The 144,179-nt window shown below is 41.1% G+C and overlaps 3 protein-coding genes across 3 annotated transcripts; all 3 read right to left on the bottom strand.

The window, feature by feature from the left end:
* Nucleotides 1-13,915: 13,915 nt before the first annotated feature.
* On the bottom strand, nt 13,916-24,973 carry angptl2b (angiopoietin-like 2b). Its single transcript, XM_073466426.1, has 5 exons — nt 24,697-24,973; nt 18,058-18,959; nt 15,819-16,012; nt 14,600-14,870; nt 13,916-14,272 (listed from the first exon to the last, which is right to left on the bottom strand). Exons 2-5 carry the CDS (start codon nt 18,932-18,934, stop codon nt 14,073-14,075), a joined length of 1,542 nt encoding a protein of 513 aa, XP_073322527.1. The 5' UTR covers nt 18,935-18,959; nt 24,697-24,973; the 3' UTR covers nt 13,916-14,072.
* Nucleotides 24,974-59,539: 34,566 nt separating this feature from the next.
* hmcn2 (hemicentin 2) lies at nt 59,540-120,242 on the bottom strand. Its single transcript, XM_073466458.1, has 81 exons — nt 119,984-120,242; nt 117,185-117,255; nt 115,974-116,132; nt 115,078-115,200; nt 109,384-109,555; nt 109,169-109,275; nt 108,966-109,086; nt 108,594-108,857; nt 108,352-108,496; nt 107,821-107,942; nt 107,331-107,603; nt 106,766-106,907; nt 106,322-106,449; nt 104,528-104,641; nt 103,764-103,922; nt 103,485-103,679; nt 101,447-101,542; nt 101,177-101,304; nt 100,934-101,078; nt 99,413-99,525; nt 96,819-96,978; nt 96,491-96,650; nt 93,965-94,092; nt 93,551-93,802; nt 92,468-92,551; nt 90,497-90,688; nt 90,261-90,391; nt 89,123-89,267; nt 88,530-88,656; nt 88,278-88,435; nt 86,450-86,728; nt 86,208-86,350; nt 85,076-85,226; nt 84,579-84,794; nt 84,358-84,471; nt 84,081-84,268; nt 83,888-83,984; nt 82,188-82,349; nt 81,960-82,073; nt 81,589-81,785; nt 80,040-80,121; nt 79,817-79,948; nt 79,591-79,734; nt 79,339-79,498; nt 78,663-78,787; nt 77,382-77,565; nt 77,187-77,284; nt 76,813-77,091; nt 76,531-76,721; nt 75,125-75,206; nt 73,596-73,732; nt 73,368-73,509; nt 73,141-73,285; nt 72,923-73,050; nt 71,760-71,916; nt 71,525-71,646; nt 71,271-71,435; nt 71,026-71,133; nt 70,800-70,934; nt 70,457-70,591; nt 70,074-70,343; nt 69,788-69,978; nt 69,483-69,696; nt 68,595-68,729; nt 68,325-68,515; nt 67,566-67,647; nt 66,671-66,841; nt 66,221-66,373; nt 65,343-65,480; nt 64,849-64,970; nt 64,521-64,761; nt 64,374-64,433; nt 64,160-64,279; nt 63,888-64,022; nt 63,614-63,733; nt 62,270-62,395; nt 61,508-61,636; nt 61,126-61,419; nt 60,905-61,024; nt 60,690-60,816; nt 59,540-59,918 (listed from the first exon to the last, which is right to left on the bottom strand). The coding sequence occupies exons 1-81, from the start codon at nt 120,240-120,242 to the stop codon at nt 59,540-59,542; spliced, it is 12,603 nt and encodes a 4,200-aa protein (XP_073322559.1).
* Nucleotides 120,243-122,454: 2,212 nt separating this feature from the next.
* LOC140996060 (neuronal calcium sensor 1) lies at nt 122,455-143,852 on the bottom strand. The gene is made up of 10 exons (XM_073466281.1): nt 143,766-143,852; nt 143,015-143,128; nt 141,941-142,081; nt 137,340-137,364; nt 131,882-132,020; nt 126,967-127,045; nt 126,394-126,482; nt 125,996-126,073; nt 125,278-125,376; nt 122,455-123,710 (listed from the first exon to the last, which is right to left on the bottom strand). The coding sequence occupies exons 3-9, from the start codon at nt 142,002-142,004 to the stop codon at nt 125,278-125,280; spliced, it is 573 nt and encodes a 190-aa protein (XP_073322382.1). The 5' UTR covers nt 142,005-142,081; nt 143,015-143,128; nt 143,766-143,852; the 3' UTR covers nt 122,455-123,710.
* Nucleotides 143,853-144,179: the final 327 nt, after the last annotated feature.

The raw sequence follows: 144,179 nt of genomic DNA, 5'->3' as shown, positions 1-144,179 counted from the left end.
GGTTCAGTCGTCAAACTCAGTGGCACTGTTCAGAGTTGTACCTCCAGCTGTGTCAAATATTGAAAGGGATTTTGGGCTGTATAGCCACTGTTATGGGAGCGGGCGGTCTGTTGTCATGCTGATGTTCAGTGGTCTCCTTTGGCTCCTCAGGCACTGAGACTGTAGTTGTAGTTGTTTAGGATCAGAGGGAAAGTTTTCAGCTATTGCTCCTTTTCCTTTTACAACTCCCTAAACGCTGCACTACAACGTCTCTGGCTCGTGTATTTGGTGACAAGGCAAAAAAAACTTAGAACTCAGGGTATATAGTGTTAAAAGTGGTCTCATTGGACATACATCTTATGTCCATAGTATAATTGTGCACTTCTCTTCAGGTGGGGAAACAAGTCCTCAGTCAGTGGTTCCCAAACATTCTGCCTCAAGGTCTCAATGAGCCCATATTTTCCACAGAGCTGACGCTCGAGAAACACTGGAGACCCTGAACTGAAGCCATGGCGGCCGACGTGTCCCAACTCCTGTTCTGTCCACTCTACACACAACCTCACAACCCAACTGTGAACCTCAGAACTCTACTGTTTTGTACAACTATGAAGTAAATGAAGCTAGCTAGAGCTGATGTTGTATCTATTGCCATTTATGAATTTATTTTATAGCATGAAATAAAATATATTTATTCAAATTATATATTTTACTCATAATCATTCTGTGCTGCTTCATTTTGGTTCTTAAGCTTGTAAATTGCTTTTTTATTATATGAAAAAATGTCAATAGAATAATGCGTTTGTAAAATAAAGACGCTGATTTGGCTCTGATTTGTCTTTTGTGTCTCTCAAAGAAACCTTTACTCGTGTATAGTAGGGTCCAAAAGTCTGGCAGTACCAATCAAGATACTTCTATCTTGGTGTTAATGTAATACTATTTTTTTTAATACAATAGATAATAGACACAGTTACAGTGTGTATCAAAATGTCATAAATTTCAGAATATCTTAGTACTTGATATGTCCCTCTTTTGCTTCAGTGACAGTGTGCACTTAGACTCCAAAAGTTTGGTCTTCAAGTAGTTCTTCAAAGCTTTGAGGTGTGTTTGGGCTCATTATCCTGCTGCAGTGTGAATCCTCCACAAAAACGGGCCTTTTGTTTTAATGACAGCACACACAAGCTGGCATGGACTCCACAAGTTTGGGCAAAACTTGCTGACTCAGTTTTCCAGCATGATTTGATAGGTTTCCACAAAGTCTCTTCTGATGTCACAGAATGTCAGTCTCAGTCTTAGAGTGGCCCCATAAATGTCAAATAGAGTTGAGGTCAGGTGACTGTGGAGGAAAGTCCAGGAACAGTCAGGACTCCTCGGTCTTAAAGTAGTTCTTGCAAAGCATGAAGTCAAATCAAATCATAACTAGACTAAAGGTTTTAAGGGGCAGTGCCTAGAACTCGTCTTTCTGAAACTGGATCAGTTGTATCCAAAGCACGATCAGGCAAACCAAAAGTGATCAGAAAATCAACACATCAAGCTTTGTTCCCAGAGAAATAGAAAAGTGACTTCATCACAGATACGGAACTTGCTAAATAAGCCAAACAAGGCTCCAATCAGCAGTTGTCCCGTCCAAAGAAGCCAGTCTTTGTAGTGTCTCAGAGGAAAAGCAGCAGTTTCTGAATCACTTCTCAGAAGGAGGAACAAGGACAAATACTTGAGGTGGGCTAAGAAATACTAGAATTACAAAATGTATGACTGGAATAAGTCCTATTTACTGATTAATGTAAGTTTGGGATTTATGGCAGTATTATAAGGATGTATGTAAGGAGACGAACAGGAGAAAGAACCCACAGTGAAACATGGTGGTGGGAATATTGAAGACCGGGTCTGTTTTGGACACCTGCATAGAATTGACTCCACCCTGACCAACGAGAAGTACCACTCTGATATTCATGGTGAAGGGAAAAAAAGCGAAATAGATGTACTTTTGATACAACTGCGTGAAAACTCAGTGATCAAAGCATTTGGTGTAAAAGGGAAGGGAAAAATATACAGTTATATTCTGCTATCCTGTATTTATCTCATTTACAATGTGTTAAACAATAAGACAGCCAATATGTGTTGCTGGCAGTGTGGAATTCACACAATACTGCAGTAAGTTTGTATGTGAATGCCATCTCGAGGAAAATCTGAAGTATGTGCAACTTTGACCCACTAGAGGGTGCTAGAAAACAACAAATACACCTCAAAAGGTCACATCAGTGCCTGAAATCCTGCAGTTTAATCAGAATGAAGAGGCCGTTAAAGCTGATAAACTTTACTATTTAAATGTTACAGCCTTGAGTAAATGATCAGCCATCTGTGTGAAAATTAAGTCATGCACATTTCATTAGATAATAATCTGCAAAACTGATGTCTTGTGAAGATGTTTTCCTATTGTAAGTTCTCTTGAGACCTTTTTTTGTTTGTGGAAAGTAGGCCATTCACAAAAGTCACCCAGGCCAAGTAGTAGACTATAAAACAATAAATTTCTTTAGTCTCAGATGGCTGATAATAAAATTAATTTATCACCGAACAGGCTCCTTTTCCTGCTGGATGTCCAGTCAAATTCTCTGCCTAATCCTCAGCAGTGTTATTGCTCCTGTCCCTACTGTGTTAAAAAATGTACCCAAAGGGAGAAATATATCCATGAAGTGGCACAGCTGTGCAACAGCCTCCCATAGTGTTACCACTGCATGTGGGTTTTACAGAAAGTGAGACCATACGGCAGCCAAATGACTAATAAACCACCAAATTGGCCAGCAATGTGCTTCACTGATGTTTGATTTAAATAAACTGTACTTTCAGGCTGCAGATTCTTCACTGAGAAGAATTTCAATGTTTTGTACCTCTCTAAAATATTTCTCAGTGAATAACATAATGCTTGGCAACATGAGATGTCAAATAAGCATCAGCCATCGCTGAAAGTTCTAATAAACTGGATGAATTGTTTAAGTGACAGCATTATATGGCTGCACAGACATCTGATCCTAAAATAATAGGCTAAATTGCTCTGTTCAGTGGAATATGAGAATAAAAAGAACCACAAAATACAAGGCCAGGAAACCCGAGGTAGCCGTGTTTCCACAAGGAGTCTTTAACTACATTCTATGTGTATGATGTATTTGTGGCTCTCTGTAACACAAACTCTACCACTTGGATTGCAGTAAATAATTGCTAGCTGTTTCACACATTTGGTAATATGTTCTGTCTGGATAACCCTGAGTTTTTTTGCGGCAGTTCTGCAACTAGAACATGACTGTGTCTTACTTTCCCTACACACTTTCTTTGCATGTTGTCTCATATAGCTCCTGTAATCCTGAAACTGCAAGACTCTCAACCATCTCACAGGTCAGAAAAGGTCATTTATATATAGAAGCCCATTTTTGGATTGATGACATTGATGAAAACTTAGCCTTGAAAAAAAAATCCCTTGGTAAGTCATAATTATGAGGAGAAAAGTCACAATTATGAAATGAAAAGTCACAAATCTCATAGTTTCAACTTTTCATCTCATGATAATGACTCATAATGTCATAACTATGATATACCATGGGATTTTTTTGTTTAGTTTTTTACTTGCAGGAATGGGCCTCCATATGTTTGCCCTGTAGCAGGCAGGTACTCTTGCCTTATTGGAGCGCTTCAAACCAATTGTCACTCATGGGCTGATTTTGAGTAGCTCTTGTGAAATAGATGCCGCTGCAATTTTCTCTGCCACTGTGTTATTTGACATTATTGAAGAGGGCTGATGTTTTTGCTCTGTGTACGAGAGAATCCTGCCACGTTACAATGAATCTGAGAGGAATGAATGCAGGTTGTGGGGAAGAAGAGGAAAACAGGTGAGAGGTTTCCCACCTACACAAGATGAAAATACAATCCTGTGGTTACCAGGTTCGTTTATCCCTGCAGGAATCCCTTCTCTAGCTAAGAAGCCATCGGGAAATGTATGTCTACCTCAACCATAAGAGTGTTAAATCGATCTACACAGGAAACACGTAAAGTGACAGTTTAGGAAAGTTAACCTCTGACCTGTTGGACTGACTCAAGCAGCGACGCAATCCCCCCGCGTGCAATGGCCGCGGGTCACAGGTGTGCGCCACATGTGAATGCTATCAGGGCCTGACAGAATGGAAAATGGAAATAATAGAGATGGAGCCAACAAGCTCAGCAGCGGGCAGGTAAGTTAAGGTGACATTTCTCTCATTAAAACTGAATATTGGCGAATATGTTGTCATTAAAGCTAGCAGAGGGATAACAGGAAGTATCTGTGGATTCAGCTGCTTGTTGTTAGCTGCCATTGGAGCACCTGTAGCATAAAGTCTTCAACATATCAGAAACAGGGCCGTAACCAGGATTTTAGAAATACTGAGGTCATGTCCCCGCCCCCACACATCCATTGAGAACATTTTGAAGACTATAGTATAAATCTGTGCATTTCTCTGTATTCTGACAGGACCAATAATCGCTTAGGAAATAATATCAGTTACAGCAAAGATGAAATTGGACTCAAATTCCGACAGAAGAAGAAGAAGATAGGTAACAAATATGGCCAGTTTTGACTGAGATTTATTAAACTTCTTTCTTTGCTAAAAGAACTTACTGACATGGGTAACACTTTATAATAACATCATTAATAAATGGTAAATGTATAGTTTATTAGTTAAGTTAGGTCATTTCACTGTTAAGAATCAATGAAATGATTCATAAAACATTTATTAAGCAGTTGTAAAGGTTAAAAACATCAGCAGCAATTCTCTAATGGCCAATAATGTTTATGAATGAACGACACAGTATTTACTAAGCATTTACAAAGTATTATGAACATCAACTTTCCAATAAAGAACTGCTAATAAATAGTTTATAAAGCATTTCATTGCTTCTTAACAGTGAAATAACTATTAACTAAAGTTTGTTTCACTATAAATTTGCCATCTTTTATTATATGTAATTGTTTATTTCAATGATATGACAGATATTATGGTGAAGATATCAAAGACCCAGAAAAAACACCAAGGACATGACCTCAGTGTCCTCAATGGTAGCTACAGCCCTGATCAGAAATGCTCTTTTTGCTTCATGCAGTTGAAAGAGGTATTGTTATTATAACACTTGTTGGCAGCTGTATGTTAACTAAAAATGTCAGGCTTGTGTTGCAAGTGTTCATGATATTGTGTCCAGACTCCTGTATTTGTCATGCCAGGCTCCACTTGCTAACATCTGGCCTTTTGACTGCCACAGTAGGAATAACAGGCATATGTAAATGGTTAAATTTGTGATTCAGCTTTCCTGGTATTGTGCATGCTGCCCCAGTGTCATGATTTACTGGCACACTTGATTACAACAGAGCCATTATTAATGTTATTAGCATTTCCGACCAAGCAAAATAAATAAATAAAAACAAAGGGGATTCAGCTTATGAAATAACGGTGTTCTGCTGCATTGTTTGGTTTGAGTAAAGGGGGGCAAAAAGGTTATGAAACACTAAACTTAAAAACCATAGGGTCTTAATTTTGTGGCATAAATGAATGTTTGAGTACAGTATTCTTTCTTTATTTTAATTCTTTTTTTCTATATCTGTACCTTTTTGTACTGTGTGACAAATTTACTGAAAAGTAACCAGAACACTAACAATATAATCTGTTGACCTTGGACTCATTTCTACAGCAAATTAATACACTTGTATGAGGTGAGTTTTAAAGCAACATTATGTAGAAATTGGCATTTTGTGTGGTTTGGCGCCCCCCACAGTTTCTGAGTGCAACACCGCAATCATGAATACAAATCCCAGGTCTGTCAGACATAATGTAGGTTCTAACTACAAACTTAACTTGTATGTTGAAGTAAACATGTATGTAACACTGTGATCCTACCCTCTAACTCAAGTTACATAGTGCAGAAACAAGCAATAGGGGGCAGAGTACCTGTAACAGACACCATTCAAAAGACACTGTATCATTGAAATTATTTTGAAACTATTATTTTAAGGTTCAAAGGTTACATAATGATGCTCTAATGTGTATCCACAGCTAAATCTTTAATGAGTAAAATGTGTTGTTTAGGAGATTTGTACAATTTACTCAGAATAACACAAGTCTGTAAGTCACCTGTGTCATTTGTCCTTCCAAGAAGAAAATGCTGAACCTGAAGTGGTTCAGTTTAAGTGAGTTTATAATGCTTCATATAAAACAAAAATGCACAATATGTAATTTCTACTGCTAGGCTTCTCCCAGTCAAACACTGATCAGCTGGTTAGAGCCGGCCAGCTCTGAAGATGGTTGATAGGTGCAGAGACGAGCTTCTGGAGGAATAAACACCTGGAGTCATGTCAGATTCTGCTCTATTACATGTCCATTTGCTGACCGGAGGTGAGCTCAGAGATTACTTTTTAACTTTTGGGATTAAAAAGTAGATTTATCTTCACTCCTGTTTATCAACCTGACTGCAGCAGCGCTCCTCAGAGGTGACCTCCATTGTCGGGAGCTGATGTACTGTGATGCTGACGACTGGAGCTTCATAGATGTGGCGTGCAGAGAGAAGAGGGGAAAAAGAAGAGAGAGAACTGGAGTCTCTGGTGAGTGCTGACTTGAGTGATTGACCTGAATTCAAACACACAGACACCAAAATCTAATTTAACTCAATATGTAACACACAATGTTCATGGATGAGGTCATGTTTTCAAGTTTTATTCACGTTACGTTACGACTCTCTCTCAGGAGATATAGTGACAGGTGACCAAATGAATGCACCGTTACCTGGAGATTTCTCAATCAAAACACAACTCAACAAAATATATAACAATATATAACAATATATTTTTTGGCATTTTGATGCAGAAATGTTACATATTATATATTTCAAAAGAAGTAATTGCCAAGATGCCAAGATGTGGTGATAAACCAAGTCTGTATCGTCACAAGTGAATTTTAAATCTCTCCACATTGGAGCACCTTAGTTGGGTTAAGTATGACTTGCTGAGTTGGCATGACATATTAACCAAAACCCTGAGATACGGGAACATCTGTGAGATTCTTAGAAACCCGTCCTTTTCCCACTATAAGCCTATTTATGTTGTTCATATTTTCCTCTATTAAAACTGACTCAATCTGTTGTACTGGAGGTGATCCAATCATTTTGACTCACAGCAGAGTAATGGTTTAGAGGCTCTTGGTGCACTGCTATTCTGTGTTGAGCTGTAAGACCACAGCTTGTTTCTTATAAAGCATGCATTGAGTAGTAACAGTTCGTTATCAACTTTGAGTGATAGTTTTTGTTTTTGAGAATCTGATAGATTTGACTTGAATTTTACTTTGTCATATTTCCCACAGTTTCTAGCAGCAAATAATGTGTTTTACATATGACATAGTGGTATTACTTACCTGTAGCGTGTTTTAGAATATCAGTTTTGAGTAGTACTTGAAAATTTATGTGAGGATTTTGCAGCCAAAAATTGACCTCACTTAACTGCCTGAAATGGTGTTTCTAATAGATTTATCAAACTAATGCCAGATGACAATAAAGTTTGTATTTGTGTCTTTGTGTCCGGCACCTGTGTACAATTATTGATCAAGAGAGCAAAAGTGTGGAGTCAGCAGAGTTAAGCTAGGTCACTGGCTGCACATGGGAAACAATGTGACATGTACCAAATTGAAGTATGGCTGTCCAGCTCCCAAGGATACTATTTATTATATTGAATGTGAGAGTTTTTGTTTAACTGTAAAGATACATCACTGACTAACAGTGAAATATTGCAACACTGGAATAGCCACAGTGAAACCTTACAAAGTAAAAGTTCCATTGCGCAAAGGAAAATTCCTCTCGTCCATCCCTAAGAGATTTCCTGTAAGTTCCCTGCAGAGGACTCACAGGCGTTTTGGAAGAACATGAAAGTGGTCATGGCATGTGGCTGTAAAGCTATAAGCAAATCTGCACATCTCCACAGTTGGAAATCAGTTGAAGTGCTGAGCTGTTCGAGGACGGAAAAAGCTGAATTCAATAGTTCCACTATGCAATTAATCAACAATCAAGTGACTGTTCTCCAAAAGAGAAGCCTCACCGCATTATTACGTGTTCCTATTTTAAGCATTTCTTAATCACTCCCATGTGCATCACAATAATTTAACAGCAGCAATGACGAGTGGTTTGCATAAATGACTTGGAAAAAGATGTTGGTTCCCATTTTATTGGAGCATTTTGTTGGATCTCACCATTTGCTATTTCATAGATGTTTTCACAGTTTCTGCTGACTTGCAGTGGGACAATGACAATGACAGGCTGTGCTCGAGTCAGCGTTGTATCACCTCAAAGGAATGCTCCATGACATAGACGTGACAGACAAAGAGAAGTGATCCAGACACTGAAACGGTAGCGTTGCTGTGTTACCTCAGTATGTCTTTAGTCTGTTGTGAGTTATGACAGGAAGATGGAGCGATCACATTAAAGAAGAGAATGGAGAGAGGAAAAGGAGATGACAGAAAGATGGATGTGGATTCACATTGCAGACACTTCATGGTTACTGTCAGCTTAAAATGTCTTTTGATGAGTGTTTCTTTACAGGAGGAGCAGTTCTGTGGTTACTGTTAGTGATATAATTATCCCTCCTGATAATGATTATATAATTTAATTTGACTTCGCAGTTGGACTGGCTTCTTACGTGGTTCATAACCACTGGAAAATGAAAAGGGTATGGTGGAAAAGTCACCTCACCTACGCAGTCCTTTCATAGCGCCGATGTCAAAACTAGGGGTCGACCGATGTGGCTTTTTCAGGGCCGATACCGATTAATAGAAATCAAGGGGACTCAAAATCAATATTTGGGACCGATGTTCATTTGCAGTTAAATGAAACTGTTTGTGTCAAACTTTCGAACACCCAGTGAATAAACCTAAGTACAATTTACTCAAGTTCTGTTCTTAAGTAATTGATACATTTAGTAATTTGTTACTTTGCAGATTCATATAATTCAGTGTTTATAGGATAGATAGTGTTGTGGGTGAAACGTTGTGTGAGAGGATGCTGCATCAGAGCCAAAGAACATTTTTCAATTTGTTTATTTTACCAACAATCTGAAAAATCACTGACGCCAAAAATCTGAAAAATGCACAAATCCGTCTTCCCTTAGTCAAAACATTTAACAAATCTTGAACACAAGCACTGACATCCTCAATTCATCAATTTTATAATCTCTGAAGGATTTTTAAATGTAAGTTATAGTGCTTATACAAGATTATACACATCCTCATACCTAGATGACTCAATAGTTTGATTGCCAATAACTGTTGGATGACTGTTGGAGAGTAGCAGGGACAGGACCGGATGGGACCTTCATCATCACAATGGACGTGAAATGGTCGCAGTTTCTTTAGGTTAATGCATAAAAACTGATTTGTTAGGTTTAGGAAAAGATAATGGTTTGGGTAAAATAATTAAGCTCCGATCAAAACATTACAGAAATACAAGTACAAGTACAAGGTAAATGTATTGTCATTTTTTAAACAAGGGTTTAAAAGAATCCTTAAGTCCACCTACATCTATTTTAGACAATCGAGTGTTGAGGATTAGTTCAGGAGTCTCACAGCCTGGGGAATGAAGCTGCACTGTAGTCTGGTGGAATGGCAGTGTATACTTCTGTATCTTCTGTCATACGGCAGCGGTGGCGATGGTGCACCAGGGCCAGGGCATATTCGCTATGTGCAGTCAAGTTGGTTTGCATTTAATTCATACACCTCAAACTATGGAACATTTTATCAAACTATTGTCTTATTTCTATCAACGACATGTCTATCAACGACATGTAGTCCCAAAACTACATTTATGACAATTTTCCACAACAACAGGAAAACTATGATACATGACCACTGGAGAGTACAAGTGACAGGCAAAGTGGAGCTAGCCTTCGTCATCATCTGTTTAAACTTGTGAAATGGTTGTAGTTTGGTCAGGTTAATGCACAAAATATGCGTGGTTCGCTTTAGGAAAAGATAATGGTTTGTGTAAAATAAGAAAGCTACGTTAGTAACGCATAAGCAATGTTACGTAGTTGAAGTACGCCCTCATACCTAAAAGGCTGAACAGGTCAATTGTGAATGATTTAAAAAAATATAAGATATATGAAAAGATATATGACCTTTCCCACAACACACTATGACACAAGACTGTTGAAGAGTGCCAGTGACAGGCAAACCAATGTGGGCTCTCGTTGTCATTTGGTTAACCTTGGGAAATATTCGTAATTGGATTAGCTTAAGCCACGAAAACTACTTGGTTACGTTTACGTAACAAAACTATTGATGAGGTTTCAGAAAAGATAATGGTTTGAGTAAAATAAATAAGCTACGTTAGTAACTTAAAAGATATGTCATGTATGTGACATAGTTTAAGTACTTTAAGGAAGTTGAAATAACTCACCGATGACTTTTGGTTTCACATGGGACACGAACAGTGGAAGAGAGAAAGTCCTAAGAGAAAGTCCTCTGCTTGTTTGTCCCAACCACTAACCCCATCCTCCTCCTAGTATGGACTTTTTTTGCTCTTATGCTGCGTCACCTGATTTCCTTTTTTGCTCCCATCATAATTACTATGGTCACTAGGGGTCATTGCCTAACAGGTCGTACTACAATGTTTGCACAGATGACCACCAGCAATTGTTCTGGTGAGGACAGCCTGGAAAAGTGGTTAAAATCCCCAATGACAGATTTATTCTGTGGTTCCTCCAGTTTACTTTAGAGCTGGAGTAAGACGGGTTCACACAGAGCACAGGAAAGTTAAATATGGCTCTATTAGAAGTCCAAGGACATGGACTTTTACATAAGTGAAACAACAATGCAGGGCCAGTTTGAAGGTTCAGGTTTGAAGGCTCAGGAAATGCGGTTCTCTTTGTGCTGAGTGAGCACTGTGTCAGCTCATGGTTTTCCATGTTGGTTGAGGAGTGGGGGCTGCAGAGGCCACCCTTACTGAAGGTTTTCCATCGTGGTGAGTCCTCAGACGTACACGGCATCCAAAGAGTCTGTCGTTTCTGTTTATGGAGACGATGAAACACCGTCCTCTGTTTTACCGCGATTAGGCTGATTGACTAAGCAGACGTAAACTGGTTTTAGGGTGTAATTGCTATATAAAAGTGTTGATCTGTCCGTGAATAGAGAGGAATTTGGTAAAAAGTGTATTTTACTGTCCCATCCATCTTTAGTAAGAACACAGCTTACAAGAGTGACAGTCACAGTGATGAATGACTTCCTTTGTTTCATCCAGATCCTCTCTGTCATGGGGAAGAAAGCTTTTCAGCTTTTGACTTATGAGCCAGTTTCAGCTGCCAGTGTTTGTCGTTTTAATGTAGGACAAGTGTTTTGGCTACTATCACCTAAGCATCCATCTTTACTTTGGCAGTACAAAATGCTAACATGGTGAATTGGGTTTTATTTGAAGCAAGGGATTTTCAATCCGCATGCACGCTTTGCTCTGCTGATAATTGCCCCCTTTAAACAATTTCAGATTGTCTTTAAAGTTGTCAGTCACAGTGATTCATACTAAATTGATTTCAAATGCTCTCTTGTCTAAACCTTCCTCAACTCAAGTCTTGTGACAAAATACAGTATGGCATTAATGGAGCTTGGTTCATTGCAGTGTAAAATCATTTTTGCCTCATTTTCCAGCTGTCTTTGGAAATCTCATTGACACATAGTAAAGTAAAGGTGGTTTCTGCTGTCAGTGGAGGGGACTGCTATATGCATTAGTTTTACAAGCCTGTCACATTTCATTTGTCAGTCCCTGGTGTGCTGACTCTACACGCAAACACTGTGCTTGACAGTATTTGAGACAACATATAGCACATTATTTGTTACTGTGCTTTAAAATAAATGTTTACTTCTGTTAACTGTAGAAATTGTTGAGCTATTAGTGAAAATTAAAGAGAACAAATGAGGTATTGCAAGATGATGTAGCTGTGGTTGCTGCATGGTGGAGGAATGTGTTGTGAACTGTGACTGGCTTTGAACACAGAAGAAATCTTTTGCATTTTATCCAAATTACGTTCAAATTACAATACAATACAATGCAATTAAATGTTTTACAGATTTGCATTTTATTCACATTATAAACACTGTATGCTCCAATTTCACTCAATTAAGATTCTAATGAATAATACCCAAAATGGCATATCTGACTTTGTCAAAATAAGGACCATCATGTGTTTATATGCTATAAGGTTTCTTTTTGCATGCTTCAATATATTGAGGAACATGTAAATGTTGATTCTACAAATGAAGAGTAGACTTTTAGGGAGGTTAGCCACAACAAATTGAGCATTAAAAATGATGCAATGACCTTTGTGTGTGTCGGACTGTGCATGTTGAGTACCTTCTAGAAAAGCAAGTGGCTATAGCCTGCTAAGTGCTAGTGTTAGCAGCTAATAAAGCAAAGGCAGTGTTTTCTTTTAAGCAAGATATCTGAGAGCAGGAATGTGATCTGTATTACTAAAAAACTTAAAGCAACATTATGTAACATGGTTATGATATAATGAGTTTTGTTCGTAGTTGGCCCTTACCTTACGTCTGACAAATTGTTACAGACCTGAGATTTTTTGTGTTGCAGTCAGAAACTGTGGGGAGCACCACATCATACAAAATGCCCAATTTCTACATAATGTTGCCTTAATGTCACCACAGGGTAGTATTAAGTTTTCAAAAGTATTAATATTCAAAATCTTAGCGACAGTCTTAGTAATTACTGTAACTGGATAAACAACTTGCTTTAAATGGTAGAGCTGAAAAGCCTTTAAACGATATAATTAGTGCAATTTCATCCATGATGAACTGTTAAAACACTAATAGCACTGTCATGGCAGCTCTGCGTCAATTAAATTCATTAGCTAAATTACACTTAATGACTACATTACATTAAAGTGTAATTCCTGTTCATGACAGCTGACACATGATACATTGTTATGCCAGACGTACTCACCTTTTTTAATAATGTGTAACTTTCACTTTTGGAAAGTGTATAAATGTTAATTATGGGACAGCTTGCTGGCTATACTAAGTGTGCTTTATACAACAGGACACAAAAAAAGAGAAACACACAAGCTGTACATGTTTTATTGCAACTTAATAATGACATAACAGGTCTTAATACATTATATTACAAATATCTTTTATGTACAAACACAATGTTTTGGATCTATTGACATCAACAAACCACTAGATTTATACAGTAAATACAGTGCTTGATTCATACAAGCAAATTGTTGGATACCTGTTCAAGCAATTCAAGATTTCAAAACAAGTTTTTTTTTGTTTTTTTTAAGAAGAAAAAGCAGGACTTTAAAGAGTGTGTACCTCCTCAAACCTATTAAAAGTTGTACAAGCAGACTGATAATAATGTTGGGTAATTGTATCAGTTTTGGTTTTATGTAAGAAAATAAATGGCACGATTTTTATAGTATATTTTATTGTAAAAAAACTGGCCAGAATATCAACCCTGTTACAAGTCAATGATAATGTTACTGTTCCTATAAATTACACATTTGTAAAATGTATTTCGAATGAAATTAAAAGTCACTGGATACGTTTCCTGTGTCAACCTCATTTGCGTGTTATGGCAAAAAAGAACTTTACGTACATACTAAATATACAGTATATATTGTAGGGTTCCTATCTCAAAGCTACTTAACTGAATTGTTGTATTCGGTTCTTTTATCTCAAATTAGTGTTCATTGTTTTTCTCACTCAGATCAAATAGGCAGGCTTTTGTTTTATCAAAGACAGTGTGTTTAAAACAACTCCTGAGCAGTGAGCACAAGTCTTTACTGGGTGTGAAAGGGAAAATGATACTGACAATTGAATAACACTGCACAAAGTGCACAGATTCTGTGATCTGTCAGGAGGTACCAGTTTATCAGTCTGATGTTTGCATATTGCACCTTTAGACATTATCTTTGTCTTTGATATCTGGCTTGGTCTGGTGCCCCTCCATTTAACACAAAGTAAAAAAAAAGATCGCATGGATTTTAGAGCTGTAAAGTTTTTTGTTTAGTGAGAGATACAGTACAGTAAGTGTTCCTTGGATGCTTAGTGGAAGGTATTTGGGTTTGGACGGATCATCATGACCACTTTCTTCAGTGAATAGGCTCCTCCTCTGAACTCTGCCCAGTAGACTCCATCTTGGTAGCGGCTGCGGTAGTGTCCTCCTCTGTACCAAACTCCATTCAAATTTGAATGGGCACAAGAGTTGTACCACCAGCCTCCCTTCTGGTAGTGGGCACAGTTACCTAGAATTATGGAAAGAAGAAAAACTTTCAAGCTGCATTCATTACCATAAATTGTGCATTGAACACATACTGGGCCTATTTAGAGGGTCTATAGCTCATGGCGCTAGTATGTTTAGGGTGTGTCCAAGTCCACTTTGCTAGTTAAACACATTCATCTGGGCGCAAAGTGTGGCGCACAGCACAAAGGGGATGTATTTAGACTCTGAAATAAGTCATGTGTGTGCCCCCAACCACTAATGTGAAATTGGCAGTTTTCTTTTCGCTAAAAAAAATCCATATCATGCATCCCTGGATCCCAGTTCAACACTTTCTAACGTAATATATTACCTGTATATGCATCATGGTCTCTGTCCAGTGTTGTGAACTGTTTGCCGTTATGCCAGGTGAGCGAGTCGCCGGCGTTGCCATGATAACGGCCCACCCTCAGCTTGTAGAAGTCAGCCTCATTCTCCACTCTGAAGCTGGCATACTCTGCAAACACCTTTCTGCCTGACCAGTCCTCCAGCGTGACCAGCAGCTTGTAGTTTGCCTGGTTAGTCAGCCAGTAGATGTTCTCCAGACCGAGCCAGTACTCACCATCGATGTTGCCAAAACCTTGCTGTGAAGCACAGTGATAAGAAAAACATTATCAGTAAGATCCTTTCTGGAAGCTTCTTGGAACAGTTTGGATGTCTCTGGGATGATTCAAGGTCATTGCACGTGTTCTGGAGGCAACTATGAATTTAGCTCTTCTGTGGGGTTGTTTATCGTCAAGGAACATTATTATAAATGGACCCGCTGAGTCAAGTTTATAGCGAGCATCAGGTGTCCAGATTTCCACTATTATTTTGTTATTGAAAACACAGCAGGGTACAGCGCATATAGTATGAAATCCAACATGCTGGATGCTGTCTTACCACTTTGTTCTGGCTCCAGTCATACTGTAAGTGGGTTTGCGGTATCCCCTACCCTACACATGCTTTGAATCATGGAAACACTCCTTCTGATGAGTGTACAATGCAGTTTAGGATCTCATGTGGTTTAAAGGTTTTCGTAAAAGTCTTGGAAAGTTCTTCATTGTTGCCCTAAGCTAAGATTTAATCAGGACCCTCTTGAATTTTTGGCCAGAAAGCAAATGTTTACCACTGAATTGCTGCTCCATGTGTGGGATTTCCCTTTCAGAAGAAAATGAGCTCCTCTGAATACAAAATGATGTCCAGACAGCCCCGTTTAGCGGGTACCGTCTGGTGCATTATTCAGAAAATAAAGTTTATGTCCATAACCCTCAAGAATGCTGACACAGCCAACCATTGTTACATTTCAATCCAATATTCCCACATTTTTATTTTAGTGTGAAGTCATTCATAAAGACCAACTGATGTTGCTGGAATTAATGAGTCATAAGGCCGGGCAGTGACCGAGGCCGGTACTACATCAGACATTTTGAAAGCTGAACAATTACCTAGTCATTACTGGTGTGCATCTGGTCAGTGTCAAAAAAACCTACATAAGCCACCAGCTGCCCTCTAAACTATGAGGTCCTTGATTTGGTGTGAAGTTGTCGCACCTTGTACGTCTCCCAGTTCCTGAAAAAGTTGACAGATCCGTCCACCCTCCTCTGGATCACGGTCCAGCCACCTGGATCATGTCTCTGGTCACACCACACCTGCATAAGCCGGTTGGCATTCTCCGGCTTCACCAGGAACATGCCGCTGCCAGTGTGGCCATCTTCCAGAGCCTGTAGACAATCCTTAAACGGACCTGAACAAAAAAAAGACAAGAAGACATTTAAAGCATGTAAAATCCAGTCGGTTACAGCTGCATCTCAGAGGTTAAGTAAGGGAAATGGAGACAAAGCCGGAATGAGAAAAAGACTTTTTATACTCTGCCATAGGGAATCCCATTTTTCAACAGAGGCTCTCATTTTAACAGTAGAATTGACTTTGGCTGCTCCTCTCATGAGGGAAATGGCTGCCGGCTGGGCAGCCAAAAGAAACACTGGCATGAGGGCAGAGGGAATCCTGACTAACTGAATGATGAAACAGTAGCAAAAACCTTTTAGCATCTGTGATGCTTAACAGTGAAGGATTATTATATTACTTTCACTTTGGTTTATATATGGATTTTATATTATACAGACTCTCATTTTCAGTGGAGGCAGCCATATTAAGGCCTCACATCGAGTTTTGAAGAGTGGATTTCCGGGATTCATTCATTTATGGACAGCTGTTTAATCCTAAGTTTTTTGCCAGTATTACCATAAGTTGGGTGGAGTTACAAGCATGTTATGAAGATGTATTTCTTTTAATTGTGCAGCATCAGCCCTGCACTATCATGCAGTGGAAGTAGAATGTGCACTAAAATTGTTCTGTGCATTTTGCACAAGGTCAATAGTTTTATTGGATTTCTAGCTGCAAATCAGTGAAACGTAATATTCCTGTGTGCCATTAGATTTTAGCCCAAATTCCAAACCCAGCAGATTGGGAAAAACACTTAAGGGGCAACTGGCTCTCCTGATTCAATTGGCTGTGAAAGTTCTCAAGATTTCACACCCGTGTAGTTTGCCAATTGGCTCGGATTACAAAGTCTTTAAATACAACGGAGACAAATGAAAAGGGAATAGGGGCTAGAGGTGAGGGAAGGGGCTGCATCAACAGTTTGCAAGGGATATAATAAAAGTGAAGATATATGAAAGAAGAAACAAAGCACTTAATTTATTATATGTCAAGCTAACACGCCAAAGTGTTCACATAATGTGAAAAGCCAGAAGTTTTTCTTTCTTTTATCAAATGACTGCGGATGATATGTTTCTTGACCCTCTCTCTGCCATCCATTTACTCTCAGGAATGTCTCTGTTGAGCAGATACAAGCCAGAGAGCTGCCCTGCCCTGCCCTGCCCTGCTCTGTTCTGCCTGATAAAGTCTGCAGCTTTGGTGGAACATATGACTGATTCTTGCCTGGTGCAACTGGAACAAATGACATCACTGACTCCTGGTATCTCTTTCTGTTTGCACCCCCTCCCCTTTTCCTGAGATGCCGTCCCTCTGTTTGCCTCTGTTGCTCTTTCAGGTCTCTCTCGTCCTCCCTCCTTTCCTGCATTGTGTGAAGCTCACTGTTCGTGTTAAGGGTTTATGTAACATTTTAGGGTGTTCGTTGCACGGCTGTGGGCAGGAAATTACTTGCCTCTTTTCAAAGATTCCATACAAAGGCTACCGTTCACATGCAGCCTGGTGAAAATGGAAAGCAGCATCACAAAATGTCAATGGAAAAAAGCTCCCAGTAGTCATGTTGGGAATGATTTGCTTTTTTCCACCGTATTAAAACTGAAGTCTCTTAATGAAATGGAACAGCAGTAGACTATTGACTGCAACCGATAACACAAAATACCCTTCACAACAATTTTAAAGCTTTATCTTCCACTAACATGTGTTTAAGAGCCCTATGGGCTTGGATCCAGCTATCCATTAAGGCACATGTATTTATCCTGCTAATATGCTTTGTGTTTTTTTGCGTGAGTTGAATCACGGCAATTAGATGATACGCATCTCAAAAGGCTACAGACAACAGCCTTTCTGTTCTCCCCAAGAGCCCTTTGCTCTGGGAATGTGTGGGGTGTATTTAAATCAGCTATTACTCAGAGAATGGGTACTTGCCATTGTCGTGTGATTAATGATTAAGAGGTTCCCAATGTTGTGGGCTCAGACACACAATCCTTTGTTTGTGATGGCCACGGATGTTTTTGGTAAGAAAGCATCAAAAATAGAACTTTAATGAAAAGTTTGCGTTGGACTTGCTGTTAGACTCACCAGAGGGCTTGTCAGTGGTGGAGGGGCTGTGTGTGCCTGTGGGCATCGTCGGAAGAACAGGGGGAGATTTTTGGTCGCTCTGGATCTCGTTGCTGATCGGGTTGCTAATTCGTGGAAGGACAGGCGGCTGGTAAGGCTTGTTGAGAGGTGGTGATGGCGGAGGTGGCTGAGGCCGTGGCTGGGGGACGGGAACATGGCGAGGCGGAGGACGGCTTTGGCACTGCTCCTCCAACAGGGCAATAAGAGTCGATTGGTTTGTGGCCAAGGAAGCCAAGTGCTGGTACTTGTGCTCGAGATCTTTGTATCGACTGGTGAGCTGTTGCATCTCAGAGGTTTGGTTCAGGATCCTGTTCTCCATCTGAGCCAACTCTAGGGCATTGTCTCTTTTCCTGATGATCTCGTGCAGCAGCTGCATATACAGCTGAGTGACTCTGGAGTTCATGTTTCGGCTCTCCTTCCTCAAAAGCTTGACCTCATTGACAATACCTCCGTCCACTTCTACCAATTGTTGCAGGGTCTCAATCTGCCTCTTCTGTTTCTGTAGCTCCACATTTAGCAGCTCCAACTCCTGTTTGTTAACCCGGTTCTCCAGCATGGCCTCTGGCTCCTTGGAGTTGACACAGATGGCTCCGGTCACTTTTTGTTGAGGCACAATGAAAGTGTAGGAGCACTTGTCCTGCTGCGGGTCAGCTGGAGCACGCTTGCTCCTTCCGGCATAGAGAAACTCTTTCTCTAGACCATCGTCACTACTCTCAAATTCTTGTGTCCTGTCGCTGCCATGGCTGCTATCTGATGGACTCCCCTGAGTCTGCTGGACACCGCATGCTAGTCCATAAACAAGAAGGAGCCCCAGTAGGACCATTGAAGGGGGCTCCATGAGTTTGTGTCCAACGTACCAAGACCTGAGGAGAACAAGGAAGAAAATGAAGAACATGATTGGATTATTTTCAAAAACCTGTCATAACTGACCCACTCTTGTAGTCAGTAAGCAGAAGACCGTTTGAGCATACATATTCTGACACATACTCCTTATTATCATAACTGAAAGCCCCCAGGATTGGGCTGCATACTCAATTTGACAATGGAATCCTTCACACATGCTGATTGAGACCAGAAGAAGACTGCCCATCGGGATACACTGCTTCTGTCCTCCATTACCTGTAAGGAGCGGGCAGGCACAGAAGCCCTGTACATAAACATCTGTGCATATGCAGGTCATTACAGCTCCCAAAAATATGGGCTACCGAAAAAGATTAGATCTGAAAGGAAATCACCCACTTGCCCTGCTGAGCGCTCCAGTGGCTGCTATGACTTTCCATGACAGGAAACACATTATATTCATGTGTTATGTATAAATCAAGAATGTCATGGTTGCCACACTGTACATTTCACTACTGGCATGAGCACACACAGTTGTTTTCCCTATGGCTTTTAGGTGTAATCCATTGAATACATCTGGTTTTGATCATGAATTGTTTAAATCAGCTTTCCACTATCAGATAGGCTGTTTGAAAGGTCCTAATCCCCTCACTGCCCCTAAGAAAAACATTTCTTTTGTCTAATGATGTGCTGATGTCTTCAGTTAGTTGCATTGCTGTTAGTGGAGTGTGTTTAGCTTAGTTTGCTGCGTTGGCTCAGGCTCTCTTTGGGCGACTGCCACAGCTTGTCCTTGACACACAGAAACACTCCTATCTGCTCCCTGCTGCAGGCCTGGACATCTTTGCTTATGGAAAGTTTGAGCCACTACCAGATGATGCTATTCAAGGAACGGTTTTAAATATTGATCGTGTTGCATCAGTCCTGTCTATAGCCCTAAACAGAGGAGGGAAACAAGCTCCATTCAGACACTGAAAGGCAGGTTTTTTTTCTTTTCACTGTCAAACTAAAGCTTACTTTAAACATCTAGAATGCTGAAGAATCTAATGAGAGATCTTACAACACATAATGTATGATCTTAGATCAGTGTCTTGCTTACACAAGCCTTTTCTCAAGAGTTAATGAGAAGGAGATGCTTGACTTTTAGCCCCAGAATTCAAAGTGAGGACCACTTACTAACAACAAGAAGTGTAGGCAGTTTTTTTGTAGATGATGTGATGTTATTAGGGGATGCCACCGAGTGCTGAGGAGAATGTAACTCCTGTTTAAGCATATCAAGGTCTTGAACTCCCGGGGCACCTTAATTGAAAGCTGCTGCATATTGGATTACAGAGGGGTCCTGTGTAACACCTCCCCAGAGTCAGAAGGGGCCTGTCTAATCAGAAAGCATTATAGCGAGGCCTATATTGGCTCGGTTTTGAAGTGCTTCCCTCACACGTTTATTATAGCTTATCTCTGTGTGAAAGATAATCTACCTCATAATAGTGAGAACAAAATAGGGAAGAGAGCAGAAATGTTTTTGTCTTGTTAATCCGGGCGTGCTGCCAGCACATTAGGTTGGAGACATGGAGAAGAGAAATGCAGCAATGTCCAAGAACATGACCCGTAGCACATTCAAACCCTTCTGGCTTTATCTGTCTAGAATAGAATGTGTAAACATTTGTTTTTACTGGAAAGAGAAAGGGGTTTTACACACTGGCTCGTTAACTCGTTAACCTGTTGGACTTTTTGGTTTGCAGTTTACCTGGCCAAAAATAAAATCACTTACAGCACAGAGAAACGTAAGAAGTGATCATGCTCCCATGCTTTTTGTATCTAGAAGTAGAAAGTCCTTGGCTTTAACATGACTGTACGACACTCAATGAAGAATGTAGTTTCTGTTTCAAATTTTCCACGAAACTGTCTTCTGTCATCACAGTGTGAGGTCCTTCCTCTTACTAATCCTGCTAACAAAGCCTGGCTGTATGACGTCACCTGAGCCATTGCTGATTGATGCAGAGGTTGCAGTGTCATACATATTTTTTACTCTATGCAAAGATATACTTTTCATCAATTATCACTGAAGTCATCGTATAGTCTTATAGATCAAGGCCTGAAGCAATCACTAATAATAGCTTCCAAACAAGTCCATACTGAGGTAATAGAGGAGCCCAGGGCCTGTCCCTTGTAATATGCTGATGACTGTGTTTGGCCAGTGGCTCCTGTGGTTTCTCCCCCTGGAACATGAGCTCTGTCTCTCAGAAATGCCGTGTGATTGGCCCCTGCTGCGGAGGAGTCCCATGTTGGACGTCGTTAGCCCGGAATCTCCTCCTCTAGGCTTCACTACACTTCAAAGCTGAGAGGAAAATGTTTGCAGCTTGTGATGAAATGTGCACGAGTGAGAGCGGCATGTGCGTGTCTGCGAGTGTTTTTTCTGTTAATGTGTGTTTTCAAGCAACAACGCTTGCTGGGCTCAGTCTCCCAGGGACCCGGAGAGAGTCCCATCTGCCCCTACAGAGACAGCCTGTTATTAACCCATCCACCGTCTGCCAGAGGGAACAACAGAGAGCCGCCTCCTCCTTCTTCACTGTTAACAGCCCCCACAGCTCATTATTGTTCTAACATCAGTTCACTTTAACAAGCTGCCATTGACTGGCAAGAAGCTGTAATGATTAACTGGTGTTGAGAAGTGTCATGTCTGCTCTGCTCAAGGCAGAAAGACGGAAGAGAAGTTAATAACTCTCAGCGTTATTTGATTGGCAGCTCCTCCTGGGTAGGGCTGGGCAATATTATATCATTATCCTGATATGACACTATGTCTCGTCCCCGATTTTGGATATCGTGATATGGTATAAGTGCTGTCTTTTCCTGGTTTTGAAGGCTGCATTACAGGAAAGTGATGCAATTTTCTGAACTTACCAGACTGCTCTACTTGTTCTGATACTTGCCTTTACCCACAAGTCATTACATCTGTTATTTATCACAAATCTCATTGTGTTAATATTTTGCGAAAGAACCAATAGTCATCCCTACAATGATACTGATCTGATATCCAGTTATCCAATATACTATAAAGCTAGAATGGAGCTCAGTAGAGTGCATACATCCACCAAGCCTGCACAGTCCCTTTTGCACTCAATCATAGATTGATTTTTGATTTAGATTTGTTTTTTTATTTTTGTTTTTTTATCAAGATCTGTGCATTATTCCCTGAATGGTTAACAACAATGTTGAAGAAAGTGAGAAAAACAATCCTGGATTTGGATCCACACCAAAAGCTAACAGCGTCTATTCTGGGCTGTGACCCATCCTCCATCCAACATTAACTGCGTCAGGCTCGAGCCAGATTCGGACATAAGAAGCAGAATGCCTGTCACGTTCCGGTCAGGTTTGGTTACTACATTCTCGGACTCGGCTAGGTTTGGACAAAAATATAGAATTTGATTTGTCATCCAGTCCAAGCATTGGAAGTGCTTTTGATGGGCTTTCAATATATCCTGCTATATGTTTTGTGTATCAAGATGTAGCCTAAAAATATCACGATTCTAAGGCCAGCACAGCCCCACTCTTGGGCAATTTCTTCAAGTCTGCTTCACACCAAAATATTTTGGTTTTACTGTCTTCAGGTGTCTACAGTCTGTGTTTACACGACTCCTTCTCCTGGACTTTACTCCATGTTAAATCAGGTGTGATCGGCGGCTGTGGCGAACAGGTCAGTGTGTCTCTGACCAGGGCCGTACTCCAGCCTTTTTGGTCATGCTCAGCACATATTAATTAGAAGGTGGGCAGCCTCTCTCAGACTGATGTCTCTCACCCCAGCCCCTCTCATTTCAGCGTGAGCATGGCATTCCTCACATTCTTCGTCACCTCATTAGAGTGAGCTGCCATACACACATGGAGAGTCAGTGGCGGTGGCAGACGGAGGGAGCTAGCCCCTCTAGACGCAGGACCACTACTCCCCTCATCTGCACCATACCTATGAAGATATACTGTATCTACTGACCCAATTTGTTCCCAGTGTCCTACTTTCTGTGTGAATGCTTCATAATCACATCATCATCATCCACAACAGGAGATCACAACACAGCTACACAGCACCTAATTTGTCAGTAGCCGAAAAGAAGCGGACACTTTGCGGGACGGCTTTGTGCTGCATGTTCAAATTAGCGCCAACTCTGCTGAGAACCGGCAGTCTTCTGCATGACACCCAATATGTGTTGGATCAGAGTCAAATTCAATTTGCTCATGGTAATCTGCACTATTACATTACCTTGAGGGTGACCTCATTCTTTCCTCAAGCATGTAATCCCTGTAAGCGTGTAACATGACATTTGGAACATGATTAACCTCAACTACCTGCTCAGTTTGATGGTATAGGACAGTATTTGTTTTGACTCTCCATGGAGCAGGAGAGCTCAGGTATTTGATACAATTTTACGTTTAGGTCTGTCTCATGCTGCTTGGTGCGTTTTTCCATACCACGCTTGTGATCTGAGTCAGACGGGGAGGCAGGGGGTCTCGGGGAATTGTTTCGATAAGTTCCAGCATTCTACCTCAAAGCCCCCTTATCCAAACACTACCCTGGCAACAGAAACAAAGACGGGATTCAACTGGCTGTTTCCCTGTCCTCTTGAGCCCAGGGGAACATCCTGAAGCTGCAGACTGCTTGACATCTTTTTTTTTCTTTTAGAAGTGAATGGTGCTTTTTAGATATTAGAAAAAAAATCTCTTTGTTAGCGTGTACCACACAAGGCATCATCATCATCATTACGTATTTGCTTTTATTTGACCCCTTAAGGGTCCTGTGTTTTGACAAGCTGGGTGTTTTATCAGTAGCAAAGAAGCACTTAGGCAGGAGAGCCCGCTCTCCAGCATCCCCCTGCGCTGAATTAACCCCCCTCGACCAAGTCTATCAGAGTCATCTGTCTGGTTAGTCATCAGAAAGTAGAGGTAGCCGTTGGCACCATTCAGTGAGTCAGATAACAGATGCTGCATGATGACTACTGAATTTAGGAACAAAAGAAGACATTATGTAAAAGGCTGTAGCTTGAGAGTTACCAGCCAAAGACTCAACTTATCTAACAAAATAATTATGCAGTGTGCAGTGTTGTAAAAAGTAGTCCTGAAATATTACTTTGGTAAAAGTGAGTCGCCGTTAAGAATAGTACTTGAGTACAAATCTATAAAAAAGTACCGGTTATTAAATCTACTGAATTTCAAAAGTACAAGTAAAAGAAAATTATACACAGTTTGTTTGTATACTTTATACTGTGGGCTGAATGATTATCAGATTCAGTATTCAGCATATGTCTGATTATCCGAATACATAAGTGCATTTTTAAAAAAATCCAATTGTTAATAAAATAAATTGATTTTAAAATGTGCTCACTTTGTTTGCTGCAGCGTGCAATCTGCAAATTAAATAGTAACTGAAGATATCAAATAAACAGAGCAGATAAGAAGTACAATATTAGCCTCCAAGATGTAGTGGAGTGAACGTGTAAAGTAGCAGAAAATGGAAGTAATTCAGTCAAGTACAAGTACCTCAATTGTATAACATAGTACTTGAGTAAATGTACTCAGTTACATTCCATCACTGTTGTAATGTTAGCGATATCACTGGACCTTATGTGTCATACCAAGAAAAGTCTTTTTTTTTCTTCTGGAGGAATAACTGTTACAAACAATGTATCAATGCAAAGAACTGAAGTAATGTTTGAATTAACATAATAATAAACCAGTAAATATGATATATAGATAAATCAATGGTTTCACAATGCTTACAAGATAACTGTAGAGTATTGATGAGGCTCCCTCAGTTGCCTTGCCCTCCTGGCAGAGCTGATTGAAGTTTCTCCTGGTAGAAAGTCATCCCAAGTGTGAAAGCTGCACCCCTGTGTCCTCCTCTCTGCCCGTCTGCTCACTCACTCTTTGTCACCTTAGTCCATTCCAGCAGTGCAGAGGTAGTGCTGTTTTTTTTTAAAGCCTGTTATTAAAAGACCATCATTAGCCCCAGAAGCCTAACTTGCCAGAAAGTCTTCAGCAAACATTGAGCAGATTGTTCCAAAATCCACTTGAAAAAGTTGGAACACTTTCAAGAGACAACTGGTAACTTTAGTTGGATGGTGGAGGCTTGTCTTCAGGTTTGTGTACTGCCTGTGGCCCGTTAGGAGAAGACTGTCACTTTTCTGTGGGCTGAATCCATCACTTCTGCCTCACAGCTCTAAGAGGCTGTCTCTCTCAACTGCACCTCTCTCCCTCCCTCTCTCCCTCTCTCCCTCTCTCTCTCTCTCTCTTTCTCTCTCTCTCTCTCTCTCTCTCTCTCTCTCCCTCCTTGGTGCTTTTAAATGATGAAAAATCCTCTTGCACTGTTTCAGTAGGCAGACAAATTGTGCTGAGAGCCTCCCCCTCTCCCTTAAAAATGAACACATTCTTGTTTAAAGCAACAGCCTTCTTTCTCCACCCCTCCTCCCCATGGCACAAAAGAGATCTACAAGCATGCACAGCACACACACACACACACACACACACACACACACTGAAACACACACTACTCAAATTTCCAACCCCCTGCCCCCTGGCCACCGGTTCACCACCACCACCACTATTTCTGGCTTGGACTGCATGGTCCTTCTGGTGGTGGACAGCACTGATGCTACACTGATCAGATCCTAATTGGCTGTAAATGTACACTTGCCCCCGAGAGACGGAAAGAGCTCGACATATAGGAAGCAGATCCAGGTGTTTGACTTAGACCAGGTCTGGGTAAGTGGCTGCTGACCCTGCTTTATAGCCCGGAGGTGAGATGTCTGAAACGGGGCTGGATCTGCGCACAAAGCAGCACACTCGAACTATATCTCGCTGGGGGATCATTACGTAATTAGTTCAAAAGCAGAGCTGTGCTCACTCATGTCCATGTGTGCTGGACACAAGGATATGAAACACGTCATCCTGAGAACACTCCTGCCAATTCTCAGTGTTAACAATATAAATTTCACAAGCAGACACCCGGGTATGGACACTGTTGCCTTGATGGTTTTTGTGTTGTCTTCCTGTTTTCAGTGTGTGCCCAGCCAATCGTGTTGTCATCAGGTTTTCCAGTTCCTACTAGGATGATTTAATAGTTTTCTATTCAGAGCACATAGAAACTTCAGAGTAACATTGCTCGAAGAGAGGCAAAACATTTCTAGCAGCTACAGAACCAATCACAATGTCTATATTAACTTCCAGACGATATCATGATGATATTTATTTAAAGTGTATACATCTTATTCCATGTTTGATGCCTTACTATCTCATTAATAACAACACTTATACTAACGTTGGGTTGGAGACCATCGGGCCACAGACAATGATTTGAGTTCACCCAAAACTAGCAGTTAGTCCGACCAGCAGAGAGCAACACAGTACATACAATAAGCACAGCAAAGACGTCAGATAGGTCAGACCATCATGTTTACCTATGTATCTTAAAAGTTTGAAACTCAAATGCACAATTGATTTGTAATGATCTTGATTGATCTCATTGTAAGGCATCTCTAGTTTTCTCTACTACCCCACACCACTACTTTTTCATCAGTCGATACAAGTAGTCAGATAAATCTTAACTCCTTTTTTAATAGGAAGTCACACTACTGGAGTCCACAACATAAAAAGCTGCATCTTGTAAATACCAGTATCTGTGTGACCCATGTTAGCACATAAACATGCCTAAAACAAAACATCAATCCATCTGCAGCACATTACAAGTGTGCTGTAATCTACAAAAATATGTTTCTCACACAGCAGCTCTAAGACAAGGCACTTCTTTAATGAGGCAAACATATAAAGGACTCTGCTTCGCACAACCTCTCAATGGTAATGTTGACAGCACTTCCTTAATTTGTGGCTGATTAGCTGGGTGTGTTGTATTCTTTATGGTTGCAGATGTTAGCTCTGGCTGAAAATGGCTGACATGGTTAGTAATTGTTGTTAGGCAGATTTTAAGTCAAGTTCCAAAAATGTCACCAGATGTTCGCTTTCAAAACACTGGGTGTGTTTTGATCTCTGCCTTCTTCTGCCACATCTCCCAAAATATGAAAGCAACATTGGCCAATCGTTCACTCACAATTAAATGCAAGAGAGGGACACTGCAACATAACTTTACAACTTACTGTCCAGCCGAGGCTTGAAAATCAACTATCAACACAGGTTGCAAACTCCCGATTTTACTCTGTCACTGCATTTAAGCAGAATCTTCCATGTCTGCATCGCAATGCATCTTAAAATCTAGAATTTTCCACGCGTCAAGCAACTATTTTCATCAGTGGTGATTTCATGGTTTGTAGCCTTGAGCAAATGAAAATTAGGCATCGTGGTACCAAAGTGTAGTCTTCTTGTTAAGTAACAATTGAGGATCCAGCAAACATTTACTCAAGTGTTTTATTGTTGCTTTGTGTTTAATAAAATGTCTAAGTCTGGCTGTGGAGTTTGTTTTACAATGCATAGGATGTGTGAATCTCCCCTCTGGGGTATAAAAATTAAATTTGTTACAGATGGCAACTTTTATATGTGTCAGCTATAAACTGTGTGTTGAGATGTGTATTAAATAAGAATGGAAGAAAAAAAAACGGACAGCTATAACCTTAATGAGTGAAAAAAGTGGCGTGTCTATCATGTTTATGCTGCCTCCCTTTCATTTAGGGCTTATATAACCATTTACATGTGTAGTAGTAAGATGAGTCAAAACTTCTAAATGAATTACAGGGTATGGTGCACGTGTCTTGCAGTTATGGTATAAAATGTAATTTGAAAATGAACCCATTCTTTGTATTATGTACAGTATGCAACTATTCATGTGCTCCTCCTGATTTCATCGTGTACAATCAGCGTTTTCCATTGTATTGTTTTCCATTTCCATCCACCATTCCCTTTAAGCTCATAGATTTGTTTGCCTAAATGGACCTCTGTAATCCAGGCCCTTGTACAGTTTGCATTCATGTGTTTTTTATCAGGGAATGCTCGAGTCATAAAACAGTCATACTCAACTTTGGGGAAATGTTCCCATGCACTATTAACCAAATGTAGTAAGCCTGGAAAAGCTATTTGCAACAGGCAGCATTTAACCTTTCTGATGTTGGTTGCTGTAACATCCTCGGGGCATCATAACTACAAAGAAGTGAAGATGCAGCCAGCTTAAGTGAAAGCTACAGCTGACTACAGGAAATGTCTATAAAGAAGAACCTCATCACCTCTATAAACAGTCCTTGTGTGTATTGCTTGAATTATTACATTCGTCTCGCATTCATGTGTGATTTCTTTGTTCAGATCATGTGCGATCCAGTGTTTGAGGCAGACAGCAGAGGAATTCTTCCACGGTTGACTCTGTTTCTTCTTTTAATGAATGGAACTGTTTAAATGTTCCCTCCTGATGACACGGCGAGAATGTGCAACTGGCTTTATGAGACCAAGCTCCTGGCAGAAGGTACTGGACCAACAAGAAGTGGACACGTTCATTATGTAACATCCCAAATTAAGCCAGCATGAAAGACCGGTCACATATTTGTCTAAAACTAATCCCTTTTAAAGAGGTTTGATCAAAGACAATGTAATTAAGCTCTCATGTGTTATACTGTACCGGTGTTATTCCACTGTTTATACCCATCTTCTCCTCCCTCTTCTCTCTGAATGACAACTGCAGCTGACTTTGCGGCTGACTGGTGATTGGCGCTCTTACTCAGCGGCTGGGAAGCCGAGCTGCATGTCAATGTCGAGTGTTTTGAGTGACTCATTGGGTCTCATCCAAAACCACGGTGTTGGTGCAGTGATTAGTTCTCTTTCCATCTCTAAGCCTCAGCAGGTGGAGGAACAGCGAACCATAAAAAATGTTGGGAGGAAAATGTTACTCCCATATTGAAATAGTAGCCAATCAATGCATTTAACACGTGGGAGAGATCATGGAAACTGGGTTGGGAATGTTTCACAGATGGACTTCTATGTTGGTGAATATCAATGGGCATGTTTACTAGTGAATATGGGATTAGCAGGAGGAAAGCTTAAGTTAAGAGAACAATTTGTGACCAGTTCAATACAAATGTAGAGTTTAAGATGGGATGATTGCTTATTAAAGATATTAGTTTTAATACTCTTTTTCTTTTTATCCAATTAAATGATAAACAGGCCAAATCGGCAAGAATATAATAAATATGCAACCTAAATAATAGTCACATGCAGTTACCAGCTGCTAAAAAAGTGGCATGTATTACGTGTCTTCCCAGGGCGAAATATGAGGAATGATAGAGAGTAATGAGCCCACCAGAGTTTACGCTAGACTTCCCTTTTGACGGCCGATTTGGCTGTTAACATTACAGAATTCTGGCCATATAGAACAACTACCTGACATATGTTATGTATATATGTAATGTATACATATTCAGCCCACATTCAAACAGCAATCAAAGCCAAAACAAACACACGCTATAATCCGCTATGATTTGTCCTACCTGCCCCGGTGCAGAACATTTTGTCTAGACCTTAACCTCCCAGGCCATTTCATGCCCTGATAGTGTGTGTCATGCTCCTGTGGAGCGGGGCTGCGTGTGCAAGTTGCCCTGGCCAAGTGTGACGTTGACGAGCGGGGCAACTCTGCGACTTGTGCTGACAAGTTGCCAATATTTTAACTTTTATGCGAGTCCAAAAACTGCCAGAGAATGCGGCGCAATAGAGGAGCGCACGCCATGCAAGCCATACCAAAGGGGACATGTTTCTAGTGAGCCGTCGTGGTGTGATCTACGGCCCAGTTGAACTTCTCCTCTGGTTTGAATCATCTTTAGTATTTAGCTGCTGCCATGCCTGATACCTGGAGCCTGCAGCATATTTGTTTTTCAGGCACATCTTTTTGATCAGTACAGCATTTTAAAATTTGTATTCATGTGTTTCAAATGTTAGTCAGTGTAACCTGCAGCTCATGCTCTGTCTTGATGTTGTTCAGTATGACAGCTGTGGTTGCCCAACTCAAGCTGAAATACATTTGGGTAGAAATAGCTTACAAGACAATAGGAGCACTTGAGAATGATAGATATACAGCACAGGCTTATTTCCATGAGCTGATGTTTTGGCAATGTGCCTCCTTCAGGGTGGAAAGGAAAAACATGACATCATAGTTTTTATCACTTTCGAGGAAACTCAGTGTATGAAATCATCTCTTTAAAATACACAATCCATAGCATTCATGCATGAACTACTTAACTACTACTTAAAGTTCAGTAAGCCACACAATTATTGAAAAAAGACTTAAAAAAAAGATTTCACTTCAGCAGTGAGAGATTATGAATAAGTGCAAAACATGTATACAAAGTATATGTTTATAATTGGATAATCAGAAAAAACACAAGTACAAATATAAACAGCATAAAGATATTCAGTTTATTATGTAGAATTTGGGGCCAGAGGGCGAAAATAATTCAGTTGGGCTCCTGTTGCCTCCAAATGACCTGGCCTCAGGTTTTCTGTACATTGTATCAATACGTTGTTCGTAATTTGATGAAACACAACTGTATTGAGGAAAATGCACCACCAGGACATAATATATTTGAAATTTATAAATATGCTGGAACTTGATAGTGACACAAGGTCCCTTTAGAAGGCAGTACCACAAGACTATAATAACACAGGACTTGGGTAAAGTTTTGCTTTACTGGTGCAAAATCCTCAACAAATGTGAATCAAAATCACCTAGCCTTACAGTATATCTCAAACTGTACGATCCCTGACCCCCAAAAACATAGGTTCAAACATAAAGTCGCACAAGTAGCGTAATTATGAGCGATCTGCTAAAGATGACGTGCCCCTTTCCTCTGTGAAGTGTAAGCCATAGCATCGTTTTATATTTTGGTAACCAGAATTAAAATCTTTAAAGTAGGACTTACTTTAGTTCACTGATAGACAGTTATACAGCAGCAAAAAGGATCTACATTGTGTTGACAAATATGGCTGCAACTAAAGATTATTTTCATTGTTTATTAATCTGTCGATTATATTCTAGATTGATTAGTTATTAGTTATTTGGTCCATAACATAACATTGATCCGTGTTTTACAGAGCACCAAGACGACATCCTTAAATGTCTTGTTTTATCCACAACCCAGAGATATTAAGTTTACTCCAATAGAAAATTAAATGAACCAGAAAAAATGCAATTCATTTAATAATTAAAAACTAGTCAATTTATTGTTGCAGCTCTACTGTCAATGTGTTGATGTGTTGATGTAATTGAAAGTAAGAAATGAAAGTAAACTAAAACAAAAAGACACAAATATATATCCCAAAAGCAGTTAGTAGTTACTAAGTAACTTCCAGCCTTGGTTGACATTGACATTAACATGTTAACTGTACAGTTGGACAGAAAACACAGCTGCTATTTGTCCGTAGTTCAGTACAAACTATCAGTACTACTAATATTTAAATGTATGTTCGTGGCATATGGTTTTATAATATTCAGCTCACTCCAGGTTATATTTTTCATGAATGGGATCATATATACTGAGGTTGTGTTCTGGCTGTGAGTGTTTGAGTGGCTTACTGTGTGAGGCCACCATAGTGACCTTTGTTCAAACATGGCTGTGTACAAGGCCAGCCTGTCTGTCAGCCATGATGGATGGCTCTCTGCTGACCTGTATCAACCTTGTCACCCCCGGTCCACTGTTTCTGCTGTTTGTTGTGTATGTTTGATTGACAAGCTGATTACAACTGTGAATTCAATTTTGTACGTTGTTGTTGTTGGAACAGGCCTTTTTTCTGCCACATTTATTCTGTGTGGTCATATTACGAGTCACTTGTTACTGTAATAGATTTATCAGAATAGAAAAATGAATATTTCCCTCTGTGATGTGGCGTGGAAAGAGTTTGCTTAATTATTCCATGGCCTTGCTGTGAAGCGCTCACTGTGCCTGGTGGCTAGACCTACAAGGGCCGCTCTGTTATGAGGAAAATTTTGAGTTTTATGATCTGAGTGGAAAGAATGGGACTGGCTCAGGATTTTGTCAGGCTCACCCCAACTGTTGCAGAAAACCGCCAAATGAGACCAGTAAATATGGAACGTGTGAGAATTCAGAGGAACAGGATTTCATTCAGGCTTCGTTAGTCTGATGTTGAAAGCACCAGCAGCCTGTGTGGCCCTTGTCTGAAATTCACTTGACAGAACTCATGCTGGGATTTCACATTATATCACCAACAATGCTGAAGCTGCAAAAAACATCAGGAGATCTGGCCACATTTGCGGCAAGTGACTATCTTTTATTGGTGCCGAATCTAATAATTCAGACTGTACTGAATGTCCTGCTTGTTCATCCCTTTGCAAGCTGTTTAAGCCCTGAAGCGCCTCAGTATCCTGCGTATATTAAGTTTGACATCATACCTTGTAGCATGGAATTTAAAGATCAAGGTTACAGTACCTATTTGTCACGAGTGTCAAAGCTTTAATGTATGGTTTCCAGACATGTTTTACAAGAGAACAGCCTTTACATCATTTGGAAAGAATCCAGAGGAACCCGCTCGGTGCAGTAGGTAAAGGCTTAACAGGTGTTGTGATTTGGGATCCATGGAAGCAGGACAGAACAACAAATGAAGGCCTGTGCCACATAAGATCAGCTTGAAAACATAATGATGTGTGACCTAATGTGCTCACGAAAGGCAATGGCAGTTGGTCTTTACGGGTGGCGTATGTGAGTGAATTTTAAGGGGGCAGGCTGACAGCCTCATGAGGACAGAGCCGTAATGTAGGAAAGTTTTCATGGTAAACACGTTTAGTTCTGTCGTCAGGGGAGGCCGTCAGTAGTAGAGTTCAGGTTTCACAAAGCTCAGCTCTCAGTGAAGTTTGTGTGGATTATGTCAGCGGCATATTTGACCTACTTTTTCAGCCCATTGACCACTGCTTGTGGAAATGCAAAGAACTCTTTACAAATACAATGTAGAAAATGAAGCATATTACACATTTAATATAATATGTATGTATAGTAATTAGCAAGTCTAGTAATCGTCTAATGTCTTAAAGCGCGTTTCGGGCATGGTGCACCTGTGGAGCGGGGCTGTGTGCGCATCCTGGCAGTCATATGTAATAAATGCAAAAAGTGGAGCAACTCCGTTCCTTGTGCTAAATGTTGAAAATATTTCAACCTCTAAAACTCAAGAATATGTGACACACTGCAAACTGTTTTGGCTGGTGGCGCATTTCTATAGGGATTGGTCATGTTTTCAAATATTTGAATAGTTGTTTAATGGTAAAAGTTCGAATAGTTCGTGTGACTATGGTTTTATCTGAAGAAGTATTATTTCCATTGTTTCTAATAGCAGAACTACTAACTTTCTACCAAGGCCTGTAATAACAGGATACCTGGTGGTATGTCATTGTTACAGGCCTTGGTAGTGGATCTTCAGTTAATCATCAAATATTTCCTGGTGGTTATTGAACAGCATTTTTGCGTGAAATTCTCATTCCTAAATTTTAGCAATGCTTCTTGGTCTCACTACGTTTGCATGTACATAAAGAAGGCAGGTGTGCAGGTGAAATACCATTTTTTATGGCAGAATTAGCATGCATATACAGTTTTTTTGTTTTTTTTTAACGCAGGTAAACCCACAAAAAAAGGGCAGTCGACTCCTTTCCCATTGCTAATAGATGAGCTTGGTTTTTGTTCATTTACTGGAGTGTCACGTTCTGCAGATTTGGGTTCTGGCCCAGATTTGAATGCTTATTGTACTGTTTCTCATTGAAGACAAAAGCCAGATGTTAGTGGGTGTTAGTGGGTTGTTTGTGTGTGAAAGGATTGAAAGTTAGCATCTTCAAGTCCCTCTTGGCATAAATCATGAATCTTTGATCCCAGGTATGTTAATAATGCCATCTAACATATTTATATGACAGGTTCGCTTTACAGCAGCATTGATCGCCCTTTAAATGTCATCTTCTTGACTCTGTCAAATCTTATTGGACATTTATTAGGTGACGGTATCATTTTTGAGCCTCCAAGCCAGGTGTGACATGGATTAAAGTCATGTTAACGCAGGAGTTGAAGCCGGTTTCTCTCTGGTTTCAGCCGCTGGACTGTGGAGAACAAGGTGTATTCTGTAGCTGTGTATTTAGGTTTAGGTCTGCTAGCTTTAATGACTAACGTCCTGGGGAAAGGACAGCCTAGGGTAGACCGTAGCTCATTTCCCTCCTGTTTATGGAATTACTGATGGCAGCAGGGACACCCCCAAACCCCCACTCAGCCCGACTTTAAACACTGTTCCTACACTGCTATACTATACTGACACATGAAGGATCATGTGGGGGAAATTATGAGTAGCCTGCAAAATGTTAGTTTTTTTTATGAGGACATCTCAAACTGAGAAATTTGGGTGCAAATAATCTCCTCATAGTCTGTCTTTATTCCTTACACAGAGACTTGGGACTGTCAGAGAAGTTCTACATGATCATTTCCTGTGCAAGGAAACTGACAGGAAGTCCAGCACAGCAGTACTAAAATAATACCTATTTTATGCCAAGGACTCCTGGAAGAATACAGTTACAACATAGTTTCACAGCAATTGTCACAAAATATAATATACAGGATTTGTGTACATGGACACAGTTTTGAAATTGTTCTTGTGACTATCAGCACAACCATCTCTGTGCCTGCACATTTTCTTGACTGAAATATTACATTTCTGAAGGGTGCTGGTGATGCAGGGAATGCACACATTCCAAGACTGTCACGTCTGAATTTGCATCCAGTCTGTGTGTAGGTTTAGTTATCAAAGTACTTTGGTTAAGTTTAGAAAAAGAAGAAGAGTTTGGGAAACAGAAATGTATAGGGTTCACTTTGGTTGAGGTTGAGGAAACACTGTGATTTCGGTTTAAAAATCTTTTATCAATACTGACCAAAATTTAGTCCATAGGATTTGTGTACATGAACATTAATTTTCCATTTCAAATTCATGAAAAACTGTCATGAAAAAAGTTTTTTCCCCCTGTAGTTTAAATTTCTTCAGTATTTTACAAACTGACATGACACTGGGTTGACAGAAAAATAGAACAGTGTATTCGATTTTGTGCTGTGATTACGTTTTGCAATACGACTACTGTCTTTTGTGAAGTTACACTGGTACCTATACATGAGCATTGGCGCGAGTGTAACCAACACAAAAAGAGGGAGAGGAAGACGTCCAAAGCAGAATTTAAAAGAATGTATTATTTCAAATCACCAGTGTCTCCAAATTTGGGACAGACGTTAATCTGAAAATCTGCTCTTGACCACAACCCCACTGATGACCCAACAGGGGTCAGGCAGTATAATGTTGTTTATTCTGTCCAGCCTGTAATTACTTGCCCTTTTGTCACCCCTTCTTCACCAGACTTCCAGCATTATACACACAGGTGTGACCCTGATCTTGAGGTGGGTTGTTTTTGTGGCTCGTTGGACACAGAACAATCCTTGTACTTGTTTAGAGTAGTGTAGGTCAGTTGATCTTTTAAATCTCCGGTACTGGAAGAAAGTGCCCACAGAACTGGAAATGTTTCATTAAAAGGTCTGTCCACACTAAGCATAAAATGTAAATATTGAAAGTCAGTTCAGCCGTGTCTCTCAAAGACAGTTTTCGTACTCTTTCTAAGAATAAACTTGGACAACATGGAACCGTATCCTCAAAAGAAGTAGGCGTTGAAAAGGCAGAGAGTATCTTCTGAAGTATCTGTTCAAACGTAGGAACCTGCTCATATTCAAAAATTCAAATACTTTTGTAGGCATCCAATACAAATAATTGAATCAGTCTCTGCACCAATTAGCACCATGCAGTATAGGTCACCCTGGCTTGAGTTGAAAATTTAGCATCCCAATTACTGATTCTTAATGAACAGCATGGTGGGAATGCATCTTTTGTTTTGCCTTCATCAAATTCGGTACAAGTATTTCCTGAAATGAACAAGTACAAATCCAAACTCTTCCATAATCAGCGCCTTTTGTTCCCAATTTTCTCCATCTTTGCATTTTATTAAAAAATTCTCACTTAATGAGCAGGTTTCCAAGTGAAAGCCATTGACCTGAAACTCCCAGGGAGCACTCGCTCCAGTTTATGTGACCAAATTCAGTCAAGTGTGGTCTTTTCCATCCCTATGTTTTAACAAAGCATGTGTGTTTACTTGACCGTACCATAAATATTGAACCCATTTTGCCAAGAGTTAAAACCTTTCTGGCATACCTTTTTATATTCATTTTCTCCAGATTTTTGGGTTGAGCACCACAAAGCTCCAGAACAGCTTTTCTTTTTCACAAACTAACCTTGTGAAGCCTTCTGAGGACCGAACACTTGTGGGCGGAAACAATGCCTTGTCCCAATAGAAGCCATTCAGCATCCTTGTGAATTCCTTCCTCCTCACAGACCACGACTAATGTTGCATTTGGTGGTCCTTGACAACTCGTGAAAATCAGAAATTTCCACGTTAACAACTGGGATAGTCGACCTCTAACAGCTGGCAAGATGCTAAATACCAGTGGTAAATGTGGGCAAATTCCATGATACCCAACATATAATATAATACTATGATAATAATTATATATGGAAAAACGATACATTACACAGTACAAAGTAAATAATGTGAATTGATATAAAGAAAGTAAAAGTATATCTTACAATTCCAACAGCCGGTGAGCTGATTAACAACATGTCCAATAACAGATACTGGATTATAGGCCTGTCCTCCATCATTTACACCTCACTGTGATTTTTTTATTGGCCTATTTCATCTCATCTATTTACCAGCAATGGCCGACCACCTGAATGAAAGCACCTGGCAGACATAACACGGTCACATTACATTTCCAGATTTAACAGGTTGATGGGAATCACATAAACACATCATTAAAAAGTGACTGGCAAGCTTTGGATTTTGTGTTAGTAGGGTCTGCACAGGATACGTGTGCACAGTTTGAGCAAGAAGGCCATTTTGGCAACATTGAAGCAGTCTTGCGTCTTGGTTTTTGTATGGATTAAACAACCAACATACAATGTGTAAATTAGCTGCTGAAATTCATGTTTTAGCAGGGCTTGACAGCAACAAAACCGATACACCAATCACTCCTAATATGTCATGTTGTTGGTTGTTCTGGGCCCGACCAGTTCATTTGTGATTATCAATAATAATTTGCGAGGTTGAGAGATGTGCTGGAATGTAGATTATGTTGGCCAGTGTTTCCCACAGGATTTTGTGAGACACTGGTGGGTGGCCCACGGTCCCTTTAGGGGGGTCAAGGGACATGCTCCCCCGGAAGATAATGTTATGCATTTTCAAGTTAAATTCATCAATCTGGTGAACTTTGAATAAATAACGTGACCATAAAATATAAAATGTAGAAAATAATCAAATATAACTCCAAGCTTCAGCTCTGCTGTCTGGTCCAATGCTCACAGTTTACTCTACTACACAGCTCTGGCTATACCATGTTAACACAAGCCTATAAACTATATCGTCAATAGTCAATATCAGTCTATTGCTTTTAATCTTGTAGCCTATTAGTCCTGATTTGTAACTTAACGTTGACTGAGACCAGATTATCATTGTCTTGTGCCATCTTAACTATATATTGCCTAGTCTGCATGGTCAAGGTTGCTGCCGGGAAGCGTGACTGTCATTTCATACGCACGCATGTGAACGTGTTTTCAAGCACAATGTGGTTATCTCTACAAGCTGCAGTTCATTAACAGTGCTGCCTGTTGGCATTCATCAAACGTAATAAGTAACATGAGTTGTATAGATATAAATATATATAGACAAACAGACTACAAGCTAGTACATAAACTTAACGTTGCTGTTATTAGAGACCACAAATTTACCTGACAGCTGTTCCTGTCAGTTTTTTTTTTATTATGTTTTTTTTTTCTTTTCATGGCCAGAAGATATTGCTAGTTCCGCCTCACTGAAGCTGTAAACACTGGCACCGCTTTGATACGAGGGGGAGGCAGCATAATTTGCGAGTGAGACTGGTATCTTCTCACCGAAATTCCCATAAATATCTTCCAAAATATGGAACTTTTGCTCAATGCAAGTAAGAAATATCCCTCTGAAGGAAAGGTTCTTTGAGTGAGAACCTTGATTTCCCACAACATCAGTCTGTGTAACCTGACAGTTGACCATACTAACCTAAGGTCTTAGATTAAGTTGTTTTTAAGAGCCCCTGCCCGACTCACAGACTAAAAGAGCAGCCCCCTTCCCATTGTGACCAAGGCTAATTCTAAACCAGTGAAGATAAAGTGGGATCTATAGAGTCTTATCAGCAGTATAGTCAGCAGTTTATTCACTTGTTGGCCTTTGTGTTCAGTGTACATCAGAAGCTTGTATGTGAAACTCATTATTGGTACAGTTTGTTCGCATAGATGGAAACAGACCACACAGTCAGCATAGCTATACTTTGAAGCTGCAGACTGTTTGTCTTGGGTCATTATAGGTCAAATAAGCAGCTGAGGCTGTTTGATGACTTTTCTACCACCTTTTCAGCATATAGTAGCTTCTCAAAACATGCCTAACAAAACAAGACCATTATGAGTGTTAGCACTTCCCTCACATCAGGGTTCAGCTTTTGTAGGGCAAAAGTGGATCAGTACATGCCCTATGTCAGTTTTTACTAGCCCTTATACAAATTGTTTTATTTTAAGGGATACACTGGTTAATTTTTCTTGGACTATTCCAATTTCCACTCTTTAAAAGTCTGACCTGCTAATTCAGATTTTGGCCAATCTGGGTGAATTTAAATTCCCCCCGAAAAGCTTGTCATGGCCCGTCATGCTGAAATCCACCTGATTCCGATCTCTGGCCGTTGGATCAGTTTGCTAGTGGTTCCGCTGTTCTCTAATTAAAACAAAGAGTAAAGTTAAAACTTTCGGCAAACTGAGCAATAATACATACTTTGAGTTTTGCCCACATCCTCAACACCACCCAGCTGAACTTCTTTTTCCAGGATTAAAAAATGTTTGCTTGCACTTCAGCTCAAATATCCTAATTTCTACCATTTCCTTGTGAGTGCGCAGTCAATATCGTGCCTGTGCAACTCTCAACATAGGTGAGAAGAAAGCAAGATGGCTCTCTCCTTCGCTACTTCCATCATCGACTCAGGAAAAAGCTAGATTTACTTCCCGATGTAGCATTTTACTTACTGGGCAGTTCATATTGAGCCCTGCACATGGAGACTCACCTCCCTTAAACCCTGTATGGACCATCATGAATGTGCCACATCTACAGAAATCCAGTCTGTCAATCAACAGAAAAAATGAAAAAGGGATCTGTTTCGGTTTTCAGACGTTTTGTGCTACGTCTTGTCTTGTCTCATCAGCCGTACCTTTTTATGAGGTACTTTCCACAATTCAGCCCAGCAGGAAGCAAATGTAGATTAGATTTTCCGTTTACTGTCCCCGTGGTGAGTTTGCTCGACAACAGCTTACAAATCATTTGTTATGGTTTCCTCTGTGAAAACAGTAGTTAATCAGTTGCCGGAAGGCTTTGGCCGTCTCAATGTCAAAAACAGAAGGGAATCATTCTGCTTTGAAGGAAGACCTACTTGCTCCATTTGCCTCCATGTTTTGATTACTTCTCCATGTGTGAAGAGGAAGTCCTTCACTGAACAGGGGAAGCTTTTCACGCAGAGCACTAAGACCTCATAACACACCAGTGTCATCTATTACAACTCTACTGGCAGGGTAATGGTAGAGTCACCTGAAAGCTTAAAAACATTCATCTTTAAAATGATCTGGAACAAAGCCAATTTATTGTAGTGCCGACTCTTTCCAGGCCGTTACCTGAGGGATTTCTGCTGTTCCTGAGCTGCTCTCCAGCCATTGTACTTCACGGGCCAGCAAGACAAAAGCATACTTTACAGGGAGGTGGAAAAAGAGTAGCACAGGACCGGGGCCAAGCGGTCAGTTGTGGTGAGCTAAAATTGCAGACTAAAGCATATCTCCAAATCACAGAGCCCATAGGATGGAAGAGGAATCCTCCGAGTGTTATTGTTTCCCATGTTCGTCTACCCCCAGTAATATTTTCCAGATTAAAGCCAGCTCTTTGCCCTTCCTGTGAAGACAGACCCCCAATTTCACAGAAGAAAACCAGAGGAACCGCAGAATGGGAATTGCTTTTTCCACTGCACTGAGATAATGTGCTGCCAGTCATGCTGCGCCTGAGTTCAGCTGCCAAACTGCAGCATTATTTCCATTTTTCACAGGTCGGTTGTTCAGAGAATGTCTGCTTGAGACTTGAATGATACTTTGATATCATCATCTCTCAGACATTAATGCTACTGATGGAGCAACTGTGATATCCTCCTGTATCTTACTGGATACAACAGCTTGGAGTGATGCAATGTGATTTCGGGTTTTATAGTTAATAATTAGTACATGCCTCCGAACCCTTTATAAAGGCTCTTATACCATCAGTCTTAAAGCGTGGAGAAATCTGGCTACAAAATGTTTACTGCTATAGCCTAAACATGGCTTAAGTGGAGCGGTGAGGCATTTCCTGGACCACATCAGAAAACGAGACAAGCTTAATAACCCCACACTTCTGAACAAACACATGTATACACTTAGTATCCTCTCGGCACAGGCTGCTTTCAGAGGCCAGTGTTGAGCTCATTATTTGGCTGGGTGTCTGCAGGCTCTTTGTACTGTATGGTCAGACAACCAGTCCTGCACTCCTACTTTGGAAGCTGGCAATCTTTGTGTGTTTAGTTTGGACATTTACCTTGGAAACATTTCTGAATACGTAAGCCCACTTTTACTTCTTCCACTTCTTCAGTTGCAGCTATTAAAGAGATGGCCCTCAGGTTTATTTTGATTCCTGATCAGAGTATTTGAACTGAACAGACACAGACATGGACCAAACCTCCAATGAAAAACACACTCACATAAAGACGCTATCACATAAAGATTATAAACCTTATAAATGACTTATTGTTATTAATTTGATTACTGTAAACATTCTGCAATGACAGTTGACATAATTACTTGTTGCAAATTATCCTTAAGGTTTCTTGGATGTTTAGTATCAAATTTAACCCAATCGAGTGAAAACTAAGCATTTAGTGAGGCTTAGAAATACAAAAAAAATCACAAAAATTAATTAGCTCAGAGGGCCTTCAAACATTCATAACTGAAACAGGAATACAGCTATAGGATTTTGCAAAGTCCCAAGGATTAAAGAGAAGTTTAATTAAGTTTTTTATTTATTTATTTATTTTCAAGAAAATACTAGGAGGGCCTAGCCATGTTGATCTGGAATGACCCATATCCGTTGCTGTCCGTTGAGCTGGCTGTAGCCTCAGAGCTAGCTGTAGCAACAGTCTGTTATCATCTTAACTGGATGAAATGATAGAATATTGTACAGCAGTCATTTTCATTTAGGTTTCTTATTAAGAGAAAAAATCTAGGCCTGCCAGAGTGGCACTAATGTTATTATAACATGGGATATTTACCCTTGTTGTCAGGCTAGAACTGTTGTTACCTTTCTTTGTAAAATGACTAGTCTGTCATCATTGTTTTGCAATGCACAACCATAGATATAACTATTAAAATCTGGATATAGCTTCAGAATTGGAGCCCCGTTCATTCCAATGAAAGCTGCTAAATGGTGGATGAAGCCAAAAAAGCTTGACTTTCCAGGTATAAAAATTACCCGGATCCTCCATTTTGAGGGGCCCAAAGAGCGTGTGCACAAGAGACTTCCGCCAACCAAGCCAGCTAACCTCTGTTTAGCACCCAGCTAACTTGAATGGCAATAAAATAATTTAATGGTGCGTCTCTGCTAGACTTTCCAAATGTTATCGGACCGAATGGCTCAAATTATGATAGTGAAACTATTCATTTCACGGGGGTTATGACGCTCAAAACAATGTATCCAACATTTTTCAGCTTCTTTTACAATGTAAGTATTTTGGGCCAAAATGCATTGGTCACAAAAACAAGCCAGCAAGGAAATGATAAACTAGATCCTTAAGCAATAAATGATCATTGCACTTGAATCAAGGCCTGGAATATGTATCCTGATTGTTCCCTACCCTTCTATGTCAGCCGAAGGCAAATGCACGCTCATCAGAACGAGGCATAAAGTGAAGCTGGGGTCAGCTCTGACTCCTTTGCCAGTGGCTCCCTGCAGATGGAGGTGTACAGTGCACACATGAGAGTGTCAAGTGTTTAATTTCCTCCAAGTGGCAGAGCACGTAGTCATAATTATTGTCCATTTGACAGATCGTTGTAAATGTCACATGTCGTTGGTGAGGACTTGACACCGGGACATAAAATGACTGCTGAAACTACTCAAAAGTTACATCCATCTGGCAACAGCAATCAAATGAAACCTTTTTTTATTAGTTTCCCTTCGCAAAAGCTGGCAGCCAGCTTCTTTGGAACAATAGGGTGCCTGTCGATTGAATTGTCTCACAAGTAAAACTCTATAACGTTTGCTGCTCCTCCAGAGCAAAGAGACAGATTTCTTTTCCAATAAGAGCCCTGTTCTTGTACCCCTGCCTGGATGATCTTAAGGTAGCAATTTGCTAAGTATTCTCTCAAAAGCTTTATTGTTCAGTGCAGGTTTAGTGCATTGGTCTAGTCAGACACTTAATCAAACCTGAGCTCTCATTTCAGCGGCTATTTATGGGAGACGCCAAACTCGATTACAGCCCTGTTGTAGAACATCAGAAAAGGGTGTATTAATTCCAGTGTTAAGTAATTACAGACATAGTAAGTGGTGACCTGTTGCCTTAAAGACTATTTTAAATTGCTGAGAATTACTCTTGTGTTATGTTACCTGTCCGTTCAAATACCTTGAATTGAAAGAGAAGAGCCACTGTTACTTAATGTTTGTCAGTCATAGCTTCCATGTACTTGGAGCCAATATTTGGTCTTGACAATTTAGCCAATATTTAGTCAGCTATTTCCACTGGCCAGGCGAAGCATTGCCATTAAAAGGCGGGAGCCCCAGACAGACGTTATTACACTATTACACTAGTCTGTCTGTCCAGTCAACGAACCGATGTGATGTAACTGTGTGCGTTGCAGTGTTGAGCGTTGTGTCAATATAGCCTTGAATGTTTACATCCGTTCATCAGTGCAATTAGGCTCAAGGATAGTTTTGCTAATGTATCGACTCTGCTTATGTCTGTATGGTATATTACAGCGGTAATGTTGCACATGTGCCATTAAACCTCACAAAACCACTGTCAGTGTATTTACAGGCACATAAATAACTTGCTTTCTGCAGCCGCCTGATTTATTAAATGTTCTTAAACCCAGTTTCCCTTTTTTTCTGTTAAGGTAAAAACCCAGGCACATCGAGCTGATCAGGGAATGTGTAGACATCACTTGTAGTTTTTGCAGAGTTTGCAGTAACTTTAGAGGGCTGCTATCGGTGCCTGTTAAACCAGTTCAGCATGTTGAGTTGGAGTCTGAGCAAGTTGCAGAGACAGAGCTGTGAAATTTTCCTTGACATTTGCATGCATCTTTTCTTTATTACGTTTGAGAAGAAGCAGGAAAACAGGCAGTGTTTGTGCTCCATACTTTAAAGATATTAGGAGTGGCTACCTTTGCAGTAGGTTGCAAAGATATTTAGACATCTTTGTCCAAAAAAAAGAAGCTTAAAATGCTTAGAAACAAGGAAAGAATGTTTTCAGTGCTCTGCGTGATTTCTTCTTGCAAGACTGTTCCCGGAAATATTGTTTGGTTCCACTGATCTAATATATGCCATCAGCCTTGATGGGTTTTGTTCTCGAGACTCTCAAGAATCGTTGCTCTGATTCTCCCTGTTCTTTTGACACATATAGTAAGAACTTCATGATTTCTGGTTTCTGTAGGGCTGCACCTAAAGATTATTTCTATTTCCGATTAATCTGCCAATTATTTTCACAAGTAATTGATTAATCGTTTAAAAATGTGGAAAACGCTCATCAAAGTGCTTCTTTTGTCCAACCAAAAGTCCAAAACCAAAAGACTCTTCATTTTGGTCATAAATGACCAAAAAAAACTAGCACGTCCTTTAATTTAAGAGTGCATATAATGTACATTAATATTTTTTGCTTTTAGAATGACTTATAGTTTGTGATCATTGTCTTTCTATCGACTAATCGATTAATCAGCTAGTCATTTCAACTCCTTTTCTGGCCACTTTTGCTGTGCACAAAATCCGTTAGCCCTCAGTGGCTCACCTTTTAGCTACCAATGGCTGTAAAGTTCGCCTGTAGTGACTATAACGTTACAAGAGTTTAAGATGTGAGAGTTTATACCTGAGTAGTAGTATAAGTTGCTACAACCTCTCCCCCCCGTCCTTGAAGCTGCAACAGGGGGTCCGAGACTGCAGGCCTGATCTGCAGCCCTGAACAATGAAGCCGGAGAGCTGATGGAAAAGCCATCTCCACTGAGACAGATTTTATTGCTTTCCAGGCCTGCTGTCCCCTATGAGGTCATTTTAGAGGAATGTCCCAGAGAGTAAAGTAAAAGTCGGGTCAGAGTACTTGACCTGTTTGTTTTGAGTCTTACACCTAAAACTTTCCATTTCTTTAAACATACAGAAAAGCAGCTTGGATTTCTTCTCTCTCAGCCTCTCTGGAGCTGGGGCTAACCAGCATGGAGCTTGTAAAAGAAGAGGGCTTGTGCAAGCACCCGTGGTTTGTATTAAATGACTGTAGGAGAGCTAGCTTTGAGGAAACCTTCATTACAGAAGTGAGAAGCAATCAGTGTAGTAAAATTGAGTCATGGAGCTGCTGGGGGATGGTACGCTGAGACTTGGCTAAAACAGTTCTGTATCAGGTTTTACGGACTGACCTAAGTCTGCCAGTTTTCACAATTCTTTGTGAAATGTCTGTTTGGTTTATGCTGATCTACGTGACTATAATGCCATTAAGTGAACAATTTTATTTGTTCTCAATAAAAAATTGGGACACAGGGTTTCTCCAGAGCAATAAAAGTGTTCCAACAAGAAATGAGGGACTCTTTTGCTGAACTCTTTGAAAACGGTGAAGTTGGCAGTTGAGCGGCTTAACAAATTCACTAGAGCTGAAACCATTACTGTGGTCAGTTAATCAACAGGAAATTATCTGGCAACAATTCTGATGATTGATCTATTGTTTGGGTTACTTTTTCTCCCCCAATGGATCCAGCATCTCAGTTTTTTGCTGTTCCATCTTCTACAGCAGTGAACTTGATGTCTTGGGTTTGTGGACTATTGGTTGGACCGAACAAGATATGTGAAGAGCTCACCTTTTTGGACATTTGAGAGATTAAATGATTAATCAAGAAAATAATCCATAGTTTTATTATTATTTATTAAATAATCGTTAGTTGCAGCCACTTGTGAAATGAGAGAGAAACTGCATATTTTCCAAGATGGGATGTGTTGACATCCATTTCTGCGATGTCAAGTGCAAATATCCAGATTTTTCCCAAGAGGCATCAGTAGTAACACAATTTTTAGTTGTTATTACGTAAATTTAAGTGGTCATTTGCTATCCCGATATATCTAGCAGAAGAAATTGAAAATTAAAAAAGAAAACTGTGTTCATGAATGATCAGCAAACAGAGAAAGAGAAAAGGAGCAAAACACATCAGTGCTGTTGGCGTGTTGAGACGTGATCATATAGATATAATAAAGTGTGATACCCAAAGGAGAGGAGGTCTGAGGGTAGGATCAATTCTTTTTTTTAAATAATTTTCTTTGAGCACTGTTTACACCCCCAGATCTGCCTGAGAGTTTATAATATGAATTTAGAATCGAAATAAAGATATATAATTAAGGGGTTCCACATGTTTATTCAGCTTTGACCTCAGTCATTGTTATCAATTCTGGATTCATAAAGATCAACAGATCATTGGTTTTATGCCCTGACAACCGTCATTTACAGAAATTTTCTTTTTGCAGGTCAGGATTAGACAAGTTCAAACAATATTGACTAAAAACAACGTAAGAAAAAGCACCACCCTCAGGGGATTCAACAATAAACAACAAAAGATAGAAATTAAATTAATTCCTCAAATCTCTCCTGAGTAAACCGTCTTTCCAAACAAATCGATAAAGGATCTCTGAAAAAGAAAATAACCCAACATCAGTGACGCTGTCCGAGTCGCCTTCTTATTCAGTTGATGGTCTTCATGCACACAGGATAACTGTCTGGAAGTGCAGCTGCAGGCTAACGCTAAGCTAGCTGCTTCATGTTGGAAGTAGGAGGTGCATGAAGAGAAAAAAAGTTACAGATCCAGCTTTTAATTACAACCAGCTTAAGTGAAAACCTTTTTCGATTGAATTTTAGTTTATAAAACATGACACCTGGAACCTATTGTTCATAAGAGGAGTTACTGCTCCACTACACATCTCACTGACTTTCTCACACAAGAAAGAACCAAAACTAAATGAAAACAGGGTCCGATGCTGTTTATGCCCAGAAAGTCTCGGGTCAAAGGTTTTCAGTTTCAGACTGTTCCTTACAGTCTGTGTCTGCAGGTTGGCTGAAGTCAGCTTAGCAAGTCTCACTGTGCTGCCAGTTCAAAGTTGCTGGTCTAATGTTTCCCTAAACCTTCCACTGTATTCCCCTTAATGACTGACTGTAAGCCTTAAAACTCCACTGCAGCTCATTTGTGATAATCGCTGTTGTGGAGGAATGCTGCTGAGCCAAGCATTAAAGGTTTAGATTTTATCAGTAGACGTGAATAGACCGGTAGATCAAAACCTGCTCATGCCAAATGTTCCACTATTGTTGCATTCACTCGGGTGCTTGATCCTCAGCTGCTCCAGTGGCTGCTTGATGAGTTAAAGAATGCTTACGCTGAGAGTGTGCAAAGTCTTGATATGTGCAAGAGGATAAATGCATGATGAGTAGCTGAAAAAGCATGCAGAGATATTCTGGTGCGTAGAAATGTGACCTGAGCTTGCTGAATGATTGACTTGATGAAAGGTTCTAGGCACAACACGCTATATTAACTGGATCTTTAAAGTATAAAAGTCCTGCATCATTATGCGAGTATGTTGATTTATTATCCACAGCTGACTTGTATTATCATTCTGTTTTAGTGGTTCATCTCTGTGGTCACCGACTGTGTCACTATGTGTTATTTGCAACAATACAGACACAGCAAAGCAGATACGGTTGCCATGGACTGTATTTTATACAACAACCACAAATTGTTTCGTCTCATACTAAAGTCATGGGCATTTGTTGGCCCTGTCCGTGTTGTAAAATGTGGAGAGGACAAGCTAAATATAAGTGTGTATTGGATTTCAAGAAGCGTGAAATGGTCAGTGCTGAGAGGGAAGCCAGAGAGCACGCTGTAGCCGTGCTGCACAGCGTGTCCCAGGGCACGCCGGCTGTGATGGATGGCTGTCAACCCCTCCAGTGCCCACCCCGTTTCCTGAGGTCACACCGCTGGAGGTCACATCTCTCTGGAAGTCAGCCGCCAGCAGTTCCAGGAAGAAAATACTCTGATCCAATACATCCTAGACACTCATAAACTGTCAAACGGAGCTAAAGCAGAAAATGTGAATGTTGGACCGGGCGATAAATGATGAGCCTGCCAAGACAAACATGGCTAGCGTAGCGTGGGATGTTGTCTGTTAGGAAACCAAAAGTCTCCTGCTTAAATCTATACAGCTGAATGTTTCTTAGAAGTGGTAGAACGTGCCTTTATTGCACTCCTTTTTATTTACACTATAAAGGGCCAATTCTTTGCTTGTGAGGTAATTCTGTGTTTGCAATTATATAGGGGGTGTGTCCAGTGATGTCAGCCTGCAATTTACTCCATGTTCACTTCACAGATTTTTGTTGACGATCTGTGTAGTGTCTGTCTTCTCATCAGAGGCAGGAAATAACTGGTTACAGCTACAAGTGCCGCAGCTCAAGTAGAGTTCTTGAACATTCCTTGGATCTTTTCTCCGAGCCTTTTTTCAGAGCTACAAATTGCTGCTACTTTTTATTTTTATCAGTTGTTACTTTTGGAAATAAGAAAACTGCCATGAATGATTTATAAGTGTCTAAAATGTAGCCTCCCGATGATGAGAGTTGATTTTTCCTCAAATCATTACGCAACAGGTCGTTTAAAGTCAAGACCATGATTAGTTCATGGCCGCTGTGTGGGAGGATCAGGACAGATGAGGGCTGTTTTTGGCTTTCCCCTTACCTCCATGTTGCAAAGCTATTTATGACTATGATATTTCCATCTCATCCCATTCCAAGCCTGTGAATGAAGTGTTAGAAGGGTTGTACTCTGCCAGTTGCGACTTGCTGGTTTTGATGTATTGAAGGTGTTTGTGCACATATCAAAGCTTATCTCGAAGTTGAGACACACTGGTCTCGCAAATGTCTGCAGATCGGAGAACAGCTGTCGAAAGCACTCAAAGGGAACAACTTGAACTTTAAAAAGTCATTTTACAACAGTGTGATTACAGACATGGACTAGCGGGGCATCTGGCAACACAAGTGTGGCTGTTCTCAAGTTTTGAGTGTGTTTTCCATCTTTCCCCTCGTTTACACACATTGTCAACAAAATATTTGTTTGCCCTGTTACCAAGCTAGACATACTTTACTTTTTTTTTTTATGGAATGTATCAAAGTACATCTACTCAAGTACGGTACTTAAGTACAATTTTTAACTTTAGTTACTAGTTACTTTGCAGATTGAATGCTGCATCAGAGCCAAAGAAGGATGTATTTTAATCAATTTATTTTATTAACAATCGAATCAAAAGCACACTGATTGTGATAATCAGAAAATAAAATGATTATCGGATCCGATTAGCAGCCAGGCCAATAATCAGTCAACCCATATAAAACAGTATATACTGACATACATGTGAATATATTTATAATTTACGTTGACTTGTAGTTTTGTACATTTATTGCCAGAAAATTACCCATGATGAATTTAATATCAGAGACTTTAGGACTTTTACTGGAGTACTATTTGTGTGGGTGACACTATACATTACAACACTTTTGATAACACAGAACCCCAGAAATAGTTGTAATTGGGAAAAAATGCTCTTAGAGGCAGCATCGTACCTGCTACAGAATCTGTCCTATTTTAACTTGCGGTGTAGCTGCAGTGGTATTTTTGTAGATAGCCTAAGGTGCTCTAGCTTTGGCGTGAGAAAGTACTTTTTTACCACCGGTCTTACACAGCATGGGATGTGTCTGAGAGTAATCACCGGAGCAGGATTGACAATTAGCTGTCCAACAGGGCAGTAAATCTCAGCAGAGTGATTAGTGGAACTTCTGGAGCCTTCTGCTTCACTAACGGAGCAGACACAAAATATCCTGAGGGGGCAGAAAACATGCGTGAACTGTCAAATGTTTAAGCGTGGTGGTGGAAGAGCAAGTGAAATTATTGCTTTACTTAGACATGCATTAACAGATTATGTTGGCCATGTGGGGACAGCAGAAAAATGCTATGAACACAATACTGACATGATAATATAATATCATCTCTTATGTTGATATGTCAGACTTGTCTGTTATTTCCACATTGAATAGACACAGAGCATCATTAGTTTTCATTTGACTTCATGTTTCTGAAAGTCCAGTATTCACTTTACTTTTAGCTTTTTACTTGAGGGACATGTGTGGCTCTTTAGCTCCTCTATGGTCGTGTTCCCACCAATAATACCTGGAACGTTAAGGTTCCTTCAGCTCGTTGTTGTCTGCTTTCCCACTGCAATCCAAAGCAGTGCCAAGATTAGGCTAATTAGTCTGCTGACAGATGAAAATGCAACAACAGGGCCTGGACATGGTCGTCGGTCCATCTGTCATATACTTTCTTCTTAATGTAGATGTGTCGAAGCAGTAAGTACAAAACACAAACTGGTTAAACGCTGCAGATTAAAAAAAAAAAAAAAAGGTGGCTGCTGTGAGTACTCAACTAATCAGAAATGTTCCTAGTTTTTATCCCTCGAGCAAGGTCCCTGCTGTGGAAAAGCACTGACTTCCTCTAAAGGTTTCTAGTGCCTTGAAAAGTTTCTGCGGTGGAACAAAATACCATTTGCTGTGCTTTTAGCCTGCAGCGTATCGTTTTTGAGCTTTTTCGCTGAAAACAGCTGCCTGCTGCTGCTGAATAGAACGCTGATAAGAGCAGTGAGAGAAACCGACCAGTTGTGATTGTTCAAAACAGTGAGCTGGAAGACGATGCCGAAAGATGAAAGGAAGTTCAGTGGTTATTAATGGAAAAATATTGATTATAGCAACTTCGAATGTGTGTTTCGATTTGCATAGTAGATAATGAGTTATACATGCTTGATTCGATATAGTTCAGTATTTGCCACCGCTACCAATCTGCTATGATAGTTTTATTTTAATTTACTTGGACCTTCTCTGTGAATCCTTATATAATAGTTTTTTATTTGTTTGAGCTGGAAAGTCATTCTGCTCGGAAAAAATGTGAGTGTGACGAACAAGAAAGTCTGGCGTCTGAAGTTCTGCTGTCATGCCCGGGCTGATGTGAAAGATATTAACTGTAGAAGCGAACCCAGAACGGTAGCTTTGAGACTTTTGTGTGGAATACAACCAACGGGCTCTCTCTCTCTTTTTGTTTCCAGTTGTGGTGATCTTCTTTTTTACCTCTTTCCATCGGTAGCAACAGAATGTTAGGATTCGATACAAGTTTTTTTTTCCTCCCATCTGCAGTCCCGGGGAGTAATAGTAGGAAGCAGGGCTTGGCTGGCAGATTGGGAAGCAGGATGGATGGAACTACTGTGGTAAGCATTGTGGTGATGAAGTCAGCGTCTGGCCCACATTAAAAGTCAAACAGGCGCATGCACTCACACAACAGCTTCATTCCAGCCAACATGTTTAGAACACATGAGGGTGTCAGCCAAGATACTGTATCGACAGGCTGGTGTCTTTCTACATTTTCTGAAGGCAAACATTAGAATCAGGGAGCATTGTGGGTGGTTGGCAGAGCACGATTGTCCCAGTGATGATATCATTGGCTGCACATTCTCCAGACGGCCATATGAAGTCTTATACGGGACTGTAAAAGGTAAACACTCGTCCAAAAGCGCATTGATGTTCTTGGCAAGCTGTTCCCTTACGTGTGCAGGAAATCTTGTCAAGCTGGCTGAAAGAATGATGTCAGGGAGTGTACCACACAGCGCGCTCGTTTTTTACTGCCCCACTGAGAGGGGTGATAGCCCGGAGGGCAGTGCTTCATCAGTATTTCATGTTTGTAATGTATGTCTCCATGAACTCATGCACCTATCAGAGACAAAGAGACAGAGTGGAAAAAATGCACACATTGTTTACTCAAGTACTGATCAAACTTCTTTACTCAAGTAAAAGTAATAAAGTACAGGCTCTGAAATGTACTCAAAGGATAAAAGTAAAAAGTGTCCCTCTGAAGGACATTTCTACCGTTTCATAGCATTTCTGTGCAAAGTTAACTGAAACTAACGTTGTATTTATATTATTCAAAGACTATTAAACTTAATGGTAGAATCAGTAGGATTTGTCCCAGCTGTTTGGAAATCCACCACAATGATAGTTGATTGGTGAGGCTCATTCCAATGACGTTAAATACCAACATTTTGGGTTGGTGAAGCATCCAGACCACAGCAACAAAGTGAGATAATAAGAAAATCCAGGCAGAGGGCTGCAGGGTCTCTGCAGATACGAGACACTGACTCATCTCAGTCTCACCTGATTCACCTCAAATGCATTAAAACTAAAGTAATTAGCCTGTTTGGAAAATGTAAGGAGTAGAAAGTACAGGGATTTGTGTTCTGATGTAGAGAGTAAAAGTCAACAGTTGTCAGAAAACTGAACACCCATGTAAAGTACAGATACCTGCAAAGTATTTGTACTTTGTTACTTCTCACCTCTGTGAAAATAGATCAGTATGTCCTCTATAAAAAAAAGTGTAACAACACAAACAATACTGCATCACAGAACACAAAGGTAAAATGTCAATGCACATAAAAAAAAATAACCTCACAGCTTTTTAACACACAAATTACCCCCAAGTAATTGTGCCATGTCTGCATTATTCCACACTTTTTCCACTGGCCTACTTTTTAAACACTTTTATATATGTATGTTACACTGCTGCTATGGCAACAGGTAAATATTGCCATCTTATCCCTTTCATCTGTGCACAAGTCATTTCCAGCAGGGCATAGGGTAACGCTCTGAACGCGCCGCATATGTATGTCGACGATCACGTTTATTGGCAGAACAACCATATGAAGCGAGAAACTTAATATGTCATCTGGAAAATATACTTCGCTTTCATAAATTTGTCTCCACACTCAAGCGCTATGTTGACAAAGTGTGTGCTAGCAAAATCTATTAATGGTTTTTAAACATGTTGCCAACATGTTCATATTCAAACAGTCACCACAGTGTGCAGGCTGATTACATTTGCATTTCTGGCATAAGGTGACGCTCACTCTGAGTGAATTAATAAAGAGGCAGGGATCAGGCCTGCACAAGCGCACATGGAGAGATGATAGGACTGCTGGAGGGATCGGACCTTTGATTGCCCCTCTAACAAGCTCACTTTCATTTCAAAGAACCAAATGTGAACCTGACAGAGACATTTTAACAATCTGACAATAAAGTAAAACACTGACAAACTCAAGTGTGCTCGCTGTTCTGACTATACTTTTGACCTTGCTCTTGGAGTCTTGACATCTGGTTCTCCACATCCTCCACTCCACTTTTACCATTAGTTCTCAGTCACCACATCATAGTATTACTCAATCTCCCCACACTTAGTTACAGACAGCAGAATTATGACGGTCTTAAACTGGGGCATTACTCATGTTCATTACTGGTTTGAAGTCCGGTTGAAAAAAGAGTTTGAGTTGATCTCATTCAGTGACTCCCCTTTGTGCAGTGTCAAAAAAAAGATGTCTGGGAAATTTAATCCAACTTCTCTGGTGAACAAAAGCTGACCTCATGTTTTGTCATTTTAGTTTTGTAACTATTATCTGAGAACCTGCTCTTTGACAGCAGATGTAGGTAAAGCGAGTCAGTGCTTTAAAAAGCCCCATAAAGTCAATCCCAAACACTAAACTACACCATGCTACCACTTACAGGTTGACCGGTCCTACCCCTTCTGGTGTGCCCCATGGGGCCTTATTTCAGAAAATAATTTTACAGTATTCAATGGACGAGAGTGTCACAACAAGTCTGGCCATATCGACAGTGAAGTTATGAGACAGGAGATGTTGTCAGGTTTTGTCAACTAGCTAGTATGCAGGGCTCTACAATCAGAGTGGGAAATTATTTGATTTACCCCCCTGGGGAAAACTGCAGTGTTTGGTTATGGGTTTTGGTAAGTCTTAAACAAGATGACGTCACGATGTAGGCACTACAGTGCTGCATGTGTCAACTTGCCGTCTGAGAGGAGAGCAAAAAATCACAGGGTATCGACCGGAGTGTCGATATTGCAAAATAATAGGTATTGAAACCATTTCAAATATTCAGTATCAATGTGTATCGATATTTCGATACTTTGACGTCCCTTTTTTATTAGTTATGTATTTTCACAGTCTTATACTTCATTAGTTTTATGACAACCTGCGACTTTCTTATGAGTGAAAAATTATTCTTTAAGTTGATAAACATCATATATGTCATTAATGCCACAATTCAAACAGGATCAAAAAATTATAATTCTCACCACTGACTAAGGTACTTTTCTGAAATAAGGTCCGATGGTGGTTCACTGGAACGTGCTGGACTTTGTTTCTCTATATGGTGACACCAAACATTTAAACCTACATTATATAATTGTTTGGGCAGTTTGTGGCAGCAGATCTAGTTGTCAGAACACAACACTGACATTTATATCACCTTGCGAAGTTAAAATAGTTAAAGCAGCAGACAGTTGTCTATTTCCACATTCAGCAGATGCTCAGCAACATTAGCATTCAGATGGTGTCGGGTTTCTGAGCCCATGACAAATGTTTACTCTCCTTTTACCTCCGTTTTGATTTTCACAAACACCTTCTGGGCTGAAGTTTTGTCAGACTTTACTGAAGCGGGATGTAACAAGCGAGACAAGACAAGACATAACTGAGTACACTCAGAGACATGAGGAAACACAAACAACACTGATTACAGACAATTCAATTATTGCTGTAGTTTGTTTAAACTGTTGTATCATCGATGAGGAACGGTTGATTCATGAAGTTGAAATAAGAACTCTTTCTACAATATCTGCTCATTTAACTTCTAACTCCCTATTGAGAATTTGGATGTCTTTTTCGATGAAGACACAACTAAATATCACAATATATAACGTGTTTTCTGTTGGAGAACTCAGGTACCATATTTTATGTGAGTGGTTACACCTCCAGTCTGATCTCGCCCAGCTGATAAGTACGTGGCATATTGACACGAGGTGTCAGAAGTGCATATTTAACAGATTCAGTGTGATGCAGTGTGATTGATGAACACTGGCTTGCGGTTCGGACACGGTGTAAAGTTGCCATAAACCAAAACAATGAGCTCGGATTGTGACACCTTTCATATCATCTTTAAACCACTGTTCAGAATTTTTTTTTGTTTTTTTTTTATGTTTTGTGATGCAGTGACAGAGTACAGTACAGACTGATTTGTCATATTACTGGGCATTAGATGTCAGGCAGAATCTAGGACACAGTCAGATGTTTGACAAGACTTTAACTCGCAGAATTCTTTTGTTTGCACATTTAATTTGCTAATGATTGGTATGCTCTGAGCTCCATTGCTTATACCTACTAATAAGCAGCAGTGTTGTGCTCATTAGTGAGTGGAGCACAGTTAGTCCCCATTTCCCCTGACATCCTGACTGTGTAAAGCAGTAGGGGAGATGTTACTGGTAGCCATCGCTCAGCCTTAAGCATTCATTTCCACTAATACTTTGTGTTTTATAGAAGAGGGGGAAAGGCCTCCAGTCTGCCTTAAAGTACATTACATGTGTTACACGGAATCTGTGAAGCTTTATGAAGCCTTAATGAATGCCTAGCTCCCAGTTTGGTGTGCAGTCCTGCTGGTTTTCTGCCCTTTTTCTTCTTCTTTTTTATACGCTGCTCGTTCTGCTCACATGTATCTGTTAAAGTCTTAATGGTACTGCTGTAGTTATTACACATGGTTTAGAGATGTTAAAATGCAGCACATTTTGTTTTAATTAGCTTCAGATGTACTATAGTCCAAAAGAATTAAGTTTAATGACTGTTTGTTTAGAAACACAGTGATCAGGAAGTGGTTTAGAAATCATTTCTGTGTTTGTTACATAAAGAATATGGCAACGATAATGAGTTTTAGGGTCCAGTTGGACAGCAACAGCGCAAATGATTTGATATTATGAATGACTCTAATCATTTGGTCATAATATAGTTGTATGATGGATGCTTTATTTTAAAAAGCGAGTGAAAACCAGGTTATATGACTCATCCAACAACTTGGTTGGGAATTGTGTTTGTGAAAGAACAGTTTATATCCTGTGTGTGGGTTTAGTACTTGTTGTCAGAGAGTTACTAACATCCAGGCGAAGCTAATGACCACATCACAGAAACAGCAAAAATCAAAACAACTGGAGGCAGCTTCACGCAGGCACACACGCACACACACACACACACACACACACACACACACACACTGAAGCATCAACAAACACACACCCTCAGCTCAGCTCAGCTCAGGTCAGCTTTCCTTGACCTTCTCTATTACTCATTTCAGAGGAATGAACAAAAAAAATGAGCCCTGTGTTACAGATGGTAAACTGTGTGAGACCTTCAGTTACATAAAGACTTGTGTCAAAAACAACCAGATCCAATACAACAGTGTCTGTGCAGGTGAATAGTTTTGTCAGGTAGAGACTGATACGGAGCCATGTGTGCATTCTGTATTGTGGTGATGTTGAAGGGGGGACTCCTGTAGAGATCGATCTACTCACTGATATTTGTGGTTTTCACTTGAGTCAGTTATTACAACCAGCAGCTCAACATGTGACAGTGATGACAGCTAAGAGACCAACAATGCAGCACTGAAGGCACCACAGTTGATCTTACAGTCAGTTTGACGACAGCCTAATAGCTGCTCCCTCTACTGAGCAACTGAGGTATTACCTGAGGTAACGACCACAGTTTACTACAGTTTCCAAGGTGAACAAAAGTTATTGAGTGATAATTCCTGGCTTGGAGTATCAGTGTTAACTGCTCCTGATTTAATGGTGTATTGTAAGATCAGAATCCAGGCCTCTATGAGCATTAATGCTGCCTGTTAGTGGTGGGTACTATTATGATAAATACTGTGAGATGATCAAATCTGTCAGCTTTCATAGATTGTGTGATACATTTTGTCCTCTTACCCCCCAAATACAAAGCTGCTTTTGGCTTCAAAGCCCTTAGGAAGCAGCTTTTAGGATTTTATCCTTACTTTAAAAAACAAAAGACAATATTCCCACTGAGCTGTTAACATTGCTGGTGAAAATTAATTTTCCACTAATACTTCTTTTTAACATGCAGCTGTGCATACTCAAATTAACAAACATGAAGTACTTTCTTGAAAAGGTCAGCGTTGTGATATTTGCGCATATCAAAAAACCTGATGATATCCAAGTCTTTTATAATGTTTAAAAGTAGGTGTGTTTGCCCTATCAACCAGAAATGTGGGCCTTTCTTTCGTGCACACGTCTCTACCTCAGGCTTGCAAACTGTTGGCCAGGCAAAGCACAGAGCTGATCAGGCAGGACGCAGTGTATCGCAAAGTGCTACAAATACTAGGGCCCTACCAATACTGTTTTTTTTGGGACCGATACCAATATTTCAAAGCCCAAAAACATTCTCATATCGATATATTGGTCAATATTCTCATATACACAGAATAATGATAGCAATGATCCTGAAAATGTGGTTATTAAAAACGTATGTACGCATGGGAGATATTTAAACCTGACAACTTTATCGTCCAACAATACATCAGAACACTGATACAGTAGACTTCACTGGGAATTTAATAGTTATAAATTACTCCATGTATCTTTTTCTGCATTATTATCTATAAAAAAAATATCACATCTGCTCACATTGGCTGATAATATCGGCAAACCAATACATTGGTCAGGCTTTAGTAAAAACCACAAAATTGTGAATGCACTGTTTAAGTGTCCAAAGAATGCACAGAAAACCTGAATAATATCAGCTGGGCAATTTCGCCTAAAACTAATATTGTGATATTTTTTGGCTTTATCACGATACACAATCTATAATTTGGTATTTCTTAAAATTCCTCAAAATCACTTAATGTAAATAAATGCTAGGATTGGACGACTAAATCAAATGTCATAATATTTATACAGATAGTCATCAGTAATGTGGAAATAATGATTAGGTGGGTAAAGACAAGTATTAGAACAGGTAGAACAGTCTGGTAAGTTCATAAAATGACATCACTTACTGTAATGCAGCCTTCCAAACCGGGGAAAGACAACAGTTATGTCATACCAGTTTAGTTTCCATGATTTCAGCTCCATTTTCTCATTACCAACATCCACTGTAGTAGAACTGCTGTTGGATTACTGTGTTTAATGTGCTGTGTGTAATCACACTTTGATCGAGCAGTATTGTCCTCATGTAAACCAGCGGCCATGGATACGGTCATTCTTTGTTGTTGTTTGGACCTCTGACTCATTCTTACCAGAAGTCACATCTCAAACATCAGCCAATCATAATCTAATTTATCAACCTTGTTTGAAAACACACGTCTGGTCATTGCGACTCACTCAATTAGTTTTGATCCAGCTATTATTAGACAGTGTATCAGTATATGAGCCAGGAGATAAACTGGACTGTGAACTGGTCTCAAGTGGACGAGAAACGCTTGTTTATGAATGTGTTAATAATATGTTGTTATTATATGTAAATAATTAAAATATTCTGTCATTGAATACAAGGACATAAAGGAACATAGTAGGCACTTTTGACTGAGCAAACAAAACTATGTTCAACATAAAACATATTTTCTTACATGTCAGAGGGAGATCACCAACAACCACTTGACTGCATTTTCCGTAAATAATATAGATGACCTGCTGTATATGTGACAGTAAACAGGATGTATAACAAGACATGAGTCACAGGAAAGATTATATGAGGTTTGCTGAAGGTTTTGGTCAAAGTAAGCCAGGGTTAATACGTCATTCATTTATGTTGTGGGCAGTCAATGTTTGCATCAGTTTAGTTTGTCAGCTGAAAAACTGTGTAAGGTCTGGACTGTATAACAGGATAGAGACTGACTGATGATGGTAATAACACAGACAATAACAAAAGTGTTGTCCATTTTATTTCTACAAATATCTGACACTCATTTACGGCAACAGGGGAATATTTGTTTAACCTGCGAGAGTTGAGAAAACTTTTACTGCAATTTTATGGTGTTCAGATAACTTTTAAGATGTGTAAATTGATGACACGTTTAATTAGTGAACAAATGTTGAAACAACTTCCAAAAAGCTAAACGTTACACAAATCTCAAAATTACATTATTTACACCCTCGAGGTGCGGTTGAGCTTGTGCACAAGCTTTAAGCTTAGCTGGTACAGTACATTGAAGATTCTGGCTTATAATTGGTGTAGATAACATCACATCGGTTAAGTTGTATGGAGCCATTTTGTTTTGTTTTTATACACAAAAAAGTCCCTATCTCCCAGTTGTTTAGCATAACTCCGGAAATGATTGTGGACTACAAAACAAAACCTGAATTTCCACTGGTACCAGGGTGGGTAGACAATGAATTTCCTTTTTTTTAGGGAACTGTGCCTTTACAACCTGCCTGTTTTCCTTGAAACACCAACAGTGAAGTCAACGGTATCAACACAAAACACTCGAATACATTCAGAATAGCACCTTTAAACGTTCTCACATGATAAAAAATGTTATAAAAGAGTACAAAAACACATACGATAGGTGAAACACTGTTGCTAACTACATGGCTACAATGTGCCATTAAAAGGTTTTTAATTACAACGCGAGTAGATCCTTATTAATTCATTTTTTGAACCAGTGATGTGTTCAAATGACTTAAATAAATTAAAATAATAGGGGAAAACATTAAACAATTTCATAACTGTTGAAAGACTTGTATGTCCAAGTGCAGGCTGCAAACATATGACAATAAATCTGTCCAATAATTAGATAACATTTTAAACAAACATAAAAAATGATAGATATGAAACATCAAACATTCCTGATGGACACTAAATAACTTCAGTGCTCGGTTGAAATGACTTTTTTACATTCTGCATTTTTAGATATTGATTAGAAAGAGGCACTCATAGGGCATGTGGAGAATAAATGAACAAAATGCTTCGTCTTCCAGCACGTTTGTCAGTTCAAACGTCTTCTATAGAGTCGGTTCTGTTTTATAATGAATTCAACAGAACTTAGTGAACATTTTAGATAAACAAAAAGGTCTTTTCTCTCACAGGACTTCCTCCACCATGACATTTCAGTCACAGCTGGGGTTATACATCTTCAGATCCACTTACTAACCATGTGCACCTTATCTTATATATTAGTGTCTTTGCATGGCCTAATGTGTCCGAGGCACAAGGTTTTAGTTTAAGAGGCATCAAGAGGCCGCTGGGAGTCAGAGTCATTAGTAAAGCAGCAGAGGCTCAGTAGGGGTACGTTGAAACAGAGATATAGATGATGAAGATGCTCTGGTATGTGATGCGGCCCTGCAGTGAGATGGTGGTGGCCTGCACCTTAAGGCGCACTTGTCCGGGTCTGTCCAGAGGCCGCAGGGTGAATATGATCCCCCTGCCTGACTCGTCTCTGATGCCAAACACCCGGCCCATCACACCCGTCTCTGACTCTTGCTCCAGTATGGTGAAAGACGTACGCTCTTGCAGGATGCCTGACTCTGAGAAAGCAGACAGTCGTACCACGTTGTGATTGGCTGGAATGCCAGAGGGGAGAGTGAGCAGCTTGTACTGCAGGAGCAGAGGAGAACCTCCTGTGGCGCAGTCTCGAGAGCAGGGTCTGTAGCAGGTCCTGTAAAGGTCGACAGGAAAGAGGAACGTGTCACTGATACAGGGGATTCAAATTTTAAGCAGTTTCTTTAATTGATAGTTGGCTGTCTTGAAAATCTATTATTGGCTAATAATGAATTATATACACATTATTAGGACATTTTTCCATTACACGATAAACTGGCCCAACAAATCCAACCTGTATTGAGGCTAATAAATGGCTAAAATCTAATGATATCAGTTTGTATATCGTGTCTTTTTGTATTTCTAATTAAATACATTTTGTTATACCAGAATTTTGAATTTATTTTGATATACAGTATCTGATCAACAAGTATTCGTAATTTGTAACATTTGTAGTCATTTTTTATTTCTTTGTGTCCATCTCTGATTGTGGGATAATGCATTTTAAATCTGTTAAATTCTTAATGGCCATTAATTGATCATCAGAATTTTCAAAATCCACAATTAATTTTTCGATCTAAATTTAGGATTATCCTGATTATCCTAAACCTTTTTTCACCAGGTCTCAGGTCAGAAACACAGGAAAGAAAGTAAGTTTGATCAGACTTAGAAAATGGATCATCAGAAAAGACATTTTCACTCTCCGCTCAGGGCCCCTCATCACAAACAGATCAATAAAGGATCTGTGTCATTTTTTGTAGGATGCATGAAAGGTTGAGAGGGAAAAAAAAGAGTTGCCGATACCACTTTTGATCTCTATGACTGAAATTGAAAGCCCATTTTGATTACTATTAAACACTGCACAATACTTTTTAGTCATGATATTTACCCGGGGCTTCTTCCACTCTGATAGGATGCAGGGCAGGGTGTATCCAGGCACTGGTGTCCTCCTCGGGTGTTAAAACACATCTGATTATGTCCACATTGGATTCCTTGCTCTACACATTCATCGATGTCTAGAGGGAGAGAAAAGTGATAGGAGCTTAGCTGTAATAATTCAAAGGGAGGGAGACGGTCATGTTAAGGTTGAGTGATGCTCTTTACCTTTACAGCTCCTGCCGTTGGGTAAAAGCTTGTAACCAGGAGGACACAGGCACTGAAAACTGCCAACGGTGTTTCTGCACTCGTGTTGACACGGCTTCCTGAGCAGACACTCGTCTACATCTGTACAGAGAATAACAGGAATAGGTAAGTGGGAAACTCAAGTGATGAGACAGTCTGATGTTGACACACTTTGAAAAAGTGTGTAATTGATGCTCACTCACCGACACATGTGCCGTCTCTGTTGGTGTAGCCTGTAGGACAGCTCTGTCTGGTTATGCGAGACACTCCTTGAGAACGGGACAGGATTGGCCTGCCGAGAGATGACACCAGCTGTGGACGAAGCCTTGCCCTGACTCGGGTGCCGTTGCTGAAGGTCTGCCCTCTCTCCAGGCCGGCACAGGAGCGCCCGTCTCCCAGCAGCACAGTCCCAGGAGGGCACTGGCACCTGAAGCTGCCAGGAACATTGCGACACTGGTAGGCACAAGGGTTTGGTGTCTGCAGGCACTCATCAATGTCTGGAAGGTAGAGCAAGGCTCAGTCAGTTCTCACATGTCAGAATCATTGTTGAGTTGTATCATAAAACAGACAGAGTAGGTGTCATACCCAGACACGGGAGGCCGACTCCCTGAGTTCTATAACCTCTGGGACACACGCAGCCGTAACCTCCGACTGTGTTCTGACAGATCTGAGTGTAGCGACACATGTGACTTCCATCCTGGCACTCGTCAATATCTGAAAAACAGTTAACAACAATACATCAGCCACAAAACACACATTATCACATTTGTTTTAAATTCATCATGTAAATACTAAAATGCAGCAAAAACTGAGATCATGACTTTGATAAGTAGTAGCCTCCATCTCATGTTGGTGGTGTTAAAATGCCAACAACATAACCGTAAACTTTGCTATTTGCTGTTATAAGGATCTTCGGTCAAAGGTTTCCTCTGATGGACAGTTAATAGACTTTTCAAAAAGCTTTCACTTTCTTTTTGTGAGGAATAAGCAGCGACCTCTTGCTGTTTTGTGGCTTAAAACAATCCTGTGAAATCTGATCTGATGTTATGTAACGTAACATACAGTAAAGATGTCTGTAGAAGCTGCCAGTGTTATCACAACAATTCTGTCGGCTTCCACAAATTATAGAAATGCAGACAAGATCTGGTTATTCTACCAACTGTCACATGTTCAACATCCATGGATGAATGAATCAGTGACTTCACAGGTGTTATCTTGGATCTACGAGCCTTTCAGGCATTAATGAAGTGTTGATTGTTCATTTATGTACAGTCCAATGCAACATTTAGCACCCTCTAAATAAAGTATGTGGATGAATAAATGAGGTATGATACAGTAGCCACTCACCCACACAGGCTCCATTCTCTGCTTTGGTCATGCCAGCTGGGCAGCTGTCGAAACACTGGTATCCTCCCTCTGTGTTACGGCACTCCTTGTGAGCCGGGCAAACATTTCTCATGCACTCGTTGATGTCTGTAAAAGTGCACCAGTTACAATAGAGCTGTTATGGATTGTTAGTTATCCCAACAATTATTACAATCACAGTTGCTTAGATGTTTTTTTTTTAAATTAAAAAAATAATTTAAAATGCCTATATTTCAAAGTTACACATATTTAAAGGTCCTGTATGTATGTAGGATTTAGTGGCATCTAGCAGTGATCCTCCCTTACAGTGGCTGTTTAAATCACAAGGAAAACTTAAAGGATACGTTCACCCAAAAATGTAACAAACAAACATAAAAACATAAAATGGCACCAATACAGCCCGTCTGGAAACCTCCAAAGGCCTGGTGATCCCAAATTGATTTGAAAAGATGATATATACACCCTTGACCCTCGATATATTCACCCTCGTGCACCCACTACAGATGGGGTGTGCACAAATGCCTTTAGCTTAGCATCTACGGTGAAGTTTTCAGCCCAAAAAAGGGTGCAATTTGGGATCTTGGGCTTCCGGAGACTTTGATTACGCCCTATGAGCTGTGTTTTTTTCTTTACATTTCAGAGTCCCCAGCTACTTCAGTTGTTTAGAAGAATGCTATATCACTGTTTTGCTGTGAAGCTCCAGAAATGTTTGTGGACTACGAAACTTCACCTGACTTTTCATTTGCATGGGGTTGAGTAGATGATGATTTTTTGGTGAACTTATCCTTTAAGGCCCTCTCTAGAGCCAGTGAGCTACTGTAGAAACAAAGTGGTGCTATGTGTCATGAAAGGGACCCTCTTCCCTCTGTAGATATAAAAGGCTCATTCTAAGGTGACTATACACTAATGAAAGCTATTTCTGGCAATATTATATTGAATTTCTGTTCCTAAATCCCACCAAGTCCTTCACACTGGACCTTTAACTTACATTACTGTCTAAGGCCTAGTCCACACGGACATGGGTATTTTTAAAACAGGGTTTAAAACAAAAGTGTATCCCTGTCAGCATCCAGATGAGCATTTTAGCACCATTTCAGAAGTAATCTCCATCCATAATAATACACCTGAAAACACACATAACATGACCATTCACTAACACTGGGCATTTTGCAAAAGGTCTGTTTTTAGTGGCCTAAAACGCTGTTTACATTTGTATGAAAGGCCAAAGCGCATAGAAAAAGCTTTGTTTTGAAAAACCCCTGCGTATGTGTGGACAGGGCTGAACTTTTAATAACCCGTGAAGTTTCACCAAGTTATCTGACTGACCAATGCAGCGGTGTCCTGACAGCTGGTATCCAGGGTGGCAGACACAGCGGAAGGATCCCAGAGTGTTGAGACACTGATGCTGACATGGGGAAAGAGCAGACTCTTGGCACTCATCCACATCTGGAACACACAAGTGACACATCCAGTAAGATACTGTGTGGTGAGAATGAAATATTTCTTTATTGTTTATTGCAGCAACAACTCCAGGTTTAGTTGTTCTGCCTCCAGATGAAATGTTGTGCCGACACTTGAACAGTGATTAACAGTGACTTGCCTTCACAGCTGGTTCCTGTGATGCTGGGCTTAAATCCTGGTCCACACTTGGCCTGGCAGCGATATGTGCCCACTGTGTTGACACACTGCTGGTTGTAGTGACACATGTGCGAACCCTGGGAACATTCATCGATATCTGGATGGGATAAAGACAATCATGCGTGTAAGGCTGAGGCAGTGAGTTAGATGAAAATGAGTGCTTTTCCTTAACCTAACAAGGACATTGTCATCGTATATTTGGTAATTATTCACAAAAACTCCAGCAGACATCACCTTGGCATGTGTTGGTCTCTGTAGAGATGGTGAAGCCAGAGGGACAGGCACATGAAAAGCCTCCCATGATGTTGTTACATGAGTGAGAGCAGGGAGACTGGAGCGCACACTCATCTTCATCTAATGAGGACACAATTAATCATGAGAACAAAACTGGTGAAGTGACAAATGTTCGAAGACAAATGAAGCATAAAAAAGGAAAGCAGTAGCATACCAGCACAGTAGGAGGCTGTGTCAAGAATGAAACCTTTAGGGCATGTGTCTTCATAACCATCTGCAAACAGAAAACAAACACTCACATCCAATATTTCATGTGACGCAAGTTTTAAATCTTTGTTTTTTTAATTTTTTTCCCTCAGACCTGGTATGAGAAGGCTGCTGGTGATGTGGAAGTCCAAAGTGAGAGTAAACATGTTGTACACGCTGTTCATCCCGGAAACCTTGAGCAGCTGGAGCACAGGGCCCTGGCGCTCCTCCTGGCCCTCATAAATAATGGTGTGATTGCAGCGCAGCACCATGGGGTTTCCTCCTCTCTGGTGGGTCTGTGATGACCACGAGTACAGCTGCCCTTGGCCCGTCTGCACGTATGACTCATCGAACTCCTGCGGGACACGCAAGACATCCAGTCAGAAAAACTGAAGCATGAAGACAAATTATCTAGTGAGACGTGTTTGGGGTCTTTTTAATACCTGTAGGCTAAGATGTGATGACGATAATGAGGGAGGCACAAATCCGTTAATTACAATGTCGATTAGTAAGACTCCCTCAGAATCCACACCTCTGGCAATGTGGGTCAAACGAAGGAGCTCCCCTGTTTGAAGACATTTAAAAACAGTAACGTCAGGACTGATTTACAAGCACAAGAGAGCATGCTGCAACTGTTTAGAGGTAATAGTCTTCAGGTGTAAACTCATGAATGTCAGCAGTAGTGAGCAGTGCCATCTGCTGGTTGTTTAGTAAACTATAAAATAAAAGAATCACTGCTCACAAATAAAAATGTTATGACTACAATTCTGTCTTTTTGGTTTGTCTGTGTGGATTTTAAATGCAATATTTTCATTGTGTAAAAGATGAGTAACATCTGCCTAACTTCCCAAAGTTTTTTTTAGATGCGTAATAAGTGTAAAGGTTTGACATCTTCATTGTATAACACACAGAAAAACTGATCATGGGCAAAACTTACCAGTCTCAAACTCCAGCTGAGACTCCTGTCTGAACTGGCCCTGAGTGAGGGAGTAGCCATTTCTGGCTTCTCCGCTCTGCAGTACAGTGGTCCAGTAGATGGGAGCAAAAACAGACACCAGCACACGCAGCAAGGGACCTACATGGAAACAGAATATGTTGTCCTGTTATAGATATACAGTACATTCATTTTACTTGAGATTAGGTACAAATCACAAAAATGAGCCCAACTGTTTTCAGCTCTGAATGAAAGACTATCACCTATTTTAGTGAAGTGGTAAATAAACATCAAGTAAATCACAGGTCAATACTGAGTAAAAAAAAAAAGAAAAATCCTCAAAAAATAATTGTTAGGTGTAACCAGCAGTTCTACAGGTAAGGCAGTCAGACTGTCATAAAACTTCCCCACCCTCTCGTGGCAGTTTTCGCAGGACAAGGCTGAAATTTGGCATGGAGTCAATGCGTGCCTCTGTTTGAAGGTATGTTTGAGCATAATATCCAAATTAATTCACAGACTTGGCACAAGATTTAGTGGGGAGGTTGGTTCATTTCAATAATTAAAAGGTGGTGTCGCAGTGGGAGTGGCTTATAACAAAGACATCTTCTACAGATTCATGTAACATGAACATGATCTTTGTAGAAAGAAACACAATAGTCTGCTACACTTGAGAGGTTGTTGAATGCATGAATGCGTACATGCTTACGTGTTCCTGTCAGTGTTGTAAAAAGTATCCAAAAGCATAACTGAGTAAAGTCAAGAGATCATGTTAACATATTACTTTGGTAAACGTGAAAATCATCCATACAAATAGTACTTGAGTAAAGTATCTATCAAATTAACTTACATGTAAGTATCAATAGTAATTTTCTGTCACTCACCCAGGCTGGGAGGGATATTGTCCAGTCGTGCCTGCAGAGTGCTGCTCCCCTCATCCTCACTGTCTGTAATGTTGGCCTCCAGGAAGGACACACCAAACTCCCTCTCGTTCACCATGCCAATCAGACTGCCTCTGGTCTTACGAGGAGTCTCTCCTGTCATCAACAAACGGACAGACAAGTAATGAGTTTACAAGCATGTGACTGATAACTATCACTTATTTATGTCTTTACAAAAACTGTACTGATACCTATAGCTTACATACAACAATGTCCTTTTGGTGTTTATACGCTGTCTGTAAGGTAGCCTTCATAATCTGTTCATTCATGCATTTAGTACAACAATGCATAAATTATGAACTTGACCAGGATATCAGATTATGTCTGTAATAAGAACTATTATGTTCTGAAACACTGGAGCAATAACCATAAAAATCAGAAATGAATTCTTACCTGGGCAGAGGCCAGCTTGACATTTCCTGGAGTCGATACTGGAACCGCTGCATGATCGGCCTCCATTGGCTGGTTTTGGGTTGTTGCATAATCTGATTCGTTCTTGGAAGCCTTGTCCACAGGTGCTACTGCACGGAGCCCATTCCTCCCAGTTAGAGTAGCCTCCATTGACTGTTAGAGAGAGAGGAGACATTGGAGTTTTGTCTCTAGCCTCTTTGCAGAAATAAACAAGGAACATACATCATGAGATACCCCCTTAATTGTTTTCCTCTTTTATTGCTTTTATAAATGGAATCATGGTCAATATACAAAACATTAACCAAAGAAAATACAAAAAAAAACTCTTTAATGTCAAAGTAACAAGAGATTTCTACAAAGTGATGTCAATTAATTAAAAATATATAATGTTAAATAAGTGACTGCTTAAGTATTCACCCCCTTTCAAGTCAGTATTTAGTAGATACACCTCTGGCCTCAATCACAGCACTGAGTCTGTTCGGATGGGTCTCAATCAGGCTTGCACATCTGGATGCTGCAATTTTATTCCATTCTTGCAAAACTGCTCAGGTTGCACAGGGATCGGGCCCTTTTCAAATCCAGCCACAAATTCTCTATAGGATTGAGGTCTGGGCTTTGACTCGACCAGACCTCAATCAAACAGTTGCAAGATAACAGCATTCAAAAAATGACTGCACCTCCAGCCATTTTGGTCTTCTGTACATATGAAACCAAGATTTGACAAAGAAAAGAACGAGAAGAAATGCACAAAAAAAAGTGGAGCTGAGATGAAACTACTTCTTCTTAGAAGATGAAGCCAAACTCTGAGAGATACCTGTGTTATTTCTGACGTGTGATGTCCTGTTACATTGTGTGTAATTCTAAGCACAGAACTCACCTTGAACCCTGAGAGTGATGGTCCTCTCAGCTGTTCCAGCTTCACTCTCAGCCACACACTGATACTCCCCTTCATCTGCCGCCTGCACGTCAAACAGGGAGAGGAGGAGAGTTTGACTTAATTGGCACTCTGATGAACACTTTTCCTCTGATATGGCCACAAACCTCCTGGACAGAACTGAGCCTTAGATCACGTATAGTTTAACAGTAAAAGAAATCTGACATTATAGCAAAAAATAATCTATATCTACTGGGTGGTTGAGACTTTTCCATTGAATTCGTTGTCATAACAGATATTATTGGGCCGGAGAGAGGAAATTTCCCATTAGAGTGCTCTGTGAGAAGGACAGTCATCTGTCTGTGAGAAAGTCTCAACTGCAGGCTGTGCAATTACAGCAGCAGTTAGAGATCTAACAAGGTTACAGGCTGAGGAGAGAGGGGCAGAGTCTGGGAACATCCAGCAATCGGTTCATCTCCTCACTCTGTTGCTAATGCTGTTAGCCTTTCTGACTGAAGTGAATCTGATTTAGGTGAGAGCAGGACGCTGTAGGACAGTCACACACTGTTCCTCCACCCAAGGGGACTGCAGATGAAGCCTGGACAGGATGAATACTGCTCCGTTGTTGTCCAAGACATTAGACATTTATTGATGAGAGGCGTTTGCTCAAAGGGGGTTTAGTCATTCAGACTTGTGTGACTTATGTAGAAAGTGAGGATCACTGCTCTAAAATGTATGAAATAAAAAACAAAACATATTTACAGTGATGCTGTAAATGACCAAGGACCCGTTGTGAAGCGCTTGCATTCGGAGGGAGCGGAGCAGTGGATTTCCATCCCGGAGCCAGCGGAGGACGGGGCTGGGGTCTCCATGGACCGGACAGTCGAGCACAGCAGAGCCCCCCTGAGTGACTGTCTGTGACATGTGGGCTTCACCCTTCAACACTGGAGGCTCTGGAGGCACACAGCACATATTTATGAGATCATCAAAGTAGCATGAATGGCTCTGACTAAGCTTTGACAAACAGCTCACCTCTGATACGGACGAATGAGAGCGCTCGGATGGAGCCCACGCTGTTCTCTGCTATGCACACATAGGTCCCAGCATCGCTCATCGTCACGTTCTCAATGATCACAGAGCTCCTGCCCGCCTCATCTACAGTGGCACCTGGAACATTTTTAAAGTTGAGATTTAATAAAAAATGCTCTCTAATCCTTTTTAGATCAAAATCCTTGGTCATATGGCACCCATTTAACAAAATATGCAAAAAAAATAAATCAAAATAGTTTCTTTAGATTCTTTAGGCCTTCAAGGAACGATTATATTCATTGTCAATTAATCTGTCAATTAATTTTGCAATAATTGATTTGTTGTCTCAAAATGTTAAGGAAGAGGCCAAAGTGGAGGCAGCATTGTAGACTGCGTTGGTCTGTGAGGCCATTAAATACATCGCAACTAACATAATTTCCAGTACTTTTGGATGTCTGCCATTGTACAAAGTTCTTCGCCGTGTCCTATGATTGTATCGCGTAAACTGTTGGCTTCACTTCACCCATGATTTCCAGTGATACTGCTTCTTTTCATCCACATCAGTAAGCTTTCAGAGTACAGACATTTCTTGAGCATAAATGAGCCTTATAAGAGAGAATACTATGGCCTTTGTTTCTCTCCTTCTGATAGGTACTGCTGTCCCATGATAACTACACCAACCTTTCAAAGTTCAAATGAAACTACAATGTTATATCCAGCTTGCCTATCCTGTTTCACTCAGAAATAAGGAAACTGGGGAGCCTTAAACTTCTGTTTTCTCTGGACTTAAATCAAACGTACATTAGGATGTATTTGTTGTCACAATGAAACCAAAGTGCCTGGGAAGTAAGACAAGTGCTGTGCAGCTCACCATATAAAAGAAGATAATACCTGTGTAAGGACTGTTGTTGACAGTCCAGGAGATGACAGGCTGTGGAGTTCCCTGAGCGTGGCAGGACAGTGCCAGACTCTGCCCTTTGTTCAGGGTTACATCACCGGGCAGCTCCTTGAAGGCAGGCCTCATGTTGATGGACAGGCGTATGTCTTGTCTCACAGAACCTGCTGCATTGGTAGCCACACATGTGAACACACCAGCATCACCAGGCTGTGTGAAGAGAGAGCAGTCAGAACTGATTCCTACGACCAAAACTAGACTGAGACGTAGTTTGTAATGCAGTGAAGATGATGGGTTGTACCTCAGCTCTCTCGATGATCAGCTCTCCTGACCGCAGGACGGTGAATTTGCCTGGAAGGCTGGGAACAGTGACACCATCCTTCTCCCATGATACTCTGGGCTCGGGTGAACCCTGAGCAGCACAGGGCAGCAGCGCCTGAAATCCTTGAATGACTGACAGCTCCGTCTGTGCCGGAGGGATCATGGGCGGGACTGAAATACAAAAACATTTTGTATCAATAAAAGTTTTTAATATGAACCTGCCATATTCAGTCTTGTAATTATAGGAAATTTCCCTCTTAACTCACCTTGAATAACCAGCCTCATGTCGTGGCTGGCTCTGCCGGCGAGGTTTTTGGCAGTGCATGTGTACAGGCCTGCGTCACTACGCTGGGTAGAAGTAACAGCCAAGGTTCCATTGGCAAAGATACGAATATGAGCACCTTCAACCACGGGCCTCCTCTCTTTATGCCAAGAAACTTCAGGCTGGGGCTGCCCATCAGCCACACACTCCAGGCTGACTGGCTGGCCGAGCACTGCAGTGTACTCCACACGAGGGACGCTCAGCACAGGCGGAACTGGAAAACATGAGGTGAGCAAGGATAATTTGTTTAGAAATGTACAAAATAGTAGCAAACTTGCATCCGAGACACTATTTTCTTCCCATCTGTGAGATCAAAGTCTTCATTACCTTGAAGGACTAGTTTGGTCCTGCCCACAGCTACACCAGCATCATTCTTTGCCAGGCACTGGTAGGTCCCCGCATCACCGAGTGTGACACGAGAAAACTTCAGAGCTCCATTTGAGAGCACAGCAAGCCTGTGACCTGTAATCAATCAATTAAGTCTTATCACATGAGCATGAAAATCAGATCAGACTGTGTCCCATGAACATTCCAGTGAGGAGTTGAGGAGAACATGCTCAATCACTTTACAACACACAACACATAAAACACATGAATAACAGATAGAATACATACATGCAATACAGTTACAATGTTTTTTTAAAGTATTCAAAGTCATGCTAGTATTTACCTGTTGCTATGGGAACTCCCTCTCTTTGCCAGGTGATAGACGGTCGGGGGAGGCCCTGAACCTCACAGGGTAGAACAGTCCCATGATGCAACACCACTTGTACTTCCTCTGCCATAGGCCTGATCTCTGGGGGCTCTTGAGTACAAGGGAGAACAAATCCTTTGTTATACATGTTTAAATATGTGTGCCAACAGATCGTATTTACACAGTTAGACTGAAAGCCTACCTTGCACAGTGAGAGAGATGTGCTTGTGAGCCACTCCAGCTGGGTTGCGGGCTGAGCATGTGTACCTGCCTGCATGGCTTGGAACAGCAGCAGTTATCTCCAACACTCCTGTGTAGAAGTGAGTTCAAAGATACACATTTTAATATCATATTTAACATGTCAAACATTCCTTGTGGCATTCATGTCCCAGTAGACTGTGAAGTTTAATAATCTAAAGAGGCGTAAAATCACTACAGCTGTCTTACCGGTGGGAAGGACACGATAACTTCCTCCTCTGGAGCCCAGTTTGGCTCCACCCTTGGACCAGGTGACAGTGGGCTGAGGACGTCCTTGTACGTGACAAGGCAACACCACAGGAGACATTTTCACAGCTGTGACTGTCGAGACATCGTCTTCAATAGATGGAGGGACTGAAAGAGAAAAAAAGCAAATTCATCAATACAGTCATCTCCAAGGACTCTCTGCTGTCGGCTTATTGTACAAAACTCAAGATCAATACCTTGCAGGATGACCTCAATGACCCTGCGCTCCTCCCCGACATCATTGACAGCCGTGCACTCAAAGTAACCTTCATCCTCAATGGATGGAGACAAAAGAATAAGAGACCCAGAGGACAGTAACCTGGAGAGAACAGCAAAAAATGCATCAGTTTTAAGTTTTATGGCTGTTTGTATTTGCTATTTGTAGTCAATGCTGGTGTGTGTATTTGAATGGAGTCTGAGCTTTGTGTTTACCTGTATGCAGCGGGCTGCTGGCTGATATCAAGTGGAGTGCCATTCCTCTTCCAGGATACTTTGGGTGGGGGTATACCTGTAGTCTCACAGCTCAGTGCAGCTCTGATCCCCGTGGTTACTGTCAAATTGAATGGACCCGGGCCGATTGATGGACCCACTGATAGGAGACAGAACACATTCACGCATGTTGACCGCAGTCATGGATATCAGTGTGTTTTGTAATGACATAAGATATCCAAGTATTTAAGCACTACAACTGCACTATCATCATGACTTCTGCCCTCATTTATGAAACAGACTTACTATCAGTTTTGATCTTACATGTGACTTAAGCAGGAAACCGTGTATTAGTATACATTTATAAACGTTTTCGTTGACGCGGAAAGGGTCTTTTCTCTTCAGTCCAGCCTTGACGTAGGTGATTCTCCTGCTGGTTATGTATGAGTACTACAGTCTGGGATGCATATGTGTCCAGGCCTGTGTCGAACTTTGCATGAGCTTTATGAACAATGTAACAGGAATGATCAATTAAAGGTGTGATGAATTAGCAGACCTACAGTCATTCATTTTGGACACGCTGCATCAGTTAATCTTTTCACATTTAATTCTTAAGCAACTGTCTGACCATCTCTTTTTATTATCAGCAACAGTTCTGTCTTTCTGGTCACTGCAGCAGCGACACACTCCTAAACTGTGTGTTTGACTTTATTTGTTAACCCACTATTTAATCCACAGAATAATATGTGTTGCCTGGCTTCGATCTGGTTTACCAAACAGTTTGATTTTCTCTTTTGGTCCATGGTTACTCCTGACTAAACCCTTGTTTGGGCTGAATTATATAAGGGGGAATTGCAAGGTAAATGATTAAATTGATATGAGACGGTTAATAGATCATGTGTGCAGGTTATAAATGGGATTCTTAGAACCTGCTTTTTTATGCTCTACTACATCTTTCATGAACCTGATACAAGCATACAGCTGGAAGTGATCTTAAGATTAAGTTTAAGTACAAATCTAGGAACATTTTTAATAAATGAGGCACCCAGAACCAACACAGGGATCTTAGTGTGATCAAAACTGTAACCATCCTGCCCGTTCAACATAAAATTAGAAAAAAAGCATGACCAGAGTCATAAAGTAATATTTCTCTTTGCTATATTTACCAAACACGCGTAGATCGACTCCCCGGTGATCTGAGCCAGCCTGGTTCGACACAGTGCAGTAGTAACGACCAGCATCGTTCAACTGAACCCCGTGTACATGCAAAGAGCCCTCTGATAGCTGAGTGTACCTGGAACAAACACACAGTTAAAAGATGAATGAATGGATGTCTGTGTATTTTTGATTAAAGTCAAATATAATAACAAGGACAGGTGTTTACTTCTTCTTATCTTGAGTTATGGGGAAGCCATCTTTTCTCCACATGACCGTAGCTGAAACGTCGCCTTCTACTTCACAAGGTAAAACTGCATCCTGGCCAATGTGTACGGTCACCATTGAGCTGCCCTCCTTTATGACTGGTGGCACTGGAGAAAAAAGTGAAACATTGTATGTAGAAAAATTTAAAAATGTATTTTAAATCAGCTCGTTATCGATAGTCTGCCTTACAGAGAATCTCCACAGTGAAAAACAGACTGGTGCTTCCAGCTATGTTGGTGACCACACAGCTGTACTGGCCGCTGTCCTCAGGCCTGACTTCCTGTATCTCAAGGTACTGACCCCCCGCCAGCCTCTGGATACGACCTCCCAGCTGACAGAACAGAGGAAAGGTGTGTGAGCCAGAGGTGATTTTTTTCTTTTTGTCTAATAGCTGTTTTATGTTTTTTGACTCTGTACCTGAAGTTTGGCCTCATCCTTGTACCAGTCTATTTCTGGAGCCGGGTCACTGTCAGCCAGGCACTCCAAGGTCAGATGTCCATTAACTGGCACTGACAGTGTCCTCACATCTCCAGAGCCAAGGAGGGTTGGCGGGACTGAAACACAATCACTGATTATTAAGTGGTGGACCTCACAGACAAGAGTTACAAAAAGTTTCCATTGAAGCCATTAAAGGAAAAGTTCCCCATCAATGTATGGTGCAGCTTTTGCACTCGCTTCAGATGGGTGGCATTTTAGCTTAGAAGCTACCCTTAAAGGTGGTGTAAATGATATCTTTTCCAGGCTTCCAGGGACTCCGATGGAGCCATTTGTATTTTTTTTCCCAGTTGTTTTTCTACTTTTTATAAGGTGCAATATGGAAGAATAGGCCAACTGATGTATTCATACTCACAACAAATAGGGGACAGTACATCACCAGAGTAACCACCAACTGCTGCCAACTGTAGCTGCCATGAGTTAGTTAGCTCTGTTAGCCTTGCAGTTAGTTGTCCGGGCTGGGAGCTCAGAGCTCAGACTTGATGTTAACACTGCTAGAACAGGGGCTTTGATCCCCAACGGGCCGGGGCTAGCAAGCTATAGATTGCAACACAAAACATAGAATGTAGTCTTGTGCGTTTTCAACCAAAATTCTTAAATATTGCACCTTTAAAATGAGTCCCTAGCTACTTCAGTTGTTTAGGAAAATGCTGCAACACTGTTTTGCTGTGAATCTCCAGAAATGTTTTGTGGACTACAAAACTTCAACCAACTTTCCGTTGGCATGGGGGTGAGTAGATAATGACTAAATTCAATTTTTTAGGTTAAATGTTCCTTTAAATAATGTAACAAAATATTCCCATATGCCTAAAGTGCTTCTTTTAAACAAACAAGACTACAGTTAAGACATGTGACCATGTGGAACAGATAAATGCAGAAGGTAAATAGGGTCCAGATGTAGAAATCATGTGTTGGCACAAAAAAAACATGCTTAGCTTTCCACACAGAGCATAACATTTATAATGATCAACTGTAAGAATGTGTGTTTTTCTTATCATGATTCATGCAGAGTTTTATGACTCAGATGAGCTGAGTATGTCATAATAATGCAAAGGAGAATAACATCATGAATCTGGACTTCACTTGAAAATCTAAGCAGTTTAAGAAGTCTCAACAGTATTGCATATATCCATATTTATAGAAGCATCATATTATTCTGGCATGAAAAATTGGAAGAACAAATGGAGGAAGGATGCTGCACAATGCATCATAAATCGTAAAGACGTCATATTGCGTGTGTACAGCGCACACAATATAAAAGTTTAGCATGACTGTAGGCAGGAAATGCTAAAGCCAGACACTGTACTTTTGCAAACCCTGATCTTTACTGCTGAGTGTACGCAGAGATCTATTCATCATGTTCCAGGTGCAAGTAAGAGGAAGTTCAGAGAGAGGTGGGAAGTGAAATATGTCTGCCAAGTTGAACAATATGCAAGAGCAGCTTGTGTCACCTTGGACTCGGACCCAGTGGTTCTTTCCATCCTCTCCAGCCAGGCTGCTGGCCAAGCAGGTGTACAGACCTGCATCCTCCACCTTGAAAGAGACGACATTAATCAACCTGAGTGTTTCTTGCATGACAATGCTGGATTTGCCTGTATTGATGCTGTTAACACTTCAGTCTCCCAGTTGTTTGGTCATCTAACTTGTGAGTATACAGATAAATGATTATGCTTTTTTTCATCTTGAACTTTTTTATATCTATGACATATTTTGTGCAACATACTTTTTGTTTTTGTATAAAAAGACTGGACAGGCAATTCACAAGTCACAAGTTTACAAACTGTTTTGTGAATGACATCCTCTGTCCTTGGATCTTCAATTTGAGTAAAGAAAAACTCCCCAGGAAAAAAGATAATGAGATTATTTTCACAAATCCCATTGCATTCTCCCTGCATGTATTTTTTTTCCTCAAAATATCATTTGCATGGAACGGAGGACCAAAGATGTTACTTACAACAGCCTTTAAGCATATAAACATCAAATGGCTGAACCCAGACCCTCCCTCATATAATACATGGATGTAAAAGGTATGGGATCTTTTTCAGATGGGTCTAATAACATGCTCAGTGAGGCTCCAAAAATCTACCTTCACTTCATGGTTTTATAAATACAATTGAAGTTCATTACCTTTTATATTCCCTCTTTACAAACATTTCATTCACATATCACATTTAATCTTTCCTAGATTGAATAATTGTTATCGCACCTTCAAGAGGAAATAACTATTATCTCTTTTATATATTTGTTTGTCGGTTGGTTGGTTTGTCAGCAGGATCACACAAAAACTACTGAACGGATATCCACAAAACTTGTATGGAGGATGGGTCTCGGGCAAAAATAGACCCAATTAACTTTTGGTGCAGAGCTGGATAAAGGGGCGGATCCAGGAGTTTTTTATCACCGTCTGCAACATTGCAAGAGTTTTTGGACACTTTTGTTAATATCTCAGGGAATAATGCATGGATCTTAATTTTAAAAAAAATCAGCTGTACTTAGGTAGCTGGTATCTATGAGTGAGTACAAAAGGGAACAGTTTACTCTCTAGTGAATGCCATTCTAGTTTTTTTTAGTTTTTAAGGAGTGTGTTTACATATTTATATATTTTAGAGTGGGTATTCATGTTGTATTTAAAATGATATTTTGCTAAATACTTCATTGTTATGTAAAGAAAGAAGAATTTGTACATATTGTACTATTGATGAAAACAAAATAAAAATGAGGTTAAAAAATACAGTTGGCAGAAAGTTACAACATCATTACTTGCTCTCACAACAGCTCCTGCATGTATGTTTCTACGCTAAAATCTTGACTATCACTATTTTGCAATATTATGAGATATTGTCCATCTGAAACTTACCTGAACTTTGTTAATCCTGACAAAGTGTCCATCCTGCTGAACAATCTCAGTTGATTCCAGGGGGCGGCCATCTTTGAGCCAGCTGAGGGTGGGAGGTGGGACTCCCACAGCGGAGCACTCCAGCTCCAGGGGGCTGTTTAGTGCTATGGTCAGTTCCTCTGGAGAGCTGGTGCTAGAGACCTTTGGAGGCTCTGGATTAAAAAAGCAGAATGCTTTGGGTCAGTAGTCTGAGGAGTTTACACTATGACTTGAAGTTAAATATACAGATTGTTTTGGGATTACCGAGCACGGTGAGGTTAAAGCTCTTGGTGCTGCTCCCAGCCTGGTTACTGGCCACACAACTGTAGAGGCCGGCGTCTGAAGGCGCCACATCAGGCAGCTGCAGACGCGTCTCCTGTCCATCGAGCAGCAGGTTGCGGTGAAGGGACAGCGGCTGGCCGTCCTTTATCCAAGTCAGAGTTGGAGGGGGGACACCTCGCGCTTCACAGGTTAATGTCACCAAGGAGCCCTGCACTACTGTGACTGGCTCCACTGGTTCAACATGATCCACACCTGGGGGCACTGAGGAAAACACACACACAGTATGAAACCCTCAAATCCAAACTGCTACTTATCTGTCCCAGGGAAAATCAGGATGTGGTTTGTTATGATTGTACCTTGGACCTGGACATCATAGCTGAGCTCGGCCAGACCAGCTCGACTGCGTGCCACACATGTGTAGACTCCAGAGTCAGACAGCTGCACAGGAGAAATCCTTTAACACGAAGAGAAGGAAAACTTGGCATTACTTCACCTATAAACATGTCATATTTTTAGAAACAATTATGTTTTTATTTTCTCTGTAAGCTGACCTCAGCACAGAGTCACCAGACAGGAGGCGAGTACGAGGAGAGAGAAGCAGAGGACGTCCGTTCTTCAGCCAGCTGATCTGAGGAGGAGGGTTTCCTGCTGCCTGACACTCCAGAGTCACAACACTGTCCTGTGTGACCTGCACCTCTCTGGGGACAGTCGTCTCACCAGAGATAACCGGCGGGACTGTGACGAGTCAAATCAGATCAAATCAGTAAGAAACTTAAGCACTGACACAGATACACAAATTCGGGATCGACCAGATAACTGATATTTGAGCCGATATACATTTACTGTAAAATCTTAGTGTCAAAATTTAGGATTACCAGTGATGGAAAGTAAGAAAGTACTGTTTTAAGTTTTACAGTTTTGAGGTACTGGAATTGGATCTTTGAGGCAAATATTGTACTTTTTACTTCACTTTATTTCTCGATAACTTCCGTTACTAGTTATTTTGCAGTCTCTATTAATTGTTATGCGTAACCAGTCAGATATTGTCTTTCGGCGGTTCATTGGGTTTATATGACATCGCGTTGATGGTGTTGTTCCTACGACATTGTGATTAATGTTGCTCCTGGACCATCATCAGGACTGAGCAAAAAGAGACTTATTAAGTGTCCAAATAAGGTTACTTTTCACTTATCTATACATATCTAAGGATTCTAATGGGAACTGGAATCTAAGAAATAAACTGTGCTCACCTAAGTTATCCTATGTCATGTTGTTTGATCCTCAGGTCACATGTAAACCAATCTAATAGGAGACTGTCTATCTGTAAGAGTCTGACACCAACTACATCTTATCTTTTGACCTTGATTGTCCTAGAGACAGAGGCAATGCTATCAGGTAAGCTGCCCTAACTAGTAATCCTGAGGAAATACAGAGATGTACTAGCTCCAAACGAGACTGTGACATGTTGCCTTTAGCCTAAAGAAGGAAAATGACTTGACACCTTTCACAAGAAAGGATAATTTCTCTCTTCTTCTCTCTCTCCCAAGGTGCAAATCTATGACGTCACAAAAACCTTATTGGTCAACTACAATGATGGTCCTGCAGCAAAATAAAATATGGTGTCCCACGAACAACAACACAGTGATATCAGATCATGCAGGACACTGAGTGAGATCACAGACTGGTGACTACAGACAGATACATGGCTGCATCAGAGCTAAAGTAACACATTCCTAAACTAATGAACAACTGATTCAGATTATCGAAAAAATTGTAAATATCAGACTCAATAATCAGTCTATTCCGAGCACAAATGAAATGTTCGAACTGACCGAGTACAAAGAGGGTGTAGATTTTGCTCTCCTGTCCGGCCGGGCTCACAGCCAAACAAGTGTATGTCCCAGAATCCTCAGGGCTCAGCCTCAGTAATGTTAGCGTGCTGCCATCAGGGGTCACACTGTCGGGTTCAAACACACATTATATTTTCACATTAACACCATCTATTACTGCATCCATTATCTTAACCAAACCATCAACTATCATTTGTCCAGCCAACCTCTGAACCCCAGTATTACTTTCCCATCATCATTATCATCACTGTCCCACGATTTTCTCACACACACACACACACACACACACACACACACACACACACACACACACACACACACACACACACACACATATTTTCTCTCTCTAGCTGATGCAGTTGCAATGACCACATAAGTTGCTGAACAGCTGTAAAACAGCTGCTCTCACCGTTCCCCATGATGAAATTAGGCAAGAGATTATAATTGACTCTATTTGTCTGTCCACACATGAACAGTGATGATTAATACTTTATTTTCCAAACCTTTAGGGAGTTCTGTTGATCGATTATTGTGCTGCTTGCAAAACAAATTCAGCAGCTTTGAAAGAGTACAATTTATCATTATTATTACGATTACTTCATCCTGTTCTGCGTGCATTTAAAGCCCTGGCAGTAAAAAGGGAATGTGGATGACTTACGCGATGTGACGGCTGTCTGATCCCTCTAAAGTCACCCCATCTTTCAGCCAGCTGAGGCGTGGTGTGGGGATTCCAGTTGCTCTGCACACCAGGGTCAGCTCCTCTCCCAGAGGTGCACTCACATCAGACGGGTGTTCAGAGTCCAGAATGGTAGGAGATACTGAGTGGGACAAAGATTACAGCTTAATGCTACTAAAAATCATTCCATTTATGAGTGATATATATCATATTGTAGAGTGAGTTTTTCTTTACCCTGCACTGTGAGTGTGTAGTCTTTCTGTGTTTGTCCCTCGCTGTTCTTGGCCACACAGGTGTACGTCCCAGCATGAGACAGAGTGAGTGGCCCGAGCTCCAGCCTGTTCCCTCGGATGGACCACTGCCACTGCAGACTGCTCTCTGGACAGCAAACGCATTCACTTACACCAGCGTTCACATGTGACAAATTCATACCATTACCCCATCACTGCCTCCGTCTTACCTATAGGAGTTCCATCCTTGAGCCAGGTGATGCTCGGCACAGGGACCCCTGAGGCCTCACACAGCAGGGCCACATGGGAGCCAAGGGTGTAGTTCAAGGACTCCCGGAGAGACCCATCCAGGACAGGTGGAACTGAGGAAATAAAATAATTTCAAAAAGTTTATCACACCCTTTTTAAAATAGTTGTTCAAAGTGTTTGAAAATAGAGCAGAGGGATTCTCACCATGAACTGTGAGTCTGAATGTCCTGTCCACCTGTCCAGCCACATTGGATACCTTGCAGGTGTAGGTGCCACCATCTGCCAACTGGGAACCAAAAAAGGAAGGTCATTGGCAAAGGCAGGACTCAGCTCCTTCATGTTATGCTGGCTCATGCATGTGTTCTGAATCAGGTCAATTAATTAAGAAATGTCTCCAGTTTTCCCAGTCTTTCCCAGTCTATGTATGTTATGAAATGAATATGCCAAAGTTAAATACACTTGAGACCTTATATATGTTTAGGTACAGTGGGCTCCAAAAGTCTACTATGACAATCTCTAATATTGTCACATAAACCTGGAAATATTGAGAAAGTTTGAGGATTCAGAAAGTAAGTGAAAGTGTCAGAAGTCAAATTGTTATTCTAAGCAAAGAGAGACTTTGTCAAAGTCAAGTCATGGCTAAAGGTTTCTAAGAGGGCAGTGCATGGAGCAATAAAACACTTTGCAGAAACTGGATCAATTGTATCCAAAGCACGATCAGGCAGACCCAAAGTGACCACACCATCAGACGATCGATACATCAAGCTTAGTTCCCTGAGAGATAGAACAATTACTTCATCACAGATACAGAATTTGCTAAATAAATCACATAAGATTCCAATCAGCAGTCGTCCTGTCAAAAGAAGGCTGTCCTGTAGTGACTCAGAGGATGAGTAACAGTTTCTAAATCAATTCTCAGGAGGGGAAACCAGGGCAAACACATGAGGTGGGCTGAGAAATACCAGAATTTCACAGTGGATCATGAAAAAAGTTCTATTTACAGATGAATCCAAGTTCTAGATTTCTGTCAGTAACAGAAGGAGACAAACAGGAGAGAGAATGAAACCACCGTATTTCAAACCTGCAGTGAAACATGGTGGTGGGAATATTCAAGTCTGGGAGTGTTTTGGACACCTGCACTGAACTGACTCCAAGTACCACTCCATTCTTCAGACACATGCTCCACTGTCTGGTTCTATCGTTGTGGAGAAGGATGCATACTGCAGCTGGATAATGGGCCCAAACACACCTCAAAGCCTTGACAGATCTACTTGAAGGCCAGAGACGACTAAGGAGTGTGGAGTTCCTCCACAGTCACCTGACCTCAACCCCACTGAACATTTATCGGGGCACTTGAAGACTGAGAAAGCCAAGCACTCTGTGACAACACAAGAAGCTTTGTGGAACACTGTCAAATCATGTGCAAGGACAACACTATCTTCCATACCAGCTCGAGTGCATCCTGTCATTAAAGCAAAAGGGGAACAAAACAAATACTAAGATATTCTGAAATTCATGGATTCAACTTTTCACTCAAAATTGTTCACCTAATATAGTCATTTGTAATGAAAGAGTATTGCATTTGAAACTAAATGTAAAATAGAAGTATCTTGACTCGTGGTCTTAGACTTCTGGACCCCACTGTACATAGAAATCATCTTTCAAAAGCCACTTTGAGTCCTTAAAATTTTTTTTTTTGTTGGGTTTTTTTGCAGCCTTCAACATGTAAGACGTCAACACATTTTGTCCTGACCTGAACTCCTATGATCTCCAGCTGGTGACGATCCATCTTCAGTCCGTTCCCTGCGGCCAGTTGCAGCCCATTCTTGTACCATGTGACCTCGGGTTCAGGAACGCCCTGGGCTTCACATCTCAGGGTGACAGAGGAGCCGACTTGCGGGGTGACCGAGTCTGACTCAGCATCCAGACGGGGCTTCAGGGTGGGCAGGACTGATGGTTTACACACACAGATATCTCAGTTTGATTCAGTGATTCACTCCTGAACTGGCCTCGCTCACAGCTGGCCTGCAGTAAACAGTTTTTTTTTCCTGGACAATGTTTTGAGATTTGATCATCTGTATATGCAGCGAAATTGTGCAGATGGGTCACCATGTGTTCGCTCACCATAAACACTAAGGAGAATACTCTTCTGGTCCTGGCCTGCTGAGTTGGTGGCTGTACATACATATTGCCCTGCATCTTCTAGTCCCGCCCGGGGCAACTGCAGCATCTGGCCTCCTATAATATATATAATATAATATGAAATGTAATATCTGTGCCATTATTAGATTCAAACACAGGAAATACTCCTGACAAGAATGATTTGGGTGTCAGAGGTGGCCGAGGTCTGACCTGGCAGAATGTGGATGCCCGTGCTGAAGTGGAGGACCTGGCCGTCTCTGGTCCAGGTGATCTCTGGAGGAGGGTACGCTTGGACGTCACACAGCAAAGACACCATGTCGCCCTCGATCACACTAACCTCCTCCTCTTTGTGGCCAATTATCCTCGGAGGCACTGGAAGAGAAAACAACATTTGTGGTGTACATGTAGAGGGCAAGCTGTTCTGTAACTTTCATGTCATGTCTGTGCTTGCTTGTGTTTGATTGTCGTTGTATCGTTTGTCATTGCACACTGTAATTTAATCTGCTTTTATTGCTGCCCATGTTTCTGTTCTGCTTTGACTGTAATTGACATGCCAGCATTATGATTGTTGTTTTAAACTTGTTTCTTGATTTTAGGTTGACAACTTTACACCTGGCCAGGGACTACAGATGAAAACTAGCATTTTGGCTAATTCTAGCATATTTAATATGCACTGTCCCTGAGAAATAGACTGGATAAATAAAAAGAAATAAGAATGAGAGCACATCTTATAACTTCCATTATAAAACACCTGAAAGACATGTACTGGTCTTTTTGATTGCATAGGAAATTGAATATAGGGTCATTCCATGCTAACTCAGACAGAATTCTGAGCTTTCATGTCATGAATTTTCTTTAAAAAATATCTTTAAGATTCTTTAGAATTTTTGTTAAGTTTGGCCCTCTTACCTAAATTTAATATTTTTTGGGATTATTTGTATGTGTATTCTCAGCCTCATGAATTGATTATTTATCACTGGAATGGGAAATTCGTCCTGAACATCCAAGAAACCCTGAGAATAATTTACAACTTGTCTTCATGTTATTAGTAATGGCAGAATATATGCAGTAATCAGATTACATTTTTTATTACCCGTATAAAGAATCTTTTATTTTCAAAAATGTATATCTCCACTAGTTTCACTTGTTTAAAGGAGAGTGCCTTGGAGTTTTCTTGTGATTTCTGAGCCTAGTTTCACTTTGTTGCAACCAAATGCTGATTCTGGAGACTCCCTAAAAACTTTGCGTGGGGGCAGTGTTGTGTGCCTGCTGTGCATTCTCATCGGCTTCCATTGGGTGTCTTGTCACTTGTAATTGAAAACATCATTTTCTAAACCTAACCAAGCAGTTTTATTGCCTAAACCTAACCAAAATGCGGCTGAAAACTGATATGTTTTTAAATATCTGAAAACCATAAACTCAATTAGTAAAAGTCCATAAAACAAACTCTACATACATGTGGGACATGAATTCTGTTCATCCACATGAAAGTCATGTGCAAGATGTATTCATCCAGCATGACTTATAGAGAGGAAAGTAATTGAGCACCTTCATACTACATCACCTACAGGCCTACATGTCCAAAACATGTCCACATAGATGTCAGGTCAAATACACAAATTATTGAAAACAACATGCAGTCAGAGCACGTCATTGAGCCTGCTGAAGCATGCATCGCCACATCCTGCAAAAGAACGCCTATCCGAGTGAAATACCAAGTTTTCAGTGAGACCTGTTGATTCTGTGTTGTATTAATATACTAAAGTTAAATCACATCCTGATGTTATTTGGTCCTGCTTAACAAATTAAGTGCCACAGATCTCACTAAATATAGCTTCAGGGCTGAAAAACACTTTTTGACTGTTTATTTTCCCTACTGACCCTGTACAGAGGTAGTGGTGAAGCCTTACCTTGCACTGTTAGACTGAAGTGCTTCTCCACTGTTCCAACCTTGTTCTCAGCTACACACGAATACCCAGCCATGTCTGAAACCTGCACACTGAGGAGCTGAGACATGGGATAGAAGAGTTATCCCTGAAAAAAACATGTCCCCATTGGACCCGTTCACACACTGGTATTTGTCTTAAAGTCAGCACAACTAACCTGGAGCTGAGTCCCATCCTCGCTGATGTGGTGCTGTGAGTCTGTGTGCACCGGCTGCCCATCTCTCAGCCAGGAGATGACCGGAGCGGGGTGTCCAGTCGCGTCACAGTGGAGGACCACGGTGCTGTTGACCACTGCTCCCATTTCCTCCATGAACTCCTCTGATGCTCCCATAATAACAGGAGGGACTGCAGAGGTAAACACAACAGATATCCCTTTCAGAAATCATTTCCAAATATTTTTACACCATACATTTGAATTATGTGCACTTGCTTACCCAGGATCTCCAGTTCAAAGTGCATGCGGTCTTCTCCAGCTTCATTAACAGCCTGGCATGTGTACTTTCCAGCGTCTTCCTTCTGTACTCGGGTGATTTGTAGCACCTGTCCACCTGAAAGAACAAAATAATTTGTCCACGGATATGAAACCCCGGTCCAACACAACAGACACACACTGCTGTTTTTAACTGAGATCACAGAGGAAGGAGTTCCCTCAGACCTGGACGTAGTACCACCCCATCGGCAGAGGTGAGTTTTCGTCCATCCTTGTACCAGCTCAGCTTTGGTGGAGGGATGGCGTTACTTTCACAGGAGAGGCTGATTGGATGGCCCAGGACCACCTCACGCTTCTCTATCATGTCCTCTTTGTCATCACCCTCATGTCCCAGACCCCAGGCTGCTTCTCTGTTGGTCACCCGGTGAAAGACCGGAGGAACTAGCAAGACATGACTTTCTATTAAAAGTTATCAAAAAAATAAACTTGTATAATATTAGAGCAACAATTAATCCATTAGTTGTCAACTATTTAACAAATAGCCAACTATTCTGGTAATCAACAAACTCATTTTCTGACATTTTATAAACCAAACGACTAATCAATTAATCAACACTGACAATAATCATTACTTGCAGCTTTAGCTAATAGTATTTGAGAAGAAGATTGCGTTTCAGTTTGAACTTTAGACAATATATTTACACAGATTTAACCAAACACACCCTGAATGGTGACACGAAAGTCTCTCTTGTCCTCTCCTGCAGAGTTGGTGACCACACAGGTGTACTGCCCCTCATGGGAGAGCATGGCGTTCTCAATATGGAGGACATGGCCACTCTCCTTAATGCCAGCATGAAGGGTTCCAGTCAGCAACTAAAGACAAAAAACATATATCAGATGATTATAGTCCACTGTAATCTGTCAGAAATAGTTCTATAAAGTCTTTTGTGGCTCTGGAGGGAGACGGGCAAAAACGGATAAATTCCCTTGAATTTGCATCGTGGGTAATGTACGGGCCAGGTTTGACAAGGAGCTAAAAAAAACACTTATGAACATATTTTGACTGTTGATTTTTGCCAAAAAGGACTAAAACATTTTTTTGACATAGCTAATTTTTGTAATATTATATTCACTGGTTTCATTTTATAGATACATATTTGAACTATGTTGACTCCAGTTTTTTGTTTTTTTAATTGGGTTAAGCTACAGCTTGTAATGGCTTTTGGACAACACATTTATCTTAGTTCCTCAGCTCAATACATACATATTCTTTCACAATTTCAACCTTTTCTGAGCTAATTACTAACATAATTTTCATCATTTTCAACAAGGGTTAGATAAGAAGAGCTTCTGAGTCAACAAAACATTTGGCAGGTTTTTGAATGCCTGGCTTTAAAAACACAATTTTCAGTCTGTAACCTTTTTTTTTTTTTGTTATGTTAAATGTGTTATATAACAGCACCTGCATGCCAATTTAGAAAAACAGATGTTACATGAATCCAAACTCTCACTCTCCTCATGTATTTACTGCTGCTTAACACAAGCACACACACATAAAGGTGTTGGAGGAAAATTGGAGCCGCACATGAAAATACAGGTTAAAGAAAAACACAGTATTAGTACAGTATTTGACATTATAATACCCAATCACTGGATTATTCTTCTACGTCTTTGCTATAATTAACAAGATTAGTCAACATACAAATGTGGAAAGTGGAGGTGGGTTGTGCAAGAGGATGCCAATGCTGCTAAGGCTGTTGCAATTTGTACTGGTTGCCAGTAGAGGCTGAACTTGTTCCATTAAAATCACATCAATAGTACACGTTTGTAAGATGCAGAGGACGACACACCAACCTGTCCATCTTTGAACCAGTTAACCTTGGGCTCAGGGAAACCTTTGCTCAGGCAGGAGAGAGTTAAACTCCCGTTGATCCGAACTTTCTCTTCCTGACCACCAAACGATAAAGATGTAGAATCGCCTTCTATCTGTGGTGGGACTGAAAAAGGCAGACGTATCATTAAAGGTTCTGTCTCAGCCTCTTCAATTTGTTATGAAGATGAAGTTGTGAAGTTGTGAAGATGAAGATGTCTCTTACCCAGCACACTCAGGGAATAATGTTTGGTGGCAGTGCCGGCTGGATTCATGGCCCTGCAGGTGTAGAGGCCAGTGCTTTCTCCCTGAGCTGAGCCCAGTCGCAGCGCCTGTCCACCCCGGGTGTATGTCAGCTGGGGACTGGACACGATGGGCTGGTTGTCCTTTAACCAGGTGATACTGGGTGTGGGTGAGCCCTCAACATCACAGGGGAGCACTGTGGGGAAGCCGAGCACCACTGACACCTCTGAGGTCTCAGTAGGGCCCTTGATGGTCGGGGGAGCTGGAGAGAAAGAGCAATACACTAATGTTTAACAGGCAGTAAGAGTTTTACTGGCCCATAGCACAGAATGAATAGATCCTCAGGGGGTTGACCTGTTCTGTGCAGGCGACCCTCTAAATGCAGTGTGTGATACTCTGGGTAATTACAGCACATGCTCTTTAGGTGACAGAAATCCCCAGAGCCTGCATAAAGAGAGTTCAGTATGTGCTCACAGTCCAGGCAGTGTGGCGTAAGCTAAATCATCTAACTAGAGAGGCTCAGTTTACACATGAATTAAATATTATGTTCAGTTATTTTCTTTCTACCACAGCACTTTTGAAAAAGAAACCAACTTAATATCCTGATCATTTTTAAAGGATTTTCTTTTTCTTATTTCATTTATTTCCTTTAATATTTTGACTAGAAAGAAAATACATGAAAGCATAAAGTGAATTCAGGTCATTGTGTTGTGAGTGAATGGTATGTGTCTTTTAAGCACTGATCAGCACTGGTATTAACGTCCGGCCTGATCACAAGTGGACAGCCATCAGTACACACTTGGCACTAACATGTGTCTTGAGGGATGACTTGTGATGGGATTGAACTTCCCCACTCTACAGTATATGCAAATAAACACGTACATCACTGGAACAAATGGATATGATAACCCTAACCCTTTTTTACAAAAAAAGGAAATATCTTCATGTTTATCGTTGTCCAAATTAACAAGAGGAAGAAAAATATAAGAATTTTTAATACAGTGTTTCTCTAAAGGCCATAACTTACAAAATTGCCTGAATTTTTTATTGGAGTCTGGGGACTTTCTCCACGGGTGCCAAAGAAGACTATATTGGTTACTGTTTACTGTATTTTTAAAATTTGAAATGTTTGCCATCAATAAAATGTTGTCTTCTTTCTTAAATTTAGGGTAAATGGTTAAAACAATGTGTGTGTGAGGCACCTAAGACACATAAGCAGACAGGCTGGTACAGCGATGCTGCAATAAGCTTCTTACAAAGAAAGAAACAACTTCATGTATTGCATTTAATGCCAAATTTAAAAAGAAGCCGTTTCGCAAAGACTTTTAAAGCTTCTCCTCATTCAACAACTCTCAAAATTGTGTGATTTGTTAAGGAAGTCTGGGAACATTGTGGTTACAGTTCAACTGTGCGCCCAATGAGCCCAATCACATAGTTTGCATTACAGTGAACCACATGGAAATCAGGCCAGTGAATAGTCCACTCTGCCTCTTCTTCTTCTTCTTCTTCTTCTTCTTCTTCTTCTTCTTCTTCTTCTTCTTCTTCTTCTTCTTCTTCTCCTACTACTTCTTCTCAGAGGACATCAGTTGAGTAGGCGGTCCGTCAATGTGACGCACTGCTAAAAGAATGTGGTGACATGTATCCCAGACCCCCTCTGGATGTGGTCTGAGTGATCAGATCTCAAATGTGTCCTTAATGCATCTTTAAGGCATTGACATCTGTACTCTTGTAATCGGATCACTCAGGATGGATGTTAATACCAGACCTGAACCTTAGTCACCTTAGTTAAAGTGAGGAGAAATAGTAGAGACCTTGCACTGTGAGTCTGAACTGGCGCATCTGAGTTCCTGCGTTGTTACTGGCCAGACACTGGTAAAGTCCCTGGTCCCTCAGTCTGACTGACTTCACCTTCAGCACCTGGCCATCTTCCAGAAACTCCACATGTGGGTCTCCATCACGGGACAGAACCCTGGAGAGAGGAAGGAACGATGGATCAAATCAATACCATGGATGCTGTATCCCGTGTGCGGCGCTGAATGTCACATCAATAATCTGATGCTTACTCTCCATCACGGCTCCATTCCACTCTGGGTGCTGGTCGTCCGCTAACCCGGCACTGAAACTCCACCTCCTGGCCCAGCGCCACAGTTAGCTCCTGCAGCCGGGATGTTCCTGAGATCACTGGCGGAGCTGTAACAGTGCACACACACACCAGAAATACACTTGTTAATTTACATGGTTTGATGGATTCATGTGACTGATCTAAATGCTGAATGGGATAATGATCTAAATAAATTCAAATTCACTGTTTGGAGAAAAAGACAGACATTAAAACCATCCAGTTAAGAGGGCCATCAGTTAAGCTGTTAATGAGATCATTAGCATTGATATAAATGGCTAGTCTTTGTAGGTGTGAGAGGACGACAACTCTCAGGATGTATGCTACATTAAACAGAGTATTAGAGTTTAATTAAACGGTTTAAGCTCTTTGGAGGCTTTAGACTGCTGTTCTAGGATATTTTAATTCCACTGATGGCAAGAAAAATGTCCTTTTTAACTCTCTACTTAATGCAGGAGGCATCCTTAAATTTGCCTCTTCCCCACTTTATTTTTATTCATACTAAATACCAGCATGACAGCTGGTTTATGAGCTCACCTTGTACCACGATGTTATATTCTCTCCGGGCCTCTCCAGCTGAGTTTTGAGCTGTGCAAGAAAATCTTCCTGCATGTTCTGGCTGAACTCTGTAGATTCTCAGCATCCTGTTCCCATTCTGCAGGTACACCCCAGGACTGTCCACCTGGAGGCACAGAAATCAAATTAGTGCATCCATATGACTCACAAAAAAGTAGACTGTGGGTATAAGCCTGCCATAGGCCAACTATTTTTCTCCTTCTGCTATCTGCTCTTTACCATTCACCCATCACTACGTGAAAGTGAAAAATCTGATATTTCTGATGGGAAGTGGGGACATCTCCAGCCGGGTGTTTTTAACATGAACTCATGACATCTCTAGCCTCCTTTGTGGTGTTCAGAACAGGTGACCTCGGGCCAGTTTCCAGTCATGTTTTTGGAGAAAAACACAACAAATTTTGAGAAGAAGTCGGGACATCTTCAGCCATGTTTTTGCCAACAAAACCGAATGTTTTTGGCAAGAAGTATGGACATCTCCAGCCAAGTTTGTGCAGACAAAACCAGATGTTTTTTCAGAGCCCCTGGGACATCTCCAGCCTTCTTTGTGACGATCAATACTGGTCTTCTAAGCCAAAATATGATTTTCCTAATCCTAACCAAGTAGTTTCTGTACCTTAACCTAACCAGATCATAAGCACAGCATTGTCACAACATAAAATACAAAATTGAACCTAAATCAACAGAAACGTACATTTCTAACATTTATTCTGGCGATTGGGTTGCACAAAGACAAGGATTGTGCAGTAAGGTGGGCCAGCTTTTTTTGCAGGGATTAAGCCATTTTAATGCCAGGGCTCGCCTCCACCAAAAAACAACACCCACACAACACTATTTCGTAAGGGCACCAAGATGATTGTGATTGGTTTTAAGAAAAACACACAAGTCAGCGCAAATTCCCATATACCAGAATAATAATGGGTTCAGTCAGACCTTTCTCCAGCGCTGGCACAGCGTGCATCCCTAGCGTTTCATTGTAATTAAAACAAAAACCACTCAGTGGCATTGTACAGCTAGATATCAACAAGATACAGTATATTAACACGCTACCTAAGTTCTAAATTTACTGTAAATGGGAATTCAGGTTGAAAACAAAACTCACAGGACGACCATCTTTGGTCCAGGTGATTGTTGGAGAGGGGATCCCAAAGGCATCGCAGCCCAGAGTGAGAGGCTGCTTCAAGGTGACAGTAAGGTTCAGAGGCTGGCCGTCATCTTGGATCTCTGGGGGAACTGTAGAAGCGTTAAAGAAAAAGTGAAGCATTGTGTTTTAACTATGTTTCAGTTCAGTTGAAGGTTTTTTGTTAAAAGTAAGAAAAATCGGTGTAACTGACTCACCATTTACTTTCAGCCTCGTCTTCCTCTCTACAGAGCCTGCCTCATTGGTTGCCACACACTTGAAGTCCCCGCTGTGGCTGGCAGACGCTGTGCTAATTATGAGAGCACCGTCCCTCGCCACAGAAAACTCTGATTGTTCGGGGTGTATCTCCAGGCCATTCTTGAACCAGCGTACCTTGGGACGAGGTGAACCTGAAGGTGGGGGAAAAAGAGAAGGAATATAAACTGAGCTTTATTGATCACGTCTGACAAAGAAAAGTTACTTCCATCTCTCTGCTTCTCAACAGGAAAATGTAATGGGCATGCAGCCCAGACTCGAACAAGCAGGCTCTACATTTATCTGTTGGACAGCAGAACAGCAGGGGAGACCATGCCAAAATTGTTAGAGTCCTTGTAGCCTGTGAGCTTAAGATTTCAAGGTCAGAGTCGCATAAAAAAGTAAGACACAGTATGCTGGAGAGATGTACGATTGAAAACACTAGCGTAAAGATTTATTACCAAACACTGAGGTGAGCATCTTGAGCAGTAAGAATAGGAGTGGTTGAACAAGCAGTTCAAAGTGGCTGAAACAGATGTGTTTTGTGGATTGCTGGGTGGAGACGAGCTTGAAATGGTCTAGAGGAGAAAGGTGGAATGGGGGTGAAGGTGAAGGTTGTCCCAGGAACAAGGACAGGCCAGAGAGCCGCAGTGAACGACCAGAGCAGTGGAGAGATCCAGTTGCCACGGCTCTGTCTATTTACAGAGGTGTTACATATACAAACACCACATGCGGGGGAGAGCAATCAAACACAGCAGCCTTCCTCAATCTTAAAAATACTGACCACAGGAGGCACAAGCAAAGGTGAAGTTGCCTTCCGTTGCCTTTCAGTACACATGTTTACAGTTAGTCAGCTCTGGGGCAAATTAATTATCTCATTGAACAGGAAATGCATACAGATGTTCTATTTTAGATGTTAACAGATCTCATTAGTCGACTTTGAATTTATTTTCTCGGGCTGACGAAGATTATCTCTTCCATGTGTTTCCCAAATAATTACCTCTATCAAATGCAATGTGCTTGTTGGTGAATTAATAGTATCCTTCTGGCAGAGACCGCTCTTTATCTTCCCTATACAAATAGATCTCTAGAGAACAATGAGTGGATCCTTGTTTCCTGCTGCCGGCTGCCTCTCAGGGGTGTCAAGAGCATCAAGCATTTGTGTGTGAGCCCTCTGAGGCCTGGTACAGTCTGCCTGCCTACCGGTATGACTTGGATGGAAGGAGGGCTAGTGTGGCTTCATCTTCCTCTTCCTGCGCTTCATGGTGCACCTCAGACATCTCTGTCCTTCATCTGCCAGCAGCAGCCTGTAATTAGGATTCCTCTCCCAGCAGGCCCCGACGCAGAGGAAAGCAGATGTGGCTCACTGAGGCAGCAGGCAGCAGACTGATGTTCCAGCTGTTGCTCCACATTAGACACAGTCCTCACCTTCTCTCACCGAGCTGGTTACCATGGCAGAGCTCCACACAAACAATACCTGTTTCCACGGGCTGTCAGAGGTATCTATCAGTGTATCTGCAGACGTACGCAGACACTCACTGTGTTTTGCTCTCCACACCCCTCCAGGATGCTCCCTTGTTCGCACAGAGATGTTAAAATATATAGACGACAGCATGTCTCTGGGTGCTGTGATAAAAAGAAGCTGTGCCTTTTAAGATGGTAAGGCTCTTTTTTAAAAGTTTGACAACTGAGGGTCTACAGTGACAGTGAAACATTCCTTTGATGGTGCACGACTACACGTATCTGTCCTACATTTAAGGAGGAGGAATATTCTTTTGTGTCATGAAAACAAACTAAGAAAGACCGATTCATTTTATGCTCTGAAAATGTAGTCACACCCTGTAAGTTGTGTCTCTTCTAAACGCCAGACCTTTGATTGTCCTGTTCTTTTTTCAGACGGTCTCAGGCTGACTCATCAGTGAATAATTTCCTACCTTCAGCAGGACAAGGGATGATGACCTTGCTGCTCGCTACTTTCTCCATTATGGCATCCCCAGGTTCTGCAAAGGATGGGGCCTCTGTGAGGACAGAAAAACATGTTAACCATGGTTCACAGTGCACCAAGGGCAGTTGATATAGTACACATTAAGTGTAAAACATGATGATTGTTAGTCAGTGTTATTAATACAATTACCAGTGTAGATAACTAAACCCAATAATTGAGAAACTCTGATGGCAAGAGAACACCAACAGCCAGGCTGACACCTTATGAGTAGCTATATTTAATTAAGTAGTCTCATTAAAATTAAGATCTCCTTTTCAAGAGAGACCTGAAGCAAAGCCGCTGTTTTAACTGCTCAGAGCGAGCCAGCTCTAAAGGAGAAAGTCAGGTGCAGAGCCAGACCTTCTGGAGGAATAAACACTTGCACACCCACACAGCAGATTCTGTTCTGATCTGGAGCTGTTTACAGACGTTGGAGAACTCACAGATACTTTTTAACTTTTGATATTCAAAAGTAAATTTATCTTCACTCCTGTTTATCAACCTGACTGCAGCAGTGATCCGTGAAGGTGACCTCCATTGTCGGGTGTTTATGTTTTGTAATGTTGACTGCTGACTGGAGCAGGAGGAGAAATGTACTTTACTTCAGGAACATATTGTTACCCAGAGGAAAGGGGGGAAAGAAGAGAGAGACCTGGAGTCTCTGGTGAGAGCTGAGTTCAGTGAGAGGTTGACCTGAAAAAAATGATTTTAATGTATAATGTAAATGTATATGTTAAACAATCAACATACACAAGTCAACAGAGGCTTAAAGAGCCAGTGTACTCCGTTAGAAGTGCTTGTCAGATGGTCAAATAATTCTGGACACCCCCTCCGCCCAACCTTTCCGGAGTTGGATTAGAGGGACGTGCTCAGCCTGTGTAAATTTTGATATCAGTAGGAGGAAATGGTTCTTTTTTACACTCCAAGCATGATTCACAATATATCTGTATACAGTATAGCAGAGTTTGATTTATTTCTGCTTATTCACAAATTGAACAAGCAGGGTTTGAAGAAGTGAACCGCAGATATTCACCAAGAATTTCCAGCTTGATCTCCAAGGTCTCCTGTCCGGCACTGTTCTTGGCCACACACTGGTAAGTGCCCTGGTCATCAAGGCTGACCCTCTCAATCCTGAGGGGCATAGTGTTCTTGGTCCCAACAGGAAGTCCATTGTGAAACCAACTGACCTCAGGGTTTGGTTCTCCTTGGACCACACATGGGAGAATCACTCTTTGGCCAATCAGGGCTTTCAAGAGGGAAGGTGCAGGCTGAATTCTGGGTTTAGCTGAGGACAAAAACACATTTCTGTTAAAATGCAGATTTCACAACATCTGTTAAACACCTATTTATTTACATATTTCACATATTTTACATATGTTTGAAGTCATGTTTTAGATTTTAAGGTTTCTAAGAAGTTCTACTTCCTAATGATGCCCCACAGAGTTACCTTGAATGTGTAAATTGTAGCTCAGGGACACATTGCCTGCTGGGTTCTCTGCAGTGCAGGTGTACATTTTACTATCAATCAGGCGCACATCAGTGATCCTCAGAGAGCCTGAAGGCAAAACAGTGAACCTGGGAAGTGGTTAGGGGTCAAGGGCAAAGAGATGGAGAAAAGAAAACACTTCATGAGTCACTTAAGATCTACAGCCACTGTGTTTTGGCAGAAGAGGTTTTCCTGTCAAAGCTACTGTATATTTACCTCAAATGTCCCATTTATATTGTGGAGAATGGGTACATCTATATGAGTACTATATAATAGTAACCATAACACTGCTGTTTTTATGTCACTAATGTATATTTAGATATCAACCTTTATTGTTGTGTTTCTGTGAGGACCAATTTCAAGATGCTTCTGTAACTATTTTTAGTAGGAGACAAGTTGATGAAAGCAGTTCCTGTAAACAGATTCAGACAGTGAATTCCCAGGACAGCTACTGCCGGAGGCTCATTGATGAAGTGGTTCATTAGTGTGTAAAATAATCAGATAATTTGTACACATTTTGAGCAAAAAGAGTGGGGCATAATGCTTATCCATTGTATGCTCCAAATACAAAACAAAGCGTGAGAGGAAGTGACAGCAACACAGAGTTGAAATACATTGTAGAGCTGTTGATGGCCTCTTTGCATTTGTGCTGTTTGGTCGCGATAAAGAAAAATGGATCTGTGATGGATGGAAGAAAAGCACTAAGTGGGAACTGGACCTTAGCCAGGCACTCGTAATCTCCCTAGTGAGTTCTTACTCTCACAATTACCATTGTACAGGGTAATTACAGTGTAAAAGGGTAGCCGGAGTTTGACCTGATGACATCAGCATGGGAAAGGTCACAGGCTCACAGAAATCAATGCATATTTTCCTGTTGGGAACAGTAATATGTGCAGCAACTGTTGTGTCTTTACCACTCAGGGCTCAGGAATACAGATAATTTGAACATCAAACTGATAGTGGCGCTAAAAGGAAGGTCCCACGGGCCTTCATTATCATGAACAACCATGTGGAAAGCAACGTTTATGCTAAACAAACTATTGCTTTTATAGATCTTTGTCACACATAAACAAGCGGACAGATGGAGATGATCACCTACACTAACCTCCACCCAAAAAACATGATTTGTAGCAAAAACAAGCAGCAGTTAAATGTAGGTTAAAAGTACTTAAATGTAGGTCACAGACTTTAAGGGGGTGTGAGGTAACCTGACCTGCACAAGAAGCTATCCAGCTGTATAAATGCACAATATGCACAAGTGTAAACACACCTCCATGATTTATCTTAGATAAGAGTGTCTGCTTAGCAACTGAATTATAACAATAACATGATCATGTAAGTGGGTATCGAAGCACAAAGAGCTCTCTATATCAGCTGCACATATGGTGTAACGTTGCTCCCCCACCTCCTCAAACAGCCTGAGGAGAGGCAGCAACATCGAACATTGGAACCAAATGACTGCCTCTGCAGAGCTCAATCTGTGCTCAGACCGCAGCGCTGCGATCCGGCAATGCCACAGTGAAGACGTGAACCACCCCTCCATCCATCACTCCCCACACTGGTGTCAAGTCATCTGTGTACACAGACTGACACAAAGACTAACTGGGACAAATTAGCCTCATCAGGATTAGAGTTAGCATGAGCCTATTATATGGCTATGGCAGAAATCTTACCGCCCACTGATTTAAGTTATCTCAACAATCAGCACCCTCTGGTCATTTCCTCTGACCCACAGAGTGTGGCTGGAGACCATGATTCCCCCTCCTTCACAGCATGCTTGTTTCCGCAGGTCCTGCATATGCAAAGCACTGGCTGATGTGGGGGTTGTTCGCAGAGATGTGTTATTCTCATCAGACAGGCTAGTAAAGAGTCAGCATGTTGTTTTACTGCTGAAGCACCCCAGGGAATCCGAACATCAGGCAGACAGGGCTTGTATCTCTTCCTCTGTCAGTTCGTTTTCCTCCCCTCTTCCTGGCACCCCCCACTCCACCCCCACCTTTTCCTTCTTCCTGGCCCCACACAAGTCATACTGTATCTGAGTCACCGCAGCTTTCAACCCACTCCCCCCATTCTTCTATCTACCCAAAACCATTCGGTCTGGTGTCTGGCCAGGAGAAGCTGTCTGTCATCTACGCAGCCTGTGTCCCAAGTCGGCCAGCCTGTCTGCACCCAGAGTGACCACACATGAAAGCCGAGAATCAGCGAACCATGTGGGACCAGATGTTCTTCTTCAGTTAGCCAAAGTGAAGCCCCCACACAGCCCTCTGGCAGACTGCTGCTGCCTCTGCCTAGCTGCCCTTCAAAAGGCATCACTAAACGAACCCCGAACATGTGCAACAGCTTTGAACGGCCGCCAGCTTAAGTCCTGTAAAAGCTGAGTCAGATGTTAGCGAAGTCAGAGGTAAGGTATGGTGAGAACCTTTCGTTCCATGATGTTTAACTAATTTTATTGCATCATTACCAGAGTGAGGTAAGACTTCCTCTTACCCAGCTGTGACGGGGGGGATGGGATGTCCATTTCTGCTCCATGTGACGAGTGGAGAGGGACTCCCCTCGACCTCACATGGGAGAACAACCTCTGTTCCAACCTCTGCAGCCATCTTCACTGTGTTGTCATGGCCACTCACACCCATTATCTTCGGCATGGCTGGAGAAGATGAAGAGAAGAAAAGTGAGAATACCATGTAGACTATGTTCAACTCCAAACAGGAAGTCATACTGTCAAACATTATACAGTGTGCAGATAGAGGTCAGCCTTTGTTAAATCAAACACTGCTATGTTTGGGTGACTGCGGTGAAACATTTATTTGCTCACTGTTGACACTAAGCTGGACCTCTCGGCTGGCGTAGCCCACAGGACTGGTGGCAGTGCAGATGTAGATGCCTGCATCCTCAGTGGTAGGGTGGGGGATGTGGAGATATCCATCAGGCTCAGACTGAAGAGAGGAGTGGTCCCTGGGCAGAGGCTGCCTCCCCTGGAGGAAAAGCAGGCATGAGACCATACAGAATCTACTGTAGATAAAAGCTGTTTGCACAACAGCACTGGGACACTAAGCTTAGTGTTTACAGCCCAACCTTTGATGTCTAATGTAATTACTGAGCACCCCCCAGCTCACTCTCCATCCCCAATGCGTGCGCACAAGAATGCCGCCTGCTGCACACGCACTTGCTTTGAACATGAAATTGCTTTTACAGATTCACTTTTATCTGACAAGAAAAGAAATTTACTTGACTCAAGAGTACTTTTTGGGCAAGAGTGAGGAAGAAAAATCTGGCTCAGTTCAACAATATGTGGGGAACAAGGGCACACTGATCTCACTCAATAATGCTGACTATGTAATGGTGAAGGGTAGGGATGGGAGGATATAAGATTCTGTTGTGGATAGAGATAAAAACAATCATGAGTTGATCATGGTGAAGATGGTGATGTTCCATCATCGGAATAATTGTGAAGATCCTCAGATCAGTGACTTGAAAGAGCTTGATAACATACCGACCTATATGGATTTCCTGATTTCTTTTGAATTGCGACAAAGGGGACGCTGCATCTTTCCAGTCATTCCATGTTTACCCTCCCAAAAATAAGTTAAGTCAGATGTGTGTATAAACTGTGGATTCCAAACTACAAAACAACAGGGAGATGAGGTTTATTTATCGTTTATTTCCGCAGCGGGACCCTATGATTTATGATTACCATATTTAAGATTGTTTGATTCTTTTTCACAAAAAGCATGTTCACTAAAAAATACATTATTCCTATCTGTGACACATACTTGACAACCTTCCCGATTTTGCTGTGAATCTCACATTTTTAATTGCCCCCTCCCAGTTTCCTCTGGGGTCACAAGTCTCCTGTTTTTCTCCCAATTTATGACAAATTTCACACCATTTTTTCTCCCCTTTTAGTTATCACAACTTGTTTCTGGCGCTATACAGCATGTAGTCTCGTGTACTGTGTCGACTTGTCCTCACAGTGAGTGACAGAGAAATGGAGAGGAGAACGAAATACTCAAATGTCAGATGAACAGAATTCCTGTTTTTCATGGGAATTTTTAAAGGAAAGGGGCATGCATCTTATAAGATCTGCCCCATCTTGTTTCTGTCGATCACAGGGGTCGCACTGACTTCAATCACCATTGAGAGCTTATAAACACAGTGGCATGCACAGACTCTAAGGGGCAGGCAAAAAAAAGAACGATTATATATTATATTATATATTAGCTTATGCCAGAGATTCACACAGGCTCACACCAGCTTAAAGTCACCACAAATCAGGAAACAAAGTCTGTGAAACTCAGACTCCTGCTTTGGTTTTCAAAATCCTCCCTATTTTTTATGAACTGAATGCTGTGATGTAACAGAAATATTGTTTCTTAGCATAACGTAAGAAAACGTATATTTTTGGTGACATTTTAAGAGTTTAAAGCATATTTTGATGATTATCAAGATAATAATGGATAATAACGTAATTCACAACTACTTTGGCCAGGATAATCATGACAAGAAATGTTCATATTGTCCACAATTTTTACTCTGTAGTGTTAACTCTGGCATGATTTTCATCTTTGTTTCCTCATGAACGAGGTCAAATCACTGACTGCAGTGGAAGAATGCATTCCACACTCTTATAATGTGGATAATGTCTAATGATAATGTAAATCACCTTTTCTTCTCATGAAATGTTCTTTTTTTCACAGGTGTTGTACTGAAAGGTACTGCAAGAAAGGCTTTAAATAGATTCCTAAGGTACAACGGTGATTTCTCGCTGTCAAGCGGCAATATGGTAAAGTTGCCATGGTTACATCTTTCCTGGTCAGGCTAATCAAATCAAATCAGATCAAACTGTTATTGTCGGCTGTGTTTTAAGAGTGGTCTGACAAATCAAGGAAAAATAAAGCAGAAGGGAGAAGGAATAATAAAAATGATTTTACTAATTTCAAACCAATATAAGTGACTAGTGAGGGTAGTGTTAAGTATGTTCTTCGCAAAATAAAATTGAACATTAAGTAATTAATAAGAGCCTGAGCACAAGTTGAGTTAAAGTAGAGAATGCATTATAAGATGATGATGACTACTATTATTATCACTATTATAATTCTAGTAGTAGTTACATTTATAATAATATTAATAATAGCCTACTGATGTCTAGTTTGGTTTAAATCAACATCTCATCACCATTGCTAGACTGGAAATTGATCTTCTGTATGATAGTAACCTGCCTCTATAGCTAATACAGTCTTCATGATGATTAATTGTCAGATGAATGAGTTCCAAGTAGAATCCTCACTAGATAGTGTGGGAATAAGATGTAGCCAATTAGTCATGCACTAGATGCATGATGGGTTTATGGGACGCAGCCAAAGCAATCATTAATAAGACTAGATTTGGACTGTGAGTGTGACATCCTACCTTGGACCAGACGACTTTTGGCTTGGGAACTCCGCTGGCCTCGCATGATAGTGTGATGGCTACGCCCTCGTTGGCTATGTAGTGGTACGGACCAGCGTTGATCTCAGGGGGCACTGTGGGAGAAGTAGGTCACACAACACAGCTGTCTGACTGGCCGTAGAGAAGCGGGCCTACAGCATTATCCCTGGCCTTAGTCAGCCAGCAGAATCAGCGCTCAAGGCATTTCTTCATTACAACCCGATGATGAACCGTAATCTGGCCTGTCTGTCATTACATGCCTATGAACAAAATGACCCTTTCATCAAAGCATGCAGTAAATGAACCCTCTCACTATGATGACAGCAGGTGGTCAAGCCATGACATATTGTTGTTTTCCATGCTGAGTCAGCACATTGTTGACCTGACTGTCTAAACCATAAAATAGGGTTCAAACCTGCAGTGTCTCAGCATCGAGACTTAAAGGACAACTCCACCAATTTAAGACATTGAAGTTGGGCTTGGGGAGTACGACTGCATATGTGAAAAAGTAGTATAAAGCCTTCTGTGGCTCCATGTAATCTGATAAATTTCTTCCTCTGATGTAACTCAGTGACTAAGTTGCATTGTGGGTAATGCAGACATCACATTTTGAAAAACAGGTCATTGGGTCAGGCATTGTACTCCTATCACTGTTGGACTCATTTTGGACAGTTTAGCAATGACCAGAGATACCACCTTTTTTATTCAACACATTCTTCCTCCTTAAACACAAGCACAGCCTTTACCTTCTGTCTTGCCTCGATCTTCTTGGCCCAGCTGGTTTGTGCCCACTTATCGTTGACTCCGGCCTTCTCCCAGGCTCTCCTCACAAACTTCTGGCGGGCACTGCAAATCATTACATATAGTCAGTACTGATAGGGTCATCATCAATGTTTCTTCACATGTAACCACTCTTCAATAAGATTTCTACAACAAGATGATACCACTCTCGTGTTAGCTAAATGTGAAGCTAGAACCAGAGTTGGAGACAGTTTAGCTTAGCACAGAGACTGAAAGCAGGGAGAAACAGCGAGCCTAGTTTGGTTAGAAGTTGCTCATAATGACGATGCTAAAAAGTTGTCATTTTAGTTTAACATGTAAGCATTTTAACATTTGCTAATTAGCACTAAACACAAAGTGCAGCTGAGTCTGATGGAAATGTCTTTAGTGATTATAAACCAAATCAAATGACATTCAATATGTCACACCGCTAGCAAGGCTAGAAAAATCCACTGTAGCAGTGCCTCTACAGCTCAGAAATGTACATATATCTCATTTGTTTGCACTGTACACAACGTAAAAACAACAGTTTGTGGTTTGACAGGGTTTTATCGACTGGAACTATTTCTTGTCTGCATGTTATATCAGGACAGAGTCATGCTAGCCAGTCTTTTTGCTAAGCTAATCTAATTGTCTGCTGGCTCTAGCTTCACAGTTAGCGTAAGTCAAGTACTGATTTTCTCTGAGCAAGAAGGCGATTATTCTATTATTCCTTTAACTCACTGTGGACCTCCAGGCTGACTGTGATGTTCATGGAGCCTGCTACATTCACCGCAGTGCAAACGTAAGTCCCAGCATCCTCTGGGGTGGCTCGCTCAATGTACAGACCGCCATCACTCCTCACGAACATCCTCCCAGTCAGCTGAACCTGTGCAGAAGAATAATGACTGCTGTCACACAGGAACATGGAGATCATCTACGTAACGTACCGTATGTATTTGAAGGTTGAATACTAGTCAGTCTTACAGGTTTTCCATTTCGGGACCAGTGTCTCTCTGGAAGAGGTATTCCATCCAGCAGCATGCAGGGAATACTGAGGGACTGACCGATGCCAGTGGTGATGACTGGGGCACCTTGGGCCAAGAGAGGGGGCTCTGCAGGAAAAAGAAGTGTAAAGAAACAAGAGCAGGGAAATGTCAAAGTATTTTAAGGCCACAGTCAGCTTCATAGTTGCAGAGACTGTCTCTAAATCATATGGTAGTGCAGATCGAGATAAGAGAGCTGAGACAAGCCTACCCAGTCCAGTGACACTAACTCTGGCCTCAGTTTTGATGGTTCCAAACTGGTTCTTGGCCTCGCAGATGTACAGCCCTTCATCATCCAGCCAGACACCTGTAGTCAGACAGACAGGAAACCAGCACATTAAAGGGACAGTTCACACCAAAAAATCACCAAAATCAAATGTACATATTTTTACAATATGTATTTACCGCGCAGAAAAGGAAAGTTTCATCCACTCATGGATGTGAGGGCTCGGGATATAAACATTAATGGTGTCCTGCTGAGCTCTAATGTTAGCTAGCTTGGTTAGCTTATTTAGCTCATAAGTAGATGCACATTTGACACTTCCCTCTGCCCAGTGATACATTTGGCAGCAGTTAGTTTAGAATAGGGCTGCAACTAACAAATATTTTCATTGTCTATCAATCTGTCCATTATGTCCTTGTTTAACTGATGATTTGTTTGGTTAGAAAATGGTGAAAAATGTTGATTAGTGTTTCCAAAAGCCTTAGATGACATCCTCACGAGTCATGTTTTGTCCACAACCCAAAGATAATCACTTTACTGTCATAAAAGAGTAAAGAAACCAACAAATACTCACATATAAGAAGCTGGAATCAGAGAAATTTGACTTTTATTGCTAAAAAAAAATGCTTAACCCGATTAATCAATTATCAAAATAGTTGGCAATTAATTTAATAGTTGACAGTTTATCGATTAATCGTTGCAGCTCTAGTTCAGTAGAAAGAAAATAGTTCCTACATGAAACTGCTCACAACAAGGTCTGTGGATTGTCTAAAGTTACCAGGTCATGACTTCTGGAAAGAGACATTGCTCGTGAGTTTTTCAAATGTATATTTCTGGCACTTTGAGCACCACAAAATAATTGCCATCTAGTTCCACGATATCTCCCAAACTCTGCAACTCAACCCAGAACAATTCAAATAGAAAGATATCAGATAAGACGAAAAATATGTTGTTGTTGTTTTTTTTTGGGGGGGGGGGTTCTTTTTTTGGGTGATCTGTCCCTTTAAATCAACATCTTGAGAACCACATCTGACATAAGGAGTGTCCCTACACTTACTAAGAAAGAAAACAACTTATCTAGAAATGTAACTCCTTGCTAATAGCATTTAAGTCCTCTACCCAATAACAAGTGGTAGTATTGGTTTGACTGTGCTGTAATTAAGAGATAAAAATAGAAAATAATGGGATTAATAGGTTTGGCTCAGCTGCCGGCCTGCAGGCACACATGTCCCACTCGGCAAATTCTCTTGAGATCACATATGAGAAGATCAACATATGATTCACTTCCAGTGTTTAGACAGTCAGACTGATGTTTACATAGGTGATGACAAGACATTAAGCATTAAAGGAGCAGAAGGGCGAGGGATGCTGGAGTTCTTCTTGTGTGACGCAATACGAATGGAGACGTTTTCTAAAACAATAGCAGGTAAAAAATAAAGCCATCTGCAACAGATTGAGATAATTAGGTCAGACGGCAGCCACAAATGGAAACAGTGACAGAAGCAGACCATGCAAATATGTCTGTTCCTGTCCAATATAATATTACACTCACTATAAACATTTAGTCTCAGGGGAACAAAGGATCACCTTCAGTGGACAAGATTAGTCATATTGTAAGCAGAAAGGCCTCCAGAGCTCACAATTTAAAATCTCCTGCTCTGATCAGGATATAGTCTCTCAATGAAGGAGAAATAGATGGACAAAGGAAGACCTACACCAGGGGAATGATTAATAGCATTCAAGTCAAGTGAAGTCTTTCACAGAGCAGAAGAAGAAGTGCTTTTAGCAGGATGGATACTTGATGTTTTGTTCTTGTTACTTTATAGAAGGCGATGACATCCTGTTGCCCCCCTCTCTTAAGAAAATGTTAGCTAACTTTAAAATGAAAGGCTGCACCTCTTCTATTAATAATCACTCAAAAGGTTTCGGTCATGCCATTGAGTGCAAGGCAACCACAAGGCTGTATCAAGCTGCACTGCAGACCGAAGCTCTTTGCTGCTGTGATAGTGTTTCATGGATAACTCACTCTGGATTAGGAGAAGTCCATTCTCCAGCTGCATTGTTCGACTGTGGCTGTCTGTCCTCGTAAGAATCTGTCTGCCGTCCTGTCTGTGCCAGGTCACTGTCGGCTGCGGGGAACCTCGGGCAACGCAGTGGAGGGTGATATTCTCCCCAACGTTAGCTGTCATGTCAACCGGTGCCTCAGAGAACAAAGGGCCCGCTGTGAAGAGAAGAGTGAATTTTCCTTTGTGTATATTTTGTGAGAAAAATAAGCTTCATGTGGAAAACTGAAGTGTGGGCTCACCTCCAACCTCCAGACTGACGGTGCCAGCAGAGGTTCCTGCAGGGCTGCTGGCCACACAGGTGTACTGGCCAGCGTCGACCTCCTGAACCCCCCGGATGTGAAGGGTCCCGCGGTTTACATCCTGCTCAACGAACGGAGCGGAGCCCACCTCAAGCTCACCTGGAAACACAGTGAAGATTTCGTTTTTAAAAAGGGTGTAAATAATGTCTTTTCATATCAATTTGGGATCTTGGGGCTTCCGTAGACTTGGATTACGGCAATTACGCTGATTAAACTGGCAGAATGGAAACGTGTTTTAAAGCGTTAAACACAACCGGTAACAAAAAAACATCTGACTCGGTCTTGAGTGGGTTCATTAGCTCAACTGCACGTTGAGGTTGTAAATAACGTCTTATAAGATCAAATTGTCTTTTCAGGGCTTCCAGAGTCTTCGTGTACTTTGGATGAGCCGTATGGATCCATTTGATGGAAGCCCCAAGATCCCAAATTGATTTGAAAAGACTTTATTTACACCCTCAACGGTCGAGATCATGCACCCATTTCAGCCAAGGTGCGTGCTAACATTTTTAACTCAGAAGCTACAGTGAAGATTTTGGCTTAAAATGGGTGTAAATAACATCTTTTCAAATCAATTTGGGATCTCAAGGCTTCCAGAGACTTGGATTATGCTAGACTTCAAAACTTCACCCAACTTTCCATCTTGATAGGGTTGAGGAGATAATGACTTAATTTTCATTTTGGGGTGAATTTAGCCTTTAACTTACCTTTGAACCAGTGGACAAGAGGAGGGGGAACGCCCGTTGCTTGACACTCCAGTGTTGCATCACCGCCAACAGACACAAGTATGACCTGCTGTGTCACTGTTATTTTAGGCACCTCTGAAGGAATGAAAAGAAAGATTTTTCATTTTATAGCAATTTACTAGATTTGCATGCAGGCTACTATATCTGGAGATAGCAGTAAAGTAATGTTGGCTTAAACCAGTAAAGGCTGCACAATAAACCTGCGGTAAACATAAAACCCTAAGCTTAGATTTTACACACATTCTGAGCCAACAGAGCTGGGAAAGATGCTCTTGGAGCAGGCGGAAAGCGGAGCTGAAAGGATGAGCTGATCCATCTCACAAGGCTCTCTCGCTGCCTTGACAGATCAATGTTGTTAAAAATGACATTCAGAGACAAGTGTGTATAAAACCAGGACGCCCCAGGAAGAGGCTGCCACAGTCTATCAGTGCTGAGGTCTCTGTCAACCACCAACTGACATGCCACGACAGAAACTTGAGGCCTACGACTATCAGCTCTCACAAAACAAGCAGAGAAATGTTTTATTGTGTGAGACGAGGCAACGTGTGGCCTCACTTGCTTGTGCTCTGGTGGAGTTGGTGTGCAGTTCACACTGAATATCGATCACTCACAGATTCATAACAAATGCTCCTGGAGAATAGTCGGTGGAGCTGTGTGATTTTGGGCTAAATAAATAAAACTGACCTGACTCGATTTGATTCCCCTTCACAAGGTCCTGATTGGTTCAATTTCCAATTCGATAAGATTCAATTCAAAATGATTAATTTAATTACAAAACCAATTTTGCTTGGATATAAATTTTACAAGGAAACCTTTAACATGGTTCATTATCAAAAATATGAATGTTTACATTAAAGCTGCTGTAAGCGTTGTCGTCGTATTAGCTAACATCCTGTTATTTTACAGTTAGCTGCCCCCTCCCTCCTCTTGATGTCACCACACTTGCATGACTCCCTTCTTTTTTTCGAGGCAGCTCTCTTTGTCTCTTCCTTTTCTTCACATGTTTTATCACTTGACCTTTTTGGTAGTATAAGCTGTCAGCAGCAGTGATGGAATTGGAAGCTTTTCCTGTTCCGACAGGATCCTGCTGCCTCTTCATGGAGTTCTCTACCCTGATTGGATAAAGTGGGCAGCGATACCAGAAAATGTATTTTCTCTTTTACTGCATGAGCAGGGGAGGAGTGACATGGGTTACTGACTTTATTTAAAGAGTGATTTAACACCTACCTTAACCAGAAAAGAATGCCTACAGCAGCTTAAGAGTTCAATGGTTTTGGAGTTACAATTTGCCTTTAGATAAATAAATATGATATTGCTATAGTTTTAGCATCTAATTATTAAAAATGCTGTAGTGAAAGAAGGAGAAAGTAATTACAGATGTAGGCCTATGTATTTCAATAAAGGAAAATAAGAAAAACTTTCCTGTTTTTAACAACCTTTGTGGCCATTCAAGTATTTCAGAGTTAATGAGGTGTATCTGAATGCACCATTAAGTCCCTGTCCCTGTGCTACATGAGTGAAACTCTGTCACAGACCGACAGCAGAGGACAGAAGTTAACAACACCAAATTGTTAAATTGAAATCCTGATATTTTTCAAACCCAGCCCTAATAGTCCACAACACAGACAAAAAAGTGCTGCCTCATTTGCAGTCAGAAAAATGAATGCCACCAGAAACAAAATTCAAAGCACAAATTTCATAAAGTGAAAAAGGACATCATCCTCCACCTGACATCTGCAGCTATTCTTAACTTACCTGCAAAAGTCAGTGACACAGACTGAGAGGCAGTCCCAGCTTCATTGTTTGCCAAACATGTGTAGTTCCCAGCATCCTCTGGGAGGGCCCCTCTTATGGTCAGAACTCCATATTGATTTAGACTCAACCTGTATCACGCAGTCAACAGAAATCATGTTTGTTGAAACTTTGTGATTACATGTGCAGATGTAAAACAGCAATTCATCTCTGAACCTTTCGGTTCGCTATTCTTGGGTATCATGAGAGAAATATTTCTTTGAATATGTATTTTACACCGACATATAAAGCAGTTGTGGTTTGGACACAAGATTTTATATCAAGAGATGTAAATTTACGCTGTGATACAAACAAGATGTGGCAATCGTGCATGTAGTCAAAGTGGAATGTAATGACTCTCTGAGACCTCTGTGCCGGAGGTGTTGAGTGGGCTGAGAGTTCCCTTACCTCGGCCGATTAGTGAGGAACATGTTTCCATGGCTCCAGAAGAGCTGGGGAGGGGGGGAGCCGGACGCAGAGCAGACGAGGCGGATCTCGTCCCCTCGGGAGAAAGCCTGGCTCTGGGGGTGAACTACCACAGAAGGAGCCTCTACAATTCAAACAGAGGCACAGTGCTGACAATGACTCAGGGCCTTGTCATCGCTACATGATGTCATTTATGACTTCCAAATCACAAGTTTAACAACAGTAAACTCCTGATGATGTGGGCTACAATGCCATTACCAGCAATCAATGTCTGACTTCATGACTAGGGGATCGTAATGAGGAAAAGTTTCACATTTATTTGGCTGTTTTTGAAATTCATTACAAATATATGAGCAAATGCCCTCAAAATAAGCAACATGCATCAATTCTGTCTGACGAGAAACACTTTCTGATGAGGGAGTGGCTCAATCTGACTGCGAGGAGGCCAATAATGGAAAACAGATGACGAGGGCCTGAGGGGAGCCATGAGGCCCCGGTGTGTTTAAGTGTTTAAGCATATGACCTGCAGCGTATCGTGCTACCGTACCTGGGACGAGAAGCCACACGGCGATTCTGCTGTCTCCGTGGGTGTTAGTGGCCACACAGTGGTACGCCCCAGCATCCTGAGTCCGCACCCCACTGATCTGCAGGGATGAGTCTGACAGTACTTTGACCCTCCCCGCGCGGGCCTTGATTGTACGACCCGCTCGGCTCCAGGTCAAGTTATGCCGCATGGAGCCTTCCACCTGGCAGGAAAGCACCGCCACGCTTCCCACAGAGGAAGTCACGTTCACTGCCCGCTTCAGGACTGGAGGAGGCTCTGTTTTAGTGGAAACATCAAACTGCTGTTATCAGCGGTGAATAAACAGTGCAGAAAATGTTTCTGCCGGCATGCTTTGTGTCATATTGATGCTTAAGCCACGAATCAAAGATAAAACATGTCTGGAACTTATTTCAAAGTCTCGCTGTGACTGTGATGTATGCAGGCAAAACATCTGAGGAGGCGTGTGTGTTTACATTATGTGTGTGTGACATACCTCTAACAGTCAGCTCCGTTAAGGCACGTCCCTGTCCTGCGCTGCTCTGAGCTATGCACTCGTACAGGCCTTCATCCTCAGCTGATGCATGTGCAATCTCCCATGATGCTATGGCAGAATTCCTGATAGAAAGACACGCTTGAGTATGACAACAGCAATGAGATCCTATTCTAGGATCATATTCAATTAGTACTTCTGGCACACACACACTGAGAATAGTTTTCATCATGAGTCAGCTTCACTTCATGAGTGTAATTCAAAGCAGAGCGTCAACATCGAGAAAGAATAGGCCCTTTGTTAATTTTTCAAGATGACACAATCGAATATGTAATGTTCGCAAAATCGACCGTGTATACCAGTTTCCTGACAGATGAGCCAATAAAAGTCAAGAGTCTAATGCTTTACAGACGTGGTAGGAGTAGTGAGTGACCTAATTAGTGTTTTTCACTGCAGTTAATGGGTACATGAAGCTGCAGCATCTGAGGAAGGCGACCAAATGTTACAGAGTGCTGAGCAAATAGACAGACTCACTGAAAGGACCTCTCTTCTCCCAGTGTAATCCCATTTCTGGTAAATCTTAGCCTGTAGGGAATGTCACTCTCCACCGAGCAACCAATCACAACTGGCTGCATGTAGAAGGCCTTCACCACATCAGGCATGCTCACAACTGGGGGATCTACACAAGGGAGGAAACAAATGTTAAAGGTCACCAGAGAGATTAATGAGGTGCGAGAGACACTCGGAGTGGCTCTGGTGGAAGGGGGTTGTCTCGCCTGGAACGATGTTGGTGTAGGAGACACTGGACAGCCTCTGGAACCGGTAGCCCTCCTCGTCTTTGCCTGTCACCTTGATGAAGAAGTTCTGGGAGGGGGTACGGAACTCCGGGAGACCCCACAGTCCTTGTCGGCCGAGGTCAGAGGGCATAGGCACGGGGATGGTGCGTAAGGAGCGACCTGAGCCAGACATGAGCTCCACGTGGCTCAGCTGACCTGGAGGCTTCAGGCCTGTGCATTTCAGCAAAACATGGGCTGGAAGTCCTGAGAGACAAAGAAAGATCATCATGATGTCATCGTCTGCACTTGTTCTCTGTCAAATAAGACTGTTAAAGAGGCTGTTAAGGAGGTTAACAAAGCCATGTCCAGCACCTTTTATTGGCCTCTCTCTGGTGTGGTTGAACTCCGAAACAGGAACACTGGAAAAGCCGGCTCGGAAGTCAAGATTGCTGACTCCTGTGACCCTCAGAGTATGGCGCCCACTGCAGCTCGTCTTTAGAAGGAAGGCAATAGTATTTATCTAGCCCATTGTCATGAAGTAGTCAGAGAAACATATATGTTCACAAGAGCAGTACCTTCAGTTTCCAAGCCCCGGGTCTGGGGAACTTCAGATTGACGACACGAGCAGAGTTTGGAATGTTCAACAGCTCTTTAAGGCCCTGCTCTACACCAACCACACGGCCTAAGAAGAGAGCACGACAATGTTAACTTTTGTTAAATGTCATGTAAAATGTAAAACACATCTTCTCTTGTTTGGTGGCAGGAAAGAAAACAGTGTTAATGTGTCTACCGAAGGGATCGCTGAGCTCGATTTGTGGTCCTGGTCCACTGAGTGACACGGTGACCTCTCGAAGGCTGGGGTCAAAGGGCACTTCCCACTTGTTCTCCTGGCCACCATCATGGTTGGAGGACAGCAGGTGGACCTTCATGGCCTGAACTGTCTCCTCCACCCACTTCAAAACCTGGCAGGAGGAGAAAAAACCCATCACAAGTACCGTAACAGAACTACATGTCACGCTGGAGAGGACTCGTCAGTGGATGAGGCTGGGACCCATCAAACTGTCAGGGATCCCCTCTTAACTTAAAGAGATGTCAAGAGCAGGAAGGACACGATGTTGGCCTTTGCCTGAAAGCTCCAACCAACCTCTTCCCTACCCAAGCGGCAGGCTGGTCTTTGTCTCTGGACTATTCTTTCATTGCAAAACTATTCCTCAGAGGGATTTTGCCTAAACAAAGGAAAAGTGAAGCAGTTCGACTGTCAAGCTGATAACATACAGTTTTCTGCACTCCCAAGCATGTATTCCCAGAGGAGTGTCTCTCTCAGTGGAAGTCTGTCAGGCAGCAGTCCCCCGCCTGCGGCACAGCTTTCATGAATCATAAGGCTTGTTCCTCAGAATAGAAAGCAGTGGATGTGAGGTAGGGGCGTTCCTTTGTCCTGGAAATACAGTAAAACTGTATATTCCACAGAATCAACCTGACTAATACGCAGGATCATTCATGGACAGAAACAGATGGCTGATTCTGATTTTTCTGTTGAATCGGTTAAGCTTACGAAGCCAGATGAGGTCAGACAGTGAAACATTAGGATGGCAGGAGGCTCATTTTGTAAATGAGTCATTCCAGCACTCAGAGCAAAGATTACCTAAAGTCTGACATAATGGTTGACAGTTTGATTGCATTTAATGGCAGAAATGATCATTTCTGAGACAATGATGTCCCTCAGTGGCTCTCCGCAGAAATATACAACAATATAGAATGTCAATTTTGACAGGTGCTTGACCTTCTAGGGATAATCATTATGGTTTTCAGTAAGAGCATAGTTTTCCTTTTGTTTTCTCTAAAATGAAAACAGAAGCAGAAAAGCCCATCGATATTTCGCAGTCTCATTTCAGTGGTCTCAGCAGACCAACAATCTTCCATCTTAACAAGCAACTGCTGTCTAGTATTTGTTTTGACCTCATACGCAGAGACATTATGGCTGAGCTGCGTCTGCAATGAAACAAAGTGAAAACATTTCTTAAGCTCCTCTTGGAGACGGAGCCAACGGCAACACATTTTAAGAGACATTTATGTAAACGAACAAAAAACTGAAACAAGGAGAGCCTTTGATAATTCAATTATCAGGCCTCCGCTTTTTGTCTATCAGGTCCACTGGGTGCTGACAGCAGCTGGTTCCTCTCCCTGTTTTACAACTGGAAACAGCTGTAATGTCTGCCACATGTGCAGCCATCACCAGCAGGGCAGGAAACTGCTAAGAGGTGACCTACATCTGCCCCAGGACAGTCTATTTCTTATGCAAGAGCGCAGAGTTGAGTGGGCACGATTCTGCCCTCAGACCTCAGATAAAAGGATGTGGAGTGCAGAGATGGGACGACTTGCTGTCCGGGCCGCGGCAGGTCTTCAGGAGCACGCTGGGTTGTGCAGCCACTCCCTGTCTCAACCTCTGGGAATGCAGAGGATTTTAAGTCCTGTGAAACCTCATCCGGCGTGTCTCAGTCGAGGGCTGTTACAGGAAGAACCCCCCTCTGCTATTCATAGAAGCATGACAGATGGGCTGGAGAAGAAGGGTTAGCTAAGGCTGGCGTGATGCTTCTCCTCACTTGTTCAGGTACATTATCAGCAGAAAAAATACATGGCCGTGTAGTGAATAAAGGAGCAGTTCACCCAAAACTGAAACTAATTCATCTACCCACCCACATGCTGATGGAAAGTCAGGTGAAGTTGTGCTTCACGCTAATGCTTTTAGCTCAGCAGCAACAGAGTAAATAACGTCTTTTCAAATCAATTTGAAATCTCTGAGCTTCATAGACATGGATTATGCAGGATGAGCTGTACAAAAAGGATCTTATTTTTTAACAAAAAGGTCTCCCTCCGTAGGAATCAAGCACTTTCAGTGGATGTCACTTTGACGGTTGGAGTTGCCCCAAGGAATAACCTTGCAGCCATTGCCAGCTGATGCAATCTGCTGGACCAATTCCAAAACTTTGGTAAAAATGAATCATTTACACACCAAAACATGTAAATATAAGACCCAGGTTTAAAAATACCAACATTCCCCTGTAACAAGGCAATTAATATTGTCTTTGTAAAAGAGAGAAACCTGAATTCTGATTATTACACTTAAAACTTAGCAAATTTGTCGCTCATACTTTTCTTCCAGCTGGAACTACCTGGGGCTAAAACACTATTAGACTATCGGAACGATAGTGGTATTAGGGGACAGGACGGGCCGAGACTAGCTGGTTAGCATGCTAACTTCAGAAGACATCTCTGCAACACAGTACATAGACATTTTGGACACAACATAAACATTTTTGTTTCTCCTTATTCTGTTAATAACCATAGTTCACTTTTTGAATGTTTAAACTAAAATTCTGGCCACATCTCAAATATTTCCCAGAGCCTGTGCACACACTTCAGACGAGCTGCAGAGTAAATAACGTCTTTTCAAATCAATGAATACGGTTTTGCTGTGAAGCCCCAGAAATGTTTTGTGAACTACAAAACTCCACCTGACTTTCCATCAGCATGGGGGGGAAGTAGATAATCACTGAATTTCCATTATTGGGTAAACCGTTCCTTTAAACACAACAGCTTGACTCCAGACCTCACAGTGGGCAGGGGTCAGCTTAGTCTTTACCCAGGTTTAAACACCATACCTTCAGACATCTGCAGGATGATGTCCTGCTACAAATCAAGGTTATTAGAGTGAATCAGTCCCAGGTGGACCCCCCGCTTCTTCTCAGTGGGAGTCTACACAACTGCCGAGGCTTTGCATGTCACAAGTGGCCTGTATTCGAGAGACGCAGCTGCTACATAGATGGCGCCTTTGTTTAGTGTGCTCAGGAAGACAAGGATAAATGTTACCTGGGTTTTCGTTTTATGCCTGACGGCCGTTACCAGCCTCTCAACTCACTGCTGCATCCACGTAATGAGGAAACCATGAGCGCGATGGTAAAAATGACTCTTAAAGGCACTTGAATTGAGTGTATGTGCAGCCTGTGAGGTACAAACTGGCCATATCCTACGTTGCACACGCTTCTTTCAAACCCTCTGCAAGCACACATCACAGCAGACATTATCTGGAAGCTGAAGCATCACAGCCCTAATTTTTGATCAGCGCCTCAGGCTGTGGATGAGTAAGGATGGCATCATTATCATGAGGAGCACAGATCACGGTCCAAGTGTGATAGCACATTAGCGGATCTTTCTTGTCCACACTCTTGTTAGCTTATCCCCTTGTTGATCATAACCAGACAAAATTTAGAGAGTGTAAAGAGTGCGATATGTAGAGCTGACAATGAGCTGCTGTGTGAGGACTTGGAGCCAGCTTCACTGGGCAGCTGTGTTGGAAGGGGGGAGGCCATGACAGATCATATCCTGGGATTAGAGAGTAAAATAAGCGGTCTGTTTTCCCTCCACTCTCCCCCCGGACGCCACAAAAAAGATTTTGTATATTTGATTTGGCCGCACTTTATTAAACTGCTATTAGGAGGGAATATTTTGGTTAGATTTATACTACTTCTGAGGTTTTTAAGGATTAAAGGATTTGCATTAATTTGGTAAAAGCTTGCCACCCAAGAGCTATAATCACACAGGTCTAAAACTACTGACATTCAGTAATTCATCATGGATCCAAGAAAAATACATGCACATGTTTACTTGTAACAGTATGCCGAGAACATGTCAAGTACTTTAGGCTACTTTAGCACAAAGCCATGTGGGGTTGAGGTGTGAGGGCCAGAGTGAATTAGGTATCCTGTTCCCTTAATACTGCAACACAAAATGACATTCAAACACTCCTTAAACAGCTGGCAGGATTATGGAGTGATAATGAACCGAGCTGCCCCACACACAGACATTGTATGTTTAGCTACATGCAAGCATGACTTGACAGGAAACAGACCCGCACACACACACAAACACATGTGAGTTCAGAGGTTCAGTGGGCCACCAGTTGGCCCCCGCTCAGCGCTGCCCAGCCATCTCCTGTGCTGACACGCAGGATACCAGTGTCTCTTCCAGAGGAAACTCTGGCTTCTTTTACGTCTGCATGGGAAGTGAGCCCTGCTGTCTTTGGCTTCTGAGACCAGGCTTCTGTTACATGCTGCTTCCGATATTAAAGAGTCACTCACCCGTATCAGATGACCAGGAAGTTTAATATCAGCTTTGGAACCATTTGATTACTCGAAATGAAATCACTATTATTACATCAGTGGGTCAAACGGGATATGTTTCCCTCCTACCCCTGCTGTTCTCCATTATTAGGTGACGTATAACCCTTTTCATATTCATATACTCAACAAGGAATTAAAGGTGTAGGTGGCCAGAATTGGGACTGGATTGAACACAGCCTTTAAGGCCGACGGAGGTCATGTTGAGGACATGGGATGCAGTATGGAAGTGATTTACAGTGTCTCCAATCTGGACTATGACTACAAGACACAGCAGGTAGAGACAGGAGAGGTATTAAGGGACAGGAGAGAGAGAGAGTCGGGCATCAGCAGTGGCTGAAAACCATTTTGCTGGGTTTTTTGTTAACGTTGAGCGTGAATTAAGCATTTTTTAAGGGTTAATGAAGATATTAAGTGGTAAAGTATGCAGATGGTGCACGGTTGTATTTTTCTTTATTAGTAAGGAAAACAGGTGAAACTAGAATACCTCCGCCATGGCCCAACAGTGCCCATTAATTAAATCAAACCTAATCCAACATCAAACGCCATAGCCCTGTATCACTATAAATTTCAAACCACCCATTACTGCTTACGCATCAAATTGTACTCACTCATAAATACCAGGTGCATAAAGTCACATCCTTTGGACTGTCATGGAAAATCCAACCCGAGTCCTTCACAAAGAAATCCACAGTCCAGCAGCATTAAACAACTTATAATCATCCACAGGCTTACATAGGGAACCAAGAGAGACGGGGAAGTTCTCATTTTTCACGTCATGTAAATTTCTACAAATTGTTCCATAGAGCCCCTTTAACAAAAAAGTCCTATTGTGCAGTGTAAAAGAAAGTGGGAACAAGTTTCTGGATCACTCCCTTTATCTGGATGTGCAACAAAAGTGAATGGGGTCTATTCTAGGCTGAGACCCATCCTCCATTCAAGTTTCATGGAAATCCGCTCAGTAGTTTTTGTGTAATCCTGCTGACAAACCAACCAACCAACTAACCAACTAACCAACAGACACAAGTGAAAACATAACCTCTCGCACACATCTCCAAGCTGAAACTATTGGGGCTATCAGACAATCACCCCTTGTGGTAGAAAGTGGTATTACAAGACTGGACGGGCTGGGGCTAGCTGGTTAGCATGCTAACTTCAGTGGACATCTCTGCAATGTCTTTGACATCACATCATTCTGTGTTTTTAACAAAAATTCCGGCCATATCCTACACATTTCTCCTTCAGTGTCTATGTATGGGTTTAATAAGGGTTTGGTCATTGCAGTGTCATATACTCTGCAGTGCTCTCACCTCGTTGACCTGCTGCTTGTCCAGGTGAAAGATCTGTCCAGACGAGGTGGCAGCGATCTCCTCATAAGCCCTGTAGCCAGGCTGAGAGCGGTCCCCACAGTCCCCGGTCAACACAAATACCACCTGGGAACGAAGGGGGCAGGAGAGTTAAGAGGATTACTACCGTTCACTGTTTGCTTTCTGCGGCCTCGCTTTCAGTTGGCTCCAAATTGACGCTAATGCTCATTGTCATGCTTCACGTCGAGGCTGAAAAAGAGTAACTTTGAAGAAACTTTCCCCAGCTCAGCTGAGCATCGGGGAACTTCATTGGAATGTAGATCTTTCCCAGCATGCCTCTCTATCTCTTTTGTTAAAGCATGTGATAAATGCAAAGACACTCGAAACTCTGTGGATCAGGTATTTAAAGCTTTAACTGTTTTTCAAGAATGCAATCCAGGCACCCCAAATACAAGAAAATGTGTCAAACAAAGAAGGAAATACAAAAAAAAAAAAGTTTATGATTGTGGCTTAATCGTTTAAAAAGGCAACATGTTTCGACCACTACATCTTTGTCAGGGCTCCAAACAGACCTAATGGTCGAAACATGTTGCCGTTTTTTCTGATTTAAGCACTATAATAAAGGCTTTTTTATATTTCCTTCCTTGTTTGATATATTTTCTTTAATTTGAAGTGCCTGGATTGCCTTCAGCTAGTCTTCTCTTTGCCTAGCATTAAATCATTATGGGTTAAACCAGACTAATGAAATGCTTGCACTATTGTTGTTTGTACCATCAGGGAGGAATCTCAATCATATGTCCGGTCACTGACATTGAAATGATAAAAATTCCAACCTTGGACTGATTCAGTATGTATGTCTGTGAGGTCCTCACAACCCTGTCCAGTTTCTAGGCCCGTACCTGTGACTGACGGAGCTGCACCAGCTGCAGAACATCTCTTTTCAGGCGGTAGTCTTTGGCTCTGGCATCAGTGAAGACGTAGATGAAGGATCCAGGCAGAGAAACCTCCAAGGCTTTCTTTATGGCTCCGATACTCATCTCAGGACAGTCGCCCCCACCCTGTGTGACAGAATCTCACATGATCAAATACTTCTGGAAAAAAAACATACTTTAAATATCATATTTTAAAATTCATTCAACTTGATTTTACATTTAAAACAACTCACAGACTACAGCTGTGTACTGTACCAAGGGCTCACATTTAAAACAACTGTAAGCAAAACTAAGCAAAGAAATAAGATAATATTCCTATTAGCTAATAATATGCCAATTTCTGAATAATGTTGCTTTAAGATACATTTCTTATTTTTTATTTATCCCATATAGGGATTACAGCTTATTTTATTGTTCAGTCCTTGTTGTGTAATGAAAATTAAATCTAATTTTGAATCTTGAATATTGCTGTGGAACTTGACTTATGATTCTTCAATAAGAATCTCTAGAGTCTCTAATTGAGTGATAGTAAAGGTACACTAAAGTTACCACTATCACATTATTGTCCCTTGTCACCACAGTAGCTGCTGTTTGGTAAAAGTTACATAGACTCGCCTCAAAGGAACAGTTCACCCAAAAATGAAAATTCAGTCATCATCTACTCACCCCCATGCCGATGGAAAGTTGGGTGAAAGTTTCATAGTCCACAAAACATTTCTGGAGCTTCACAGGAAAACAGTGTTATAGCATTGTAGCCAGGGAGTTGTTTTATAACATAACAACTAGAAAGAAACATAAAATGGTTCCTTGCAACTTATCCAGCGTGATCCAAGTCTCCAGAAGCCCTGAGATCCCAAATTGATACTAAAAAATGTTATTTGCACCCTTTTTCGAGACAAAATCTGTGTGTAAATAACTTCACCTCAAATCAATTTGGGATCTCGGGGCTTCTGGCTTCTTTTGGTTGTTTTTTACATTTTAAAACAAGTCCCCATCTACTTCAGTAGTTTAGGGGAATGCTGCAACACTGTTTTGCTCTAAAGCTCCAGAAATGTTTTGTGGACGACAACATTTTTAGTTTTTAGTTGAACTTTTCCTTTAAGCAGTGGTAGTCCACCCAGCAGTGCTCAATGGTCCCAGTCTGACAGAATAATAATCTCATGTGTTCTGGTGCCCACCTGGACAAACAGCTCCTGCAGATCCTGTTGGAACTTCTTGGGGTCGGTGGTGATGGACACAGGGCCGATATCTGCGAGGGGAGAGATGTATATCTTCAAAGAACCCACACAGAGACTTTTGAAGTGAACAAAATCAAATCAAGTGAGCTAAATCAGAGATGTGGTGTATGTCTACAAATATTCATCCCAACTGAATAAGTGCTGAGGTCTAACTTGTCTGGATTTTTCTTCAAAAACTCAACAAAATAACTCTAAGAACAAAGGATTCAGTTGTCCCCTCTCAGCAGTTCAGCGTCTGTAAACAGAGAAAAAGCATCTGCAGCATCAAAACTCCTTCTAAGCCACAGCATAATTTATCAGGACCAGCGTGATGCCCTGTAGCTTTTGTGCACGACATGAATATCAATCACACACAGCACACAACGCAAGAGGGGCTGGTGCACTGAGAAATAACAATGCTCGGGTTTTATTTTACACAAATCTTTGCAATCTGGCCAAAGTTCAGACGACGACAGAATAATCATTTTCCGCAGCTGTAGTCAGCATTTTCTACCGGGCGACTTCCTCTGGTTCTCAAGCAGCAACATGATGGATAAGAGCCTGTCAGGGCCTGACACGTACTTGGACGCCTTCTGGGGCCAATCGATGGAACAGTAAACATTAACCAATACACAGAGAACACATTGTTTTTGCTATAGAACACTGTTGTCCATAAACACAAGCCTTTCATTATAATTACTGCAGAAAAGACCCTCATCAGGTAGGGTGGAGCCTCGTGATTTCTGTGTGCCTGTGCTTGTTATTCCAACTGTCAAATACCATTTTCAAGTGTCATTGTGAGACTAATGATACACAGCTTGCAGACGTGTGTCAAGCTGATGACATTTCTAACTCATCCTCAATCTATTTTCCAACAGGGGAGGCTTTCAACTCCTCGTCTCCCCCTCTTGAGTGACTGTAAAACACTGACAGCGCTGTCACGCCTCTTTGTCAGCCGCTGCGGCTTCTTTTGCAGTCTTGGAAGTTTACAAGGTCCCCCAAGGGCAGGGCACATTAAACACAGACAGAATGTGTGGTGTTAGTGCAGCCCACCACCCTCCCCCCCACCCTGGCTGGCTAAACTGGGGGGCTAGGAGGGTTTTCCGGAGGCTTGGATGCAGGAGAGGGAAGGGTGAGGAGGGGGGGTGATTGGGGTAATTACACACAAGCAGACAGCATATGCTTCTCATCAGTGCTCAAACACCCTCCCCCATTAGAGCACTCTTATTTTCAAGCTTTCCCGTATAGAAGGACAGATGCAGGGCGGGTGAAAGAGTCTTACCTGTCCCACAGACCCCTCACATGTAAAGCTTACATATTCCCGTCTGATGTCTTGGAACAGTTTGCTCCATGTAAGTGGACTTCTGCTTAACTTACTACATGTGCTACAGTTTCTGAGATGAGCTGTAGTTTGATGTTTCTGTCATCTCTTAGAGTAAAACTCAATTGACTGAACTCTGATGACAGCTACAGGAAACTATCACATCAGGGGGAATGTAACCTGAAAATGCTGATTTTTGTATTAATACGAAGAGGAGGCTGCCGTGTTGCCTGGACCTGGATGGACCCGGCAGGACAATCTGACATTTTGGCATATTTGCTTTCTTATTCAGCGTTGTTGAAAGTACCCAAACTTCATACTTGAATAAAAGTAAAGATATTAAGCTAAAATATTACTCTGGTGAAAGTGAAAGTACCCATACTGACACTACTTGAGTAAAAGTCTTATAAGTTTAATTAAATTTACTTAAGTATCTTAAGTAGCACTTAGTACTTAAGTAAAAGCAGTGATGAAATGTAACTAAGTACATTTACTCAAGTACTGTACTTCACTAAAAATTAAAATACTTTACCTTACTAGAGTATTTCCATTTTCTGCTACTTTATATGTCCATTCCACTACGTTTTAGAGGCAAATATCATACTGTTTACTCCACTATATTTATTTGAAAACTTTAGTTACTTTACAGATTACATGCTGGATCAGAGCCAAAGTAGTGCATTTTCAAATTAATTTATTTTATCATCAATTGAATTATAAAACACTGATTCTGATCATCAGAAAACTGCTGACTATCAGATCTGATGATGAGTCGACCCACAGTATGCAGTATATACATGTAAATATATGTGTCTTCTACTTTTACTGGTGCTTTGATACTAAAGTACTCTTAACATCAGATACTTTAAGACTTTCACTCAAGCACTCCCTCATATGAGTGACTTTCACTTTTACCAAAGTAACATTTGAACCTGATATCTTTACTTTCACTCAAGTATGACTTTTAGGTACTTTTTACAACACTGAGTAAAGGTCAGTTATAAATATAGTTATTTAAGTATATACAGCCTACAGGTTGACTGATGATCAGCCTGGCAAATTACTAGATCAGATTTCATGTTAAGCACCTATCCGATTAATCTTTTTCTCTGACTGCATAAATTCATTTTAAAATGTGCTGCTGTGGCTCTGGTCAAGCATGTAATCTGCAAAGTAACAAGTAACTAAAGTTATCAAACAATGGTAGTGGAATAAAAAGAACATTTGTCTTCAAGATACCAGATTGGAAAGATACAGCAGCAGAAATACTCAAGTAAAGTACAAGTTATTCTCAGGTAAATTCAACTTAGGTACAGTACTTGAGTAAATGTACTCAGTTACATTCCATCACTGATCTTAATTAGCCTATACACATTAATTCACAAAGAATTCAGGACGACCACATGTCTAGGTGTTTATTGAAAGAACAAAGTGTGTACCTGGGTCATGGAAGGGGACCAGGACAAAGTTTTTAATGGGTCTGGTCCTCCGGTTCAGGGTCTTCTCCAGGATCCGCGAGGCGCCCTCTATCACCTGTTTCAGATCGTCGTACATGGAGCCGGTAACATCGAACACAAAGGCCAGAGTCGAGGCGCTGTCACCGGATCCATCATCCTCCTCAGCCCGGGGGACTGCCAAGAGCCTGTGCGCGCTGACACAGAGCGCCAGGACGAGGCACTTTAATAAAACGCCGCTCATTTTATTTTAGATTTACTGCATCTGTCTGCTGGAATGAAGCGAATCACATAAAAAAATAAAATAAAAAAAAAGTTAAAGAAAGTTTTGAAAAGTTTTGTTTTCAAAGCAGTTAACCGTCTGGGACTGCTTCCAGTCGGAAGAAAAGATATTTGGAACAATACGGCTCAGCTGAAACTCATCAAAATCCAGAGTAAAAGACTTCCACTGGAGTACATCCGTGCGTAAAGTTTGGAGGAGCGTGTGGACTGGCTCTGTGTTGGAGAGCCCCTGGAGAGCTGGTGCTCTGACGCTTCAAACGGGGGCGGAGATGGGTATTAAAAGGTTCCCGAGACCCAACCTGATTTTGTGTGTGTGTGTTTGAGTGTGTGAGTGTGTGTGTGTGTGTGTTTGAGTGTGTGTGTGTGCCTCGACCCCACTGTGACTTCCAGGCTTTAACCCTATCCAACATTCCCCCTCTTCAATTCGATTTTCTCCGTAATCGAGGTGGGCCCCAAGAGACGTGGCTTTTTAACAGCTTTACGCACATTACCAGCAGAGTCTGGAGTCTGTATTCTGGACATGCCGAGAACATTGTCTCAGTAACAGCCTCGTTTTTATAAATAGGCATAGTTTATATTCAGCTGACACCAATCTAATTTTATACATAGCCCACCCCGAGAAATATCCCCTTGGCATATGAATGGATAGAATGGCTTGACATGCCAAACAGAAATGTCACTGTCCCTTTTAACCGTGTTGCTGATCTAGATAGAAATGTTGATAAGTAAATATTATTGTCTATGATACAGATTGTCTAAGGAGATCAGACTGCAAGGGTAAGTCAGCCCTGATATTTTCTAATTATTCAGCATCTTCCTCATAAGTAAGTAGTTGGAGCCGAAATTATTCTGGAGACTAGAATCTGCTTTTTCCTTTCAAAATCAACGTATCCTTCGCTGCACTTACTTACAGAAGCTACATTTGAAACCTCAATATAATACAAAGAGAATCAAACATCCCAGACAGCCCTGGACCCTGACCTCCTCTTCATACTACTTCAGGTGTCCTTGATGAGAAGAAGACAGACAGCAGGTCTGAGCAGCAGCTTCTACACAAAAGCCACTGAGCCCCCTCATTAAGCCACCCATCAGTGCCAAGGATTCACACCTTTATGCAGTCCATTATCTATTATACAACCACACAGAGCAGGCTTACACCACAGAGGAAGTTGGCATGTAAGATTCTGTGTTTCAAAGCATGACAAGAGCTTAACATGAGATTATTCCCTGTTAGTGAAGAAGCTCAGTGCAGTTCTGAACAGCTAATGTTTGAAATATTGAAGACAATGCAATCAGGGGTGTGAAGTATTGGGACTCTTGAGATGAGATTCATTAGAGACACAATTTGACACATTTTGCAAGAACACATCTGAGCAGCAGTGCATTATGCATTAAACAAAACAGCTCCTTAAAGGAACAGTTCACCCAAAAATGATAAATCAGACAGTATCTACTCACAGTCATGTCAATGGAAAGTCAGGTGACATTTTGCAGTCCACGGAACATTTCTGGAGCTTCACAGCAAAACAGCGTTTCAGCATTCTCCTTCGACAACTGAAGTAGGTGGGGACTTGTTTTAAACATTAAAAATAACCCCCCCCCCAAAAAAAACAAACAAACATAAAATGGCTCCGTAAAGCTCGTCCTGGTTTATTGAAGTCTCTGGAAGCACTGAGCTTCCAAATTGATCTGAAAAGATGTTATACACCCTTTCAAGCCGAAATCTTCCCTGTAGCTGCTAAGCTAAAAGTGTTAGCCCGCCCCCCTGTCTCATGTGGTTGCATGAGCTGGGTGTTGAGTGTGTAATTAACGTCTTTTCAAATCAATTTGGGATCTCAGGGCATCCAGAGACTTAGATCATGCCAGATGAGCTGTATGGAGCAATTATACATTTTGTTTTTTCAGTTGTTTTTTTTACATTTTAAAAAACAAGTCCCCAGCTACATCAGTTGTTTAGGAGAATGCTCCAACAATGTTTTGCTGCGAGTCTCCAGAAATGCTTTGAGGACGACAAAACGTCACCTGACTTTCCACTGACATGGGGGTGAGTAGATAATGTCTAACTTTCCATTTTTGGGTGAACTGTTCCTTTATAATGACCCAAGAACCTGTTAAAGACAAACATATTTTCTATTCATTTCAATACAAATACTAAGAATACAGTAATAAAAAAGTTAGCCACTTAAATGCATTTTATTCTGTGCTCTTATACTGTTAATCAACAGGTAAATGACATTTATCATTTAGTAAATTATCATTTGCATAAGGCATAAAATCAGTGAAGCTGATAAAAACATCTTAATGCTGTAAGTAAAATAGTCCAAGAATGGAAAAAAGGCATCAATACATGCTCTGGCCTTTCACAGGACAAATACTAAGTAGACAATTGCAACCACAGAGCTCGCAAAAGCTTTACAACCAGAATTGATGTCTGTTTGTGCCTCTCAATGACCAGGCTTTGTGTGTACGGAGGGTGGAGTACGATGCTCTCAAAGGACATAATGAGCCTCAATTCAGATGCAGGCTATGAGAATTTGTTGTGTTGCCTGGTGCATGTCGTTCAGGATGTGGCTGTGCAACACTGCAGACACTAGACGCTCGTGCTAACAGGGAAGTGGAAACACAATAGGATGCACAGACTGCAAACATAGTAAAATAATCCATAGAAAACTCCCCGCTCCTTAAACACTCTTCTTTAAATAAAAACCCTGTTCTCTCAGGAAACGGAAACTTCAGAATGTGAGAAAAAATCAATCCCACAATAATAATGAAAAATACAGTGCAATACATTTCGAACACTTTCGATTAAAAAATAAAACTTCATTCCATACTTATGAGTAAAATTCCCATAAACGCAGCAAAGCAGAAAATAAATTATATTTACATTATACAATATACACTATACTGCTCTGTAACTTGAAGTCAGTGTTCACATTTTCACACATTTTGCCAGATTCTTCCCAGATTCTCCCATCTGTCCATGTGGTGATGAAGCAGTTTCTCAGAGCAGCTTACGTGCCTCCCCTGCTTTACAGTATGTGAACAAGACGCACAGTAACATCTCAGAGGGAATTCAGTTTCTTGAACTGTCCGTGGGGAAATCACAACACTGCGCTTGCAGAAATGCTCGTACACAGTCCACAACACTCAAGTGTGTATGCGGTGCCACATAGCCGCAGAAGCACGGATGAATGACTGAGGGTTTCGCTGACAAGTTGGAATTCTCCATCACAGCAGAGGATATATTTGTTTACAATCCTGACTGGAAATGTAGACGAACAGCTACTTGACACAGATGCCGTATGGCCGTGCGACGAAAGGTTTGCAGTCCACTTCTGGGTTAGCGAGATAAACGTGGCCTCCTCCCGTTACAGTTGTGATGGTGCTGGATTGGCATGTAACACGCAGGAGGATGCTTAGTTGGATCCATCTGAGAAGTTGTAAGAATGATCACCAGTGAATTAGAGCTGCAATAAGTAACCAGTTAAACGATTAGTTATCAACTATTGAAATAATCAGACTAAAGAATTAGTGTCATGCATATTAAATGAAAGGATCATGTATAACCTGAGAGGTAAGCCTGGGGATTTTAAAAAGATCTGGGGTGTTTTTCTCACATTCTTGGAGTCCACAACATAATACTCAATTGCTCAAATAGGTACTGATTCCAACTGTTATGTATGTCAGTCACGTTCAGTATATAGTTGCTGATTTCTCAGTCCTGCTATTTCAACTGAATTACATAATTTAGTTCAGTTTTGTTAAACATTACTTATTTTAACGTATTATTATTTTTAATACTATTATCATTATTATTATTATTATACTCTGTACAGTTTTTATTCATTTGTTTTTATTTGATCAGGCACACATGCTAAAGAAATCAAAGTTTGGACCTGAAGGGGAGAGTGGGAGGGATGTGTGGGGGTTCTGTGGGGTGATTGGGACAGAACAAAGGGAGGGGTGGGCTGTTCTGGCATCCACGTACCATGTATTTGTACATTGCTGGCTGATTCAGCTTCAGGGTTGTTATGTTACAAATCCAAGAAAAATAATGTTAACACATTTTTTTTTTAAATATTGAAATAATCGCCTGCTATTTTTTATAATCAATTAATTTAAGTTTCTTAAATGTAATCATATTCTAGTTTTATTTAATCTCCAAATAGAGCCTGACCGATGCACATTTTTTGGGGCAGATGCTGATACTAGGCAGTAAAAAATTCCAATATTGTTAAGCATTGAAACAGTAAACTTCACTTGGAATTTATCATTTATATTTTATAATAATTATGAATTACCTGAAGAATCTGTGTTATCATCTCTAACAGTTTTCATATCGGTGCATATCAGACAACATATTCCCTTGATACATATGAGAGGAGATAATATCGGCCAACCACCATATCGGTCAGCTCTACACTCTATGACAATAAACCGAATGAGTTGAGGACAAAACAAGACATTTGAGGACGTCATAATAATCGACTGATTAATCAACAATGAAAATACTCATTCACTGCAGCCGTACTGTGAATAGATGACAGTTCGTGGTGTCATGAAACCCTGGTTGTGGTCAGAGCATGCACAATAATCACTAAACAGAACTGCTGCATTACTAAAGTATGTCTTCACAAGCTCACTTCACAGTTGACAAAACACTGAGCAGGATGTCAGCAACAATTGGCAGCGGCCAGTGCATTACATTAGGCAGTGAGAGGAGAGGGCTGTCTCGCTCTTCACTCAGCACTGCAAGACTATTTGATTGCCAGCAAACAAGTGGGCCATATTGAATAATTCATAAGAACAAACTGAGAGCAGAAAGTGGCTTCTTCACTTTGGTTTTCAGCCCACAGATGGAGTTTCCTCTCTTGTATTCTTCGCTCTGATGAAATAAGAATTACTCGGTATAATCTTGGAGCTGTAGCATGACCTGGGATTTAAAATCACCCAAGCAGAGAAGAATGCAGGTACTGGCTCATTATAACCCCACTCACCTACACAAGTCCATCATAGAGTGACAATGCCTGAACAATAGAAGGGTCTGCCTTTGAGCCCTCCTGAAACTCTTGCAGAGTCAGCTTCCCGTCTGCATTCTGGAAGAAGAACATGAGACAAAATGAGCCTGAAGGCCTCTAATGCTTTAATACAGAGTTTCCAGCAGGGGGCAAAAGAGGCTCTTAACTAAATCATGTTACTCCTGATCTATCCTGTTGGACTGATCTTTGGTTCAGTTCACTTGGAAGGTAGCCACTCTCAGCCAATACAAATCACTGAGAGCTGCTGTGCTGCACAGCTAGTTCGACGGGCTGATCTTGGCAGTGGTGTGCTGATGAACACACCCATGCAGGCTGCGTCTCATCTTTCACTAAAGCGGAATGGATTCTTGGGGCTGAGGGACGGGGCATTAGCACCGAGGGCCAGTGGTGGAGAAGACTATATATGATGTTTATAGACTGCAGGCAGTGTTAGTGACGCTACAACTAACGGCTCTAAACTTAACAGTGTCTATGTCAGAGCCTCGAGGGTGGCAACAAGGGCAGATTCAGTCCTCTTATGGTAAACTGATAATCATTACTGCACATGCATCAGTGTCCAGTAGCATTTGATGTTAAACTGTAGAAAGTAACATCTAATGGTGCAGCTACTATCATTGCATTACATTGTTTCTGTCACTTCAGTATTTTGATATTATGTCAATATTAAAATGCTAACCTTGTCCATCATTGAAAAAATACGGTCCACTCGTTTTTCTGGTGTGTTTTCTTCTTCTGGCAGCTCCACAGTGTTGCCCTGAGATTAAAATCATTTCATTTTGTAACATTCCATGCCATCTCACCTTGAATAATAAAATCTATTAAATTAATGGGACCTTGCAAAAATCCCATAACAATCACAGTACTTCTACCAAGGCCCATTCTGGGTCTATTCTGGGCTGAGTGATAAAATTTAGTTCAGAGGGCCGGACTTAATTCAGAATTTCATAAAACTACAAAAGTATTTAGAGTACAGCTAAAGAATTTTGCAAGGTCCCATGATTTTAATATAACTTTTCACGTGATTTTTTCCCCAAGACAATCCATATTAAATGTTTAATAGTTGGTAAGACTTACCACCATCTGATAAATGGCGTCTACTATGTTCAACATCTCATCTCGGGTGATGTAGCCGTCATTATCCAGGTCATATAATTTAAAAGCCCCTGCAAAGAGAAAGATGTTAAATCATATGGGTTTTGGTGAAGCAAGGAAGCCCACACTGAGATCAGAGAGCAGCTGTGACTTCAAAATGTAAAACAAAAGATTATATCACACCATGTATTTTCATGAATTACAAAGCACACAGTGTTAAATGTTTTTGGGAGCGGTTAAGACTGAGCATAGACAGGCAGAAGCCTTTCATGATTGCTTCAACAGTAGCAATTCTGGATATAAATAATGATTAACACCGGTTAAAAACGTATGGTTACAGCTAACGTTGCAAGTTTTTCACGGGTGTTCTATTTTCAAAAATAGCTGTCAACATATTGGGTCATGACCTCCAGGTTGCAGAAGCCTGCTGTATCTCGCCAATAATCTCCTATTTGCTGCACTCTAGGAACCTGCTGTTCCTCTTTCTTATGCAATGAATGGCAGTCATTTAAATGTCAAAAAATAGGGGAGGAGGAGGAGGGTGCATCTTCTTACATCTCAACTTCTCATCCAGAGTCCCCCGAGAGGTCACAGACAAGGCCTGTATGAACTCAGAGAACTCGATGCGTCCATCCTGTAGAGTGACAAAAGGGGGAGAGAGAGGGAGGAAATGGCCCAGAGACAGGATGAGCATCTTACTTCACACTTGCTGCACTTTCATGAGCTACTTGCTGTTCCTTCATGATGTCCTTGCTGTATTCTCCTGAAAACGGGGCCAGACGTTTTGCTCCAAGTCAGCTGCTATTTTTGCCCTGCACCTGGCTCTCTCCTGAGGCAGAGATATGTCACCTCTGGTCATTAGGAAGATGGATGCTACTGGCTCATAGTCTAAAAGTTATAGGACACAAACAACCACTGAACATTTGGGACGAAGATGTTTAATATTTTTCCTATGATCTGATGATCTGCATCATGAATGGGGATAGCACATGATTCTGTCCGACGAGGTAGAAAACATCCCGTTCTGACACTTAAGTCCTCTCAGCTTTGTGAGAATCCCACACACTGAATCTTACCACAGAAGCTCAAAATTTCCAATTACCCTCACATAATTGTGGCCTTCAGCGTTCTTCAGTGAGGCCACACTTTGTGCAGCAGAGAGAACCGTCTGGATAATAATCAAATACAAAACTAATGCTCAAAGTGGCTCAAGTGCCGCTAATTCAAACCAACTCATCAAGTTATGACCTCTAGCCTTGAGCAACTGCAGGAGACTTTCTCAAACCAAACCGAGACGCTGCATAAAAGAGATACCATTCACATTCTAAGTGAAAACAACAGCTTGTGGACAACAGACAATGCATACAAAATCAACTTCCTGGCAGTGGAGCCTTCAGGCTTTTGGTTAATTCATACTCTCACCAGATACTGAAGGATTGTGCAGCATCATATTCATTTTTCAAACATTCTGCTACAACCAATATTGGGGGAAACGCAACTGTCAAGTAATATATTGCTTTGAGTAGAAACAGAATGATATGACGAATATGATTTTAGTGACATTATTACAATTACTATGTTTTTTAAGAAATTATATTATCCACACCATACTAAGGCTGCACAATATATCTTTCATGCACATGCGTAATAGACACATCGCAGATGTGCACTGTAGGCATATGAACTCAGACACGTCCTGCTACAGCTTTCTTGTTGCTTGATACCAAAGGAAAACTTGCACAGTTCTCATTTTCCTTGACTAATCTACAATAGAAGTCTGTTTGATTTACATAATTCACTCTGATTTAAGGGTAAGTTGCAAGTGAATGACATGCAGGCTCTGCATGCCCAGTGAGTGTGTCTCTGCTGCCAGCGTTTTCGGTCAGTGGAGGAGAGATATGGCAGGTTTCCTTGGCATCAGAACACGTTGTAAAGTCTGCGTCACTGTCGCCAGTTCGTGGTAAAACATAAGCCTCGTCTCCTGTGCCTGCGTGAGGAGGAGGAATAATCTGGTGGATGTGCAATGCTAGATGTGGAAAAAACACAAGTCAAGCCACTACTCCTCTTATTTACATGATGGGTTGCTCAGAGGCACAAGCAGCCGGACTGGCCATGTCTTATGGCCAATGTCCAATTATGTTGCCATGTGTGCGTCCTTGGACACTCTCTCTTTGTGTGTCACACAAATGAAACAACTGACAGACCAGCAGAGAAAAGCAGGCAAGCATCATGTGGTGCGTCCTGGAAATGCAGTATATTTAGGGCCATTATGAACGTCCTAGAGAAATGATATGGAGATATAGAGCTGGTAAGAAGCGCGAGAAAATGTTGTGGTACATGCAAGAGTAAAATGTAAAAGTGCCGGTAGTGGGTACAGGTGCATACTGGCAAATTTCATGTACTGGATGTCGGTTTTTACCAGTATGAGCTTCCTCAGCAGTTACTCAGAGCTGTTTTGTGGGGAGCTGTAGTAAAACCAGGAGTAGAGTTTTGAACTGTCTTTCTGAACTGCTTTACAATTGTGGGAAAAACAAAACAAACTATTTACCAAGTGGATTGTACTCTGGGACAATCTTTCACACATAACAATATTTTATTGAGTTGCAATCTGTTTATTGTTTCAGTGCTGTTTTGTGGGGACATTTTTTATTTTATTTTTTATTTATTTTATTCTATTTACTGTTATTTTACTTCTATTCTATAATATTTTTTGAGTTGAACAATTCCTTTAATTTTTGTACTTTTTTTCCAATATCGTGCAGCCCTACACAACGCCACTTCAGCCAGTATGCCACCAGAAAAAATATTCACAGAATAAGAATGGTCTTGGCGAAAAGTCCGAATGGCTGCAGAGTAAGAATCTATGTTTTTCAAAAAGGGAATACTCCCATTACTTTTATCAGAGGAAAGAACAAAAACCAAAAAGTAAAGTACAATCTTGGGAAGCATAGGGAATTCTCCACTGCGAGAAATTGAGAAAGTTTTCAAGTCTATGGTTTTCAAGTATTCATAATTTATCAGACTTAAGATTTACAATAGCGCCCCCTACTGGATTTCTAATGAACAGCAATAAACTTAAAGCCTCTGTGCTTTGATTTCCTGCTATGAAACTGTATTACCCTCTTATCTCTTATAATACCTAGATGTACTTCTGAGGTTATTTTGATGTAAGTCACATAAAGTAGTGTAATCAGTGATGCATTGCTCTACACTGACAGTTATATTGTAAACTAACTTATTACTTTCAAATGAAAGTACCTAGTTATATGTAATACATTGTGTTTTAGAAGTAACTTGCCCAACACTGGCAACAACAGCTGCCTAGTTGTAACAGTTCATCCACAGCACTCGTCATGGCCCTGGGGTCAACTAACTTTATCTTTACCAGACATCTGACCAGCCAGACAATGCTGAAGTCATGCATTGCTGATTACATAAGTCATAAAAACTGTTAAGATCAATGCATTCTCTAACTACAGGGTGCCGAACACTAATGGCCAAAGATAAACATCAGACAGAGGGGTTGTCTGATCTTCCTTACACAAAGCCTCTTAATTGAAGTCAATAAGCCTCCGGGGGTCACCAATATCCCAGGAGCTGCTCATCCACAGTTTGTCTTCCAAAACACCTTTTGCATAATCTTGTACAGCTGTAATGAGGTAGATTACTTAAGACAAATGCAGCATGTAACAATTAGGTGTTGTTAAAATTTGCTTTGTCATCGTGTCCTCAAATAATCAGAGGATGTGACATAATAAATAACATAATAAAGTAAAGAGTTTAATTTTAAAAATATAAAACTAATTAATTCACTCTTAAATACTGATTCCTGGCACAAGGCTAAGAGTTACGATTACGTGTTACTATCGAGGCTATGACTCATCTTCTGTCCTCTTTTTACCATTCTTTCGAGGACAGAATCATCTGTGCTGTTGAAATACTGGCCATGACAATGTTAAAGCAGAGTAATTTCTGAATTTGTATGTTTTGTTTTGTATGTTAAATGAGTGTTTTCTTAACAGTGACCTCCAATACATACTGAATAAAGCAGGAGTCTGACCTTAAAATTAACAAAAAATACAAAGACGCAGAAAGAGCTGAAAATAAATAGGATTTCTATTCCATGTTGCCCTTTTATTCTGTGCAACCTCTCTCTAAAAGAAGGACCTTTAGGTTTGCTCTGTTGTCAGACACGGTCACTTTTTAGCATTGCATTCGTTATCTAGCAGCATTCCCAACCAACCACTGTCAAACAATTTCTTCGTAACATTGACATAAACAAAGGTAGTCGAAAATGTGTTTCTGCCTTGTAAGGTCGGACAAAATGTCAATATTATATCGTTACCGTAATATGAGACGATCCTGATTTTAAAGGCTGCATTACAGTAAAGTGATGGAATTTTCTCAACTTAAAGGAATAGTTCACTCTAGAAGTGCACGCGAGTCTCCCTCACAGCAGTTTGCACTACGGAAGCTGCGCCAGACAAGATGAACGAGAACTCGCGATAGATACACCGGTATTTACATCCAGCTATGAGCGACCGAGCAACACACAAACACAAGAGGGATCTGCCTGCACTAGTGATTTGAAACTTTGAAACTCACAGCTGGATGTAAATACCGGTGTGTATCCATTGCGAGTTCTGTTGATCTTGTCTGGCGCGGCTTCCGTAGTGCAAACTGCTGTGAGGGAGACTCGCGTGCACGCGGGAGCAAATATAGTATAGTGACTGTTTAGGCTGTAAAAATGTACTAAATGACAACATTTCAAGTAAACTCTGGATGTCGCCACTTCAGGACACTTGGATTGCAGCGGACGAGCAGTATGGAGGAATATTACAAAGTTTTTGTGTAGTTTTATGGACCTTTTCGTCTCGGGCACAATTGACGCCCGTTATATGGATGTTTGCTGCAGGAGGGTACTCCCGCGGGTCTCCAGCTGCACTTTGAGGAATAAGAAACTCCACCGGACTTCTCATCAGCATGAGGGTGAGTCGATAATGACTGAATTTCGTTCTAGAGTGAACTATTCCTTTAATAGACTGATTGTTGTAAGTGCAATGCTAGAACAGTGGACTGCTTTTTAAAACCTAGTAGCTACATCTCCCGCAATGCAAATTAGCCACTTAGTGACATCACTGGAGGCCATTTATCAGATTACATGCAGCGGAAACTCTCATATCGTCCTATATGCCTAAAATCCACATAACTGATGATTATTTATCAAAAATTACGGATAAAAAATACCATTAGTCATCCCTTTAATATTGTCCTAATATCAATATTGAGCTATTTGGACAAAAATATTCTGATATTTGGTTTTGTTGCCCAGCGCCTTTGAAGAGACTTCAAAATATTGAGATATATTTTGTGTACAATAAAGCCTAAAAATATCGCTATATTATCTTAAGGCCATAAAGCCCAGCCCTACACTACCCTTTAATAAGACAATAAAAATTTGATTACAAACCTTATTTTCATCGAACACATTGAAGACAAAAGAGGCAAACTTTGTAGGATCTCCAAAGGGAAAGAACTGCTTATATATCTTCTGAAAGCCCACAGCATCAAGCTGCCCACTGGGACAATCTTTAATGAAGCCTTTGTACCTGAAACATAAAGCAAAGATACTGATTATTTAAAGACTTAAAATTTCATTTTCAGTGTTATAAGAATACATAATCAGGACAAGACTGTACAATAATGAAGACAGACTGAAGTCACCTCCTTGCGTCTACAGAAGGCATTACTGATTCAGTATGAAAGAGGATCAAAAAGGTGAAGTGCAAAGCTATTTGTCTCATTCACAGATAAGAAGATCGCCTTAATCCAATAGCAAGCCCAGAGTGGTTAACTCTAATCAAATTACTCTCGAGCCCTCTTTTGATAATATGCGTGGCTGATAGATAAGTCTGAGAGCTTCCTCTCGCCCCTGGAAATGACATATCTAGAGAGCGACTTAATATCTCTATTAGCCTAAATATAGAAGCATCTCATAAGCAATTTCAAGCACAGTCACTCAAAGGTAGGCAGTTTCCTTCATAAAGGCATACAGCAGCCTCAAAGTCTGACTAGACTGTAACAGGTCATGAGGAAAGAAGAAAGAATTTACAAAAATAAAATCTAGATGAAAAGTCTGAAAAGGAGAAAATAGCAGGGAAATAATAGCACATTCTATCTATAAAAAGCATTGCAAAAAGCTTTTGCTCTCAATCAACAGCAAAAATGACGCAAGTTCACACGAGGGAGCACTGCATGTTCGTCTGTGATTCAGTTAAGGCTGTTCAAAATAAGGCTGGGCTGTAATTACGGCCGGAGAGAGAAAGAGAGAGAGAGCGTTCTGATGAAGAATGAAGGCCAGGACAGATCTTTTCCACTTGCGCCCTGGCTCCTCTTTCCTTTCAAACTCTTTATTTTTAATCTGCCTCGGAGATAATGAAGCAGCTCCATATAGTCAGAGAGACTCAAAGAGACGCTTTGAGGAGCAGCTCGGAAAAAGTTCAGCAAGAAGAGAAGCAAGAAGAGAGCAGAAGCATGTAATTCTCACATTTGAATTATCTGGAGACATGCAGGAAAATGAAAGCCTAGCTGCTCACTATAATGCAAAATGTAGAATGCAACCTATTTGGTATTCAAAGAGCAGAACACATAATGCATATTATAATCCAAAGCCGACCTGGTTTCACCTGAAGCCTTTCATTTTTAATGTGTGACTATGGGATATTATAGGCTGAATGATACTGTAACATACTCAATACTGTACAGTATACGTGTTTTAGTATACAGTATACTGTATTTGTGCAAAATTCTGCAATAACAGAACAGTGTGTCTAAGTATCTGTACTCAAGTCACCTAATCTCTGTAATACAACTGAAGCCATAGTGAGAGAGGGAGAATCTTAACATCCACAACAATTACTTCAATCTGCTGACTAGAAGCTTTACAAGAAGTGGTTATATTGTTCTTATTCAGTGACTTCATGTGGATCAAATATCAGCCAATATTAGTTTATCACTGACAAAATAACATTGAGTCTGTACCCCCCAACTGATATACCTGCTTATCAAAGATTCATGGTATTAGAGTATATGTTTGCTGATAAGTAACACGAAATTGCAGGGCAGAAAAATGTGTTTTTGATTGGAGTTCAACTTGTTTCACATAAATAATGGCTGCAAAAAGGTTTCCTGAATCCTGCATCGCATTGAAAGGATTATAAATTATTACATAGAAATGAATTAACATCTCAGACCACATGAATAATGTGGTCAATGTGCCCTGATTAAGACTCTGATGTCGAAACAGGTCTTCTTTTTAAACCATTATGAGGAGTACTGCTTCCTGTACCGTGTCTCCTGTGGCTCTAAAGGAGTTTTACAGCATTTGAAATAAAAATCTGTGACTTATGAGTCCCTCAACTTTATGGAAGTGCAATTTTTAAATCACTGGAGTACCTCTTGAAGATAACTTATTTACTTTTCTGACATGCCTGAAGAAGGTTTCTTTATGTGACCAGTTTTTACAATTTCTACTAAGAGCACCAGAAGAACTTGTGAAAGTGATATGGCAGTGAGTTCTCCTTTGTTTAAGCATTGCACTTCTATAAAATTGTCAGATTCACAATGAACAGTTTTTTAAAAAGTTTCAAAAGTGATAGAGAAGATGCATTTCTTCATGAATCTGCATTTCTCTTCCTCGTCAACATTACCCATATTGCAACTTCAGCTGACAGTTAAGTAGGAGATTCAGGTTTGTTATGCTAGTAGTGGCTAACGTAGCCATAAGCTCCTAGCACAAAGCCAAGATGAGGAGCAAGCTATGTAGGTCTTGCCTTGAGCGGCAGTTGGATTATCAAGATCAAGTGATCATGTGATCTTACAAAACCATCTCGCAGGTTTTCGTGTTATGCACTTTAGTCCAAACAGTGGTTTAGACCAATTAGCATCCTTTGAGGTAATACTGGCAGCTACAGACATGGTTTAGATGCAACGAACAGCGAGAGAAGTGACTGGTGGCTCCTCAAGAGGTTAGTGTAGCTGCTGCTATAGCATTAGTTATCAGACTGGGAGAGCTTATTTCATTAAAAGAGGAGCAAAGAACAGTACTGAAGGCTTGTCACGATGGGAAAGATGTTTTGACTTTTCTCTGGACTGGCTTCAGTTCCACTTTTTAAACAACTTTTTCACATATGCTGTAGGACTCCACCACAGAGTAACAGACTGATGTGTTTACAACTGGAGCAGTTCATCTTTAATAAGTGATTGACAATTTAAATTATTAAAACATTTTTTAAAAAATCATATTCACAGGAAAGGCTTGCCTATATCATACATTAATGTGCTTTATCTGATGGTTATTGTTTGGATTGTTTGTTTGGCTGAAGTTGCCAGAGGAACAGCGTATTGCCCTCTTTTGCACAAATACAGCTGCCCCATTTTGAGGAAAAAAATAATGGGTAATTGCTTTATTTTCATTGCTGTGAATACATAAATTGAGTAGCTCATAATAGATAAAGTTAGACCAAAATAAAATGCCATATAATCGAAACTTTTAGTGCTTTTTGATTGCATGCCTCCATGGGACACAGATGAGGCAGAGCCATAAAGAAATAAACGCAAAGGGATGTCTAATGAACCAATTATTGCTGCCTAGCTAGATTGTATATCGGCAGCCGGATCAGAGTTTGGGGCTATTATTTTTTCAGGTTAGAGCAACAGCTTCACAAACTGTCTGTGCATGTTCCTGTTTTAAAGGCTACATACTATATGTATATAATTGACTTTAATCTGAAATTGTATACATTTTTGTTGAATTAAGTTTTTAGTGGTTAATAATAAATTTAATGTTTAAATTAACTGCTGATGTTAGTGTTATGTTTTTGAGTTTATTTTTGAGCTGTAAAATGGCCCTCTATTATCTTGGTCAAAACTACTCAGTGACCAAATTTCTTAAAGTAAAAAGAAAATAAAACCATCCAAAATATAGCAGATACTGGATCTTTAAAATCAGTATTGGTTGGGCTTACTGGCACTGAAATGTTATTCTTCCATCTTTAGCCAGTCGATAGTCACATTATTTGCTTAACTAGGCGTAAAGTGATGCACATGTAAGGCTGACTACTGCACTTAACACACTATCAGTGGAGTTACATAAGCAGAAGATACATATACTGTACATTACACTGTACCAGCAAACATGTTTGCCCAGTGTCAGCTATTCATCATAATCAGAGTCACCTTCATTTGCCAAGAACACATCATGTACGAGTAATCTGACTTGATGACACTGGTGCTAAGACACATACACAGTCACACTGTACTTGAAGTAGTGCAATAATGCAACTACGCAGTGAACTTGCAGGGACAGAGCAGACGTGACTTTGTGCATCAGACCACACTGGGGAGCCAGCATGGAGATAAAGTATTTATTACTGGCACTGGCTCTGACTCCTTGGCATCTACCATGGTGGTTTGCTAAAGAGTTGTGCAGGATGTTGCTCTTGTTCCTGCCTAGCTGGCAAGAACATCACTGTGCTACGGCATTTTGTTATTGATTTCAGGTGAGCCTCGAGCATACTAATGATGTTCCCTTAGAGGAGAATTAGAAAAGAGAGCAAATTTAATGCGCAACACAGGCATTTATCTAACCCTGCTAATTCTTCTATGTCTGTGCCTGTGCTCTAATTACACGCCATCTGGCATTTCCCCTGGTAAAATTCCCTCTCATCCCTCACACTCAGCCGTGTTGATTGCTGCTGATCTTCAAGTGAGGACTCATGCAAACTTTCCTGTGAAAGACAGTGTGAGTGATGGTGAGCTAGCTGGCAGCACAGCCTGGAGGGTGGAGGTTTAAGGGATGGGGGGATTCCGCCCCAGTGCACTCAGGCAGCCCTAGAGACAGGCCAGCTCGGTGGCTCTGGACCTGCCGATGCACAATGATATTGAATGCCGCTGCTGCTGTGTGGCCGTCAATGTGCCCTGGCTCATTCCCCCCGTAAACCCCCAAACAGGGGACATGAACAGCGATGAGCTCTCGAGGCAGTCCTCTTGTCATGCATGCAAAATTAGGTCGTGAAATGCAAAACCAACGCAGGAGAACTGAAGTGTGAACATGGAAGAGTGATCACTTTATTACAATGCTCCCTCTTTTTGTTTTTCATTTTCAAGGAAACAATAGCTCATAAAAGCAGCATGCAGCAAACAAAAGCAATGACTGCGCTCACGCTTGAATCATCTATGTAAATAAAGATGTATTGTCTCTCATCCGTGTGCGGGTGGCCGTCAAATTGTACCTTCAAGAAAACATTCAGAAATTCACACCTTAGCAGCAATGATCATTCTCACAGCAGCTCTGTAACTTATCCTGGCCCGAGGTGTCTCTGTTTCATGAAAATGTTTTATTTTGATGTGTGTAAGTACATGTTATAACACTACAGGCTGCGATCAGACAAAGGTGTGGGTCACACTGACTAATAGGTACACAATCTGACAGAAGGATTACTAAACAGCAACCTTGTGGCTGTGTAGTCATTAAGAGCCTGACAGTGAAACAACCTTATGTCCCCGCCATTCTTCTGTTATCAGACATCCCTTTTGCCAATAGAGCAAAAAGGTTGTTGAGGAATGCATCATGGAAATGTTTGTATCAGTGTTATCAGCATTCAAAGTCATTCAGTCTCAGCAAGGCTTCAAAGTCATTCTATTTTCAGAACTCATCTGTCTTCAGGGTAGAGTGAGGGAGATGGCTTCAAATCAACTATCAAACAAATAGTAAATGCCCTATCTGTGCACTTAAGAAACCAAATCCTGGGCAAAACATATCAAAGACCCCCTTGATTTCTGCAAGCTTTGCGGTAAATAGCTAAAGTATGACTAGCCTCACATCAGAAATGGAGACAGTCTCATTAAAAATGAATGCACACACTTACCACTGCTGCACCTCTTTCTCTGTAACTGTAAGAGAAACAAAAAGTGACATTAGCTTAGAGGATAAACTTTGGTTGTCCTAGAAAAAAGACACAACAGAGGAGCCAAGTAGTAGCAGCGTTAATCATCTTGGCCCACTCCTTTCAAACACACTTTGGACTTAACCAAAAATATTCAGTGTCAGCGTGCAATTATTGGAAAATAGCCATGTTTAGTTGAGTGTGGTGTGGTTCATTGATTCTAGCATACTATCAGAAGAGATTAATAATTATTTCTCCTGGCCAGTATCATAGAGAACAAGTGGGAGTAAACTCAAGGGAGCCACAAAAAGACAAACAAGGCTGAGGGGAATGAAGGTCAGCAGCAGATTTAAGACAGAGCAGTTTAGGAGGCAGGATGTGTTATCATGCCCACACAAACACTATTATCTGCCAGTATCTAATCAACCAATCCCTCACGGCTTTCCCATGATGTCTCTTTACTTTCTCTCAAGTAACCAAAGCAATTTTTGTCCTCTCGGCCTCTGGTGTTACTAATGAAAACATGGGGATGGAAATCAATTGCATTAATTTAACCAGGTGGTCCTCTGAGGGAGACTTTCTGAATTCCTGTGGCTGCAAGTCTGAGGAAAGATGCCGTCACTCTTGCTGGGCCTTGGGCAAAGCAAGAGCCTTACAACAAACAGCTAGTTATTAATCAATAATTTCTCCCACTGTAATGTTTAACCTTGAAGAACTCATAGCCAAGGTTACTACAAAGATTGACAACCATGGAAACAAAGGAACAGTGAGTTTCATGTCTCAGCATTCACTTGCCACAAATAAGATGTTTCTGAACAAACTGATTTATCAAAATGTCCCTCCTCTTCTAGTGGACCACCATGGGACTTCAATCAGGAAAAATATGCACACAAGTTAATGGTGACAGACAATTAATTTTTTGAAATGTGAAACGATTTTTGAAAAGCAATTTGTCATACAACTGTTGAAGATTATACACCCAACAGTAACATAAGTGTAGAAGAAAAAGAAGAGGAATCTTTATTTATCACACAGAATCATATTCAGTACAATGTAGGGAAACTTTGTTCTCTGCATTTGTTCTCTGCATGGGACCCAGGGACCAACTCCAGATCTAAGCCAGTGAAGGACACTGAGCAGAGAATTAACCTAATATACATGCTTTGATAGTAGGGGAAACTAGAGCACCCGCAGGAAACCCAAACAAGCATGGGGAGAACATGCAATCTCCACATAAAGGCCCTGGCCCAGCCCAGAATTGTCTAATTTAACACTGACCAAAGCCCACAACTGAACCTTATAGAACTGGTCTACCGGTTATATGGCCAGACTTGTTGTAATTTTAACCTTTTTTAATATTTGTCCTGTAAAAGGTGACGGTCATGTTGGTATTGGTGACCTATATTGTGCGAGACGATGTAGTTCACTGAGTGGTTCCACACAAAACTAAATCCTACTTTACTATCATGATAACAAGTGACTTGCAACATTGTCTTCCAAATTGACAAACATCTAATGTGTAATTCAGGGCACTATTCAAACAGGATCAAAACTTTATTTGTCTCTTGCCAAAGAGGGCGACGAAAGTTAGCATCAACCTGGCTTCCTGGACAAAAAGCCCATGGGATTTTTAATTGGATTTTGGATTATTGCAGAAAATAAGCTCTGTGGCAACACAAGTGTATGATACTTACAAGTTTTGTTCAGCAAGATAATCTTTACAAATGAATACCACTTTAGTGATTTTTCTAGCTTAAATGCAATCGTCAGAAGAAAAAAGCTTACGTTAGGCTTTAAACTCACTACATCATGGTCACATGACTTAAGTGATACCACCACCAAGCTTCCTACTACACTTACTAAACACACTTCCCTATAAATTGATCCATCTACTATTTGGCAAGTTAGCATAAGAATGGTTTGCAACTAAAGTGCACCTGTAAAGATGGAATAGTGAGAAGATGAGTCTCCATGTTCAGCATAATGAAATTAAATCGGGTAATTACAAACGTATTTTATGCCATAGAACATAACGTGAAAATCTCTTAAGCCTGTGTAAACCACAGACCTTATTTAAGGTATCTAGCCAAAAATACATTCAAAAAACCCACTGATATTGAGACAAGGTGACAGGAAGAGGAAAAATGCTAACTTATTTTGGGGTTTTATTCCTGCATATGTATTTTTCCTAAATAAGTTCTATAAGTGAAACCCGAAGGGGATGGACATCACCCCTCTATTGCAGGTGAGTGGCCAGATAAGAAAAAATATATTCCTGACAAGGGTAAAAAGGATTTTTTGTGAATACTTAACAAGGAGATTTGCTCATGTATTCATACAGCAGTGCAGTAGTAGTAGTGTGACTACTGCTGCACTGGAGCAGAATCATACAGACGCTATCGATAAGAGGGCCAGGTCAAGTAGTATCCGCCTGCATATATCTCTGCCTCAATTTGTTCTGCTCAGCATTTCACCAAGAAACTCATCATGTGACCCCTTCCTGGGCAATGAATGTCAGGGTCAATCTCATGACTGTCAGCCAAGCCAAGCTACCATTAAATTGGCCTCAAAAGTCAATGTAGTCAGAAATTGAGGCAATTTACCTCGGCTTCCATTTAATAAGAAAAAAAAAATTACATAACTCAGTCAGAGGCAATGGACAATAATGCAATCGGCCCAGTGCAGGAGAGTGCAGGGCCCACTCAGCCGGTTGGCCCTCCAGGGTCTGCTACAACACATCCAGCTTGCACTCTGTCACTGTGAGCCTCCTCATGTCTTTGACAACTTACAAAATCATCATGCTATTACATGGGCCAAGTCTACATCCTTCAGACATTTTAACAGGACTGCCGGTCTTTCCAGAGTCATTTTTGGGTTGAATTAAAGTACAGGTTTTTACTGAGAACAGGAAAAACACGGCTAGCCACAGCCTTTCCACAGTTGAAGGTTGTCTCAAGCAAGAAAGTGTTTTATTTAAGATATAACATCTTATCATTTTTTTGAAGAGGATGCCTGCATTTTTAAACCTTCAACAAAGCAGCAGAGAAACATCTACAGATATTCTTTTTGGACTAAACAAAATGTATTTCTAGACTGACATTGTTGGTTGCCTGTCAACACAGAGGGCATAATTTGAAAAAAAAACACCCTACTGCTTCCACTACTGAAACACAAAGACACACAGGCACAGAGAATGTACAAAGTCCCCAATCTGTCAGGAACCAAAGGGAAGCAGTGGCTAAAATGGCAGACAAAGCTTCTCATGGGAGAGCAAGAGCAAGAGGCAACAGGATGAAGGGAAGCAGAAATGATAGTCTCAAGTAAGGCAACAACAGAACGGGGGACAATGATCATGCTGGGAGAGAAAGCTCGGTGCCCCTCTCAGCGATGCTAACCAGATAAGATCCTAATTATACTATTCCATTCCCTGCTCAAAGAGGGCAATTAGGGGATAAAGCGAGAGAGACAGGGCGAAAGGGTAGGAAGGAGAGAGAGAGAGAAAGAGAGAGTCAGCACAGGACAGCAGCAAGCAGCCCAGCCCAGCACGAAGCCCAATCTTCCTCCACAGCAATTTCCTGCCACAACAGCCTTCCGTGTTTCTGCTGTGGAGAGACCCACCACGCAAATAACACTGTCATTAAGCAGTCAATGGATGTCAACTCCCACCCACACCTGCACACTCTACTGCTCAAATAATAATAATAAAGCTGTGCTACAGAAATAACACACAAATGATTAATATAGTGTCTACAGAGCACATGTCCTCGTGGTAATTATAAACGTCATCTCTGCTCAAATTTGATTGAAAATCATGGGAGGAGAATCTTTCGTTGTTCAGCAGGAGATCATTGATAGGTGGTGAAAAAAGAGCTGTCAATCTGCAGTGTCCTGATATGTCGACAGAAACAACACAAATCCACATTGGTGCAATGTGCAGCTTTTGACTCGGGTCATTCTCACCAATTCCACCATTTTTGTTAGTCTCTATTACTGACGTTTATAATTGTGGTAGGTATTGCAAAGCATTAATTAATTCAGACTGTTTATATTCTGCATCTATTAAGCTCTGTCTCTGTGTACTTATAAAACATAAACAGAGGCTCCTGGTCTGCATATAAAACCACATCCTCCTTTCTAAAAACCCCCAACTTTATAGCCGATAGAAACTCAGCATCTCCATATTCATAAGTCCCTTCAGCGTGATTTAAAGATGCTGATTACAACTTTTGCAAGACCTTAACCAATCTCAATTTGCTACACAACATTTAAATGTAAATTTAAATCAGACGAGGGGCTAATTCCCAGCTGACATTTAGTTGTAGCTGTTTTGTCGATAACGAGAAACGAGTGTGGAATCCCAATGCATCCCAGCAGGCAGGGATATTTACTGTACTGCCTGTATGGAACACAGTGGGTGGAAAATATGATTTGAAAACTGAAGCATTAAAGTTAAAGTCGGGTATTTCTTTCACACAAACCTCTGGTCAGACTGTTTCTTTATTCTCGTAGAGGCTAGCTGAACAGTTTGTGCAGGATTTTCTTTCCAAAGACAAACAGAAACACAAAGACCTGATGGTACTCACAGTAGGTTTTCCTTGTCAACTCCTCCACCACCTCTGGCTTGAGCTTGCTGTTTGATTTGCCCATGATCTTCAACTCTCCTCCACACCTCCAAATCCACCTTGGCACGCAGCACCTTTTACTACCTCCTCCAATCTTCTCCTCTGCCAAAAAACATATACAAACGCGGGCCAGTTCAGGTGCAAACACATTGGTGAAACAAAAAAAACACACTTTTGTTTTGGTTTGAGAAAAAAACTCCCATTCAAGCTAAATGAGTATGAGTTCTGTGGCAAGTCAAACCCTAGCCCAAACCCTGTGAAGAAGGGTTGGCAAGTTGCTGAGTCTATAAGAGTGCTGCTGAGTGCCTATGTGACCGTCTCATCTCTTCACAGCAGTGTGGGCAAAGAGTGGCGTTTGGATACGTTGCTACCTTCGTCCTTGGATACAAGAGTCACTCAGTGGCAGGCTAAAGCACACTCTCTCCCTCACAGTCATTCTCTGTTCTTCTCACTCCTCCCAGCCCTCCTTTCCCACCACTATCTCTATTGCTCTGGGTAAGTTACTGTAGAGAAGAATCCTCCCTCTTGACAGCTGAGAAAAGGAGGTGTGTAAACTAAAACACAATGAACAGAGCTCGCCTTGGATGCACCCCACTGCACTTTGCACTCACTCAGCGTTGACTCTAATCCCCGGAATATATACAGACATAACAGTTTAAGAAAATGAAACAGGTTTCACTAATAATTTATGGTGAGCAAAAAAGAAGCAAGGTCTCTACATAGCTCTACAGTTCTGGATGCCAGCTGAAAAGAGATCTGGTCTTGCTCTTAAAATAAGTGTGTGAGCTGCCTTGCAAGCTTATAGGAGGATTTGAAGAGTGACAGTTTTCTTTTCTTCTCCGTTCTGACTCATAATTCTCCCTCCTTCCTGGCCTCACGACAGCATGGTATGGTGATTTCCTCCTTTCTGTCACCGCAGACAGGAGATGAGGGATAATGGAATTTCTTTGTATCTCAGGCCTGGTGTTGGCATGCACTGATGCCCAACCACAGCAAGTGTCTAAACCACAGAATGGGAAAAAAGGCACTAGGCACCTTTACTGCAAACATCTGCTGTCTGTATCCATGGCCAGTGATGTCCTTCTGAGGGATGCCACGCTGGTAATCAACATCTTGTGTTCCTTATGGTCTTTGGGTATTACTTAGACACTGGGAAAAATAAACAGACAGACAGCAGTTTCAATGGGGATGACATGCATGTGCTGTTTTTTAATAGAAATGGACTGTGTTGGCACCTGGAGTCACAGGCACATGAGCACTGGACTGGAAAAACACTCAAAACAAGCAACGACCTTTCTCCTGTCTGTCTGGCAAGGCTGCTGAATATAGCCGAAAGACACATTGTGGAGAGGGGATCAGTGATGTAAGTGAAGAGGCTATTATCAGAGTAAGCTGTTTTAAATTAGCACAATTGAAATGACGAATTAACTGTAACATGAAGTCCAAGAAATAATCAATTAAAGTCTTATGAAAACAGCACAACACGAACACCTAAAATTCATAACAAATGAATGGCTAAATGAACACATGAAAGAGGCTTTATTTACATATATTCATGTTAGTTTAGGCTAACGGACTAACAAACGCGGCAGCAGCAGGTGGGATGTTGCCAGACAGCAGCTCCATAGCAACACACAGTTTATGGCTAAAGTACAAGAGCTTTGCTAATCATTGTCTTCGTAACGTTGGGTACCCATGCTGTTCCGTGACGCGAGTTGACTAAAAAAACAGGAAACTCACCTCGAATTATACACAAAGCTTTTAAGAAAGCGACTTAGCTGTTTACCTGAGTTACAGTCGCGGAAAGTCGCCGTCCAGTCAGTCTAAAAGCAGACGGCCGCTGTCTGTCCAACGTCGTCTTCCTCCGCCGCTGAGTTCCGGAGCGACTCGCTGCTTCGCTCGCCGCTCGCGCTGCTCTGATGCCGCCGTCAGGGAGTGACGTTGCTGCTGGCCACGACCAACTCAGCTCAGTGCCAGAGACACTGACGTCGCGGTACCACTGCTTATACACTGACTCTTTGTGTGCTTTAAGGCACCATACACGTGTCATGTCTTATACACTGACGGGTTAGTCCACAGAACTTCCTCTTTGTCTCACATTCTCATTTTAGGGTAGAGTGTAAGAGCAGATATGGCACTTTGAAGTGGCCTGCATGCCCACTTTTACTGATGTGAGTAAGCTAATGTCTGGGATAGTCTT

The sequence above is a fragment of the Pagrus major genome, chromosome 5 (assembly GCF_040436345.1).
Source record: "Pagrus major chromosome 5, Pma_NU_1.0".
In the NCBI taxonomy this organism is placed as follows: domain Eukaryota; kingdom Metazoa; phylum Chordata; class Actinopteri; order Spariformes; family Sparidae; genus Pagrus; species Pagrus major.
Note: the sequence above shows the minus strand (reverse complement) of the source record. Positions and strands in the feature narration are given on the sequence as shown.

Coding starts and splice junctions, on each gene's coding strand:
- angptl2b (XM_073466426.1), bottom strand. CDS start 18,934: ATGGAGCCCCCTTCAATGGTCCTACTGGGGCTCCTTCTTGTTTATGGA. Junction 16,013..18,057: donor CACCACTGACAAGCCCTCTG/GTGAGTCTAACA, acceptor TTTTTTGTTCAG/GTCCGTTTAAGGATTGTCTA. Junction 14,273..14,599: donor AGACCATGATGCATATACAG/GTAATATATTAC, acceptor CCATAATTCTAG/GTAACTGTGCCCACTACCAG.
- hmcn2 (XM_073466458.1), bottom strand. CDS start 120,242: ATGAGCGGCGTTTTATTAAAGTGCCTCGTCCTGGCGCTCTGTGTCAGC. Junction 86,351..86,449: donor TTATTCCCTGAGTGTGCTGG/GTAAGAGACATC, acceptor TGCCTTTTTCAG/TCCCACCACAGATAGAAGGC. Junction 82,074..82,187: donor GGGCATCCACATTCTGCCAG/GTCAGACCTCGG, acceptor TATATATTATAG/GAGGCCAGATGCTGCAGTTG.
- LOC140996060 (XM_073466281.1), bottom strand. CDS start 142,004: ATGGGCAAATCAAACAGCAAGCTCAAGCCAGAGGTGGTGGAGGAGTTG. Junction 126,483..126,966: donor TCTGGATGAGAAGTTGAGAT/GTAAGAAGATGC, acceptor TTCTCTTTGCAG/GGGCTTTTAAATTATATGAC. Junction 126,074..126,393: donor ACGCCATTTATCAGATGGTG/GTAAGTCTTACC, acceptor TTTTAATCTCAG/GGCAACACTGTGGAGCTGCC.